Consider the following 107,500-nt stretch of genomic DNA (forward strand, 5'->3'; position numbering starts at 1 on the left):
GTGTGTGTGTGTGTGTGTGCGTGCGTGCGTGCGTGCACGTGTGCGTGCGTGCGTACGTGCGTGTGTCTATTCATACAAAGAGAGCGTTGACCCTCTCCTCCTCTGGCCACCACAGAGAGGCGCCCACGAGATCAGGGAGATACGACAGTTCCACTTCACGGGCTGGCCGGACCACGGCGTGCCCTACCACGCCACAGGGCTGCTGGGCTTCATCCGCAGGGTCAAGTCCAAGACCATGACCAACGCCGGGCCAATGGTGGTCCACTGCAGGTCTGTACTGGGAGCCCGGAGCCATTACCGCATGCCTACCCACACTCGACCTGTACACAGGGGGTCTGGAGGATTTTAATGAATGTACTAGGGTGGTTTCTGTGCCTTGCACTTCAGAGGAGGACATATGGTCTGGGGAGTTAAGCATATTGGGCCGCAAATAATTAGTGATCATTTGGAGAAAATCATTTATATTTACAGTACAGTTGGAAATTAGCCAAATAGGCTAAAGCTGCTCCTTTTACTTTGCAGTTAATTAAAGGGGACTCTCCACAAAACTATAAACAAATAAACTAAACTAAACGTGTAAGGTTGAAGGGTAACTAAACTTTTAAAAACAGGCGTAATTGTTTTGTGAGTGTTTTACTGTATTTAACTTTTTACTGTTTTTCTTTGAAAGAATGGCGAATTACTTGATTTGATGCTATAAAAACTAAATGCAGGATCCAAAACACAGTAAAATTAGTTTGTTGGCGCAACCACTTCGGGGCCAGTTTCAAAAAGTCGAAGATGGAATCCCAAAGCTAGGAGGCTGTACCCCCAAAATTCAGGTTACTAGGCAACAAGCAGAGGACACATGAACTTATGATATATAAGCTCATGGCACAGTGTGTGTATCGCAACCATTTTTTCAACATTGTGTGGTGAAACACTTGAATCACAGCTCATGTTGTCTCCTCGATTACGATTGGTCCCCTACAGTGCGGGGGCGGGCCGGACCGGCTGCTTCATAGTGATTGACATCATGCTGGACATGGCTGAGAGAGAGGGCGTGGTGGACATCTACAACTGTGTGAGGGAGCTACGCTCACGCAGAGTCAACATGGTCCAGACAGAGGTATTTAATATATATATATCAATATATATATAAAGGCTTGGAGGGAACTGATTCATGTAAGAATCGCATATTCTGAAACGATTCACAAGTTCTGAAAATTTTGGGGAGAGGTTTTTCCCTTTCGTCTTAGGTTCACCTTTGTGTATTGCTTTCACTTTTTCAAACATAGAAACGACATAATCGTATACACGCTTCACTCTGCTTTCACGCCATCATTTGCCACATCGCCTTTCTCAGCACCCAGTGGGCTGGAGTAGATCCTTAAATCAACCCCCTACGTACTGAAGAGAGAACCGATGTTGAATCAGGAACGGCTCTGAATCGAGAACCGAATTTGAAATCGAATCGCGAGATACCGAAAGATTCACACACCCCGGAGTAATTCTGCTCCCGGTAGTTCCTAGAGAAGGACTGATGGCCGTGTCGCGCTCTGGCCCCCGTTCAAACCACGCTGCTGCTAGTAATTGATTGGTTGCTGTGATTAAGGTCACTGGAGGGGACGTAATGCACTTAGCCCACAGCCCTACAAACGATCCATTCCTCTCCAAAAACACTCGGGTCATTATTTCATTTAGAGCCCCGGACCGGCGTGTCCGTACCTCGGCTTTTATCACGGCCCCCCCGGGGGCCCCCGCGCCATAATCACATTCTCATTGACCCTTTCACTCGCCAGCGTCGTTTATCGTCGAGAAATAAAAACATGAACGGCACGCAGGCTAGACGCGAATCCGAAACCCCCCTCCAACCCCCCCCCCCCCGCCTAAATACGAGGGGTAAAACCCAGTCCTGGAGGACTCGTGGGCGGGAGAGGGCCTCTCCCGGAGGCCTCCCTGGAAGGGCACGCCGCTTTTTCCTGAACGCCCGCCATCTGGAAGCGGCCGGTGCGGGCGCGGCCGCCACGGCGCTGGACGCATCATTTCACCGCGGCCCCGTTTAGATCACAGGCGTCGTTGGTCTTAATGGGCCGAATGCTTCATGGCTGACGTGTGGAGCGGGGCCGGCGCCGGGCGGGAACCCGAATGTCGCCGTGTTCCTCCTGACTCGCTCTGCGCTAAAGTCAAGTGACCTTCAGACTGTGTGTGTGTGTGTGTGGCTGTGGGTGCGTGTGTGTGTGTGTGTGTGTGTGTGTGTGTGTGTAGGTGTGTGTTATGTGGCCACGTGTGTGTGTGTGTGTGTGTGTGTGTATGTGGTTGTGTGTGTGTGTGTGTGTGTGTGTGTGTGTGTGTGTGTGTGTGTGTGTGTGTGTGTGTGTTTTCTCCTTGTGTGTGTGTGTTATGTTGCAGTGTGCGTGTGTGTGTGTTTTATGCGGCTGAGTGTGTGTGTGTTGTGTGGCTGTGTATGTGTGTGTGTTGTGTGGCTGCGTGTGTGTGTGTTATGCGGAAGCGTGCGCGTGTTTGTGTGTATATTATTTGTCTGCGTGTGCATGCGTGTGTTTCTGTTGTGTGTTTTGAGTGTGTGTGTGTGTCATTCCCCTCGCAGGTGTCCAGGCTGTTTGCTTGGCAGGGCTCCTCTGCCCTCCAGCTGCGATGCGTCTCTCCTTGCGTCCCCTCTGTCCTTTTATCGGTCGATGGCCGCCGGCCCAGTGCAGTGCATGGCTGTTTGTTGTTTGTTGTCGTCGTCGTTGTTTAAAGTGTGTGAGCCCCGATCTGCCGGGTCGATCGATCGGTGGAGCAGAGGCCTGGTCCGGTCGGGCCCGGTCACTCCCACGCCTTCGGGGCCAGTGGGTTCACGCCCTCCACGCTACATGTGTGGGGGTGCGGGGGAGGGGGGGGGGGCGGGGTCAACCTTATCGCACGTTGATTTTTCTGTTGGATGTGTAAATCGGTGACCCCTGCGCTCGTGGATTTGTTCTGAAGTGACAAGACAGAGTCAGCTGAAAATGTCACTTCACAATGGATTCACGTCAAGCCGTCAGCTGGAGCTGTCAGATTGCCACAGGGGGGGTGGGGGGAAAGAGAGGGAGGGGGGTAAGCGGTGGCATGGCTGCCACGGCAACAGACTCACTGCCCCCGTTTCATTGTCAGAAGGGCTCCTCAGCCATGTTAGGACATGGGCGACAGCGATGATAATGTGATAATGATGAGGGTTGATGATCAGAAACATATATGATGAGATGAGTCGGGACTCTGGCGTGGCCAGGCCATAGTACTGGCGGGGCCTAAAGCATTGTATAAAAAATGTTTGGGGGAATTCTCAAAATAAGGTTACCCAATGTAATGTGAAAAGTGAATTTGAGGACAGCCTACCAAGAGTTTGTTGATAATAGTGAAGAGAACACGATGACGGCCTCACCGATCATAGTGGTGAATGACAGAGGACAATGTAATGGAAATCAAATGTAAACAAAGAACTACTGAATGATTAATGTTAACATGAAAAAACGTTTCTAATGGAATCAGGTGTGTACACTCGTGCGACGGTCGTTGACGTGACGGTAAACAAACCACCGGTTAAGTCAAGTTTATCCCCTTCTCTCCTCAGGAGCAGTACGTCTTCATCCACGACGCCATCTTGGAGGCGTGTCTCTGCGGGGACACCACCATCCCGGCCAATCAGCTGCGCTCGGTCTACTACGACATGAACCGCCTGGACCCGCAGACCAACTCCAGCCCCATTAAAGAGGAGTTCAGGGTGAGGCGGCACGCTGTCCACACACAGCACTTTGAGGACCACCTCCAGTAATCTTCTTAATGTTTTTCAGCTGTTTAATTTCGCCCTAAGCCAAGCCTGGCGGCTTTAAATTGCTTCTGTAATTATTACAGCTGGAGGGAGCCCTTAAAGAAAATTGCCGGTATCAATCTAGCATAGGTACTCGGTGCATAATTAAGATAGAATGGGGGAAAATGGGATGAAAAAGAAAATGTACTCAAGATTTTAACATAAAAAATATATGTCACGGAATTTGGCGAAGACGTCGGTTACTAGACAGCAGGAATCTGTATCCACCGGATAAATTGCTTTGAAATCGCTGATATATGCTCTGTTCTACACGCATTAAGTCTGCCCTCCACATCTATGTATATTATTCACTTGATCGCTGTGTGAAACAGGCCTTCTCACAGCCAGGCCACAAGCACCAGGGCCCCGTTCCCACGCAGCACGAAGGCCTGTTGTATCGCGTCCCACCCACGGGACGCGACTGTGTTTTTCGTCGGCGGAATCCGCCTCAAGCACTAGGATTGGACAGTCAAACTCGCACGCTGACTCCTAACCGTAACCCTAAACCTAACCCTAACCCTAACCCTAAATAGAGTACTAAAGTGTGACGTCACGTTTCCATCTATTCTACACAAACCAAATGAGCGAAGGGGGAAATCCTATGACACACAAACGTTTTATAGAAAAGGAAAGATTTTTTTGAGAATTAATTTGCGAGTTCGCTTTACCAATGATGTAAGTAATATTGAGATTGGGCCAATTTACCGTTGCATTATAAACTTTATCTTTCATGCTTGCGCAAACTTTTCCTTTTAATACCCCAGGGGAATACATGCACGCCTCGACATGTTCAATTGGTAGTGATTTTCATCTCTTGAAATGATTTATTTTCATCTTGAAATAAACAACACATGGAAAAGCAATGGAAAACGCCATCTCTCGTCCAGTTGTTTAGAACTGAGAATCCGGTGTCCAGGACAACGTGACGTTTTCACTTTAATTCTCCATTTCCTTCCCTGCAGTCACGTGACAGATTTTAGCCTTTCTGGATTGGAACAGGGATTTAAACCAACGTGAATGGACAAGCTCCGGCTAACCCTAACCCTCACAAATATTCCTGATCTTCCCGGATTCCGCCTACAAAAAACACATTCGCCCACGGGACGCATTGACGACCGTTGTTGACGATCCGTGTTTGTACCGCTCATGCCCCCCCCCCCCCCCCCCCCCAGACCCTGAACATGGTGACCCCCACCCTGCGGGTGGAGGACTGCAGCATCGCCCTGCTGCCGCGGAACCACGAGAAGAACCGCTGCATGGACGTGCTGCCGCCGGACCGCTGCCTGCCCTTCCTCATCACCATCGACGGGGAGAGCTCCAACTACATCAACGCCGCCCTCATGGACGTAAGGGGACACGCACACACACACACACACACACACACACACACACACACACACACAAGACGAACAATACACACTAGAGAACACACATACAGAATACACATACGATACACAATGGACAGGGAGAGCTCCAACTACATCAACGCCGCCCTCATGGACGTAAGGGGACACGCACACACACACACACACACACACACACACACAAGACGAACAATACACACTAGAGAACACACATACAGAATACACATACGATGCACAATGGACAGGGAGAGCTCCAACTACCTCAACACTGCCCTCATGGACGTAAGGGGACACACACACACACACAAACACACACACACACACACAAGACGAACAATACACACTAGAGAACACACATACAGAATACACATACGATACACAATGGACAGGGAGAGCTCCAACTACCTCAACACCGCCCTCATGGACGTAAGGGGACACACACACACACAACGCACACAACATGTACAATACGCACTAGAGAACACACACACACCCAACACATACGATACAAGATGGTCAGGGAGAGCTTAAACCTCATCAATGCCGCGCTCATGGACGTAAGGGGACACACACACACACACACACGACGTGTACGATACACACTAGAGAACAAACACACAACAAATAACACATACGATACACAATGCAGAACACACACAGGCCACAAACACAATTTACAAACACAAACATGGACAAGCACACGCACACCATCCAGAACAAACACACACATGCAGAAACACACACGGCATGAAATACACACCAGAGAACACACACACACATACAATACAGAGCAAAAACTCACAGATACAATATAGAAAACACACACACACACACACACACAAACACATACAGACAGACACATAGACACGCACACCACATACAATACACAATGAAGAAAACACAGACACACACAGACACACCAAAACATGCAAAATTCAGATTACATTCACACACACACACACACACACACACACACACACACACACACACACACACACACACACACACACACACACACACACACAATGCAGAACACCCACACACATATCACATACAATCCAAAATGTAAAACAGATACTCACAAAGCACACACTACTGAGCACACACTATCAAACACACAACCGACACAACACAAGAATACTCTGTATCCTTGAACTTTACCGAGGACCTGAAATGTGCGCTGGTGCGCAGCCTCTTTGCTTTTTGCTGGTAAAGGTTAACATGGAGATGAGCTGCTGTGTTTATCAGTGTGTGTAAAAGACAGCGAGGAGGAGGTCACAGAGGTCAACCCTGTGCCCATTACTGCCTTCAACTGTTTTGTCTGTTTTTGCTTTTGAAAAAATTGTAATCGTCTCTCACACAGATACACACACATACACACATTCAGAGTCTCTAAACTCACTCATTCCACATCCCTCTTTCAATTTTGTTCAAGGGTGACTTTGATCATCGACACCGGCTGCACGTGTACGATATTCTTCAGTCTTGGTAGAAGAATACGTAAAAAAAAAAAAGGGGTCAAAGTTCATGTTCTCCATTGAAACCGCAGCCCCAACTCAGAGATCTTTGCCTCGGACTACAAGACCTACTCCCGCTCTTAATATACAAGCTCAGACACGGCATCTCCATTAGAATACAAGAGCCTTTAACAAAAGCCTGGTCATCGACTGAGGTCATTTCTTTAAATAAATGTAACTTTTTTCATCCCGGCTAACACGTAGAGCTTACCGGGTGTAAAATATACATGAGGTTCCTCCGCAAGGACACCTCCAGCGTTCCTTCGCTTTTTGTCTCCTTCCTTTCTTCTCACCTCCATCCCTCTTTTCTCCCCCTCTCATCTCTCACTCCGGATTCCCTTTCATCATCTCCCCGCTCTGCCTCCCCTCTTGACCCCCACTGCCACCCCCCCCGTCCTTCCCCCCCTCCAGAGCTATAAGCAGCCATCTGCGTTCATCGTGACCCAGCACCCCCTCCCCAACACGGTGAAGGACTTCTGGAGGCTGGTGCTCGACTACCACTGCACCTCCATCGTGATGCTCAACGACGTGGACCCCGCCCAGGTAAACCCGATCCGGTGCACACACACATGCACACGTACATGCACGCCCATGCGTGCACACACACAAACACACACACACATGCACCCACATACATTAAAGCACACACATGCAATCACATGTACATGCACACACACACACACTCATGCACACATATGCACGCACATGTACATGCACACATATGCACGCACATGTACATGCACACAAACTCACACACTAATACACACACATACACACGCAAATGCACACACGCACATGCACGCATATGAACATGAACACACACACAAACCCACATGCCCAAACATGCATGCACACACACGCACCCGCACACATTTGTACATGCACACACACACGCACACACACATGCACACACAGACAAGCACACCTGTACACCTGCACAAACAAACGCACCTGGTTACATCAACACACGCATCCCCCACACACGAATAGGCCATCCCCGCACAGAGAAACACTGAGAGGACGTACCCCAAACAGTACCCCAAAAGATGCATGCACAAACAAGCACAACTACAGACATAAAGACACGCATCCAAATACACACAGATGCAGAGGCACTGTTACGGCACCATCACAAGGTCGGAGATGGTTCCAAATAACATGTAGGCTGAAGACAAAGGGCTGCGTTCGAAACAATTTATTTATTTAAACATTGCTTTTGACAAATGGCGGAATGGCATTAAATCAACCAAAGGAAATAGAACAAAAAAGGAAGGAAACCTAACTAAACCTAACTCCGGGGGAACAACCACCAACGCATAAATGATAGTACGAGCAAGAATGTTCTCACATGGGAAATTGGTGCTTAACAGCAACTTGCAGTACGACAAACTCTACACAGACATACACAAACAGCAGGACATCCTAGGGGAGCGTGGCGAGGGCTTCATGTAGTAACAGCAGACAACAGAGGAAGTAGGGCGGTGGTGCTGCTGGGACCGAAAGCAAAAGTCAGAAAACAATCCCTTCATTTGATCCTGCATACTCCATCCCTCAACACATGCCCAGAGAGAGAGAGGGAGAGGGAGAGGGGGAAAGAAAGAGAGAGAGAGAGGGAAAGAAAGAGAGTGAGGGAACGAGAGATATAAGAGAGAGAGATAGAGGGAGAGGGAGAGACGGAGATACAGTGAGGGTGAGAGAGAGAGGGAGAGGGAGAAACAGTGAGGGAGAGAGGGAGGGAAAGAAAGAGAGAGAACGAAAGAAGGAGAGGGCAAGGGAAAGAAAGATAGAAAGAGAGAGGGGGAGAGAGAGCGTGCGTGCGAGAGAGAAAGCGTCTCGGGCTAAAAATCGACATCCACCTCGAAAGGATTCAAATAAATTAGAATGTACAGGGCGCTGTGTGTCCGATCGCGCACATGCGCGGTGGGGGGCCGTGCGCGCCCACTACCCGCCACGTAAGCCAATGAGAGCGGCCCGCTGGATGGATGAGCCGGGCCTGCGGAGGAGGCTCCACGGGGCTCCAGCCCGGGGCTCTGTCATAACACCTGCGGATCAAAGCCCCCTAGCTGGCCTGCCTACCCCCCCCCCCCCCCCCCACGGGTGTCAGGCTGCTCCGACTGGATGGACGGAGGGGGTGGATGGAGGGATGGACGGAGGGACGGAGCGTTTCATTGCATATTCTCACTGTAGCCGGGATAGGAAGGAAGGCAGGCAGGCCGGAGAGCCAGCAGATGGGGAGGAAGAGAGAGGGAGGGAGGGGGGGGCTGGTGGGGGGGAGACGGGGAGGGAGGGAGGGGGAGGGGGAGCGTGGAGGATCAGTGTCTCTCCATCAGACTCTTTGTTGTCTCGCGTCTGTTGAATTTGTCAAGTGTTGATGGACTCTCTGAGGAAGAGCAACCCGAATTCGAGGAGGAGGAGTGATTTCCTGGTGTGTGTGTGTGTGTGTGTGTGTATGTGTATGTGTGTGTGTGTGTGTGTGTGTGTGTGTGTCAACACGTACACACACACGTCCTCGCCCGTTACTACGAGCAGTATGCCGCGAGCGTTCATCTGTACCCTGGTGTCGCTACATTTGTTCTCGTATATCGGTTTTGTTTTTCGGGTTGTTCCTCCGGTGGAATCTTGTTAATGCCTCAATCACCCATTCTCCAGACGGTTCTTTAACGTACACCATATGCACAACATGCTTGTGAATATATAATGAACTGTAAAGCGATGGCTTAGGATTTATGAACGCAGATTTTGAGTGGTCGGAGGCAGCGCTGACACGTTGCATCAGAATCAGAATCACGATTTTGAAGTATCTTTGCACATTCAAGGACATGAGGCAACAAGATATAAGAAAAATATGAAAAATGCATATTGGAATTAAAAGACCAATTTAATAAGTATGAGTATTTACACCCTAAGTTATGGAGAACTAAATGATGTAGGCTGTGAAAGGATAACACCCACCCACGCTCACACACACTCGTTCGACCTCGACTTGGGGTGGTCTTGGACCCCCTCAGTATGAAGGCACAGTGATGCTCCTGGGTTCAGATGGATAATTATATAAACGGAGAAGAGAAAGACCCAAACTAACATAAACTAGCATAACTCAATGGCATCGGCACCTTAAAGAACCACACCGCTGTCATGTGGATTGACCTATATTACAGACAGTTTCTGATGCAGATGGAAACTCCTGATGTTTTTTAACATCAACTGAAATTGATGTGGGAAATGTGTGGGGAAAAAGCAGAAAATGAGTGGGAGACTCAAAAACACATATACTACGGAATAAGTCTTAGTATAACTCTTTCCAATAAGTACGTCAGATTCGCTAGCATTCAAAATAAAGGGAGACATTGTTGTTTGTTTTCTCTTTGAGGGGCTCGCAACCCAATTTCAACCAACGAGGAAAAAAAAAAAACCATCCAGATTGATTTTGAGTCTACGCTCGCATCACCGCTACAAAGCCGTCATCGCACGCACAACACACAATCTCCCCCTTTCTTCTGATTCTGTAGACAGCCATGAGGAGAGGCTCACATGGGGCTGGTCTGCAGGGCCGCAAGTGGTCTCTCTTTCTCTCTCTCTCACAGAGACAGAGAGAGAGAGATTGCACCTCTCTCTCTCCCTCCATGATCTTGACCATGATAAATAGATCTGCTGTGTTTCTCCGTGTGTTTGTTCATTGTCCTGGGGTTAATGGAAAGGACCACGTGTTTGGATATGCAGCTGCTGCGTGGAATACCTGACCAGTGTGAAACATGCAAGCCCTTGTTTTGATGGGACACGATCTTAACTCTCAACACACACAAGCTCACTCGTTCTATGTCTTCCTTGGGGTGGACTTTCGACTCTTGTGCATATGAAGCCACAGTGAACAGGAAGGGCACCAAACTAACTGCACATCCTTTCTTCTCTCTGTTCTCTCCTTCTGTTGATCCTCTCTGTTTGTCTCTCCATGTCCATCTATGTTTACCTTTGCATTGACCTGGGTCAATGATGGTTCGACTGTGTGTCTGTGTTTGTGTGCGTGCGTCTTTGTACGTGCATCTGTGTGTGCGTGTGTTTGTGTGCATGTGGGTTTGTGCATGTGTGCGTTTGTGTGTGTGCATGCCTGTACGTGCCTGCCTGTGTGTGTGTCGGTGTGCCTGAATGTGTGCATGAATGTGTGTGTGCATGCCTGTGTGTGTGTGTGTGTGTGGTGTGACTGTGTGTGTGCATGCCTGAATGTGTGTGTGCGTGTGACTGTGTGTGCGTGTGCCTGTGTGTGTGTATGTGCATGAACGTGTGTGTGTCTGTGCATGAACGTGCGTGCGTGTGTGTGTATGTGTGTGTGTGTGTGTGTGTGCGTGCGTGGCCATGTCCATGTCCATGTCCGTGTCTGTGTCTATTTTTTCTTAGTTGTGTCCACAGTACTGGCCAGAGAACGGCGTTCACCGCCACGGACACATCCAGGTGGAGTTCGTGTCCGCTGACCTCGAGGAGGACATCATCAGCAGAATATTCCGGATTTACAACGCTGCCCGGGTACGATTCCGCCATCAGCACACTCACACAACAGCCTGTTGCATTCTTAGGTTGGGGGTGGAATGTGTGTGTGTGTGTGTGTGTGTGTGTGTGTGTGTGTGTGTGTGTGTGTGTGTGTGTGTGTGTGTGTGTGTGTGTGTGTGTGTGTGTGTATCTGTGTGTGTGTTTGTGTGTGTCTTTGCGTGTGTGTTTGTGTGTGTCTTTGCGTGTGCCTGCGTGTGTGTGTGTACACTCATGCAACAGCCTGTTGCGTTCTTAGGTTAGGGGTGGACTCTGTGTGTGTGTGTGTGTGTGTGTGTGTGTGTGTGTGTGTGTGTGTGTGTGTGTGTGTGTGTGTGTGTGTGTGTGTGTGTGTGTGTGTGTGTGTGTGTGTGTGTGTGTGTGTGTGTGTGCAGTTTTTCAAGTCTGTGTTCCAGCGTTACTGGGTGAAAACTTTCCTTTTCTGTCTCTTTATCATTTTTCTTTGGGAGTATTCTGCTGATCAGTTTTTTGACAGTAACTGTGACTGCCGAGCTCACACCGCCCACACCTCCCACACCTCCCACTCACACATACTGGTGCGAGGAGCCGGCTCGGCCTCGCACCAGTGGGGAAAGATCCTTCTGTTCTTGAACTATGTGGCTCTCTCTCCCTCGTTCTATGTCTCTCTGTCTCTCTCTCTCTCTTTTTCTCACTCTGTCTCTGTCTCTGTTTCTGACTCTCTCCCCCTCTCTCTCTCTCTCTCTCTCTCTCTCTCTCTCTCTCTCTCTCTCTCTCTCTCTCTCTCTCTCTCTGTCTCTGTCTCTCTCTCTGTCTCTGTCTCTGTCTCTGTCTCTCTCTCTCTGTCTCTCTCTCTGTCTCTGTCTCTGTCTCTCTCTCTCTCTGTCTCTCTGTCTCTCAATCTCTCTCTCACTCTCTCTCTCTCTCTCTCAATCTATCTCTCTCTCATTATCAATATCTCTCTAACTCAATCTCTCTCTCTCTCAATCTCTCTCTTAATCTCAATCCCTCTGTCTCAATCTCTCTCGCACAAGTGGGGAAAGAGCCTTCTGTTCTTGAACTACGTGGATCTCTATCCCTCGATGTGTCTCTCTGTCAGTCTCTGTCTCTCTTTCTCTCTCACTCTCTCCCTCTTATTCTCATTCTCAATCTCTCTCTCTCTCTCTCTCTCTCTCTCTCTCTCTCTCTCTCTCTCTCTCTCTCTCCCCCCCCTTCTCTTTGGGTTGGAGGGGGGGGGCGGGACACTAAGACAGTCCACTCGAAGTCATGACTCTATCCTAACATTGATCGGTCTGATTGAACATCCGACTTACACTTTATTCCGGCCTCACCCCCTTTCACCCCAAACCCCGCCCCAGACATCCCCTTGGGGGGGGTCACCATTGAGGTTGTCTCTAATCACAAGTGTGTTGTTACACCCCCTGACCACTAGGGGGCCACAGGGATAAACGCTAAGAACCCCACCAGGGGAGGGGGGGGTACGATTATGATCAGGCAGGATTAATGACGAGTGTTACCCAAGCGGTAATTCTGTCCGCTGTGGAATAGGAGCATGCCTACCTTTCCTTTCCAGCGTTAACACCCTACAAATCCATCAAAGTCGCTTACCCCTCATCCAATCACCCCTCTAAGCTCCGCCTTCTTTAGCCTCACCTGGCTGTAACTATCGTTGCGCCTTGTTAGGGATTGGGTCGTGTGTGTGTGTGGTTGTGTGTGTGTGTGTGTGTGTGTGTGTGTGTGTGTGTGTGTGTGTGTGTGTGTGTGTGTGTGTGTGTGTGTGTGTGTATTTAAGTGTGTGTGTGTGTGTGTGTGTGTATTTAAATGTGAATGTGTGTGTGTGTGTGTGCGTGTTTCAGATTACCCTATTTGATTTGTGTCCGCACACACATTCGTCTTTAGGTGTGTGCGTGGGTATGTATGTGTGTGTGTGTGTGTGTGTTTGTAACCTGGATTTGCTCCCTCCCCCCGTTCCCCCCCCTCCCTGTGTCCACAGCCCCAGGATGGCTACCGCATGGTGCAGCAGTTCCAGTTCCTGGGCTGGCCCATGTACCGGGACACGCCCATGTCCAAACGCTCCTTCCTCAAGCTCATCCGACAGGTGGACAAGTGGCAGGAGGAGTACGACGGGGGAGAGGGACGCACCGTGGTGCACTGTCTGTAAGTGTCTCTCGCCCTCCCTCCCTCCCTTCCCCCCTCCAGACTCGTTTATTGTAAGAAGAGTCGCGTCACCTGCCTGTTATAAGGGGAAACATCCCCACCTAGTGGCGGAAGGGCGCTAGTGCAGCCCGAGTGTTATCGTCGGTTTTAACAGCCTGGCTCTCTGGCAGTCTAGAAACATTCGAAGAACTCACTTCTCTATTTTTTGTGTACAGTTTTTACTATAAAACGCTCAAATAGTAATTGATACTTTTGCACATTTAAAACGCACACAGCTGCTATGTTACAAAATGTTAACAAAAATAGGAAAATCTTCGAAAAATAAAACTCAACTTTTTCTGACAAAAGACACACCAGGGCCAGAGAGATACGATGATGAAATAACCAGAATAAAGTAGCAACCCACTGGAGACGAGGGGTCCCAACCACCGCCCCCACGGGACTCTGACTCTGACGCCTCCCTCCCTGCCCCCCCCCCCCCCATAGGAACGGCGGCGGGCGCAGCGGCACCTTCTGCGCCATCAGCATCGTGTGTGAGATGCTGCAGCACCAGCGCACCGTGGACGCCTTCCACGCCGTGAAGACCCTGCGCAACAACAAGCCCAACATGGTGGACCTCCTGGTGGGTCTCTCTCTCTCTATGGTCCCGAGGAGGGGGGGATGGGGGGGGGCTCTCTCTACGGTCCCGTGGGGGGGGGGGGCGGGGTTTCTGCTCTGTAATCCCCAGAGGGAACGTCCCTGAGCGACCATTGAAACCCTGTTTAGTCAGTGGAAGCATCCTAATGTACTCGGGAGAGTGCGTTTGAAGGCTGATCGGAGAAGACAGTGTTATCCATTATGAGCTCGATATCGACGGCAGGGGGGGGGGGGGGGGGGGGGCGTGGGGCTGGGGAGACAAAATGAATGGGTCTGGAGACCGGATCATTATCGCTGATGAATGATCAACTTTCCTCTCGTCTCTCTCTCTGCGTTCTCTCTCTCCTCAATCTAATTACCGGTGGCTTGTGCTCTTGTGTCTCCCCAGGAGCAGTACAAGTTCTGCTACGAAGTCGCCCTGGAGTACCTGAACTCTGCATGAGCCCTCGTCCCGGACACACAAAACGCACACGCACACACACACACACACACACATACACACACCCAAGCCCGATTGAAAAAAAAAGAATCCTAATAATGATAAGGTGGACGGGTTGTCACCTGTCACATGTGAAGGCCTCTGGAAGAGGGAGGTGTGTGTGTGTGTGTGGGCGCACACCAGAGCAGGTGCCAGACCTGGCCAGACTTTGGAGCAGCCCTTCTGTTTCGGTTTGTGTTCTTGTCCGGCTGCGGTCGGATTCGTGGGCTGGATGGTGACAGTGACGAGTTGTACATAATAAGTGACACAGCGCGTCCCCGGAGCTGCTGAAGGACCCTATGAAGCAAGAGCACAAAGATACGTTGCAGTGGCTCTCTCTCTCTCGCTCTCTCACTCTCTCTTGCTCTCTCTTTCTCTTTTGCTCTCTCTCTCTCTCTCGCTCTCTCACTCTCTTGCTCTCTCTCTTTCTCTTTTGCTCTCTCTCTCTCTCTCTCTCTCGCTCTCTTGCTCTCTCTCTCTCTCTCTCTCTCTCTCTCTCTCTCTCTCTCTCTCTCGCTCTCTTGCTCTCTCTCTCTCTCTCTCTCTCTCTCGCTCTCTCTCTCTCTCTCTCTCTCTCTCTCTCTCGCTCTTTCTAATGGCTCGGCCCCACCAAAACCATGCTCACCTTTTTGATGAGGCATGGCAACCGCCCACCCTCTCTCTATTGGCTTATGTGGGAGTCTACCACTTTGTCGATGGCTTAAAACCACAAGTCCATGTGTTCCTTCCAGTACCCACCGAATGTTGATTGTCCAATGGCGTGGCCATTGGTCTTTGCATAAAGTTAAATGAAGTTCAACTCTTGCCCCGCCCCTTCAACCACGCCGCGATCCCTCGCCCACACATGAGCCTACCCACAATCCCTTGCCCAAGGGGTCCAGCACGCCTTCAATACAAAGTGAATGGGAGCCACACTCAAGGCCACAAGATTTGTGGGCCGAGCCGTCTATTATCTCTCTCTCTCTCTCTCTCCCTCCCCCTCTCTCTCTCTCTCTCTCTCTCTCTCCCCCTCTCTCTCTCTCTCTCTCTCTCCCTCTCCGTCTAGTCTTTCTCTTGAGTCTCTCTCTCCCTCTGTCGTTAGTTGTGTTTTTTTCTACTCGCCTGTGGTTCCATGGTTGTTGCCTTGATCCTCATTGGATATCGCTAAGTATTACAAAACTCTCCCGTCTCCAGTGGAATGCCATGCACCGTACGTAACGTAAATGTGTTAATTTTACTCCCCTCTGCAAACAACGTTCCCGATCTTTCGTCTCTCTCGCTCTTTTTTTATTAGTTTTTACTCTCGTTTTTTTGCATTGAATAGCAAAACGACCATGAAGGAACTTGTACAAAAGACAAAATCGGGGACGACATCCACACCTGCTACCGTCCGTGTTGCTACGTGTCCTGTGAAACGATGACCTCATCGGTACCTATCACACACCCCAGCCAGTGAGGTCAGGGGGAGGAGCCTCACCCCAGAGTCCCCCATCCGCTTCTTACCTGATTTCCTGTACAGATCTCCCAAAGCTTTATTTGCACTCCCATTTTTGATTATTGTGCATATTGTACATAACTCTCTCGGTTATTTATTTGTGGTTCGTACGCTGTTGTGACTCGCAGTAAGTGACAATCATGTTTTAAATGAGTTTGTTGTTTTTAATGGATCGTGATCGTGTGCGCATTTCTGTTTATTGTTTGTTTTTTTCCAAGTCGTCCACGTGCGACGAAAAAATGGTTTCCATTGTAAAAAGATATATATATATAAATATATATAAATGCATATTGAGTTATTGCATGGTTGCCTTGTCTGCGCTGTGGTTGGAGAACGCCGACACAACGAGGACCTCTAGTGGCGGAGAGCGATGCGGCGTCGAAACACAGGTGAGCAGGGACAAGGTCGCAGGTCTGACAAAGGTAACAGAGGTCAACCGGACTTTCCTGTCGTCGCTCCGCTCGCTCACAAAGTGCATTTGGAACATGACTCCTTATGAAAAGGACATGTAGTGTGTGTGTGTGTGTGTGTGTGTGTGTGTGTGTGTGTGTGTGTGTGTTTGCAACGGCAGACGTGTATTGGCTTTGACGTCACACAACACAGGATATGGCAGCTAAAAGGGTTTGCAAAGGACAGAGCAAATAGCGTCAATGTACACAGAGGAAGCCGGCGGGATCGTTTGTGCTCACAAGGCGCCCCGCTTCCCTGCTTAAATCAAGCTCAATAAGTCAGGTTCAATAGACGCCGGTTTGGTTCACATGCATAATGTGTTATTCATACCGTTTAGACAAGTGGGTTTGGCCATTTCGATCCATTTGTTTTGTTGCCTCTTTTCCGTTTTAATCTCAAAGTTTTCCAGCCACCCCTCCTTCTTCACGTCAATATTTACCGAGGAGAATTCTGTCGATCACGGTGGCGGCGGTTTTCACAGCCAAACAAGCACATTTACATTTATTAATTGAACACCCGCGTTTGTCCAAGCCGTTACACTGAAAATAATCAAAGCATCCAACCAATGAAGGAGCAAATCTACTGCTGAAGAAGCGTAATAAAAAAGGAAGGGTTCTGTTGTAGCCTATTGTATTTTTATTAGCAATAAATATGTGCTTTGTTTGTCCGAATAAACACTAAGAAAGAGTTGTGTTTTTCCGCCCTGCATTGCTTGGGCCAACGACAGCTGTGGACTATGGAGGCTGCGAGTGGTCAAAGTGAGGATCCTCAGACTTGAGAAGGCAGGAGAGCAGGCCTGCGGATGGCCAGAGACACAGCCCCTCACAGCTGGACGCCGGACCAACTGTTGCAGATAAGAGCAGGCCAGTGTTAATAACGGGATCATTTAAGTGGGAGAGATAAAAGACGCTGAGTGGAATGTTCTCGTTCCTGCGGGATCTCTCGGCCCAGCCACCATCAAACAGGGTCCTCTTTGTTTGGCTTTGTAATTTATTCTCTTAACTTGCAGAGGCAGACCCAATCCCATTTATATAAAAAAAAAAAAAAAGAAGAACGGAATTAACCGTTAACATGAAAATAATATGAAACATAGGTCATAATAATGGATCGTGATACATTTTCATCGTTTCGATATCATTGCCCATTACTAATGAACGTTGAGTGTGTAGGAAAACATTCTACTTCTGGCTGTGGACGGCCCTACAGCTGAGTGCAGATGTATGCTGCTGCAAATCTAATTTGTACCCGTCCCATCGTATTCCTCATCATTCAAACTAAAGCCTTCCCGGTGTCATTGTTTCCTTGGCAGCGAACTGCACAGAGAGGAGGAGACCCTAATTGTATTATCCCAAAACAAATAGGAAAGTACTCAAGCTTTTCGTTGTGTTGGCTATAAATTCAACAAGACTGCCATCCCATTAGGGGACAAAACAAATGAAACCAAATCGTTATTTCCCAGCAGTGAGTCTGGTGCAGATTGATCGGCTGTTGAAAAATGTATTTTGTATCATGGACCCATTAGCCATCAACCGACACGGGCGTAGTGTCTGAAGTGAATTCAACTCGAGCATCGCTTCAGACGAGGCCACGGTTGGAGTGTTGGACGGCAACACTGCAGCAGTAGTGCAAGTAACTCCGTCGCTTGTTACAAAAGACGTGCAGTACATTCCCAAAAGAAGGAGCTTCGAATTACTATGCAAAGGGAATTTAATATGGAAGTCCCGGTTTCGTGATATTCAATTTGATATTGCAAGTTAGAATCGATCTGGCACACACTGTTCGATGATCAAACAGGCCCACAGGCAGCCTGTTCGGCAGTGTAGAGGAGAACTGTCTTGCACAAGGGAACATCGGCAACGGTTGGAGGCTGAGAGAGTTATTTCTACATTGGTCTTTTGGTTATCAAAATAGTTGCATTTCAATAGCAAGCCAGAAAAAGTTAGCGCTACTGATCAACAAACTCCCACCATTAATCTCAACTCAAGCTCTGATTTCTCATTTAAGGACTGTTATGACACCCTGTGAGTTAATGTTGGCTCATCTCTTCCAATTACGCTGCCTCGCATTGCCTAAGACAGGATAACACTGTTAGGGAAGATGTCAGTAGAGAAGGGCCTCTATAATTCAGTGTGTACTATGTATACAGTAGGCAGCTCTTGGTAGCTCTACTTGTGTCCTCCCCGTTGTAAATCCACAGTCTTAAATCTGTAATCTGGGTGTAATTGACACACATTCGTTGATTATATAGAAATTAAAAAGTGAAGAGGGTCCTCACAAAAAAATGTAAAAACACACTTCAGCGATTCCTCAGTTTTTCTGTATCACTGGCGGTTATAGTTTCACGACCTGCTGCCAGACAGACGTTGTCGATTTATTTTCATGCTGCCATCGTGCTGTGTTGTGAGAAGAGCGCGTGCCGTATACGGGCGGCAGGAAGTCTCTGGTGACGCGGCCCGTCATCATTAGAGGAGCTGCAGGTTGCCATCGCGCCTCCGTCTCTCGGCGTCTCCAGCTGGTCAGAGCCACGGGCTGCACAGAGACCGGAGGAGCGCTTCATATTTCATTACTGCTCTGGCACTGAGTAATACGTCCCCCACCCACACGCCGATGGAGAGGGGGTGGGGGTGTGTGTGTGTGTGTGTGTGTGTGTGTGTGTGTGTGTGTGTGTGTGTGTGTGTGTGTGTGTGTGTGTGTGTGTGTGTGTGTGTGTGTGTGTGTGTGTGTGTGTGTGTGTGTGTGTGTGAGAGCGTCGGGGGGGCCGCTGGGAAGGACCACACCAGAGCACCAGATGTTCATAAACACACACACACACACACACACACACACACACACACACACACATTCACACTTATTATATCGAATTTAGGAAGATAATCTACCAGCCATCGTAAAACTACTGGAGAGTCTGTTTCTGTGCGCCCCCTCTATCTGTGTGTGTGTGTGTGTGTGTGTGTGTGTGTGTGTTTATGTGTGTGTTCGTGTGTGTGTGTGTGTGCGTGTGTGGGTGTGTTTGTAGGCACACCATTAACTTTCTCCATTTCAATGTATTAAGGACCACAGCAGTCTGTGTCTGAGGCACCATATTAATGTCTCAAAGAGCAGCAGTCGAGATAAGACGCTATACAAACAAGGTTTTCAAATTTCATGCAATCCTTTAAAGGAATTAAATTTGTAATTATTTACAAATGTCATGGCTAAATAAATCTGAGATATTTTGAATATAATCTTTCCATTTCCAAATTGGATTATATCTTCAGAAACCATCTTATTTAAGAATATGTTTAAGACTTGGCATACATAACTGCCTGGGATGCTATTAGAAATAGCCGTCTAGTCCACAATATTTATTCAACACTGCTTAGGATATATTCTGTAGCACCCTGTCAAAGCCAAATAGCTGCATGCCATATATGGGCAGCTATGTCAGGGCACTGATAGTAACGCTTCAGTTAAATTAGAAGTGCAATACCGTCCACGGCCACTCGAGGGCACTGTTCACGCAGTTTTGGCCTTTATTGTTTCAAAGCGTAACACACGAGTAGACAGAACCTGAAAAATCGCTGTCGATACATAATGAACTGAGTGTTGATCGCCCACGAGGAACGGCGCCTCATTTCACCTTGATTTTATTACTCTGTAGATACGCACCCACCTGAAGCTGCAATTCCTGGTGTAATTAAACTCAAAAAACTGCTGGGTTAGAAAATAATTCAACTTTAACCCCACAGCCGGGTAACTATGGGACAGAACACGCCCTGGGTTCGTTTTGCCCCAAGTGCTGGGTTTTACGATTTAACTCAGAATAGTGGGTTGTTCATTTGACCCAACCTAGTGATTTAAATTAACTGTTTGAATATTCCTCATACACTGGGTTATTTATTGTCAAATTTCCTTGCTGATTTTATGTAGAATAATGATAACAATTAAATATAAGTAGGCTATACCATCTATAAATGATTTATATATAATTTATAATAGTTTCATACAAACACACACAAAAAGGCCCAATGTTACCGTGCAGTAAATTACATTTTTGACAACTACAGAACAGTGTTTTACAGCTCAAAAATAGACTTATGCATGTTTGTGAAATCATTACAAGCACAATACAAATGTACCACCCCATACGCCTGAGGAAATACATTTTCTAAGCTCCTTTTCATGAATACGTATAAACATCCTTGTTCTAATTAGTGGGGCGGTTGATAACAACCCCAGTTTATATAACTGCTTCTTAAGCCCCGAAATCCCAAATTATAGCACAACATCATTACACGAAAAAATAACAAGCAATCCTTCTACAAACAGAATGTTCCCCCTAAAAAAATACACGTGGCCCACAACGTGCCGGCCAAAACATCTGCTGTCCTCAAAGACTTCCCAGATGAGAACTCGTGTCCATTCCTATATGACTATCTCATGCTGGAGGAACTCCCAGGTGGGGGAGGCACTGTTTGGTGTAATGGATGTCAAACACAAAGAAAGCCTCGGAACAAACATCAGTGTAGATGTTTGTTCCAAGGCCATCGAAACCGACTGTGCTGGAGGCTGGAGATACTACAGTCTCCAGCAAAGAGTCTGTGTCGTGTCAAGAAACAATGGAGAAGAACATAAGAATTACTACCTATCCACCTATGTAAGGAGAACAGTTTATAGGAATGTAAAAACAAAAAAAAGGAATATGGTACATCAATTCACACAAACTCCCAACCCGTATAATTACATTCTCTAGCTCCCTATGACATTATTCTTTAAATAACTAGCCAATTAGAAATGTGGGGTCATATTTTAAGCTTTTGTAAGGGCTGTCACACGCTCTATGTTATAATTTAATGTTCTAGATAAATATATGATGTATTCAATGTAAAGCGCTGTAACTGTTTTGTTCCATACAGTATAGGAAAATCTGACAAAGATATGTTTCTAATCCAGAACTATGGTTCTCTCTCATGCAAGTCTGCCAGAGTTTATGGGGGGATTTTTATGGAAAATATAACACATTAAAATGTTGATTAGAAAGACATTAAAAGACCAGCTGCTGTGACGAAAGATACAATTCCCTCCTCAATCACATCCTTATTTCCAAAAAACCATTAATTTCGTTCATTTTGGCAACTCTACCCCATGCAACTTGATCGACTTGAAGAACGGAATGGTAGTGGGCCTACTGAAACACACTCTTTGTCGACTATGTGAAATCAGCGCCTATAAAAGAAGCTCCGTCACTCAGCTCATCCTGGGAGTGAGAGTTCGCAGCTCTGAACCTACCACCAAATCCTGCCCACCGTCTGATGTGGAAGGTGTGAAAAAGAATGCACAAGCAGCTGGTTCAAAGTTAGCTGTTCAGCTGCAAATAAACCCCAACCAACCCCTTTGACCCAATACAAGCACCCCAACAGTGTGTTTACAGTATACCCCAAACCACCCAGTTATTACCCAGCATTATCAACCCGAAAATGTGGTAACAGAAAAAAAAGATTTTGTGTGTAACCTCTTTCAAAGAGAGCCGTCATATTCATCAGGAAAGATTTCAGATCAATATCGTGTAAAAAACAATAGTCGTGTTAAGGAAACAAACAAAAAAAACATTTTCTTTCTCCTGCAAACGAGACCCTGGAGCTGGGGACTAGTTCTAGCCAGGCCCGGCTCTGGGCATAGGCAGTATAGGCGAATGCTACGGGCGCATCCATCCGCCGGGGGCGAATGGATGCAGTATGGATAGGATACAGTATGCAGTATGGATACAGGATACAGTATGGATACAGTATATATTTTTTTATATTGTATTCATCTAACTTTAAATTCAATGTTTATATTTCTTAATACCAGAAGTTATGTCGAAATAAATATTAGACAACATAACATAACATGCAAAATAAAAGAGCGCCCTAGTTTCCATTTTTCCATTTTCGGTTCTAGCCATCGATATCCCAACCCTTCAACAGAATACCACAAAGCTTTCCAAAGGTCTAAGGTTATACGTTAGAGCCAAACCTGCTGGAGCACAACCTTAATCGCCGTGAGGATCGTGAGATCAACTCATCGGCCATCGATACATCTCTCGACCCCCCCTCCCCCTCCCATAGACAGACGCGTTCACTGTGCGTTAACAAAGAGGAATGCAGAGGTGGGAAACCATTGGCACAATTCTACTTTAGGATTGATTATAGCGTTTTCCAATGAACGCTGACTGTTTATGGCTTCCCACTGCGCCAGTGGTTACCATCCACCCGGGGCCGCACCAGGTGACCCCTGCTGCGGCCCCGGGGTCGCAGGATAATGCTGACACAAGCTGTAAATATTTGATGATACATTTTAGCAAGCATTTTTTTAATAAGTCTCACGGACATCCTGTGTGTATACAAACTTTTCTCTCATAGCCACGCAGCTACAGACATTGATATGACCAGCAGATATTACCTGGAGACCTGACAGTGTGGTAAAGGTTGAGGTCATTTCCAGGGCTAGAAATTGATTCACGTTTTCACCAAAACAGGATGGAAATCCATGCGTTACGCCAATGGAACCGCACAATGGCCGTGTGTTGCCTTACGGCTGTGATCGATTCAACAGCTGCGAATTTGCGGTTGACACATGAAAAATGCTCTGAGGGAAGGAATAATGGCAGAAGCATTATGTTTGTTTGACACACGGTTTACCAACCTTGTAAATACTGTGAACGTCAGTGGAGCTTGGTAGCCCTGGGTAGCATACGGCTGTGTGTCAACGATTCGTTTCAGCCTGAATTTAATTCTGCTAATTTGCTGCTGGCCGCGGCTCTACAATCGAGCCGTTTGCACCGGGGGGAGCCAGAGATCAATGCACCGAGCCGCCCGACATACAGGCTCTCACGTTCAAGGCTGAAGCAGTATATTCCCCCGTCTGTGGACACGTGCACAACGGGCACGCAGGAAGTCATATCTTATTTAATATTCCCGCAGGAACAGTTTGATTGATGTCAACTAAAACTTTATGTCAGCTTTGTGTTTTGGTGGTGGATGTGCTACCTACTGGGTGGAAGTTAAGGGTGCAGAGACACATCCTGTTTGGATACAGAATTGTGTCATGCATATTTGATAAGATGCGAACTACATATTTAATTGTTGTAACACCAGGCCTCGCACACAAGCACTAGCCCTCACACAAATCTACTTCAGGATGCCGCTTTTTTTTTGTTCAGCCCTCTCTCTCAATTTCTATAGTGTATGAAAAGAAAAGGTAGGTTTTTTTCTAGTGGCTTCTTAAAAAATAACACACTCACTTGCACACACACACAAATACGTCATACATCCTCACACACACACACACACACACACACACACACACACACACACACACACACACACACACACACACACACACCATGGCGTGTTGAGCCTCACATCAGGATTTGTCCAAAATCACTCGAGGACTCGAGTGCTAGAGGTCAAGCACGCCCATCAAAGTCAATCTCTTCTTTTTTTTCCGCGAGCGGTATACGTACACAACGAACCGCGTGTGCTAGTCCAGGTTGCCGTGGCAGCCAACAGCCCCTCTCTCTGCATATGATCAGTCTGTTGCCATAGCAGCCCAGCGGAGCTTTCCTGCCAGTCTCCCTCGCCTCTCCCGGAGACGAGCGAAACCAGCGGTGCCCCCCACCCCCCCGCCCCCCGCCCAGAGGGGCAGGGTTGGGTGGTGGTGGGGGGGGGGGGGGGTGGGCTGCACGTCTTCATCTGTTGCCATGGCAGCGTAACAGCGTTGGGGATGGATTTTGGCTCGGCGGGGAGTCAGGTTCCTTTATCCTCTATCTCACCATCGCACTGTATTGAGCTCGTCGTCTCCCCCGACATGGTCAGCAGACAAAAGGGCCGACGAGAGGGCTGGGTGTGGGGCCATGTCGATACGTATCCTTGTCCAGATCGCACGGCAGACAGGGCGAGGGAACGCTGCTGCTGCTGCTGCTGCTGCTGCCGCCGCCGCTGCTGCTGGCATCCAGAGGGCGGACAGGATGTGGCGGACAGGTCCCAAGGTATAACCCGGCCGGATAGCCCCGGTGGTGGCTTGTAGCCGCTCAATCAGCATCAGGGGGGATGCGTTCATGCTACAATGTCCATTCTGAAGTGCTGCTCGTGCCCTATCCCTGGACCCTATCCCTGTGTCGTCCAGATGCTGGGATGGTTAATGAGGGCACATCTACACAGAACAAATAAAAGCCTCTTCTCTTATTAAGAGGAAACTGTATGGCGGGGCCCCAGGAGGCCAGGGAAACATCTTGGTGTATGTTAATGGAGTCTTGAGGGAGAGGCTTAATGAAAGAACCGTGGTATATGGCATTAGTCAGGAGCATGGAGTCAGCAGGGGCGTCTACCAGGCTACAGACTAGTTCTCTACTGCAGTGCACCTGGGATAAACTGCGCGACAAATACTGCAAACCGAAGGAACTATTTCTGGTTATGACACAAAAATGAACGGGATACATTTTTTTGTTTTTTGACAAAGTATCCTGTTTCAAACTCGCACTTTTTCAGAGAGATAGGGGTGTAGACATTGCAGTCACGACAAAATCGGATTAAAAACCAAGCCAGACTACTGCAGTATCTGCAATTTCCCCATGTAGAAAATGACTTGGTATTCTGTGTACGTCACCAATTAAGAGATTCAACTGTTTTTTACATGATTCTAATAATGCAGAGGTTAATATGTAAGCTTTGTATAATTTAATTGAAGATGATATACCAACAACATAATACTTATTTTTTATAGTCAAGAGAAAGAAAGTTAGAGAGAAAGATATAAAGTGGGGAAGTTAAAGGGGAACAGTGCCTGTTAGGGGACAATCCACATTACATACAAACAATATTTTACCTGTCTTCATTTTTTGATTTGTACAGTAACCATTTATCCCAGCCTTTAGATAATGAGTCTTCCTTAGTTTTTAATCTATATGTGAGTCTCTCCATGTTTGAATGTCACCGATAATGTTGAGGCATTGTCTGCAGTCAGGTGCAACCGACTGGAGCCAGTTCTTAGTGATGGCCTTTTTCGCTGTAGCAATCTTAATCAAATATTGGTCTCCTTTATGCCCAGTTCCTTCTAATTGTCCTAGGTATAGGACAAGACAAGTTCGAACCTCGCACAGCACGACATGGATATGTTCCCAGAAAGGTTGAATTTTACTTAAGCTCCAAAACACATGTATGACACGTGTATGGTTAGGATCCATATAGTTGCACAGTCTCCAGCAGGGTTGTTGAGAATTCAATTGTTTGCTAGTATCTTGGGCGTAATAAAGAAACAAATTTGGTTGTTCCAAGTGAATTCTCTCCATCCATGTGACTGTGTAGTTGTCTTGTGTATTTTCCACATATCATACCACATGGTGTCCGGGATCTCTTCACTCAGTTCTTTTTCCCATTTAGCTTTGACATATAATGTTGAATCTTTCTTGGCTTTCATCAAACCAGAATACAGAGTTGACACAGCTCTGGGAGTGACACCATTGTAACATTGAACAACCACTTTTACCATAGGATGTATCTCATCAGCGTGTTTTTTAATTATTTTAATATAGTAATCCCTCTATATTAAAAAGAACCTGAATAAATCCAGATTTTTTTAGGCCATAAGTATTTTTTAAATCTTGAAAGTTTCTCATTTCACCCTTTTGGATAACCTTGCACATCGCGGTTACACCCATCTCACTGTTTGAATCTGCTATCAGAAGTTCCCGGTGTGAATTCTTTATCAAAAGCTAACCATTTTAATAGACCAAGTTCCCTTCCCACTTTAAGTTGTTTGATAACGGAATACCATGTATTTAAGGTCAAAGTTGTTATTTGGTCATTGATATCTATTCCTCGTATTACATCCTCTTGTCTAATCATTTGCGCTTAAGGTTCTACATGAGTAAATCTGTCCCATAGTGAGCCGTTTACTTTAATTCTAGCTGTCGGTTTGCTCTAGAGTGATTTGTTGTTGTTTTCTCATTAAATCCAAATCTTTCTAAGGTTAAATATAGAAAATCCCAGTTGACCCTATCGAATGCCTTTTCGGCATCTAGGCTGATCAATGCTGCTGGTATTTTATTATTTTGTATTTTATGTATAACGTGAAGTATTCTCCTGATATTTTCCTGAGTGTGGCGACCTAAAACAAAGCCAGTCTGGTCCTCATCTATCAAATCTGATACTATTGTTTGGAGCCTGTTTGAGATTATAGTGGTATAAAGTTTGTAATCTATATTATGAATTGATATTGGTCTATAATTTTGGAAGTATTCTTTATCCTTTAGAGGTTTGGGAATGACTGTCGTTATTGCTTCCTTCCATTAGGGAGGAGTGTTATCTTTGGTAATGGTCCAATTAAAGGCTCTAAGTAATACTGGCGACTTTTTTTTCAAGTTTTTTGTACCACTCAGATGGAAATCCGTCACTACCTTGTCTGATTTCAATTTTATTATTGCCTTTTGGATTTCATCTGTAGATATCTTTGCTGTTATGCGTTCATTTTGCACTTTACCTATAGAGGGCAGATCCAGGGAGTCTAGACATTTTTTTGTATACTTATGATTTGTTGTGTTTGGGTGTAAAGATCTTTGTAATAATCCCTGAACATATTTTCAATTTATTTTGGTTCATATTTAATTTGGTTGATATTAGGATCACATAGTTTATTGACTGTAATCCCTGCCTGCTGCTTACGTAATCTTCTCACCAATAGTTTGGCAGCTTTAGGTCCTTATTCATAGTAATTTTGTTTTAAATACATAGCCTTTATCTCTATTTCCTGTTGTCGTATTCTATTAATTTGGTTTCTCACCTCTTTCATTTGTTGCTCTATTTTTTTGTCTGTTTTCTCTTTATGCTTATGTTCCAATTGTTTCTGGTCAGCTAAAAAAGATTTAAAAAAAAAGATTAAAAGAATGTTTATTTTTCTTTTTTAAGTTTACTTGTAATTGCAATTCATTTTCCTAGTATGACAGCTTTTAGAGCATCCTATAGTATTACTGGGTCTGTCTTGTCATTATCATTCTCCTCTAAATACTTCTGTATTCCAGCTTTGATTTGGTCGACCACCTGTTTGTTGTTTAATACTCCCATGTTTAATCTCCATATTGTGTCTTTTTGTCTGGACTTCAAATATATTTTTAAATAGATTTGACATTGCTGTATTCTATCCCTGTCTTCCTTCTGCATAAAAAAAGAGTCAATTCTTGAGTATACGGAGCGTGCTGCTGAATAATGACTGAAGTCTCACTGTAGTGGATGTAGTTCCCTCCATACTTCAAAAAAGCCCATTTCTTCCCATGTATTTTTCACTACCTTTGTGTTAGGTTTCCTATTTCTCTTGCGACTAGTTGTGTCTAGGTCATAGTTCATTATCACATTGAGATCTCCTCCACATATACATAGACCTTCCATATCCACACTAATCAGATCAAATAGGGATTTAAAGAAGTGTTTATCACATTCAGGTGGGGCATATATGTTCACCAATGTTACCATAGCTTGGTCAATTGTTCATAATACAATAAACGTCCCTCTTCATCTTTTATTTCTTTTTGATATTCAAATTTGGTGGCATTAGGAATTAGTATTGCAACACCTCTTTTGCGGGTGTTAGAATGGGAGCTATGGAAAGTGTTTTTAAATCACAATCTTTTCAACTTTTCATGTTCTGTTTGGGAAAGGTGGGTTTATTGCAGAAAGTGAATCTGAGCCAACAAGTCTGATATCAAAATCCCTTTAGGTCACATCGAATTAAACACTAACCCTTTTCTTTTTTTGACCCGTATTTAACTTTAAGAATATGTTATTCACATCTAGACTTAGGGTCAGGTATTCATCTCGCGTTGTTGTCCTCGCGTTGGAATTCTTGCAGCCGTCCTTTCGCTCGTGTGCCTGCCTGCGAGGTACGGTCTCGTTCTCTCCCGACGCGTGTCCAAGGCACCAGCCCCCTCGACTGGAGCCTGTCACGGGCTGTAGCGCCTCTGGTATGGGTGACGTCATCCACTTCAAATCCTTTTCTCCTCATGTCACCAACTGCTTCCTCCGCGCTGCTGTACGTCATCATTCCACTAGCCCAGTGGATACGCATCTTGTTGAGGGGTGTCTGAAAGCGGATGCCTTCCCCCTTTTGAATTTTCTTCACGTTCGCGTACGCTTTGCGTTGTTGCAACATCCTCACAGAGTAGTCATGATCAAAATAAATCCTACTTTCTCCGAGCTTTGCCGTTTTCTTTCCCCACGCCTCTTTCAAAACCATCTCCTTCACATTAAACTGCTGAAAGTTGAAGACAATCGACCTTGGTGGTTGACCTGTCTTCGGCTTCGGCGCCAGGGCTCGGTGGGCTCGTTGAATCTGGAGGTCTGTTTCAATTGAAAGCTCGTCTTTTAACCATTTGTCAATAAACGCCACGACCGATTCGCTTTTCAGCTCCGCATCTTCTGGAATGCCGTATATTCGCAGGTTGTTCCGCCTGGATCTCGATTCTAAGTCATCTAGCTTATCCATCATTATTTTCTGTTCCTTTAGTATGTCCTTCAATGCACGTTTTGCATCAGTACTCCACTGCTCGACTTCTTCAGTGCCGTCATTAAATGATAAGCCGCAATAAGCCAAAATAAACGCAGACGCAGAAGAGCAAATCTTTTGCTCTTCTACGTCTGCGTGTATTTTGACAAGTTTCTGGTTAATGTCCTCCTTAAACTGAGTGGTGATGTCGTCTTTGACAGTTTTCAGGTCAAATTATAGCTCTTTTTGCATGGCTTAGATTTGCTTGCTAATGCTATCTAAGCTAGCTTGCGCTGTGGCCATAGCTGTAGGTTCAGTTAGCTCGTCTAATTCCTTGTCAGAACGATTTATTTATTTCCCTTGACCTTTCTGGATTTTTTTTCTTCTTTCCTTGCTTTGATCCTCCGCTCATTATCGACGACTATGCATCTTCCTTTGTTATATTTTCGAGTTCTTATGGAGTTTATTGTGTTGGCGTTAGGGAGCACACAATTCAAGCGTCCATGCTGCTCGACCTAACCTAATAGTTCTGATGTGTTTTCTGTTTTCTTATTAAATCTTGTAACCTTAACATTTTAAACTTAAAGACAGCAAAATAAAATCAATAGAACAAATAGAAGGTAGTAAGATATCTGTATTTGAATAATAGTTACTTCACTTTGCTGTTGTACTGCTTTGTATTGCTCACAGCTATAAATAGCAATACAAAGGCAGAGTGCAGTATCTGCCTTTTTGGATTCGTGGGTTAGAAAATATTGGGTGTGATTTTTTTTAAGGATCAAATTCCTCATTGAATCTATGTTTATTAAAGCTAGGGCATGCAGTTTCCAAAAACCAGCCAGAGTAAGCTCGATTTTGAATAAGTATCAGAACGAAAAAGTTTCACCCTCCATTCCGAACATCCCTCCAAAGCCACTCCCACAAAACACATGACTAGCGCGCTAGCTTTAGCAATAGATCTGCCTAGCCTTGTGATGGTAGCCATGTAGGTAGGTAGACAGACATGTTTGCTGTCATTACAATATTACAATTTCATTCAGGACAAATTTAAAGATTGGACGGTATTTATTAAAGGCCTGCGACAACCACAGATACCGGATTTGTACTCAAGATTCACTGTAGCCTCTGTAGGGCAAAACACTGAGAGCCATAGTCAACATGAGCCTGATAGGCTAGTGGGGGGGGGTTTCGTTGTAAGCCTAAACCATAATAGTAGACCCCGCACCAGACCTCCCCCTCCACGGCACAGTGTCCATAATCCAGTTTAAACACCGGAGTAGATCTGTCATCGTCTTGATGAGCTCCAGTGCTCTCCAGAGTGCTTCAGAGAGGCGGCAAGACAGCTGCAAGAGCCCCCCCTCCTCAAGCAAAGGGTGGACCTCAACACGTGCATATTACTATACATTACCTTTTCATTAGTGTACATATCTATAAGCCTTATCTATCGCAATCCGTGTGTATAATTCATCCAGCCAGCATCCACCTCGACCGTCTAAAATGGCTTTCTCTTGCTCCCTCCCTTAACACTGCCTCACACACGTTCTCTCCCATTCCGCTCCACTAGTCCTCTCTGTTCCTGTCACTCTTCATCTCCATCTCTCGCCAGCTTTCTGCCCTCCCCTTGCCTCCCTCGCCCTCCCCTCACCTCTCCTCCTTCCTGCTTTTGCTGACTCCTCTTCTCTTCCCCCACCCCCCCCCCCCTCCCCCCACCTCCCTTCCTCTCGTCACCCCCCCCCCGTCTCCCTTGTCTCCTTGCCCTGCTTGCTCCTGCCATAACAGCAGAAAGCGGATGATGGCGCACCGCAGTAGCGTGTCATGCGGGGGTTTTATGCAACACATAATAACCTTAAGAAGCCTCATTTTATGTTGTTTGCCGAAACAGAGATATTGCGTTGCGACGGCGGGGGTGAGCCGCCTGTTGTCTCTGCCAGGCTCCCCGTAAACATGCTGACGATACGCTTCTTGCAAACAATGTGCCCTTTCAACATTTAGCTGGGGAAAAACTTTGGGGCTTAAGATGGTTTAAGATGGATGGTTTTAGTCTCTGTTTTCTCCCCCCCCCCCACCACTAGACATCACAGGTATGGGGAAGCACATAATCAATAGTATGTAAAACAAAATAGAGCACGATACGTTTCAATAAAATACGCCTAAGTCATCCTTTTTTGGTGCGCTGTTGAATTATTCAAGACTCGTATAGAGGCGGTACGGCTAATGTGTTTGTCTGGGAACATAAAGGCCACCGCGCCGCTGTCATTTACGGCTGTGTCTTCTTTACGACATGCATTCTCATCCAATGAAGCTGCTGGCTTGCATTGTTTCATCACCTCAACACAGAAACTTGGCTGCACTTAGAAACTAATTGTAGTCAAGCGGTTGGATTTTCCGGGCTTTGTCGTTTTCTTTTTTATCTTTGCAGTAAAGGTTAATTTACGCGAGGACACAAATGAGATGGAGCCGGGAAGAGGCTTGGCTCATTGTAAAAAATGTTGATTAATACATTAGCATATGAAAGGAGGAATGACCTCAAAGATGTTCCCGATCAAACACAGTCAAAAGTGGAGGTTGTGTGAGGTCCATCACCCACATCAAACCCCCCTGCTACACGCATGACATAGTTCTCTCTAATGTAGGGATGGAAACGTTGGCCTTAATTATGGGAACTGCTGGCGTGCTTTTTAATCTAAGGGAAACACGCCAGTGTTTTTCAAACGCTCGGATAACAATTCCATACCGTTGTGGTCTTTTTTCAGAAAAATATATAAAATCCACCCCAAAATATATGAAATCCTTCCCCTTTTATAATGTCAAACCTAATTCTTCCCTCACACTGCAAATAACCATTTCTCCCCCCGTTAAACACTAGAACTCGATAACACCTATGAGCCTGATACGACTGAAAATAGAGTTGGGATGGGAACTGTGAAGAGTCTATTGATATTAGCCTAGCAGCCGCAGATAGCAGGGTGTTGAAATAGAGCCGGTGAGATAAGCACCGTATGGGATCGTACCCCGCGCCTGCTCTCATGTTTCCTCGCCCTTTACTTCACACCACCTTTGGTGAACGTGTGTTTTGTGCTTTGTGCTGTGCAAGCCAACATGTGTTTCAATGCTGTTTCTCACACTGAGCTACAAACCACAAAACTCCTATTTTTGGGAAAACGTCATTGTAAGACCTAATCTATCCCCCCCCCCCCTCACTAGCTGAAGTTCACAGTATCTTAGCCCCCCCTTAGCATCGGGTCAACCGCTCAGGTATGATGCCTTGTGACTGCTGCTGCTGTATCCATGGCGATGAACCCCCTCCTCCCCCCACCCCATAGGTGTCCTTGACCCCCAGTGCTCCTGATTGGCTGATAGCTTGGAGAGCGTGCGCGGAGGCTCCTCCTCTCTGATGGGTCCTCCTGTCTGACAGCGGTGTGGGGGCTGGGCTTGGCCCCCCACCGCTGGGCTGCACCCAGCTGGCTGCAGGCCGGCCTGAATGGGGAACGTCCACTGGTACATACTCACACACACACACACACTCATACACGCACGCACGCACGCACGCACGGCTACACACACATTCAAAATGGACACGCACACACATATATACACACACGAAAGAACGCTCGCACATACACACAGGGAGAAACACACAGGGGAATGCACGCTCACGTGTACACACGCACATATATATACACGCACTTAAGAACGTGCGCACATACACACACAGAGCAGCACACATGTGAATGCACGCTCACGTGTACACACGTACACATATACACGCATGCTCACACTCACACACACACACACACACACACACACACACACACACACATAAGGCAGACAATAGGAGCCTCTATAGGAGATGTAAGCACAGCACTGGGTATATTATCGTAAGTGCTATGACAATAGAATCATTCTTCTTTATTGCTTTGTGTCTCTTCATGGTGAAAGCAGCAATTCGCCAACATGGAATCTTAAAAATCCTGATTGAACAGTATCGCAGTTTACTGCCAGCGTTGCGGTCGTGTGCTGTGTCTCAGGCCCTGGTAGACTAGCATCCATGTCCCGTGAATGACTTGACATTCAGATGACATTCAGGTAACTCTCCCCGCTGAGGCTGGGAGATCCGTCCGCAGGGGCCGTCGATTAAAGGCTCCTATACGGATCCATACGGTTTACATAAGTCGACGCACATCGCCCTCGTATGCTCCGCCTCTGTCCCGACCCCGCGGCCCGGATACAAAGGAAGCCTCTTCCAAGGTGTTTTCGCCTAACCATTATGAATCAGTTGCCATGGATACCCAGTAAGAATGCAGCCAGCTCCACAGAGAGGCTGCAGAATAGGGAAGGACAGGTTCAATATTGCGCAATTCAGAAAATAAAACTGAAAGAAAAAATAGGAACCTAAACATTAAAACCATCCCCGCTTTCCCCCTCTGCTAAACAACACCGGGGGGAGGCCCCACGCCCAGAGATCAGCAGCCAGCGCGGGGGGGTCTGAGAGGGACTGTTTGCTCCTGGTGTGCCCTCCTCAGGGGTGGGTTGAACGGTGTTTTCTGCCTCATTGGCTCTTTGTTCTATTCTCCCTGAAGTGATGACCTATATTATCTTGGATGGGAGATCAAAGCTGGCCTCCTCACTCCGATCCCAGGGTTCTGCGGTGCGGGCGTCTGCAAAACCTACAAGAAGAAGCAAACCCATGGCCTTCACTGCTTAGTCAGAAAAAGAATCGTAAGGATATCAAAAAGGGTTTCATCCCCTTTGGACGTCACGCCCTACTAATTATACATGAGGAGATTTTGATGGGGAGAAGAGGAAGGCGGCCTCTCTCTCTCTACTGTACACTACGCTGAGTTCACTGCAGTCATCGTTTCATGGCTTAGCCGAGCTCCAGCGCTGCCTGATGTTAAACGATGGGGATGTCAATGCCCCAAATGCATTGGAAGTGGGTCTCAGATGAGATGGGAGGAAGGAGGCTACAAATGCTATCTACGTAAATCACATGTGTTTACACCAGTCTACTTGGTTGGCTCCTGCAGCATCAGTGATGCTGGCGTCCGTCAGAGCTTTGGCTTTCATCTGCTCGAGCCTCCGGAGCTACGTCTGTCATTAGTCATCGAGTCACAACCTAAAAATAATCCCTACATGTATTTACCAATATTGCAGTAGTGAGTTCGCTACTGCCAACATTGTCTTCATGTGCTGTTAAACATGTAGAACGAACAGAAAGCGGCAACATTTGGGACTGAGCTCAATTTAACAGTATCCCATTGAAACATGAATTAACATTAAATTAGGTAATTCATGGGCTTCTTGAGGTTTGGCATTTGCTCTGTGACCAACTATAAAAAATATCCTTGTGGACCCTCTTGTGGGTCACGACCTGCCGGTTGAGAACCATTGCATCAGAGTGTAGCCTACTTATTTCACCCCCCTGTGATTTCCCATTAGCGCCTAAACCACCAGCAGATGAAAAGTGAGCCTCTATTTATGTCTGGAACGCCGTGTCGCCTTCCGATCCATCAGGCCGCGTGGATCCCAGAAAAGAAAACAAGGAGAAATAAACAAGGTCACCTGTGGGAACATACTTCCTGCTGTGAACAAGTGTTCACCTGCTGCTCTTCAGCCCCCCCCCCCCCCCCCGCTATCGTTATGGCAACCCGGCTCCATAGTTCCGAGACCATATCTGTGGAGCTTCGTTCTGTTTCCCGGTGGAAAGCGGTGTCAGAGACACAGTGGGTCTTTCCGTACCTGGAGGTCACACACGGGCTCCAGGAATACGTCAGCCGTAGTACGTCTCCCCGACCTTCATGTGTTCGCCGGACAGCTGCGGATCCTCGACTCATTAGCCGCAGGAACCAGGAGCAGCGATCGGAGCGGGCCGGAGACCATTCATCAGCTGTAAGATGGTGTCTGCTATAGCTAACTGTCTATGCCCAGCCGGGCCGGGCAGCAGTCAGCCTGTCAAACCATAGAGGACTTTGTGATAAATGAGAGGGCTTCTTTTTTCTTCTTCTTTTGCTTTTTTTTGATAGCCATTGTTTTAAGATGAGAATATCCTGAAGACTTCCGATTCCATGTAGGAAAGGTCAAGCTTTACCTTATAATAACACATTATAATCTTTTACTGAAAATCAATGATTGAAATTCCATGGCTATAACCCTGACATCATTTCCAGGAAGTGATGCACATGCAGTACCTTTGGTAGATCCATACGTTCCTGGAGTGCCTGCAAGACATCAATACTCCTGGGGCTTTGGTCTGTGCACTGAAGAAACCTCAATTTATCGGGCATCCGAGGCGTGATAGCAACGAATCTGAGTTATAAAAAAGAAACATAGCAGGTGGAATAGACAGAGCAGGTGGAATAGACAGATGTCTATACCTCGTGCCTCTCAGTGTTGTAGTTAGGCAGAAGGCAGAAGAAATGTACAACTTCAATAATGGAGACGTTAGCGTCTGTTTCTAAATGTTTCATTGAGACATCATTCCCTTCTTAGACCTTAAATGCCCTCAGCTGTTCTGCATTTGATATTAATGTCGCATCAAAGTCAATGTTCTTAGTTTATTTTTATTTTTTCTATCTTCACTAAAAAAGATAGAAAGTAACTTCGACTCAGTTAACATGCCATTTGTTACAAACCATGATGAGCAACGTCATTTAAAAGCTTTCTTTAACCCGGACAGTCTACTCAAATCAATTTCCTCTCCACCCCTAACGAAAACATACTCTGTTACAAGACTCGCAAATTCCCCATTTTTATCACCACCAAACGTTCTCCAACAACCCAAAACTGAACCGGACCGAGAAAAATCTCCATATCGATTGACCCTTGGGTGGATGCGTCCTAAACTCTTGAGACACTCACCGCACTTCAAATCACTTTGAGACAAATGTATTGGCTCCGGTGGCGTGAACGTTTCACCGTGCAGCTTTAATCTCCACTACACATGCGGAGCCTCAAGGGGCATCCACAGCAATTACCGCAGCAACACAGAGTTCGGCTCTCCGGGTCAGCTGAAGGAGAAGAGGGATCAGGTTGATCCTTAAACCCAATGTGCCGAACCGAGGGAAATCCCACATCTCCGGTTAAGCCCGCTGCAGCCTTACAGCCGCATGCAGGAGGAGGGGAGAGAAAAAAGGACCTTGAGGCATTGGAAGGCAGGCTGGCTCTGTCGCTCGGCGGCGTTTAAACCAGCGTTACTGAACGTCTGACAAGCGGCGAGGGGCTTGGAGAGCATGCTGCAATGACACGGACATGCACTGCTGTACCGCCACTGGCTGCTCTGAGGATTCGGCCAGTAACCCCTTGGCCCTGCAGTCGTCCGTCCGTACGTACGTCCATCCATCCATCCAGCCATCCATGCTGATGGATAGTTTGGGTGTGAGTCACCACCACTGAACTCTCTAGAGCAGAGCTGCAATGCAACCCAATGCAATACAACATCCACATCAAAGTCAAATCAAATGCAATTATAACCAATTTCAGCAGACACACAACATGGTTCTGTCTCCCGGAACAGCTCCTGGCAGGGTTAACGTTTGGAAGGAGAACAGCAGTTAATTCCTCGTTAATAAGCTGTTAACAACAAGGTCTCTGTATTATCCAACCCAGACAAAAAGATGTGGGAGACATCGGTGTGGATTCCTGTGTGAGCGGGTGAGACATTGCTGTTGCCGACTACACCAAAGGCATTTTAAATTTGTTTGCGGCCCAATTTATCAGGGTTACGGTGCGGAAGGCAGCTGTGGGCTTCTTACATCAACTAGAAAAATATGTTTGTTTTGGGTTTGTTTTCGTGTACTTTTGAAGATAGAGTATTCTTGGCCGGCCTTAACGGGCGCCTTATATATATATATATATATATATATATATATATATATATATATATATATATATATGTGTGTGTGTGCATGTAACAGATGAGCAAAGCTTCAGCGGAGCTTCAAATTGTGTGTTGATAACCGGGCCAGAAGAAATATCTGTTCTAGCTCCAAAATAACTGCAGAGCAGAATCTCCATCAGTCATGTGTGCAGGTCAGGTGGTTCGCGATAGAGAGCGAATGAAAGATTGGCATTGTGAAAAGAAAATTAAATGAATTGAATTGAATGGAATTGAATTGATGCTGCTGCTGTCGTTTCATTCCACACAAGATGAAAGCCAGAGGATTATGGGGGGCTACGGGGCTAAGAGTGAAGCCTTCCCCTCGTGTTCTATCCTTGGCTCTCTCGCTCATGCGCTCTCTCCTCTCGCTCCTCTCTCTCCTCTCCCTGCGTTCCCCCATTCTCACTACGTTTCCTCCTCCTACACTCTCTCGTATTCTCTCTCGCATTTCTCTCCATGGTTTAATATCTCCATCAATCCTCTGTTGTCCTTCCTTACCCCTTTTCTCCTCTCTCTCTCTCTCTCTCTCTCTCTCTCTCTCTCTCTCTCTCTCTCTTTCCCCTTTGGTCTCCTCTCTCCTATTTTCTCCATGTGTATAAATGTGCACGTGGTTATGTGTGTGGTTCCTTTGGTGTGTGAATGTGTCTGCTTTTGCGTGTCTGTCTGTCTGTCTGTGTGTGCTTTTACATATGTGTGTGTGTATATGTGTGTTTATGTGTGTGTGTGTGTGTGTGTGTTTTCATGTGTGCCTTTGTACGTGTGTGTGTGTCTGTCTGTGTGTGATTTTGCGCATTTGAGTGTGTGTCTGTGTGTGTGTGTGCTTTTGCACCTGTGTGTGTGTGTGTGTGTGTGTGTGTGTGTGTGTGTGTGTGTGTGTGTGTGTGTGTGTGTGTGTGTGTGTGTGTGTAAACCTGTGTTTCCTTTAAGAGTGTAACATTACAGTCTGAACGGTGGGCCGATGGCTAATTCATCACTATGAGCCCTATGCTGAGCGTAATTACCTGCGTACGTCTTGATAATGAATGATTAACTATGTAGAAGGGTTAAGGGGGGCATTTCTGAGGAGAAAGGAGGACGCGGCGGTGGGGGAAGAGGGGTATGTGGTGGGGGGAATGCGGGGGGGGGGGGGGGGGGGGAGTCTGCTTTTTGTAACACTTTTGCAGCCCTCGTGCCTTGAGCTCTTGTGAATGTGGGTTACTCAGATTCACACCTATACACACACACACAAAACGCACACAACCACACACATTCACACGCAGACACACACACACACAAGCAAGCACACACATGCACACACACATAAAAATATACACGCAAACAACAGTCGCGGACACATTAGCACATGCACACTTAATGTTCTTATATGTAAGTCATTCCCAGCACTCACTTTACAACCTTTTTCTCCCCTAGCACTTCACACACACACACACGCACGCACGCACACGCACACACACCGACACAAATACACACACACTCCACGATCCCTCCGTCACACATCAGTGCAGCGTCCCCCCAGACACCAACAGCCTCTGCACATGTGGACCCTGTAGAATCTCTCATTTGGAATCACAGATTCATTTCACACTTTCCGTCCTGGTCAATACATTGACTTCATTAAGGCGGGAAGCGGGTGCTGGCAAGCCTTTGCTGCAGAAACACGTTTGCCAATTTCCCTGAAAAGACGACGTGCGGGCGTGCGGGGGGGGTCCCGGGCCTCATTTCGAAGGCAGCAGAGGGGCTGGAGCTGGGTGTGAATTACAGAGCGGAGCGATGCAGGAGCTAATCGCTAAGAGAGCGCATGCGCTTAGATAGACGGAGGGTTTCATCATTCAAGTCAATGGAGGAGTGGACCCCGTTGTGGTGGTTGATGTTGTGGTCGTGGTTGTTGATGCTGAATACATCAGAAACCACTGGATTCTTGGATAGAATGCATGACAAAGTGCATGATGATGCTGATGATGATGATGATGCTCATGATAATGAGGATGACGATGATGATGCTGATAATGATAACGATGATGATGAGGATGATGAGGATGAGGATTTCGAAAAACTGCGCGACTTCCTTGTCAAGGGGAGGGGCTGATGTCAGCCTCTCCATTACTCATCTTCATCAGAAGGGCTGTGTCTGAGTCTCCCAGTAAGATGGAATGTCAGGAACCGCTCGGTTAAACAGTGCATCCCATGGCACAGTATGCTCTGCGTTACTGCCCGGGATATGTACGAATGCAGAGCCTAGCTAGCATAAAGTAATCGTATAAAACCTGAGGATGCTAAGTCAACAGAACCCTGGACCCAAAGACACAATACACACACAAACACACCATGCAACACGCCAAGTGCATTGTGTGCACACTCACGCCAACCTAACATCTATTTACATTCATAGGACCAGACACAAACACACACAAACACACTCAAACACACTCAAACACGCACATACGCACACACACACACACACACACACACACACACACACACACACACACACACACACACACACACACACACACACACACACACACACACACAAACACACTCAAACACAAGCATAGGCACACATACGCACACAAACACAGAGACACAAACACACAATCACACTCAAACTCACACACTCAAACACATTTAAACACACACACACACACACACTTACACACACGTACACACCATGTATTGCTGGTAGCATAACAGAGATTGAGAACACTCAACATATGTGTTGAGATTAGGTCTGTGTTGTGGTGGTATCGACTTTCTCAGAGGATCTAGGATGTGGTCGAAATGCTCTCTTTTTCCCCTTCCTCAAATGGTGTTTGCATCCGAAGATACACACCCAATGTAAAGTGCTGGCTAACCACTGCGCCAAGAGGCATGTACAGCCTGCAGTAAGGCTGCTTCACAGTGCACTCTGCTGTGGCCTCACCCAGCATCTGATATAGTCGTTGCTCTATAGGCAAACGACCCTGGAGTGGTCGCTCTGCGCTAACACCACCACAGATTAAAGACAGCCCAGCTAAGCATCAGCTAAGTGTGTGTGTGTGTGTGTGTGTGTGTGTGTGTGTGTGTGTGTGTGTGTGTGTGTGTGTGTGTGTGTGTGTGTGTGTGTGTGTGTGTGTGTGTGTGTGTGTGTGTGTGTGTGTGTGTGTGTGTGTGTGTAGCTGTGTGTGTAGCTGTGTGTGTGTGTGTAGCTGTGTGTGTGTATGTGTGTGTCTGCATGTGTGCGTGTGCGTGTGTGTGTCTGTGTCTGTGTCTGTGTGTGTGTGTGTGTGTGCGTGTGTCTGTCTGGTCCATCCGCCTAAAACATGCACACACACACACACGCACACGCACACACACTCTCACACTTGCTGGAGTCTTCCTTGTTCCAGCCAAGTAATTTATGCCATAAACAAACCACCATTTCTGGGTCATCAATTCACAGTTAACTCTCTGGAGCCTGCAGAGCCTGAGACTTTGTATTTCTCCCCCGATTTCCTTTATCCTTGCTTCAGAAGCTTGTGTCAATGGTGTCTCTACTAGTATCTACTTGTATGTCTGCTGGGTCCTCTACTGGTGTCTCAACTGGTGTTGCGACTGGTATCTCTACTGGTGTGTCTACTAGTGTCTCGACTGGTGTCTCTATCGTGTCGACTGGAATCAGTGACTTTACTGGTATATGTATTGGTGTCTCTAATTGTAAAGAGACACGCTAGGGAACTGGTATCCCTAGGGGTGTTTCATCTGGTGTCTCTACTGGTGTCTCTATTGGTGTCTCTACTGGTATATGTATTGGTGCCTCTACTACTATATGTAGTGGTGTCTCTTCTGGTCTGTGTGTGTGTGTGTGTGTGTGTGTGTGTGTGTGTGTGTGTGTGTGTGTGTGTGTGTGTGTGTGTGTGTGTGTGTGTGTGTGTGTGTGTGTGTGTGTGTGTGTATAGATATGGAATATACAAACAATCAATATTTATAAAAATATATACTTTAAAGTAATTAGTAAAAGGCCAGTTTTCTCTGTTGCAGATGCTCTGTTGGTTGATTCCCTGATACAATCCCTATGTTTTTTTCTTTATCTCACATATTTTTAATTAAATAGTTCCCTACAGGCTACACACCGATTTAAGATAGTCACTTTTATACTATAAGCCTGTTTGGTCCCTTAGCGCTAGTCAGCAGTGAAAACAGAAATCTCCATTTTAGCCATACCTTTCCCCCCTAAAACGTCTCATACAGCACTGCCTTTAAGACGACACAAAATTAAAGCATCACATCTAATCTCTAAATAAATTACGCAGCATATCACTTAAACTAGATTACAGATTACATTTGCACGGTGTCCGACGATTATCCTCCTCACACCCGATGCCACCTCCTCCCCCTCCACGACCCCGCCCCCCGGCTCCACAGCCAGCACACGGTTCACTGCAAGCCGCACTCTTCCAGTTCAGTTTGGGCACCAAAGTGGCGCACCGCGCGGTGCACAGCCGAACCAGTTGCAGCACAACAGCCAGCGTGCGCGTTTTCAAGATGCGGAATAATCACGGAACCCTTTCTGGTGAGAACGCTTATGTTTATCTGTCCTTTTTATCACATCACGAACACATCCGTTACGACCGCAGTCGCCGCCAAGAGTTGCAATGTACAATTCCGTGATGCCGATCAAACGGGTATCTTTTGTTGAATAGATTATTAGCCCGTGTATCTCGTATGAGGCTATACGATCTTCCATAGACAGGCATAGATATTGTGAATGTCGGTGTTGCTTTTTTTGCAGCTTTAGGATAACATAGCATAACAACATAACACATCCGGCGTGGGAAGATGTTTATTGTTTTATAAAATACAAATTGATGGGGATAGGGCGTTGGATAGGGGTTATAACACTGCACGACGTCTGCTGTGCGAATTCGTTTCTGGATTTCTGGATAACATTTTTTTTGATTTAAAATGGATTTATGAGAATTGTTTAAATAGTCTTCAGGCTTTGGACTGGCATCCACTCCATGCCAAACGCAAGGAGTTGTCGTTACAGGTTTTATGGCTTCCACACCAAACCAACCGTTCGTTTTAAAGACTAACGTTAGTAAAACTTTTTTTTTAATGGTTCGGTCGCTGCCACGAAATTCATTCAGTCGGTTATGGCGGTAAATATCAAATAAATGATGCTGACTGTCTCAATGTAGTCACAAGAGACGAGCGCTGAGGTAATTGATGAAGGCCTATCAGCCATGGAAGCATGGGCTTCGTCAGGCCAAGTAAGCCGTCTGGGTGTTTGTCATGTGCCTCTACCAAGTAAGAGCAAATACACAGTGTTTTGGTTTGTACTGGAGACACATGTCTTGCAGTGGGTCTGGACATCTTCAGGGAACCTTTCCTCTTCAACAACATATGTTTGCGCATGTGTGTGTGTGTGTGTGTGTGTGTGTGTGTGTGTGTGTGTGTGTGTGTGTGTGTGTGTGTGTGTGTGTGTGTGTGTGTGTGTGTGTGTGTGTGTGTGTGTGTGTGTGTGTGTGTGTGTGTGTTTCCCCTCTCCCACACAACACATCTCCAACAGGCGAGGAAGCAGATGCGTGGCAATATCAACAAGCCATTACTCACGCAACATTGACCGGTATTATGTCCTACCGTGTAAAGCAAGAGGCCTCTTTATTTCCCTCTTTGCTGACATAGGGCCTTTATCAGCAAACACCAAACCCAGGTATTGGCACCCTGCGTTCAGCACCACGGAGAGGGGCCAAGCCGTGGTTGCCCACACCTACCTTTCAGGTCTCCAGCTCTTCAGCCTCTTTTCCTAAACATAGTTGGGCTTCCCACGCATTATCACTTTTAGTGCAGGTTGCCCACGAAGCCCCACTGAAGTAGCATCGGTGGGGATACGCAGAGCTACGCGGTCTATTGTAGAGCCAGGACCTGATGTAAGTAGACCTGATATAGGCCTGCCTGGTACCTTCTGAAAGGTCATGTGATCATGCCACCGTGCTTGAGATGTGTCGTGGGAACCTGAATCGATATCAAGAATCCATATATCGAAAGGTACACGAGCAGTGGAGCACCTTGGTGGTTTCTCGGGACTGCCAGCCTTGTGGACCCAGGTGTGCAAAACATTTCCTTGAGAAATGTCCTCACCTAATCGCTGCCTGGGAAATATATCTGTGGAATAAGTTATTCATGAATCCAAGCCCTAAGTCATACATAATTAGGCGTGATTACTCAAATTAAATACCTTCCTAACAGCTGATTCAATGTAGGAGGAGTGCGTGTGTTTATGTGTGTGTGTGTGTGTGTGTGTGTGTGTGTGTGTGTGTGTGTGTGTGTGTGTGTGTGTGTGTGTGTGTGTGTGTGTGTGTGTGTGTGTGTGTGTGTGTGTGTGTGTGTGTATGCGCGTGTGTGCATGACTGCGTGCGTCTGCATGTGTGTTAGATGGGGGGGGGGGAAAGCCTAATTAAGCAGATTTATTCGCAAATTAATATTCACCCCATGTGGATAAAACTCATCAGCTGGACGCGTGTAATCACCGCTGGGTGTAAGCCGTTCAAGATCATCGTAATCAGCGTTATGGCGGCATCGGTCACAAAGACCCCACACCCCCCGCCCCCCCCCAACCCCACAACCCCCATCTAGCAGGAGGTTGCAGAGAGAGATGGAGTGAGTACGTCTGTGTGTAAACAATCTAACTCCCAGGGCTGCTGTTTGCTCCAGATCACGTTCCCCGCGTCGCCCGCCCGAGCCCTGAGACGCTGTGGCCAAAGGTTAGCCAGGGTTTGTTCAGAGGGCGGCGAAGATGGAGTCAGGGCAAGAGACGGAAGCTGGAAGTTGTGTAGAATAAGAGAGATAAAGGTAGAAAGAGAGGAAGGAGGAGTAGAGAGAGAGAGAGAGAGAGAGAGAGAGAGAGAGAGAGAGAGAGAGAGAGGTAGAGAGAGAGAGGTAGAGAGGGATATAGTGAATATAGAGAGAGAAAGAGAGGGAAAGAGAGGAGGAATAGCAGAAGGAAATATGTGTGAGAGAGTGAGTAAGTGAGTGAGAGAGAGGCGGAGAGAGAGGAAGAACAGCAGAAGAAAAGATGTGTTAGAGAGAGAGTGAGAGTGATAGAAAGAGAGAAAGAGAGAGAGAGGGAGAGCGAGTGAGAGTGATGGAGAGAGAATGAGAGAGAGCGAGAGGGAGAGAGAGAGAGGTGAAAGGGAACATGCCTGCTGGCCAGCTGTCTGGACACATTATATTTTCATGGGCAGATATCGCGCTGGCACAGGCTGGATATATAAACAGCACTCCTTGTTCCTGACTGTCAACTATCGTCTATTTATTTAAAGGCAGTAGTTTTCCTACTACTACACAGAAGAGCGGTAAGGATGTTAACTGTTGATTCATAACTGGTGCTTCCCTGATTGCCTGAAAAGCTTATTTTATCATCAGATACAATCAATTATTATCAATAAATAAAAATTATTGTTGATTTTTCCAAGTGCAGAGATTCCACCCTATTTCCCGGCCGGGTTTACCCTATCTTCATGTCCTTGATAGATTTCATGTTTGTCTTCTCGCCTGAACTCGAGGTTTCGCACACACAGAACTCACCCTGAACGTGTGTTGTGTTGTCGCCCCGTTTGCCCTTCCAGGTTGAGTGACGCGCCCGCTGTCCAATCGGAACCATGATAGCCACCGGCGGCCTGCTGCGCATGAACCGGCGCCAGGACTCCCTGCGCTCCAAGAACCGCGCGGAGAACAAGCGCAAGCAGAAAGCCAAGAAGAGGAAGAAGAAGAACGACGTGGTGGTGGTGAAGGGGAAGCTCAACCTGTGCTCCCCGGCGGGGCTTGTGGCGGCGGTGGGCGTGATGGTGCTCGTGGTGGGCATCTCCATGGCCATCCTGGGCTACTGGCCCAGCCCCAACCACCAGGAGTACCAGGAGCGCCGGAGAACCGGCATGCACCGCGGCCACCGCATGGGCTACTCCAAGACGCTGCCCACGTCCTCCGAGGTGGCGACCACCACCACCACCTCGACCCCCAACGCCGCCGCCGCCGCTGCCGCCACCGCCACCAGTCCGCCGCAGCTCTACGGCCAGGCGGTGTCGCTCAACCAGAGCCAGGGAAACGTCAGCGCCCCGGAGCCGTCGCACTCCTGCGGCTTCCTGTGCGACTTCCTGGACCGCTACCTGTACTCGGACAACCTGAAGGTGTTCGGCCCTCTGGTGATGGGCATCGGCATCTTCCTGTTCATCTGCGCCAACGCAGTGCTCCACGAGAACCGCGACAAGAAGACCAAGATCATCAACCTGCGGGACATCTACTCCACGGTCATCGACCTGCACAGCGTGCGCTCCAAGGAGTACTCGCCGCTCAACGGCCTGGTCAACTACACGCAGTCCCGCAGCGCCGACCCCGGGACGGCCGCGGGCCCGTCGGGGCTCTACAGCGCCAGCCCCGGCAGTGGGGGAGGAGGTGGGGGGGGTAGAGGAGGAGGAGGGGCTGGAGGAGGAGGAGGGGGAGGAGCAGGGGGCCACTCCCGCGGCTCCTGGCCATCCGAAGGGCCGGGTGTCCCGTCGGAGCTGGGCAGCGACGAGACGCTCCGACGGCCCTCGCTGGCGGGCCGGACGCGCAGCTGGTCCCGGGACGTGCAGACCTTCACGGAGACGGTGTACAGCATCTACCGGGACCACAGCGGCGGCAGCGGCGAGCAGACGGCGCCGGCGCCGCCTCAGTGGGAGACCGCCTCCATCGGGGCCGCCTCGATCACCGCCCACACGCTGCCCGTCATCAAGCTCAACAACCGCGAGGTGGAGGGGGCGGCGAGCGAGGCGGCGGCGGCGGGGGGGGAACGGCGTTCGGAGGACGCGGGTGCGGGCGGGGGAGGCGGAGCCGGGGGCGGGGCAGACACCAAAGAAAAGGATCCGACGGGCACCGACTCGCCGGCGCTCCCAGAGCACGGAGGACGCTCGCCCGCCGGGAACGCCGATCCGCAGGGAACGCCGAAAGCGGCCGCCGCCGCCGAGCAGCCGTGGACTCAGACGCAGCTGTCCCCTCCGTCGCCGGTTGCCAGGGCGACGGGGTCGCGACTGTCACTCAACTCGCTGCCCGATCAGCCACGGCCGGTGCGGCGCTGCAGCTTCTCTGCCTCGGCCTGTCGTCAAGGCGACCGGGGAGGCAGGCGCTTCAGCTGCCCCCGGCTGGAGAGCTCCAACAGCAAGGGCTACATCAAGCTGAGCGACCTGGGGGGGGAGTCCTTCGAGGCCTCCGACACCGACACCTCCTTGTCGACCTTTGACCGGGAGGGGGCGGCGGCAGCAGGGACAACCGCGGAGGACGTGGGCGGCACTCAGGTAGAGGAGGAGCCGGCCGAGGCCGGTTGCTCCGTGGAGTCCTAGAGGGATGGAGAAGGGGCTGTCAGGCCACTGGAACGGCCGCTGACGTCTTGTCTTGACTCTTCTGGATACTGGATGCTGATCGCTCCGGCTCGTATCCGCTGCTATTGAGAGAACGGCCAGGAGGGAGTACAATGGGGCAAAAGGACTATTGACACATAGCCATGGACACTCTTGAGCAAGGCTCTTTATAAATACCACACTGCAAGCTCAAATATCAAGACTTTTTTATATTTTTTCAATGTAGCAAGAGCAATACTGAGAAAAATTATGATATATTAGGTTTATGATGAGTAAATACTCATTTGTAAAACAAAAGTCTTTAGAGTAGAGCTACTTTCATTCCTACATTTATTTTATAAAAATAATTATGGTAGTTCAACAAAATAAACTGTAGCTGTAGAATTGCTTTAGGCAGTCTCTGAGAATGTGCTACTTCAAAAAAGAAAAAAGAAAGGTGTACTGTAGCATAGAATTTATGCCCTGGGTATGAAGATACTAGCGTAGGTTTGTTTCTATACACTGTAATGTGAATTACCTTGTGCATAGGTTTAATGAAATGAATCTCAGGTAGACAAAAGGCTTAGGTTTGGGACCTAGGGGTAAAAAAAGGTCTTGCCAATGTGCACATGGGTTAGCATTTGTCTGTATCACCTCTGTCAATCCTAAGTGTCATTGTGGGATATTTTAGTAGCACAGTGTAAAATGACTTGCTTCATCCAAGCAATTTTACTTGCATTATGAAATATTAAAAAGAAACAAGTTTATTGAAATAACTTTGTGTTTGATTGATTCAGGAGTGTGACGGAACACTTTGGGGAAAATAGTTTCCCTTTCACTTGAATGCAACAGGTGCCGCTTTTCACCAGGGTCTGAAGATATTATGGTCTCCATCTATTACATAATAAAGGGACATTAATGTGTCACCCCATTAAATGTGAAAAGTATCTGACATGCATTTGTGTTTCCTTGCAGCGGTATCAAAATATGATAATTGCCATAACTGTTTCTCTTTTTAATGATCAAAAATGTTGATCATTAAAAAGTTTAAATGTTTTGTTAAATAAGTATTTGATTATTGGAAGGTTTATAATACATAAACGTTATAGTGACATTATAACATAATGCATTAAATTATGAATGCATTGCTATGAAGATATAAATGGCTAGCATTTAAAACGTACTAAATGACAGACCTGCCTAATAAAATACATGTGCATGCTAGTTTTATAGTCCCTGTGTTAGATAATTCTGTATACATTGTATGGTTTGAGTTTTACGTACACCGTTTTTTTTGATAGGCACACTTCGTGTAGCATCATTTATGCAGCATCAATATGCAATACTCCTAACCCTAGGCTCATAAGGCCCTCTGGTGGTTAGGCCACATAGTCAATGTCCCGTAGACGGCCACAAGGTGGCAGTGTGATTATTCCGAGCGTGACCTATTTGTGGGCGTGTTATTGCGTTCGCATGGGGGCAGTTTAAACCCAATTGGGGCGGGGTGAATGTGCTCCTTCTCTGAAGTGTATGCCCTCTCCGGTCTGCCAAAGTGGACGCTCACAGGTGTTAAGTCCTTTCTAATCGGGCAACCCCTACGTCGGGATTCCGTCCGTCACAGCGACTTGTAGCGTTGTGTTGCTTGGATCTGTCTTGAGGCTTAAGTCCGCCAGAAGGAAGCTAGGTAAAGTATACCGTTTGGTGAAATGCCTCGTTTGTTTAACACAGCGTTCTTGCGGCTCCTTCACATCGTACAGTAAATGCGGGGAATAAGCAGCCTCAATGAATTCACATTGTATTTAACCTAACCTTAGATGTTGAAGGAAGCCTAACGATGTGTTTTTGTACTCGAGTAAAGTTATGACCAAACGGCTTCGAGGTTGATTCATCGTATCGTTCGTTTAATTCCGTGTGATTATTTTCTGTTTTGGTTCCACCGGGGGCTCGAACCACCAACTCCACGATGATCTCATGCTGACATGTCGGACATCAACTGAGTGAGTACGCCCCCGTTTGTTCCTCAACCACTCTCCCAAATCCCTTTAGAAACGTTATCGTAAATATTACCATATAAACGACCCGTTGAATGCAGTCACGTTAAATCAATTTAAATTCGCAGCGCTGACGGTGCTTATATGTCTTGTGTGTTGACACTTTCTGAAGAAACTCCCCCCACATATTGATGATTTCTGTAGCATACACACACACAAACACACGCACACACCCTCGCTCGTGGTCTGACTGCCTTGCCTCGAGACGGACGGCTGGATTGGGAAGGGGAAGTTCTCTCGCAGGAGCACGTGCTTCCTCTCCTCGATTATTTTTTTGTATAGGACAACACGTCAAGGCCAAGGGATCAATGAACTGAGGACTCTTTGTACCGTTGCATGCATACGGAAAAGAAAATAAGACAATCTTTGACATTTTCAAATGTGCTGCGTCTGTGTTTGTGTTACACCTGAAGACCTCATTTAGTTTTTTTTCTTTAGGCCTAATACAGTGGACATGCGAGAAGCACGATAAGGATGGCCAAAGTACAGATGCAGATTGCCAAATCGTTCGTCAGCAAATCTCAATCTAAAGTTTATTTAAACGAAAAATGACGTAATGATTAACATCACTGTATTGTTCCTTGGCACCATATTTTTACGATTTATTATTTTTAAATAATACGAGATCTCTGGCCCGCTATAGGCTATAAATGGTAGAGGCTGCAGTGAGGGTGAATTACAGCCAGGAAATATATTACCCATTGTAAGGACTGGGTGTTAAAAAATATTGATCCTGCGAGTGGGGGCTAGACTTCATGTAACAGGGCCACGGGACCAGATGTAGCCCCAAGTAACATCAGGTGGCTGCAAAGCATACATGTGTTTCATACCGCCCGTTGTATGTAGCCTTGAGGTTGTAAACAGTGTTCCCTAATCAGAAGGTTTAAGGTTCCTGTCCAGAATTCCTTCCTAAATTTTCACTTTATCTCTAAAACAATCATTAACACTAAGACGGTCTAGTAAAGATTATTGTTTAGGGTTCTTTAACTAGAGAGACATGGGTGCCTGCCTGCTTCGAATCCTTGCAGAAGCACCCATAAGAAATTGAAGGAATCCCTCCATCATGTTTATGCTGATATCATCCTTTGATCGTACCATAGGAAACAATGAGTGGAGGTCCTCAAATGTCCAAATGCCCCACACAAAAACACATGGGGCAGATATATCGTGATATGATCAGCAGCAGAGCAGAGGGACCGGTCTGAGACGAGACGACCCATCTAATGTTCCTGGATCAATACCAAAGACTAATCCTTAGCCTTCAATGGCAATCCATGAGGATGGCCTGATACGGCACGGTGTTGCGTGGGCTGTGTCCCAGAAGCTGACATGTGGTGGTCATAAGGATCAAAGGTACACCTGGATGATCAGGAAATCTGCTGGCCGTTATCTCTACTGAGCGATAAGAGACCTGCAAAGGTCGTGCCAAGAACAGTCGGTGACATGATCTTGGTAATAGTCTGAAACGTGACTGCAGTAGTGAGGTAATTCAGCACCTGATGTGTGTTAAAATGGTCTCGCTTGGTGTAATTACCCTGCTCTTTAAATTTGGATACAAAATATCCATGTCCTACGCACTTGTCATAACATGTCTGGTATCAGTGAAGGGACACTTTTTAAATTTGTTTCCTTCTTGATGCGTTGAGGCATGCTAGGTGACTCGTGGGAATCCCACTGACTCGATGATGCGTCATTAACGGCAGTGTTTTGTAACCACTGGCCTCAAAAACAAACTGAAATGAAACATGACAATTATGTTGAAGTGTGTACCTGCCACTATGTGTTAGCCGTCTGGATCGATGTCTGCATGGCAAGCAGTCGTCTCGAGCATTACTCCCTACATTTAGCAGTAAGTTATATTAGACGACTAAAATAAAGGATCCTGTAGGAGCCAGGAATGATTTAATTGTAATATTATAAGGTACGTCATGGTTTGTATTTGTGATGTCATTAGTCGTTAGGATTTGTAATGTTATTTCTGTTCGATTTTCGGGGGGATTGAGAGCTGGGTCACATGGATATGGGCGGTGACACTCAATAACTATTAAGCACCTGTTTCACGTGTTCACCTGTATGGAGGCAGAGTGGGTGAATTTGATCACTGTAATTACTTTGAGTATACTTGGTGCATATTCTAAGAAGTCGACAAGGAAGCAAGCCAAACCTCAACCACTCTGCGACTTTAAGTTTGTTTCACATAATCACCACAGATCCTTTCGGCTATATATGTAATTCCTGTTGCCTCTTCCTTTTGGAAGAGGCGCACGTCTTTTGTCAGAGTACCACAGCACCCTTCTCCCCCCCCCCCCCCCCCCCCCCCCCCCTACCCACATTCCCGAGGTTCAGAGTAGAGAACTCCTACTTGAGCCTTGTCAGACAGACTGATGGCCCTGTTTGGAGCCCCGCTATCTGCCACTGGCGCCCAGTCACTTGAGAGCCTTACAAGGCTTAAGCTACCATCACTGTTGGCATTTAAAGCGACAGTATACTGGCAAGGGAACAGGGGAAGAGACTGTCGCGGGGTATTTATGGTGAATAGAAGAAGTCTGTCTCTGGCGTCTTCTGTGTTTGGTTTGAAGCCCTGCGTCACGTCAGGTCCCTGTATGGGGCAGAGCAGATGTTCTTTTGAGGTTTGGGTAAATCCTGTTTGAGCAATACCTTTTTAATACTTGGTTACTTTCCAAATGTCTTTCTTCGTATCTGTTGATCATACCGGATATTTATTATATGTTTGGCTATTGGTAGTACTTGTGAAATATGCTTTATTTTCTAAAACAAAATGATCGGAACTATGAATAGCATTTCTTCTCAACCCAAAATTACCGTGGGAAGGCATTGATACATGCACGCCTATGCTGTCTCATCCAAACCAGTCGATAGGAAGTGACATCCCCAGCACCATTACAGTTTCTGTTCCGCAAGTCAAAGGGCTGCATGTCGAAATAGAGGCGCCCTTTTTCCCTCTGCTCATCTCAACAGAATCGTCTCCTCAGCATTCACTCAGAGGGTCCAATCTCTAGTCCGCCACTTTCCAAAGGTTGAACACCATCCGGCTTTTACGATGCCTCGCGATAAGATACGCATCCCGAACGCCGAGCAGAAGCTATAGAGTTCACGGCAACTCCCTCGCTTGTGTCTCCGATTAATCTCTTTTAATGAGAGCTGATAGGGAACCCACGCTTCAAGAGAATAATGTGGCACTTTAACTTAAGACAAAGCCCGGGGAGACTTTGCCCTGGACTCCAGTCTGACGGGGCCCTGGGTTGAGTTGTGCTGTGTAGGTATGGGGTTGATGACCCCGATTGGTCCATTGGTTCGGGCCTCTGAACAAATCGGCACATTTGCTCACTGAGCTGTGGCAGCGCAGGGGAGTGACATCTCCACCGCCCAATCAGCCAGCAGGCTGCCACGGTCTCTACATGGACCATGTTTCCTTTGAAAGTAGTCTACATTAGATCAAATCAACTTACATTTACATCACAAAAGGGCCTTGATTTCAAACCGCTTTTATAGGCGTTTCTAAAAAAAAAACTGCCTTTCTCTAACAATTTCTATGATTTTCTTACTTTTCTTTCACAATTTGACTTGGTTTGAGATGGCAGACGTCCTGGAATGTCATTTTTGGTCATGCTGGTGTCCCCTGGTCCAGTGGTTGACCAGTGGTTGGCCCCGAGGAATGCCGCGCAAGACAAGTTACTTATTTTTAATTAATTCTTTAATTGGATCACATGCATGGTTTGCCCGGTTTCGTAAAGGACATGCCTCCGTGTGAAGCCTTGATTATACATTAAGTGTGGGATTTTCTCGGCTCTTAACTGAAACCGGGAGCTGAGTGGCTGTAATGAGGTTATTGATTACCAGAGGCTTTTTTCTTCTCACCTTTTGATTTCTAAGGCTCCATTGTACCTAAAACAATTAACGTTTTCACGTTCTGTGCGTCAGGTCAACTTTTCTTCAGTTGACCCTTTTAGCAGGGGGGGTTTAACATTGAACACATGTTAGAGGAGCGCTATTCCAAGAGGTTTTCCGTGTTAATGTTGCTGAGGTAGGAATGATCGTTTTCAGAGTGGTGTGGGGGTGAAGTTCTCTGCTGAGTCCTGCACTGAGCTTGGCCTGACCCCTGATCCGGAACAGAGCAGTGAGCGCAGCAGAAGGGGACAAAGTGACGAGCCAAGCAGTCTACAGTAGATCACATGTTGTCTGTCTGGTTGGTGGTTAGTCATAGTGCTGACCAAAAGAGTTGCTGTGAAGAGTCAGGACATTCCCTGTGGCTTCATGCTATATGCTCAAACTGTCCCAAAACGTTGGTGCTAGAGTTGCAGAGCTTCTGTGTTAACTGTTCAAAACAGGACCTGTTGGCACTCTTTGGCTGTTTCTTTCATTGCGCCATTACTCATAGTCATTAATGGCTTTAGGACTTAAAGAAGTTATTCCTTTAACTGCTTTTGATGTTAATAGAGGGGTTTCAGTAGACACCTATTGCTTCCTGCAGTTTGGTTGCACGGAAGATAAACATCCTGGTTACATTTCCTTTGTGTATCCTGGTGAGCTGTGCAGTCTCCATTAACAATGCTGATTTAGTGAATTACAGTCGAGCAGTCTGCCTCTAATTTACATTCATCCTCTGCATATTCATGGTGTAAAAATGGGCATAAGGTGGAAAAGGTCAAACCTAAAGTGTAGTTCGAGAAAGTGACCCCTTTTTGAAGTGTCTCCCGAAACACATGAATCTTAATTGGAATTCTAAATCATGTGAATCATTGGTTGGAATAATAATTGAGATTGAATAAATAAAAAATTCGATTTAATATAAAGTGGTTGATCAATTCAGGTGATGGAAATGACCGTCCTAGGGTATTAATTGTATTGAAATTGGATGGAAAAAAAGTGATGCGACTTTAGCTGCGAGATGATCACGGTCTTCCCAAATCGGGAGACCATCGAGTTTGTATTCATGTGTCTTCTATGTTTTTGCATGGAAGCAATTATATAGCAAATACAAGATGGGATAAAAGTAAAAATGGGTGACAGAGCTGTGCCGAGAACTGTAGGGTCAAATTCCCCTCGGGAGACTGCAGAAAAAACACAAATCCCTGGAGTGAAATGCCCAGACACTAATTTAAAACGTGCACTGGTTGGTGCCTGTGGATGTGGGGGAGAAATGGTGGTTTGCCTACCGTTGCAGGGAAATCAAGCTACTACTACTACTACTACTACTACTACTATAGAAGTATATGCAGTCAGAAGTCCCTGCCCCGACTGCTAGACCACAGAGGAAACGGGTAAATAGTCAATGAAAAGAGCCCTGTTTATCTTTCATTAATAATAGAGGTAGTGTTGTCAATAGCAGTGTGGTTCAACAATGTTTTGGAGACCACTTTCCTTTTTGAATGGAGGCGTTTTGTGCTCCACAATGGCCGTGTCGAGCAAAATAAACATGCTTTCAAGTGCGCTGGTGGACGACTGCTGAAATAATGCCGTGGCTGTCCCACACGATCCCACAATCCTGCTCTCCCGTGTGTCGTGGAGTTTGATAGGCTGGCTGTGGAGAGAGAGAGAGAGAGAGAGAGGGAGAGGGGCTGCAGCCCAGTCCAGTAGCACGGTCGTCAGGAAGAGGAGCTCGCCTCAATTTGCAACTCTTCGTTTTGATCTAAAGGAACGAGGTCAATAGAACTGGTAATAAAACCGCTCTTTCATCAGCCTTTACACAGTATTGTAGTTATTTAACGGGAAAAAAAAACTGCTGGGTGGTTGCCCGGTGAGAAAAAACCGAAAGGTGTATTTATTGCATGTCATCGTTGGCTCGCCTGACATCCAACGACGGATACTTGGGCATTAAAAGCCATGTGTGATTTATTCAATCATGGACGTGATTCAAATGTACTGACATATTGGTCACCTTCGCTGCTGCAAGTCTGCAATGTAACCTCTGCAGCGGAACGTAACGATGTTTTTCTGCTGAATATGCAGCCTGCATTCCAGATTTTACCAGTCAAACTTGGTTAATGAATCGGGCAAGCAAAACAGACTTCTATCAGGATGTTTACTATACATTTTTTCTAAAAGAAGGATCGAAATGGTGTCCCATGTAATTCGTACCGGGTCATATCGATGAATAACATGGAGCGTCATATCGCGCCCACACGCAACATCTGTCTCCTCATTAACGAGCTTTCGTAATTCTTGCCATATGATTTTCATACGACGTATTCCGGTGTTTTTGAACTGCAGTGCGGTGGGCGTGGCTAGGGAACAGCGATACTGTGTATTTTCTCGCTGCCGTGATCTGTATCCTCCTTTAGCATCCTCACGTCCTTAGCTACGGAATGCTATGTGTCGGACCATTTAGTTGGGATGCGTTGCCAGCAGCGCTTTTCACCAGTATTGAAATGCATGCACACGTCTACAAGATATATTGTTCAACTCATCTTTAAATTTTCTTTCCTCCTAAGCAGTGTATTTGGTTCACAGTTTGAGTTTGAAACTGAGTTTGCGTTTCAATAACCTTCTGTAAGTGGAACTGTATCTCAACCTAAGATTAGTCTTGCGATGTAGTGATTTGCAATTATCCCTGTAGGCCCATAAATGGCTAATTCAATCCGTAGCTTCTTAATGTGTAGGCGTCTGCCTCTGCACAGTCTGGCACCATCAGCCTCTTGGCCACCATGATGTGTCTCCCAGCTTGATTAACGGTGAGGTTTTTCTCATGGCTGCCTGAGCAGGGAGGAAAGCTATTTGATCATCTCTTAAGTGACCAGGCAGTTTTTGTTGTGTTTGTTTAGGCTGATGCTAGCTCAAACCTCCTGAAGCTACTGTGTTTTGAAAGCCACAGTTTTCTTCTGAAATGTGCACCATCATAATAGTTCAATTGAAAAACGACAATCTTAAGCGTGCACACAGGCCGTGAATAGCAGGGCTGTATTTTCTTTGCTCCCTTTGTATAGTATTTGCTTCCCAAAGTGGATTTGGGAACTGAAAATTGCTCTGCCCGCAAGGGCCATGTGCTTTAAGCTTTAGATGGCTGGCCTTTTAAGTTACCATGACCACGATGTTTGCTCAGGAGAATCTCACCAGGAGTCTTCTTCCCTCTTATGAAGTCCAAACTTTCTGAACTGTGGGTTTTGTTTTGCTCCAACAGTTGGACCATCATAATCCGATCATGTAGTTAAGTGCTATTCTTTGACTTGAGTATTCTATCTCTCGCTCCTACTGTCTCTTTGTCCCTCAACAGATGTCTCTGAGTGGCCAACGGTATCTCATTACGGTTGTGTGTGTGTGTGTGTGTGTGTGTGTGTGTGTGTGTGTGTGTGTGTGTGTGTGTGTGTGTGTGTGTGTGTGTGTGTGTGTGTGTGTGTGTGTGTGTGTGTGTGTGTGTGTGTGTGTGTGTGTGTGTGTGTGTGTGTGTGTGTCCTACTCAGTAGTCTTGCTCAGTACAACCTTGGAATAGGCTGCACCAGCTATGCGTTGGTTCGTTACTTAGTCTGTGCATTAAGTCCTTACTAAGCCCATAGATATTACTAGTTGGTTACTATAGTTAGTATTTTGATAATGCTCAAGTTGAACTTAAGCAGGTCGTTGTCCTTTCAACGTGAAGACAACCAAGTTGTAACTAATCAACAACAAGCTACGCTTTAAACAAGGAAGTGCTTGAGAGGACCAGAGCGGACTTCAACCACATGAAACGGTCTGAATTGACTGTATGTTTGGTTGTGCTCATGTCTGGAGTATTCAGGCTGTCGCTGCTGGGCTCTACACAGTGCACGCTGATCGCAGCAGTCCTACCCACCCTCCCCGTAATTATATCTATTTTTTATTTCGCTGATTACTTCTTGTCACTTTCTGCCACCAATTACTCCTTCTAGGGGGCAGGTGTAAATATGTAGTTACTACTAAGCGCTCCGTAGGAACTAGATTATATGGTGCAACCCTTTCTGATTAACGTATAAACACCATCTAGGTCCGAGCGAACGCAACGCTGGTGCGACCGGCTCCTAGGCTTGTCTAGAATCATCCGGCAGTACCCTTCATGTAACCTCTGGGAGCCCTCAGGGGTCAACGCAGTTGGGGGTGGATGGGGTGGATGGGGTCGGGGTTCGGGGTAGGTTGGGGGCACATAGGACCAGGCCAGCTGTGGTTCATTCAAGCTAATGGCGCTGGGCACAGATGGCGGCCTGGTCATCAGTGGGGCGGTAGTGTGTGTGTGTGTGTGTGTCTGTTCCAGCAGCCATTTGCACAACGCCCAGCCCCAACGGTGTGCATTACAATCACAAATGGCCCCTCCGAATGAACATGGCGGAGGACACTGCCAAAGTCGTGTACGTTTTATTTCTTGCATTAAACCTTAATTATGCTTTATTGCTACCTTCAGGTGCGCCACTCTAGGTGGGATCAGCGCCACAGCGTTGGTCATTTTGTCGTCTTTGAATTGGCCATGTTCGTCCATCTTTGATTTATTTTCAGTTTAGGCCGGGCTTCGGGGGCGGCCGGGGGTGTAGTGGTCATCTACTGGAGGAATAAACGGGGTGCAGATAGCTTGACTCCTCCCCAAGTCAAAGGGGGGAGCACTCTCGTTATTAGGCTTACCTCAGAGCGCGTCTGTGGGGAGCTTGGGCACATTTAATTTGTCCCGAGTCCCTTTTCTGAGACGGAAAAACAAGCGGCTAAAAATGGGATGGGGGAAGGTGGGGATGGGGGTGGTGGCTGCACCCTTGAAATAATTGAATGATCACGTTAGAGCAAAGTGCTCCTAGGGAAGGCAAATTGAATTAAAATGCAAAAATGTCATGTACCTCATGTACAGACTGGGCTGGTTGGCCCAGAACCGGTTGAATCCGGATCCACAATTGGATTTTATTTATTTTCTTCCCTTTGGCCTTTCTGAATTTTCTGTGTACAGAATTCTGAATGCATAATGTATGTGTCAGGCTCATGCATAGTACTGCAGCCCCCTCACCCGCCCCCCCCAGCACCCTAAATACAAGGCGGCTGTGTGGTCCGTTGTGTTGGCCCTGTGAGAAGAGCCTGTCACCACTGACTGAGCGCATTCTTTCCTTCATTTCTATGGTGCTAAGATGTTCCTGCCGTCCATCCACTGGCCTTGCTCCACCACAGCTTCCCCCCCCCCCCCCCCCATAGAAGGTGAAGGATAACGGGGCCAGGCTATCGTTCTGCTGCCCTCCTGTGTCCTGTCCACCCCGTAAGACAAAGGGCGGAGTGCGAAGGGATGACGGTGCAGATTTATGCAGGGATGCTGAGGGGCCATATACCCGTAATCTCGTTGGAAAATCTCTCCCGCTGAAAGAGCAGCTGTGAGCGCACCGCGAGTCCAAAAGCCCAACTCTCTGGTTGGCTTGGCAAGGCTCTGGGTAATCTCTTGTCCAGAAGAAGTCATGCTAAACCTGTTTAACTGGCCCCGGGCATATCGAGGCTATTCAGTTTTGAGTCGATTTCACCCGGACCGCTCGCAAAATTGCTTCGGTTATGTCTGCTGGGGAAAAATGGGTTTCGTTAACGGTGGGGGCCGGGGTCAGATTGTGACTTCACAGCCTTGTCCGTTTAGTGCTGGCGGAGCACTCGCCCTATAATATAAGTGTTTGTAATCTATACAGCCCTTTTTATAGTGGCTGACGACGCAGTACAGCTCCAACATCAGAGGCGAGTTTGATCGGCATGCGCCCACTCAGTGGCCAGCCGAGTTTCCTTTTGCCATGTGGCACCACAAGCCCAGGGTCACTTTGGCCGCCATGTTGGATGTAACAAAATCCAGTTATTTTCCAGCTCCTCAGTATCATTTCTTGAAACGTGCAAGGAAACTAGAGTTTCCAGTTCTACTTGACAAAGATACAGTTGGTTATTCTGCCGTGATCCTTTTTCCAATAAGTTGTATACAAAGCATCACACATCCTCGCTAGCAGAGAGGGTCTATTTATATGTAACCATTATACAAATAATCACGTTTTCCCCGGCGTGTAGAGATTCATCACTTTAATGAGGTCTTCAGATATCATCATAAGCCTATGTAATTGTCTTGGCGTGAGACCGCCGCAAACAAACGCGCCGACACTCAGGCGAGTGATGTGCGGGCTAATTAACGCACCACCTGCGTGGTAGTAACGAGCACGCTGTGGAAGAGACGCGCAGAGCGCTGCTGGTTGGAGAGAGAGTCCCAGTATGTCTGCCAGTCCTTCCTATAACGCAGTCCTTCCGGCTAATGCCCAGGGACTCAGTCTAGTACTCTACCAGCCTGGGTGAATGTAATGGGCTATGGGCCTTTCTTCTGATCTGTTTAATCATGCTTGAGGAGTTGTAATGAGATTGTATCCTCTTCAGCAGGCTAAGGCCAGGCATATGTTTGTGTTTAAGACGCACATGGGCCCTCTTTCATGTTATGTTATGTTATGTTATGTTATGTTATGTTATGTTATGTTATGTGTGAGGGCAAGGGGAGGGGTAGGCTGTTGTATTCATATAAGACTGCTAAGATATGCAGTAATAGTGAAATAACGTTAACGATGGAGCTCTCGGAGTTGCACCCTCCAACTTATTTTGAATGTTTCATAAACAAGATATATCGTATCTATTGAGTTGATGGATGACCGTGGTAAGGATGGATAGCTAAGGGGGAATATGTTACGTGTGTGTGCTTACAGGGGAAGTATATTTTGTGCAGCGTGAGTATACACTAGTGACTCTTGCCTAGTCGGTGCTTAAAAAAAAGATTGCAGCAAAAACATCAACGCGATGAGCCCCACCTGTATTTACCCTGCAATGACATCGATTGTTGCCCGTGACAAAACGAGTCCCGTCACCCCCCCCCCCCCCCCCCCTGTGGTGGACACCAGAGCAGCAGCCCCGGGGGGGACAGATCCTCTCTAAACAGTTTTCCCTGGCCATGGTCGGGCCAGTCTGCACTAGATCCTTTACACCGTCCCTGAGCTCAGAGTAAACACTCACCTATAAATAGAGCTCCAGCAGTAGGGGGAGGAGCCCGGAGCAGAATGCCAGGCATCCATACTACAAACCCCAGTCTACCAGCTGCTGAGGCCCAGTGGACCGCAGTGGCACGCCCTTAGCAAAGAGGCTCTGCGTGGCCCGCCTTGTTGTCGGAACAACAAGGCGGGCCACCTCCCCCACCGATGCCAACCTGTCCTCACTTCCATTCCGTTAAGGGGGTGCAAAATTGGCTATTAGACATTTCGTCGGCCCAGTCTCGTCTCAGTCCCATTTGGTGGGGGGGGGGGTACGTGTTGCTATGTGCTCCCGGAGAAGGATGTGTTTCCGAAGAAGGGCAGCGGCATGACTCGGATGTCTGGGATCACAGCGACGCATACTTGGAATGGAGCGTGTCACATGGTCGACGAATATTGTTTTCAAGCACGCATGCAATCGGATCGCGTGCGTTGCCTTCTTCCCCCGCTGGTTAATCAAGCACATTGCAACACATTGCACTGCTCCTCAGCTCGGATTACGGCCAAACTAGGACACGGCCACGACTACTATTGCTGATGTTGTTGTTGCGTGTGTTTTGCGATGAGGAAAAGATCAGTGACGTGGATGTTTTTCTTGTTCTTGAGAGGGTGAGCTGTGAAACCGGGCGTTATTTGTGACCCAAGTGTCGGCCTCGATCGTCTTCTTTCATTTCTGCTTCCTTATCTCGACGGTCGAACAGAAATATGACCCCGCGTCGCCACATCACTGTTGTTTGGCAGCACACCGGAAAGGCTTGAATGCAGGGGCATTAAAAAAAAGAGAAAGAAATAATAAAAAAGCTTTTGAGAAACCAGACCGCTGACTCATCTAACGCCATGCCTCTTGTCCTGCTCCCTCCTCCTCTCTCTCTCCCCCCCCCCCCCCCCCTCAGTGTGATTGGCCATGACGACCGAATCAGGCGCCGACTCGGAGCCCAAGACGCAGCAGGAGAAGAGCAAGGAGGCGGACAAGGACAAGGAGAAGGAGAAGACGGCTAAGGCCACGCCACAGCGCTCAGCAGCAGCAGCAGCCAGTGCAGAGGAACCAGGCTCCCCCAGGGTCCAGCTCCCCGTGGCCGCAGGACACAGCACCCCCGCCAGGAAGGAACAGGTCAGCCAGTCACCAAACGACCAAACTACAGCCCAAGCCCTTCGCTCCAAGACGGGGGGGGGTGGCAACAGGTTAAAGGCCAAGGCGTCCTCCCATCCCAGTCTAATCATTGGTTCAATTCCGTATCATTTGTTCGATTGTGATCCTCTCCACGCAGGAATGGTTAGTCAATGTCTGCAGCCGGGTGCTTGATCTGGGGTATCTGCTTGTGCCTTGGTCGCCCCCAATCTGATTTAAAGCGCCGGGCGGCTTTTCTAACACCAACAACAGGGGTACGGCTACGCAACAGGCGGATGCATTCAATGTTGGAGGATGTGGAGGCGGGTGGGCCTTTCTATAGCCAACTGCTCACGTTGGGTCCCTTTTGTGGGTCGGACACAAGTCCACAGACAAGTGGCCTCTTCTATCACGTGGCTGCCGTAGTGAAACAGAGCAGTGCCTGCCAGGCCTTGTGCTGCCATTGTTGTTGCCTGTTGATGTGGAGGAGAAACGTGTGTGTGTGTGTGTGTGTGTGTGTGTGTGTGTGTGTGTGTGTGTGTGTGTGTGTGTGTGTGTGTGTGTGTGTGTGTGTGTGTGTGTGTGTGTGTGTGTGTGTGTGTGTGTGTGTGTGTGTGTGTGTGTGTGTGTTCTCTCTCTTTTAAAGAGAAGGTAATTTTTTAAAGGAATTCCCTCCAGTCTGTTGGTGTAACAAGTGGAAAAATTAGACGTATCTAGGTCTCTAATTTTAGGCATTGCCAATCTCTCTATAATTTGTGGTTTGATAATGAGAGCTGATCTTGGCGGAAGAATAATGGAGTGCAAGCAGACTGGAGAGTCTGAGCGAGAATGATTTGTAAACGAGGGGAACGGGAATCTCGAATGGCAAATGGACCATAAGAAGAGGATGAGTCAGAATGGAAAGTAGAATTGAGGACCGACATTTAAGGGAGATTCGTGCTGTGCCGGATGATTACAGATATAGGTTACGTTTTTTGTTGGTTGGCCAATGTTTTGTTGTTTGGTATTTTAGAAGGCCGACCGACTGGGATACCAGCTGAATGTCTAATATGTTTTTTAGTGCCACATTACATCTCCAGCCCTCTGTCTACCTTTTATTGCCCTCGCTCCCCTGTTCCCTCTAGATAAAGTGATGTGCAGACCTATAAATGTGTTTTTTCCAGGGGTGGGTGGAAATGAGGTCCAAGATTCTGGGAAAGCCTTTATCGGTGGCTCCCCTGGGAGATGTTGACCTTTTAACCAATGTGGCAGTAAGAAAGGCCTTTTTCAGCTTGGTGGACAATTAAATGTTCTCCCTGAAGACAAAGTGGTGGCACCAGCTAGCTCTTTATAGCAGCTGGTTGTGGGACTCTGGCTTTGGTTTCTGACGGGCTTCTTACCGAAGACGACTGTTGAGTTGGGACTATTTTTGGGCCGTGTGAGGACGTTGGAGGGCCTGTTTTGGTGGAGGGTTTTCGGTGACCTGGTCATTGACCTGGGGCGGAGCAGAGTAAATGCTTGGAATATTACAGTTAATGGTTTCACTTCTCACAGTTAACATCTCAAATGCGGGGTGCAGACACACTGACAGTAGTTGAGGGCTGGTAGTTAAGCCGGTAGTTAGGCCGGTAGTTAGGCCGCGGGCAACAGACCGAACTGCTACTTGACAGAGGTCTGTGTGATCAAAGTTGAACCCGAATGTTCTGCTCCCGGCCTCCTCTCTCAGGATTCACACGAAGAGGACCAGGCGTCCAGCAGGTCTTCCACCAGCCACCTGTCCAGGTCTCCTCTCCGGGGGGCCAAGAAGCTGAAGAACATGCAGTGCAAGGTCACCCTGTTGGATGGCTCCGACTACAACATCACTGTGGAGGTGAGCGCTCACTCACTCTATCACAACCTCACTCACTCGATCAGTCACTAACTCAGTCGATCACTCGATCACTCTGTCGATCACGCGATCACTCAGTCACTCTACCAATGCCATAACTAAAGTGTGACGTTATGTTGATTATGTAGTTTCCTTTTTTGGGGGTGGTATTCGACTTCAACCTGCCACTGTGCTCCTCATCGCGTCTCCTTGAACGAGGCACTGCCATTCTGAATGACATTGATTAGTGAGTAACATTTGAGAAGCCCATCAGCCTGAGGCTGTGGGTTAGGGGATTCGAAGTGGGAGTCGATCCTCGATGCGCCAACAATGTCGGCAGTAGAAGAATGTGAAAACGGTGCTTTGATGGCGTGTGTGTGTGTGTGTGTGTGTGTGTGTGTGTGTGTGTGTGTGTGTGTGTGTGTGTGTGTGTGTGTGTGTGTGTGTGTGTGTGTGTGTGTGTGTGTGTGTGTGTGTGTGTGTGTGTGTGTGTCATAATATTTACCTGCTTGGCGAGTGTAGAAAGTCCATCTGGGAGATCGCTCCGGGATGTGGGATTATGGGATGTTGAAAAGATAGAGGTGGGAAAATGCGTGTTTTGCTTGTTGAAACAGATTGCCGGTACACAGTACCGTTTCTTGCCAGTTTATTCTCCCACTGTGTGTTCCCCAAGTCCCTAAGTAGCCTTGAAAATGAGTGCTGTCGTTTGTACTGCTGTACTGTACTGGCTGGCCTTGATGTAGTGCGTTTCAACACGCTCAGCAGCAGAACCAAACTGCAGTGGGATCTGCCTCCCGTCCGGCTCACCACTTTAGATAAGAAAAGTAGTTCCTCAGCCGGCGTTCCTTGGTTGTAATGCAATCATGAGCAGGCTTTGCTCCCGGTTAAGGACAGCCTTTCCCATCAGTGCTTCTGTGAGTATTTATAATTTGTCCCGGCGTGGTGCTAGTGCATCAAACGACAGTGGCGGGTCTCCACAGAGACTCCACAGTCAGCTGCTTTAATGAAAAGCAGATGCTATCACGTCCCTGTCGGTATTAGCAACGCCAGGCGGTAATGGCGGACGTCATGGCTGAGCAAAGTATTCCGTTTACAGTTAATGAGCAGGCGGAAAGATAACCTTAGCTTCAAGATGGCCTCGTTTTCTGAACCGCATCATTCCTATGCTGTGTCATTTACCAACATTAGGCTGTTCAGTGCAAAGACGGTCTTTGATTTATCGACGCTTTCGATGTGTCTGAAGCTGAGTGACCCATTTCAGTACTATTTTAGTACTACTATATATATGTCATTCATAAATAATTTGGCTAATATATTTTCGTTGTAAAAAGTTTCAATATGTGACAACAAACAACAAAAGGACACGATTGATTACGATATCTTGAACAATCTTGTATTTTTAGCTTGAAGACAACTGCCAAATAATACAAAGAAGGTCTCTACTCTAATGCTACCTTTAATAACTCCAATGGGTGATCACGGAAGGGGTGTGCAAGACAACATCCTATCGATGGTATTGAACGTGTCCACGAAACATCCCCTCGCGTTATCATGTATCTTTTCGATATGGTTCTAAAACACAGGGAAGAAAGGTCCTTTTACAGTGAATGTGAATGTCAAATCAATATAATTAAATCATAGAGCTAATTGGGACTGTAGACGTACAACGTGATTCACAATGTTTTTGCCAAAACAGAACAGAACAGACTTTTTTTTTTTGCCAAAACAGACTTTTAAGTGTTATTGCACCAAGGTTGATTTTTCTTTTTGGCAGCTCTACGCCTAAGAATAAATCTGCTTAACCAATCACAATCAGGTATCTTTGTCATAGTCACCATGGTTACTGTATATGTTGAAGGACATGACAGAGTTTACCACCTATTTATGTATCTCCACACACAGTTGACCCACATACAGTAGCGTGCATGAAGTAGGCTAGGATGGTCGTCATTGTCCCCGAGGGTGTGATAGAATGATGTTAAAGGAAATTGACCCCACACAATTGTCAGTATTTGTTTTCCACAAACGTCTTTCTTTATGACCTCCAACATCTGTGACGGGATTCAGCAATATTATATATTCCTTCCTATACCTATATTTGTTCAAATTATACATTTTGTTCACGTTTGTGGGCATAAGATGTCTGTTTATTTACAAAAGAATAAAAAGACTAGTATATTTTCTTTAAGTTTGCTGATCCACGTGACATTGCATGTCGAAAGATTGATGATTATTATTTATTTTTTCTTTTCACAATTTAGAACATATCACACACGTACTCCTAAACACAGCCACATAACATCACACAAAACAGCAAGGACAATAAAACTAAACCTGTTCACAGGACGGAAAAGAAAAGAGGAGAAAGACGAAATCAAATATTTATGCCCATAATGCCCACCCCTGCACCACAGTGATGTTATTATATACACGGCCACGTTTGTACGTGTGAATGGTGTACACACTCACGCTCACGCTCTCATTAGTGCGGGTGTTAGCCATCTGTGTGAGAGTGTACGATGTTTAACAGGAATAGCCGTGACCCACTTCTTTACTGACCTCCAATTCCTCTATGCGTGTCACTCGGCAACAGATATCCCAACAGGGATATTCAGGAGGGATCCCTAGCAGGAGTCTCCGCCCCTTTACCCCCCAAAAATGCCCCATGAAACATGAGTTCCCCCACTATCCTCACACATTTCCACCCCTCTTTGTCAAAGTTGGTTTTATATGGCTAAACCAAGGGGGTTCAACCAGGGTTTGATACTTCATCATTGTGCAGGTCAAAGGTCACCGTACCAGATGACTTTCAAATCTGGGTCCTGTTGGTCACAGTGTGTGTGTGGGTGGAAGTGGTACTCCCAGCACTAGTCATTTTAGATCAGAGGGCTTTAACTAAAGGGATGATGGAACTTTCTGTGGCGGTGGGGGGGGGGGTGGGCGGGGGGACTATGACCAAACGATTTACCATAAGATCCAGAACCGTAGAGAAATGTTCAACCAGATGCAAAACCAACAAGTGAGCAGAGACTAGGTTAGCATAGCAACCACCGGGGCCCCACTGCTGTCTGGAAATTTGACTCTTGGTCGCTACAGAATGTTTGAATGCCTGTAAGCAGTCAAGGTAAAAGTTTTAACATTCCTCCAACGGAGAATATGGGATGTCTCCAGCTCGGTGCCAAATTACCCCATCCTCCACGAGCCGTTTCAAAACTAGCCTGTGAAGCCCAGCCTTCACGCTCACATCCCTCGACTGCACGTTTGTCTAAACCCCGGGAGTTGGTTTTCTGTTTTTTGATGACGGAGCAGTATTTCTCGGAAGGGGCCTGGCTTTCATCCGCTGCACTTGTCCTCCAATCGCCCGCCTCCTGTGTTTAGCGTTAGCCCGGGTGCTAAACCCGGCCTGCAGCTCAAGAGCGTCGCAGATGGTTGGCATGCCTCTCTGGAAGGCACCTTGGGGGTCGAGCGTCAAAGGGAAGCCCCGTCAAGGCGAGGCGGCGGCGTCCTTTGAAAGTGTTCTGTCAAGATCGTCTATCTGCATGTGCCAGCTTCTACTGGTCTGCTCAGGTCACACACAGGAATGCAAGCTCTTAAAGGCCCTTTAAGCCATGTCTGTGTTTTGGCAAACTTCCTGTCCGGGTTTTGCAGTCAGCAGTGCCCTTCCTCCCTCCCCCCCCCCCCCCCCCCGCTACCCATGTAGCGAAGGCCACCTATCGAAGGTCACGTTGATAAAATGTTGGTGAATGTTGGTCTTGCATGTCCCCATGATGCTCTCTTTTTTTCCTGGCAGCTTTCTTTTCTTTCTTCCCGTCTGCTGATTATTCTTATTTTCCTTGGCTTGTTGTTCTGAGGCATTCCTGGGAGTATCGGAATCGGTCGGGTTGGCTCTTCCGCCGTTGTCAGTCAACACTGAAATTGGAAGTTTCTCTCATGATTGGATAAAACGGGAACAGTAAACGGGGAACATTTCTGTTTACTGCAGAGCGGAGGAACTGAGAGACCAAGTCGGAACCGCCCTGGCATATGTGTCTGATCCGCCTCCTCGTAAAGACAGATTTCCAGCAGACCCACCCCAAATTAGACCCGCCCCAAATTAGATGAATGATGTGATTGGCCCGACCAATCACAATCATTTATCTAATCTACTATGGCATTTTCAAAACGAACAAGGGGGCGGCTGCTGTTCAGACACATGTTTCGTTGCACTGAAATAGTGTTTACAGCCCCTGTTTAATACGTGTTGTCTGCTTGTCATGTCATGTGTTTATTTCTCGTTTTTATGATGCAACTTTGGCCTCATGGCTGTCGGGGTTAGTGTTCAGCCACGGAGTGGTAACACCGCCCTAAAAATAACCCCAGCAAACCAGGGAAACAAACTGTTGAACCCTCAGCACACCCTGCTCCTAAATCTTCATACAGCCATCGCTGAGCACCAACCAATGAAATGACAGCGTAACTATGACCCCTTAAGACATCTTGGTGCTTATTTGTCCCTGGTTGATTGATCGGTTTTTTGTGCTTGTCAATGACAAACTGCTCTTCCGGTAGTTAAAAGGTATTTATGGTGGTAGAGGAATGGGTATGTAAAAGTCAATGGAGGAGGCCGGCAGAAATAGTGCTTAAGTCAAAGGGTAATATGCCCATGAGACATCATGGGCAAATGCTTCGCATTTATGTTTTCACATGCATTGGTGCTTGGATCGATAAGGCTGCAGCCTCCTGCCAAGGGCACGAGCTCAACAAGGGTCACTGCTGAAATGAGCAGTAGCCACCCTATGAAGAGTGTCATCTTTTTAAAGCTAGGGCATGCAATTATTTTTTAGAAGCTTTTTTTGCTTCCTTATTGATTGAACGACAATCAATTAAGCTAACGCTGACAAAAAAGGACAAATACGGTATCTTTGGCTGTCACGGGCCTGTAATAAGCCTGACGAATCATTTCATTCAACCCGAATGAAATGATTTGCTGGTCTGTCTGTCTACCCTACCTACTCGGCTATCTGTGTGTCATCGCCTGTGCACTCATTGCGCATGACCGGAGTCTTCCACAAGGCTAGCAGACTTGTTGCTAAAGCTAGCGAGCTAATCACGAGTTTCAAGGGATTTGCTTTGGAGGGAGGCCTGAATGGAGGAGTGGGATTTTATTTTGGTTTGATACTACAAAATCAAGCTTACTCTGGCTGGTTTCTCCAGTTTGCCGACCCTAGCTTTAATGCTTGCAGTGTCATCACGTCAATTGAGTAAGGTTGTTGACCTCAATTAAACTTGCCTTTTGCCGTTTCCCTGTTTCACCTTTGCTCATTAGCATTTTTACAAACCTAATTCAAACATTGTCAAAAAAGCAAATCTGTGTTTCAAATGGTGGAACCCTACGGACTCCACATCAATCTTGCCCTTTTTTTATTTCCTTTCCTCATGTTAGAAACGAGCCAAGGGACACATCCTGTTAGATAAAATATGCGACCACCTCAACCTACTGGAGAAGGACTACTTCGGCATCACGTACAGAGATGTCGAGAACCAGACGGTAAAGATCATTTATACCCAATGTAATTTAATTTAATTAAAATCTTTAACCCTCTGAATGTGTATTGTGTATAGATCTGGACCGTGTCGTAGAGGGGCCCAATAAAAGTACTAGCCCAGGATGATGAATTAATTTGGGAATGAAATCAAAAATGCAGTCTGTCTTCTGTAAGCAGGCAATTATCTGGAAGCTTCTCAATGTGTACGCGTCCTGAGCCAGAGCATGATTAATGTTTGGTTATTGCTTAAGATGACATCACTGGTCCTCTTTGCTGTTTATGGCGCCCTAGTAAATCCGTGGCCCCTCATTGGTTGTCGTTCGCTGTGTTTCTGTTCCAGAACTGGATAGACCCCACCAAGGAGATGAAGAAACAGATCAGAAGTAAGTCATTCATGACACCAAAAAAAAAACATTAATCTTGTAAATGTAAGGTCTTCATTATGTTATTTTTTGTTTTCCCAGCTGGACCCTGGAACTTTGCTTTTAACGTGAAGTTCTATCCCCCCGACCCCGCCCTACTGTCTGAGGACATCACACGGTGAGCCCCTTGGTTTGATGTGGTTTTTGTTGTTGTTCACCTTCAACATTGCTTAACTAATTACCAACGACACCGCTATGAGAGATGCAGTTTGGCAGCTCCATCCCATTGTGCTTGTTGCCCTTTATAACGATGAATACAAGGGCAGATGGTTATTGTATTGACTGAGTCACTGATTTAATAAGAATAGTAGGCCGATGGATAGAAAATGATTCTATTGACATTTCAGGAATCCCAAAAGCACCTAAACTCAATGATACGTCATCGTTTAGTCTGGTCTGCCCTCTAAGCGCCGTGTCTCTCTCTCCGTCTGTCTCTCCGTCTCTCTCTCTCACACTTTATCTCTGTCTGTCTGTCTGTGTCTCTCTCTGTCTGTCTGTGTCTCTCTCCATCTCTCTCTGTCTGTCTGTCTGTCTGTCTGTCTGTCTGTCTGTCTGTCTGTCTGTCTGTCTGTCTGTCTGTCTCTCTCTCTCTCTCTCTCTGTCTCTGTCTCTGTCTCTGTCTCTGTCTCTGTCTCTGTCTCTGTCTCTGTCTCTCTCTCTCCCTCTCTCTCTGTCTGTATGTCTCTCTCTCTCTGTCTCTGTCTCTCTCTCCCTCGCTCTCCCCATCTCCAGCTACTTCCTGTGTCTGCAGCTGAGGGACGACGTGGTGTCCGGCCGGCTGCCATGCTCCTTCGCCACCCACACCATGCTGGGCTCCTTCACGGTGCAGTCGGAGCTTGGCGACTACGACCCCGAGGAGCAGGGCAGCGACTACATCAGCGAGCTGCGCTTCGCCCCCAACCAGACCAAGGAGCTGGAGGAGAAGGTCATGGAGATGCACAAGAGCTACAAGTTAGTGTTGGCCAGAGGGATCCTCCCCCGGGGCTGGGTCGTGTGTTTAGTGACCTTTGTCGTTGTTGCCGCCGTTTTTCATTTTCTTCACATTATTTAACTTTTACACAAATCGGTCGCCCTCTCTTCCTGGCTTTGTGTCCGTGGCACTGATAATTAGGGATAGAGTTTTCTTTTTAATGTTGAATGCTAGAAGTTCAGCCTACTACCTCTGAGAAGCCTCTGGCATGTTGAACATGTAGTTGAGATGGGCTGCAGCCACTGTGTGCCGTCTTGCCAGAGTGACACTCTCGTGTGTGAGGTCACTTTGGTCTCCTTACAACATCAATGTGAGCCGCCAGAAGACAAAATATGTTTGATATTTCATCATACGTGATGCAATATCAATTTACGGGAAAGGGTTACTATGAAATTCGACGTAGCTGATCTTCTGTTCCACATGCGGTAGAATCCAATCAATGCCTGCAATATAACAAGCTCCTTGTTGATCTGTGTCAGCAAACGTAATCTAGGCCACTTTTTACACCAGTGTAAAAATGTGACCTTAATTCCTAACGCTTCCCTATCCAGTCCTGCAGCACTCCACTTTCCCAGAGTCTCTTATTAGGTTGACTGAAGCTGGGTCAGGTTAATTCAGCTGCCAAAAAAAAAAACGTCTTCAAGATGAACACACACGCAAACACACACACAGACACAGACACAGACACACACACAGGGGAATAACACTGGAGTCCTCTCGGTAAACATGATATGCTCTGTCCTGCTTCCACCCCACAGAGGTATGACACCTGCAGAGGCTGAAATCCGCTTCCTGGAAAACGCCAAGAAGCTGTCGATGTATGGCGTGGACCTCCACCATGCCAAGGTAAAGTAACATCAGACCCGTCGTGCATTGGGTTATATGCTATATAACAGGTTCCGGACACACAGCCCTGTATGGGCTGTGTAGAGTCAGGCTATCATACTGTGATACAGCAGCATAGCACACAGCCTTCAGCAGTCTGTAAATTAGTTGCCGATTGGGCAAGATTAATTGTTAGGCGCAAAATATTTTATTATTACTGAGTTATTTTCCCCTGAGAATCTGACAATGGCGGGATATTTGCCACTTCTGTCTTTTAGCTGCATTCTGGGAATTGTTTCGGGTATATTTGGCCTTTTTCTTTTTGAGGCCGCTTGCTTGCACTATTGGCTCTAGCTAGCTAGCTAGCTGGATATGAATACCTGGTTCTATCTATGACCTTTACAGAAGTTCAATCCTACGATAGCTGAATGTAATAACGGAAATCGCTGACGGCTAACAATAGCGGCTGGCTATTTCTGTTTTTCGGTGCTTGATTTGCTCTTGTGCTTTTAACGGCCTGTTAACACCGAGGGCCTGATGACGTAAGCCATGTAGTGACTAAGGGCTCTCTTGGGGTCTGGGTGGGGGGGGGGGGGGGAAGGTTGGTCTACATCCACGCATGTGAAGCATCACATCTGCTGCTCATTCGCACTTTGCACACAGGAGAGCATCTTAACTCCTGCCACCCATGCTAAAAATAATATCCACATGCTTACATAATGTCCACGGCTTCACCGCCCCTCTCACACCCCCCCCCCCCCCCCCCCCCCCCCCCAGCGACCCAACATCTCTATCATCACTGGCGCTCTGTCTGCCAGAGAAGGTAGGCTCGCTCAACTTCAATAATTGTCCTGTTGGTTCCCATCTGCCTGCCTGGGGAGATCAGAGGCCTCATTAGGGAATGCTGGGGAGGGAGAGAGAGGGGAGGGGGAGGAAGGGGCAGGAGGGGACAAGAGGAATCTCCAGTTGATTGGCCGACTCTTGTCAGCTCATTACGGTCGTGTCTCGGGAGACAAAGCTGCTATGATGGGTATCTCGAGATGGCATATCAGTTTGGATTATGTCTTTTTAGACGAGTATCTGTTTGGATCTGTAGCTGAAAGCGGTTACCCGAAGCGCCTTGGAAGCGGGAGCGGGGAGGGAGTGCATTGTCTTGGTGTTGTAAGGAGAATCCTGCCTGCTGGAACGGAGACCGGGATGAAAGGAATGTTTTGTTGTTGTTGACGGTGGATCTCAGCAGGAGATCAGTCGCTGATCCGGGCCCGTCTTTTTGTAGATGGCTGTCGACGCTGTCTGATGCTAGTATGTGGACCCACCAGCCCAGGGGGAAACTGATTGGACCCGGCATGCTCTTCTTGTCTTTTCTCTCTCTTGTTAAACGCCCTAGTTGGTAGGGAGTCTCTCTGAGTGCTTGGCTGAAGCCAAGGCAGAGGTAAGAGGCTGCTTTACATGCGCTTTCTCAATGTGTATGCGTGTGCGTGCGTCTTCCATCTACCACGTGCATGGTCTAGCAGGACGGTTCAGTGCTGCGGTTCGAATCCCCCCCCCCCCCCACACACCCCCGACGTGCCCTGAAGCATGACACGCCACTCTCCCTCCAAACCCACCCACCCACCCACCGTGCAACCAAATGATCAAGAGGCCTGTGATCTCTGCAGTCTCATCATGTTGCTCACCCCGTACACCTCCCCACTCGCATTGCTGCAGTCGCCACGCAATGCCTTCACCAACCTCTCTCTCTCTCTCTCGCTCTCTCGCTCTCTCGCTCTCTCTCCGCACCAAGTCATTCCTCATGGCCATCTCTCTACCAGCCTGTGCTGGGTAGATAAGGGTATACCGAATGCCTGGCTCCACTCCCTCATCCCGCCTGGTCGCTCTCTCCCTTGGTACTGCCGTCCTCCTGGCTCTCCTCCTCTTGTGTGTCCCCATAGGTGCACCCCTTCTACGGGCCGTACGATCTGCGTGGTTAAACCTACACTGTGTAACTTTTTGGGGAGTGAGTGGGGGGGGACATGTGGCTGTCCCCGGAAAACAACCATGTCTGAGGTTCCACTGCTTTGGGATGCAGTGACATGTGGCGGTGGAACAGGAGTATATCAGGAAGCGAGCTCTGCAGAACACAGTGGAAGAAAAACACGGCACCATTCTTGGATTCGAATAGGTTTCTGCCGTTGGATTATCCCACTATTTCGATCCAATCCAAAAATGGCAATGTGTAGTACCACTTGTGGCCATAGGTTGTGCTCTTTTTTTTGTGAAGTTACATTGTGCAGGTTTAATGAATAAGAGCGTTTTCGCTCTTAAAAAGACAGATGATCCTGTGTGTGTGTGTGTCTGTGTCTGTCTGTGTCTGTGTGTGTGTTCGTTCTTCATTGGTTTCTTTGCTCCCCTGCCAGGACTCGGAGGGTGTGGAGATCATGCTGGGTGTGTGCGCCAGCGGCCTTCTCATCTACCGCGACCGCCTCCGGATCAACCGCTTTGCCTGGCCCAAGGTCCTCAAGATCTCCTACAAGAGGAACAACTTCTACATCAAAATACGCCCGGGAGAGGTAAAAACCAGCTCGCCGCGGGGATAACTCAAATCACACGAAATGGAATCACTCAGTTATTTTTGCACTCATTCAAACTAATTGGATAGGAAAATTCTATAACCCTGTGGTTTTTCCGACGCTCCTCATTGTTTAGAATTTGACTTCTCGTTAAGATTCGACACGCTAACGGTTGGGTTCATGGGTTCCACGAGGTGGAACCCATGAACACGCGTCCCTCGTGTAGACAAGAGACCTTAAATCCTGCATCACTTGAGTCACACCGACTGTGTTGGCGTGGTTTCACGATCCTAGCTCCCTTGAGCTAAAAACACCCCTAACCTCCCACCACTGGCCATGGGTTTTGTTCTGCAGTTCGAGCAGTTTGAGAGCACAATCGGCTTCAAGCTGCCCAACCACCGCGCAGCCAAGAGGCTGTGGAAGGTGTGCGTGGAGCATCACACGTTCTTCAGGTGGGTCGCTGCTGCTCTCTCCTCAGACACCCAGACGCTCGGGAAGAAACACACGCTTGTCTTGTTGCACGCCATCGTTTGAACAATGTGTATATACTTTGACAAAGTATCCGACAAGAGCAAAGTGTGGAACTCACAAGGATGAGTTCAAGGAGTTCATTCTTCCCTTAAAGAATTAATTCTCACTAGGTCACTTTTGGGAGTTTGCTGCCATCTAAAGGTTGAAAACGGATGATATGTTTTTGTTTTACACATTGTAGTCGCCCCATCACAGGGATTAAAACCAACCATTATAATTAGTCAGACACTTGGCCGGGACATGATGGTCTTACTTCGACCGCAGCCCATTGTGAAAAGTGCACAGTGTGTATCTGCCCTTCGACCGCCCAATCGGCTAATGACCGTCTGTCTTTAACAACCGCCGTCGGTTAATGACTATTTGATTTTTAACGGAGCCCACTTGTCTCCCTCCCCCCCCCTGCTGGCAGGCTGGTGTCCCCCGAAGCCCCCCCCAAGAAGTTCCTGGGCCTGGGCTCCAAGTTCCGGTACAGCGGGCGCACCCAGGCCCAAACCAGACGGGCCAGCTCCCAGATCATCCGGCCCGCGCCCTTGTTTGAGCGCTCGGCCAGCAAGCGCTACAACATGTCCCGCAGCCTGGATGGAGGTGAGAGCCTCAGTCCTCAGCCCCCCCCCCCCCCCCCTCCCTGGAAGGGGACACTTTTGAAGATATATATTTTTTTTTTACATGGAGAATGAATGCCTGAATGTGATTTGGATGACATTCATTCATTCATTGTACCTCCAAAAAAACACATATATTTATGACATTGCATATCGGGTAGTTGAATTTTAGGAATTCAAGTCCTAAGTGTTGCATACATTGCAATGCATACCTTGCATACATAAGGTACAACATTAACATTTTCTACCTTATATTTTTTACGATATGCCTTGCTCAATTGTTTCCTATTATTAAGTGAGTAAGTCTTCAAGTCTGCATTATAGTAATCTAAGGAAAAGTAAGCAGGCCATCAGACTGCCACAGACGCAGCTATGGAAAGTACTCATTGTACTAATTCATTTCTCCTTCTTAAGGAAAACGAATTAGAATTAATGGCGGTGGCATTGAGAGAACTGATAAATGAACCGACAATGCTGTCGGAATTCAAAAGGCTATCGATCCTCTGATTATATCCTCTCAACCAAAGCCAACGGTCCATCTAGCTGTGGCACAGAGGGCAGCCGTTTGTCAGCAGCGCTCCGGGTGGCTCCACCCCTTAGTGCGCCGAACATGAGTTCAGCACGCCCTGTAGCGTCCCCTGTTCGATTCCCACCTGTGGTCCTATGCTATGTCATTCCCTTTCTTCCCCGACCCACTTCCCCTGGCTCTCTCTTCCCTGTCCTTTGCTATAAGGGCACCACAATATTGCTGCTAGAAAAAGAAAATGGAGCTCGTTGTTCGGGTCAATAAAACATGTTGACATTATTATTGATCGGGCATTGGAAACCATGACGCCATGATGTCCTACTGTGAGGGGCCCGCGTTTGACATCCCCCCCGCCCCCCCCCGCTCAGCTCCCATCATGGAGAACCACGAGACCCTGATGAAGGACCACACCGCCGACCGCGTGGCCAAGGCAGACATCATCACCACGGTAACGCCGGAGAAGAAGGCAGAGGAGGAGCGGGAAGAGCGAGAGGACGGCCAGGCCGACGCCACGGCGACGGCGGAGGCCACGCCCACCACTCCGCTGAGACACGACACAAAGGTAAACCGATGCGCTGCTCCACGCCCCGGAACGCCGTAACCCTCCTGTACAAACAACGCCTTTTATAGTGACGGACAAGGCCCCTTGTTGTCTGCGGACACAGGGGACACTGCAGGGGACAAGGCGCTCTCCTTCCAAGTATCGGTCGTGTGATTTTGTCTTTGCAAGCTTTTTACGATTATTTTCTTTATTCCTTTTTTTTTTTCTCCTTTTCCCTTTCCTTTGTGTCTTTTGGCTGTGAAGAGTCGGAGCCCAGGTGCTCTGAGCTCGCCCCCTAGTGTGTAGACCTCAGGGCTTTTTGTCTTTTCCCTCTCTGTACGCTTTACTAATTAGCTTCTTCTTCTTCTTCTTGTCCTTTCTCTGACCCCACTCTATACTCGTGTGTGCGTGTTTGTGTGTGTGTGTGTGTGTGTGCGCGTGTGCTCATGCGTATTCACCCCCATCGGCTCCACCCACCCCCCCCCACCCCTACTGCGCGCCTCTCCATTTTTAACCTTACACCCCAATCATCACGCCCTCCCCTCCCCCCATCGCCCGCCCCCACCCCCCAGCGCTGTGCGTACTCCTCCGACCCCCTACGCTCTGAGCTCTCGCTGCCCTCCTCGCCCGTGTCCTCCGCCAAAGTGCGGTGGCGGCGGCGGCGGGAGACGCTGACCCGGCAGCGCGCCTCGTCCGTCAGCCCGGCGGGCGGCGCCGGGCGGCGGCGGCGGCAGGCCCGCGCCGACCGGGCGGCGGCCCTGCTGGAGGAGCAGGTGCTGCTGCTGTCGGCCCGCAAGCAGCGCCTGGGCGAGCTGGGCAAGGGGGCGGGGCGGCGCGGCGGCGGCGGCACGCTCTTCTCCTTCTCGCTGCACCTGCCCGACGTCATGTCCTTCCTGGACGAGGACGGCTACATCAGCTTCCCCGACCTGGCGGAGCTGCGCTTCCTGCCCGAGTGCGCGCACCACTTCCTGCCCATCAAATCGCCCTCGCTCATCCCCTGCTTCCTCTTCATCTTCTTCTTCCTGCTGTCCACGTCCTTCTCGGTGCCGTACGCCCTCACGCTCTCCTTCCCGCTGGCCCTGTGCCTCTGCTACCTGGAGCCCAAGGCGGCCTCGTTGACGGCCTCCATAGCGCAGGGATTCAATGACAGCTCAGAGGAAGAGGAGGAGGATGAGGTGTGTGCACGTACGCCCCGTGTGTGTGTGTGTGGGTGTGTGCGTCTGTGTGTCAGTGTGCGGTTCGGTATCGGAGCCCTTCCTTTTCTTTATTGCGGGGGCAACATCCACCATGTCCCCCCCCCCCCCCCCCCCCCCCGGGTTCTGGTTCCTTGAGGTCGGGAAGGGGGGGGCTTTTTTTAAGTGCCCCCCACCACCACCCCCTCGGTGGGAAGTTGCCCGTACTTTCAGAACCCGATCTCCCGCCTCGCTCATCGTCGCGTCCCGCCACCCCCCCCCCCCCCCAACGCCCCCGCCCATACATGACCTCATCCCTCCTCCATCTTCGTTGTCGTGGTAACCCTGCACGTCGGGCCGTCTCATCGCTGGATGGCTCTCTGCCCGCTCCCTTTCCGTCTCCAGCAGAGGGTTAGACAGGAGACAGCGGTGGGAGGCTAGGGGTGTTTTTAGCTCAAGGAAGCTAGGATCTTGAAACCACGCCAACACAGTCGGTGTGACTCATTGATGCAGGGCTTGAGGTCTCTTGTCTACACAAGGGACGTGTGATAATCAATTTATCACCACACTTTTCAACATAAAAAGCATGCCATGACTGTCATAGTCACAATAATGTAACTAACATCACTCACATTGTAGTGTAAGGCATTGAGGGGCTAGTGGTTCATGCGTCCACATTTTTGGGCAGTGCAATAAAGACATCTTCTCCATACCTCCTCTGCATGCGAGCCCCGTCACTATCGCTACCGACAAAAATAGCATGTGATGCACACGCCCATACTCGCCAACCTCACACCAAACCCAACTCATCCGGATCCTTCCCAGAGAACGCTCCTGCACGCCTCTGTGGCTAACCCATCTCAAGTCTTTCCCCTCCACCCTCTCTGCATACTTTCCTAGTCTAGATCTTTCTAGTCACCACCCTGACATGCCGCTCGATCACCGCGCTGCATGGAAACACTTGTCCACCACTAGCTCAAGTGTGATGCGGGTCAGTGGGTTCTCCTGCATTCAGAATGGGCCTGCAGCAACGGGCCAAGTAATGCATTAAGCACACTGCTCTGTGGGAGCTGCCGACTCTGGGCAACGAGGGCAAGACCCATTAGTCATGCTCTCCTCAGACCCACTGACTCATCGTTCCTCACGGCCGGCAGCAGCGCCTGTGCGCCCATCCCATTCCATCGCAACCCACCCCACCGTCACCCTACACGTCTGTAGAGGAGGGGACCTGAAAGTCAGATTACTGGTTCGGCTCAATCGTTTTTTATGGGTTGTTTTTTGACATAAGGAGAGCGCTTAATTAACTCATCCCGTCGGTTTCGGAAATCCCGTCGATTTTTCTTACAACCGGAACCTTTTCTTCGGCAAATTCCACCTGTGCACCAGGGTTAAGATGATACATTAGGTGTCAAAGTGACTGACATAAGGTTTCTACTTCCTCTGAGTCTGTCTGTGCCCTGTGTTGCTTGCTCATTTTTACTTTGCTTTTTATTTTGACAAAACCCTTTTTTTTTTTTTTTGTAGTGTTGTTGTTTTTTTTATTTTGCAATGTGGCATTTACAACAATGGGACAAAAAGTGAGACACCTCTCATTGTTTTCATTTGTGCCTTTCATTGACAATGTCTAAAATGTATTCAAACAACTCAAAAGTTGGGTTCTCTCGTTTTTGTTTTCCTGCTCTCGATGGGAATTGGTTCGGTTTGTTTGACACAAAACAGACCGACAGCGAGCAAACCGACTTTGCGTTTGACGGGGAGACGACTGCCACGGAGGTTTGTACACAAACGAACAAATGGTTATGCATAGAGTAATCAAACAGTATGGTCAAAGCCATGACAACACCATGATCCCCTGGCGAGGTCTGTCACAATATCTTTTAAAACAAGAGACCTGACCACGACACATCCTAGCCAATCCACACAGTAAATGTTTGAGGAGAGATGGTGCCGTTGTCAAGGGGGGGGGGGGGGTTCTTTGTTTGTAGTCTTTAATGCATGAGAGAACTGTTCTCGGAAAACCGGACAAGGGGGTTACAGAAGGAGTGGCGCCCTCTCAGTAACGCATGTGTACCAGTGCATGACGTTTAGGGTACTCCTGTACAAAGGAATTCAGAGGCCACGTTAATCCCTTGATTGACTTTCCTTTCCTTTATTTCACTGCTCTAACTGCTCTCTCCCTCTTGTGTGGGTGTATTCTCTCTCCTCGTCATGTGACTCTTACAATGCCTGCCTCACCTCTTTTCGCCTGTCTCACTCTTTCTCTTGCTGTCTTCCACTGTCTCTCCCTCTCCCTGTCTCTGTCTCTGTCTCTGTCTCTCTCTCTCTGTCTCTGTCTCTCGCTCTCTCTCTCTCTGCCTGTCTCTCTGTCTCTCTGTCTCTCTGTCTCTCTACCGGCTGCCAGTCGGAGGCAGAGGATGACTATGAGATGCGGACCCAGGTACGCTGCTGAGTTGGCCTCGTGGCCCAGCTCTCTGCATCGCTCAGCCAATCGGATGCACTGAGCTTCTCCGCTCAACCGTCCATCACCACCATCGAAACCACCACCACTACCGAAACATAAAGCATCCCTTTTCTTTGTGACATGTTGCCGCCTACAGCCACCATCAACGCTATGAAGACACAATAACCATACAGATTATCCCCATAATTAAATACGACCGTACTTTTGCCCAGGATTTTTCTTGGCAAAATGGATAAATTTTTCCATCTAATTTCTTTTGTGCTTTTGTTTGTACATCTTGGAGAAATTCATCTTCTTTTTTGGATCACTGCAGCACATTTTGGTTTGACCTCTTTTTAGTTTTTTTGTTATTTTCGGGCATGGCCCGGAAGGTATCATTTCAAGTTTTCCCTTGAGTTCCCTGTACGGAACAGTAACCGGTGTGGATACTGTATGTAACGGGCGTATCGATTTGAAGTCAAAACTCCCCATCTCTCTCTCTCTCTCTGTGAAGGAAGCAGTGTATTTAAAGCCCCACCCCTCACCTGACGTTGCTTCCTCCCTCCTTGTGTCTTCACAGTATAGCTTCATAAGGCGCGTGAAGGGGGAAAACGTTTTTATCAAGCACAGTAATCTGATGCTAGAGGTGGGTAAGGCAGCGGCGCATGACGACCGCACGCAACGTTTGAAGAACCCTAACCCCTCCATTGTAAAAACGTAAAGACTCTAGCCGTGTAACTGACCAGCACGTCAGACGTTTTGGGCTGCAGAACGTTACGATATCCCTAACAGTGACATCCTTGCGGATGCACACATTTGACTGAGTGAATGTAAACGGAATCGACTAACGCAGGGTTTGCAGAGTGGTGAAACTAACGAGGATTGGGAGTGTTGCACTTGACCCGGACTCATAACGCCATGCATGAAGCCTTCCCATTTACGTTGGTTTTTCATTGGACCAAGCGAGTCTCCGGACGCTTCCGCAGCGTCGTTGGCACGCATCATGCATTGCATTTGCCTCTCATGTTGCCCCAAACGGCGAGCGATTGGCGCAGACGGCCTCTCTTCCAGAGTGTGACGGGGAGGTGACGGGTCATAGGAGCAGTTGACCCGGTAGCAGTTCCTCAACAAATACCGGCGTCAACTGCCTCCCACGACCCCCCCCCCCCCCCCCACGTACCCCGGACTGGATGCATGGCCTGTCCTTGTGATTCTCACCGCCGTTGCCCCCCCCCCCCCCCCCCCCCCCCCCCCCCGTGTGGTGATTCGGCGGTCCAGGACACAGACGCGTCGGCCGACCTCGGCAAGCATCAGACCAACATCAGCGAGCTGAAGCGCTCCTTCCTGGAGACGGGCGACGCCGGTATGGCGGGCGCCGGAGCCACCGAGTGGGAGAAGCGTCTCTCCTCGTCCCCCGCCCGCTCGCTCCGGGCGGACGAGCCTCCCATGATCGAGCCCCTCCTCCTCCCCCAGGACGTAAGCCGACCCCCCCCCCCCCCCCCCCACCACCACCACCACACGTCGAGGCTCGTGTGTGATTGGCTAACGAAGGGTTGCAAGCAGTCATGGGGGTTTCAAGTCTAGTCAAGTTTACTTATAATACAACAGTTGACCAAAGTGCTGTACAAATCCACTATCTAGTTATAAACACACAAATAACAAAACTATTTAAAGCACGAATAAGGACACAGTCAATAATACAACTTATATGGAGTTAAATGCATGAGAAGAGTTTTTAGGAGGGATTTGAAACTGGGCACCGAAGGGGCTAGCCTAACATGAAGATGGAGTTCGTTACACAGTCTGGGGCCAACGACTGAAGAAGCCAGATCTGCCCTGCTCTTAAGTCTTGACGGGGGGATGGAGTGGTAATTGGTCATTGGACCTCAGGGAGGGTGGGTTAGAGTTGAACCCCTGTGCCCCCATGTCTCATCACCGTGGGGGTGTGCACCTGTAACACAAGGTGACGCGGGCGCTGCCCTGTCTGATTAGTGGAGATGGTGCCCCGATGTCAATCGTCAAGGCATGACATCATTATCGTGTCCTCTGGCTGCGGTCACCGGGACGGAGCAATAGTACAAATCTAACTTTAAGAAGTAGCTGTGGGCTGTATGTTTTAGTCTCATCGTGTGATGAGTAGTGCTCTGAATATTGCATGAGGGTATAGGTAAATTAGGTACCCTGCAGTGAAAGGTTAACCAACGCAAATGTATTCAACCGAAGGATGAATAATATTGGGTTTTTCTTATTTCACAGGGCTATTTGTGGGTCTATGATGTGAAAGCGCTTTAAGCATTTTTAGTAAATCCAATTACTGGATGGTGCACGCATTTAGTCAATATCCCAGATCAGCCGCCGTATGATTCGTTGCCTTTGTATTATTTTCCTATTTATTTTTTCTGAAGGTGCAGATGAGTCGTGTCTGCTTTGTTGTGCAACCGGGTGTGCCTTGATTGAGTCCTACTTATGGAAAACCTTTGAAGAGGCGGCAATTTGCCTCTTCACAGACTTATTTCAACTGTGGTAGAAGCCCTTCTCTGGGCATCCTTGCTGTCCAGACCTACGCTGAACACCTCTGCGTCAAGGTCCTGCCGTCGTGACACCCTTTCTCCTCTCCCCCCCAGACCAATGGAGAGGAGCCGGCCGCAGACCAGACCAAGATGGAGCCAGAGGCCAAAGATGAGGTAAATCGCAAACTTTAGTAATGTTGTTTTCATGCCAGTACGCCTTTGAAAATCATCGATGCAGGGATCTCTGTCGACTAGATGTGTGTGCGTGTGTGCGTGTGCGTGGTAAAGATATTTCTTATTCTTGCACCGTGTCTGTGGCAGCATTAGCACGAGGCTATCTATCCAGGTGCAGGCAGAGAACGTGTCCCGATACTAAATCCCCTCTGCGCCCCCTCTTGGGTGTGTCTTGAACGTATGGAGTGTCTTTGAGTCATATTTAATGTATGGAGTGTCTTTGAGTCCTGTTTAACGTATGGAGTGTCTTAATGTATGGAGTGTCTTTGAGTCCTCTTTAACGTATGGAGTGTGCTTAACGTATGGAGTGTCTTAATGTATGGAGTGTCTTTGAGTCCTGAAGGTTGCCGCGCTTCAGCCGCGCGTTTGGACGGCCGCGCGCGCTCCTCTCTAGCCACTAACATGGCGCGGCGTCCCATAAGCCCCCCGTGTCTCCATAGGCGGTGCGCTACTTGGTCAAACTGGTGGCGGACGGCTACGGCACGGACGGGGCCACGTCCTCGGGGCCCCACGGCATGAGCCTGTCCACCACCATGGACGACGACGTGTTCACCGACGCCACCACCCTGCGGGAGGAGGAGGAGGAGGAGGGCGCACACAAGACCACGCCCGACTCCCAGGGCGAGGCGTCGGAGCGGTCGGTGGTGAAGGTCAGCCCCGGCACCGTGCGGCAGGAGGTGTCCCAGGCCATCATCGACAAGAAGGGCACCCTCATCATCCTCAGGGAGGCCGAGGACGACAAGATGGCCGCCGGCGACAAGATGGCCGCCGGTGAGAAGATGGCCGCCGGCGGCATCACCAAGGCGGCCGGGGAAACGGAAGACGTCGCCGAAAACGAGGTCCCCTCGGCCTCCGACGAGGAAGACGGCGGCGTTCCCGCCACGGAGAAGGAGGAGGCGTACGCCGGCCGGGGCGTGATCCTGGGCCCGGGCGACGCCCCCACCCTGAAGATTGAGAGCCGGCGCATCGAGGTGACGCAGCTCAAGGGGGTGTCCTCGCCCACCCGGGCCAAGGCCTCCTGGGTGTCCGAGGTGGTGAAGACGGTGGAGAGGTCAGAGTTCACCAGCATGTCGGCGAAGGAAGGTGAGCAGTGGGCGGAGTTCAAGGCTGGCGCACCAAAGGACGTCTTCCTGTTCCAGAGCGCCCAGGAGGTCCAGCCCGGAGGCGGCTTCGCCACCGCACTGTCCGCAGTCAACGAGCTGTCCGCTGTCACCGCCGCTCTCTCCACCGTCACAGAGCCGTCAAAGGCCCCCGAGCTGTCAAAGGTCACCGAGATGACCCCAGTCACCGAGCTGTCAAAGGTCACCAAGATGACCGCAGTCACCGAGCTGTCAAAGGTCACCGAGATGACCGAGGTCACCGAGCTGTCAAAGGTGATGGAGCTGTCAAAGGTCACCGAGATCGCCGAGGTCACCAAGCGATCCGAAGCCACCGAGCTGACCACGGTCACCACCGAGCTGTCGGCCACCGGCCTAGACGTGGTACCGTATGCTTTCCCAGAGAGAACCAGAAAATGACTTAAATGGTCATTTTCCAGCGCATCCCCCCCCCCCCCACCCTACAAGCCGACTGGTTCTAACAACGGAAAAAACAACAAACCAGGACGACGAGAACCTTAACCCGACCGCTCTGCATGGCTAACAATCCCCTAATCCAAGCGCCATTCGCTCATCCTCCCAAAGCAGAAACCAACATCTTTCAGTTGCTCCTCCAAGCCCTCTGCCTTGTTACGCTTTTATTCATAATTTTTTTCAGAGCGGTTGGTGTTGTTGAATTCTATAACTGCTTACTTTACATGAACGGCTGCGTTGAGCGGGTCGATTATGTGGGGAGAACAGAGAATGTGGCACTGGTTTCTTTTTGTTTTGAAGGCTGTGGATTATTCATAAACATCGCCGCACTTGATGAACCCAGGAGAGAGCAGTCTCGGAGAGTTTCCACGGCGATGTAGAACTTTACTCGGTTCAGAGTCGGGTCGTTACAGACGCTCGTATTGCAATCAATTTGGCCGTATGTTCTCGATTGAAACTCGACTCACCGTCTTGACTTGTTTACGAATCTGGTCAACGGGCGGTTCGTGTGCGGTCTGCCCAACAGCCGACGGCTGAGTTATGGCCCAGCTCCTAGCTGTGTGTTTGTGGCCGAGGGTTAGCAGACGCATTCTTCCTCTCAGCTCTAGTCCTTTATGAAGCGGTGACTTCATAGCTCTGGCCCAACGCCAACGCTGCCGCTATCTCCCTCCTCACCCGACCTCCCCCTCACTCCCCCCCCCCCCCCCCCCCCCCCCAGCACGACGGCTAACCAGAAATATTGTATGGGTTGTGTTGTAAGCTGATTTAGTTCCACAAAGATCAGCTTCTTTTTTTTTCAAAGCGAGGGATTTCTGAATGCAGATGACTAGAAACGCCCGTAGCTGTGACGGAGAAACGAATTTAGATCTTTATATTTACAATAATTTTTTTACCCGGTATAAAGGTATGAACCTTGCTAGGGTGCTGCACGCAATCCACAACCCATACAAACGCATTTCTGCTCTTTGGATTCCAGCGTTCCCCGTTCACCATTCCCCTGTCATCCTTCCTCTTTCCTTCTGTGTTGTAGCTGTCGATGTGTTGACTGTGTTTGTGTATTTGACTGTCCTCTTTCTTCCTTCCCGTCTTTCGACCTATCCCTCCTTTCCTTCCAGTCCACCCTGGGATGGACTTCCTCCTCCCCGAGCCCCGTCCTCCTCAAGGTGACCTCCTATTTTCCTTACTCAGGCCCTCCCAACCGTACAGGGGGTCTGAACCCAGTCAGGGTTCCTCCTCTGAGCTGCCATGCCAGCTGGACGCGGGGAGGGGGGGGGGGGGTGTTATGTTGTATAACAGGTGTACCGGGCAGTACCTCTCGCCGCGTTCATGCTGATCACACCGTTTCCGTGGTAACGGCGTCTCTTACCATAGGGGGCCTTGCTTTTTGTCGCACCCAGGTGTCCGAAGAGCCCAAGCCGGCGGAGAACGGTGACGCCGCCGCGGCGACGGACGCCACGCCGGCTGATTCGACGGTAAATATCTCGGCGGTCTCAGACGGAGCGAGAGCGGGGATGACGTCGGGCTCCGCCGAGCCGGGGCCGGGCGTATCCCAAGTGTCCCCGGCGGCTCAAAGAGACGCTTGTTTTCGGTTGGCAGAGCAGCTGACTCCGGCGTTGTTCGACCGAACAATGGGCGGTCCACATGCCAGGCCGCCGTAGAAAGAAGGCCCATGCGTCTGTCTGTCCGCGCACTAGGGGGCGGTAGAGTGTGGCAGGGAAAACCAGCACACCCACAGCCTCAATCCGTCCTTCGGAAACGTGTAAACCCCGCCCCTCTGTGATCCCTTCCCCCCCAGGCCACATGAGTAGGCGTATCGGGGCCGCCCTGACGTAATGTGGGGCAAGCCACTCAGACCGCTGCTATTCATCATTTCTCGCCGGCAGTCAGGACTCGGGGGCACGGGGACAGCGGCGAACAAATTTCGTTTTTTTTCTCTCCCGGTTGTTTTTGCCAACACCGGTCCCCACCACCGTGGAGAGCAGGATGAGGATAGCTGGGTCGACGCCCGCGACCGTAAGCCTGGTCTTGGTCTCTCCAGATGTGGTTGGCTAGGGCAGCACGTCGGCTTTATTAGATCGATGGAGTGAATGTTGTTTTTTTTGTAATAGGGGAGAAGCGGAGCGATGTATGACTAAAGTTGGGTGCCAGGTGGCAGTGCGGTGTGGCAGTCTAGTCAGTGGTTCTTCGTTGGGGTTTTTGAAAATATATACCAAGTGCAAGGAGTTGCACTGTGCAAACATGTTTCAAAAGCCTGTTTAACTCGCCTGGTTTGTGTCTGACCTCGTTCTGTGGTTCTCCCTCTCTGCGGCCGTTGCCTCAGCAGAGTTCGGAGTCGGCCACGCTACAGGAGGAGCCGGCCCCCAAGGACTCCCCGGTGGTCCACACGGAAACCAAGACCACCACCTACGAGTCCGCCGAGGTACTTGTCACCTACATGGCTGTACATCACTTTACTCAAAGGTGACGTATTATACCACCAGGTGTGAGTGTGATTAGCCGTCACAAGCCGTGTTGATAATCTGCCTCTTCTGACATCACAAGTGGGTGTGTCTACCTAGATGTGTGACGGAATTTGCAACGTTTGCAACAGTCCACTGGGTAGACTGGTAGACTGATCTAGCCAGCACACATCTAGGGGGACACGCCCCCTTGTGATGTCAGAAGAGGCAGATTTTCAAAACGGCTCGTAACGGCCAATCACACTCACACCTGGTGGTATAGTATGTCACACTGAACCAACACTGATAACCGATCGGTATTGAAACCCAGCCTGTTAAACACTTCTAACCATCACGGGAACGAGGGAGTGTCTTCTTGCACTAAGGTCAGGGTCGGTCATAAATATATGGGCTGCAAAGCCCTTGGAGACTGTAACTGCGGTTCAGGGCTATGCAAATACAATTAGCTTGACTCCACCTGACCACCTGTGTGTTGAGCAGCGAGTATTGATCGTGTTTTTCCCATTAGGAAATCTGTTGGTAAGTGTTTGATGTCATAAGTGTTGCCAGTAATTTCAGTGTGTGTGTGTGTGTGTCCGTCCCCCCGTCCCCCCCCGCCTCTCTCCTACTGTGTGTTAATTAATAGGGAGACACCAACGGTGACGTGGACCCTGGAGTGTTGCTGAGCGCCCAGACCATCACCTCAGAGACCAGCAGCACCACGACAACCACACACATCACTAAGGTTGTCGGGGGAGACACTGTGGGGGGGGGGGGGGATGTGTTTCCTTTCCATGTGTCCTATAAAAAGCACAGCTGTGTGTGAGCATTAATCATCAGAACCCCAGGGGGTCCGAGTCACTATGTGTGGGGCTAAAAATACCGACCTGAGTTGTTAACGATAATTTTATCATGGTCAAATATAATGGCAAATTGAATGAATTGAACCGCCATACTGCATTGAATTTACTATCAATGCTCATATTTTCCCATATGAATGTATTTTCACGCTTTGAATGGTGAAGACTTTATACCTTTTCAACCGTCGTTTATTTCAGTCAATCCACTGTAGGTTTAAAGGTTGTTCCAGCGTTTCTAGGCCGACACATCTGATCTTTCAGCTGGCCGCCCCATAAGCAGGCCGTCAAAAAAACGCGTCTCTGTAGGCAGCCTATGTGCCGAGATCGCACACAAAAACAAATCAACCAATCAAAACCAAAATAAATAGTATTCCAACCAATCAACGACAAGGGGGTGGGTGTTGTGGGCTTTTGCGCTGCGTTCGTGATCTTTTTAACTGAATGCACGAAACACGGAAGGGAGGGGCGAGCTGGCTCCGTTTGTCTGGGATCACGCTTTAACTACCAACAGAAGTGACGTCACCCAACTTCGCTGATACAACCTTTAAGTCACGGGGCCCTGGGTAGCATTGAGTGGTATGCTAAGGTTTCCCGGGGGTCTTTCCCTGTCGCCCTCCCCCCACGCTCCCCAGATGGTGAAGGGCGGCATCTCGGAGACGAGGATCGAGAAGCGGATCGTCATCACGGGGGACACGGACATCGACCACGACGAGGTCTCCTCTTAGCCTTTACTCATTCGCCCGGTCGTGTCTCTCTCTCACACTCGCTTGCTTTTTTTTATCGATTGATTTATATTTTTCCCTCCTTGATTTGTCATCGCTCTGTACTGTCATTGATTGGATTTGTACAGTTGACCGTGAAGAAAAAATCTAACTCCCTAGAGACCTTGTCCCCCCCAGACCTTAACTGTTCTCTGTTGACCCGTGGTGAGCTCCGCTACGCGGCCTGTCTCCCCGTTTCACACATTGACTTAATAACATTAACATCTCCTTAATTTCGGGTGGCAGATAACGACGTATTGCAGCCGTCGCTGGTGTCATTTTTCTCCTACATGTGTGTGACCTAACATTGGCAACCATGATTGACCTAAAAATACCAACACCTCCCCCTCCCCCGCCCTGTTCCTGTTCTCTGTCTCCCCCCGGTGGCCATCTACTCGCCCTGCACTTCCCCGCTCCGCGTCGTGCGTAGGCTCTGGCTCAGGCCATTAAGGAGGCTAAAGAGCAGCACCCCGACATGTCAGTGACCAAAGTAGTGGTCCATAAAGAGACCGAGATCACCCCAGACGAGGGCGAGGACTGACCCAGGTAAGAGGACGAGGTCCCGGTCTCATCTGGTTCTGGTTCTGCTTGCACTGAGCTTGCAAAGTGTGGCCTCCATTCTCAGCATGCCGCTTCCCCCCCCCCCCCACCGACACCGTCTTCCAATAATTCCTATTTTTCCTCCTTTACCGGAACGATTAAAGGCATGACTCTTTACTGGTACGGTTAAAGAAATGACTCTTTACTGGTACATTTAAAGACATGACTCTTTACTGGTACAGTCAAAGACGTGACTCTTTACTGGTACGGTTAAAGACATGGGTCTTTACTTCTAAAGTTAAAGAACAAGATCTTTAATGGTACATTGAAAGAACCGGCTCTTTCCTGATACAGCTTATAGCGTAATTCTTTACCGGTACAGTTAAAGGTATAGATCTTCAAAGGTACGGTTAAAGGTCTGGCACTTTACTGGTACGGTTAAAGGCCCGTCACTTTACTCGTACGTTTAAAGGCACGGCACTTTTCTGGTACAGTGAAAGAACCGGTGCTTTACTGGTACAGTTAAAGGTTTGGCACTTTACTGGTACGGTTAAAGACCTAGCACTTTACTGGAACGGTTAAAGACCTAGCACTTTACTGGTACGGTTAAAGTCCTAGCACTTTACTGGTACGGTTAAGAGCAATGTGCAGGTTGACATTAGCATTTGCACTCTAGCATTTCTCTTACCTTTGGTTGCATCATGTTCGAGTTCTGTGGTCTGTGCGTGCACATTGCATTACAAAAATGATTCCAGTCGTAATGCAATTAAATATGACTTAACCTTTTTTAACCGATTTGCAATCGACCCAGGAATGCCAACCTGCACGTTGCTCTGAAAGACCTAGCTCCTAACCAGTACAGACACCAATGTTTCTTGTGCAGCACTAACACCCGATGCCTCACTCCTCTTTCCGAGCTCCCCTGGCGCAGTACAGTGCCGGGCCATAGGCCAACGTTCCTAACGCACTGTCAATTACAGGCTGCCCCCCCCCAGGACCAAGCGTTAAACTGGGCTATTCTGGTCGTGCTAATGCTGCTACTGCTGCTGCTGGCACTCTCATGCAATCCCCAGTAACCAGGGGGCAACACCCCCCTCTGCTGGGAACCCGGCACAGTGTGCTTCGTCTCTGAGAGTGACGACCCTGACCCGGAGAGCCAGACCTGCCCTGCTGACGCTCCTGCGTGACCAGAACCCAAACTGTCTAAATGACGTTATTGAGGAGAGTCAAACTAGGCCGAAGCCAAGTGACGGAGGTCTCTTGACTTAATTCCAATGGGAATGCAATGCCGCCTCGTTTGATGTTTTTGATGGCAGAATGCAGGGTATATAGATTACATTGTAGATTGGAGGTCCTTGTGTTCAGTGTAGTTTGACTCAAACGCTGCTTTAGTGTCTGGAGGGGATTCACTCACCTCCCATGTTTCAATAACCCAAAGATCAAGTTAACACCAACCCGTTTAGCTGCAGCTCCCATTTCATTGGTGGTGTTTAGCAAACAAATGACAATGCGAGCTTCTGTCAACACTGCCGAGCCTAACCCCTTTAAACACGTCGCCAGCCATCCATGATGGGAGGGGGGAGAGGGAAAGAAAGGGAGGGAGGGAGGCAGAGAGAGAGAGAGAGAGAGAGACCCAACCTGCTCTGCTCCTTAATGCACCTCCAGGCTGACGATCTGCACTGTCATCTGTATCTAGTGTAATCTGATCCGATAATTGCGCTGACGAGACCGAAATATGCCTCAGACTGTGTTAAAGTGTGTTTTCAACTCCAGACTTTACCATAAAGGCATTAATCATTGGAGGCATATGGTGGAGGGGTTTGCCGTCAGTCAAGGCTCTGCCCTGAGTGCAAACACGTGTCTTTAGAGAAGCTATCGGCAAGGTGATTCAACATATAACCAGTGTTCCTCCTCCATGCATCCAGCAGTGGTGCAGCGCCACCACTGGAAGACCAGCGCCACTGCAGTCATTTATTAGACCATTTATTATTTATTCAGAATTATGTTTGGCGCCCTAAATGCATTATTTTTTTATTACATATAATTCTGCATTCCCCTCAAGGGTTAAATTGTCATTATTTTCATTGTAGAAATATTGTGGAAAATACCCTGAGTGAACTACCCTGAGTGTTCTGCTATTGAAGATTAAAAGCCCATAATTATACTGTAGACGGCATTAGCCCATAAAATGTTAGACTAAAGGTAGGAAGCATAAAGAGAAAAAAAAAGAGACTTAATCAGAGATGGTAGCCTGCATATTTGATGCGGTGGAACAGAAGCAACAGTATTATTTAACCTAGACCAGAGGTCTTGAACAGGGAGTTCGATACCCCTAGGGGGTCCGCGGAGGTACTGCAGGGGGGGGGGGTCGCAAAAGTTTTGGTTGATTAGACATTTTTTTATATTCCCCCAGCAATTTTTTCCACAAATTGAAATGTCATTTATCGGGAAAATAAGCGATCAGCAGAAATAGTCCGCCAAAGACGTTGACCTCGCTTAGCAACCGGACACGCTGGGGATGATAAGTTACCGGACTACTCTCGGAGTGGTAAGAAAGAAACTAAAAATGTCCATTTGAATTGCTTTTATGCATGATTACATGCAATTGACAGACATTGTTGATCTTGGAAGGTATCAGTTTGTTATGTTATGTTTATGAATGGCAGTGGCATGGCCACCCTACTCACTGTACCTTGCACATGTTTAAAATGAAAACATGAATATATGAACCTGTGAATTATTTGAATATCTTAGTATTGAATGCAAAATAACAAGGTACTAAGATACATGGCACTATAGGCCCAGTTTAATCTAAAACACAATTTGGTACAATATATAAGTAGGGGGTCCCCGCTCCATCTCTCCATCAGTTTGGGGGTCCTTGGCCTGGAAAACGTTGAATACCTCTGACCTAGACGATGGAAAGGCTAGAAATTGCAGACTGTTTGCGCCAATATTAATGGCATTATAATAAGGCTTGAGGCTATAGTGTGCTCACATGACATTTCTTGTTATATCATATCAAAATACCATTGGCTCAGACCATTTCCAGTGGAATGCACCTCGTACAGTTCTCGTGGTCCCACTAAAACCTCCTCGCCCCCTCATGCATCAGCACCGTGCACGCTCGCATCTGCGTCGTGCACACGCACCTCAGCGCCGTGCACACACCTCTGCACCGCTGCTGGAAAACATCCTAGGGAACACTGTTTATTCGCTTTAACTAAAAGCTTGGCAGGGAACAATGCTACAAAAAGATGTGTATATCGAACTATTTTTTAAAGGCTGTTATGTGCCGATACATTTCAACCCTCCGTTTGGTGAACAAACCACCTTAGGTCCGTAAAACAGGTCGGATTGTTGTTTTCTTCCAGCATTTGCGGCAGCTTTGTGCACGTCGGGGCTTGTGTTTCAACTTGCCTGTTTGTCTGTGTTGTCAGATTCAGTTCTGGCACAGAGCCGCGCAATGCAATCTCCCGCTCCCTCCTTTTGTTTACATTCTAACCTTCTAATCCTTCTTTTTTCCTTCTCATTTTCAACCTTCTTCTCTGCGGAATTCCGACGCGGGGCGCTTGCGTGCGTTTGTGTCTCCCCTCGATCGCAATCTGCGTTAACTCGTACCCCTGTGACTCCTGTGATTTCACGTCTGATGGGAAGTAGGCCCATGGTTCAGGGTTGTAGTGAAGGAACAGGTGGCGGTGTGAGCGTGTGTGCATAATGCGTGTGCATGCGTGTACGTGCCTGCATGTGTGTTTACGTGCCTGTGCGCACTCGCGTGACTCACCAGATGGGAATGGTCGGCTTTGTTTCCACGGACTAACACACGCACACACACCCGGCCCGCCCCTCCCACCTCTCCTGCTCCCTCTGACGTGCGTGCCATCTAATATATGCACCTTACTCGCACTCCTCTGTGTGTGTGTGTGTGTGTGTGTGTGTGTGTGTGTGTGTGTGTGTGTGTGTGTGTGTGTGTGTGTGTGTGTGTGTGTGTGTGTGTGTGTGTGTGTGTGTGTGTGTGTGTGTGTGTGTGTGTGTGTGTGTCTTCTTTCCCTTCAGGAGGGGTTAGAGGGGCCGCAGCATCCTGTCTGAACTTAAATATAAAATAAAGAGCTAAATAAATAAATCGGTAATAAAAACAGTCGGTACATTTAAAAAAAATTACAACGACGAAGGCACGAATGAATTAACTGAAAAAAATGCCATTGCCATATTCCTGCCAATTGCAAATGTAGAGCACTCATTAACGACTATTTTAAACATGCCTCGTCGTGATGCTGGCTAGGCGGCCAATTAAATATTTGGTTGTCACAGCTGTCAGCGGAGGAGAAAGGCTTTGAATGAGCAGGAATGCAGGCTGAGATCAGGAACAAAGATGCTACCAGATGCTGCCAGCTCGTCTGTCAAACTGCCCTTGTGTAGCTTCCCTTCTCTTTTCGTTATCTCCTTGCCTCCTAGCCCTATGATGTCTCCATGGGAGGGAAACTCGCTCCCCTTAGTGTCCGTCTTGTCGCTTGCTGTCGTGTTTTCAAGACACTCTAGAAATTACAGTCGCAAGTATGGCGGTTGTACACTTCTTCTATTGAGCTAAAAGAATTTCAGTGTAACACCGCTCATGCTTAAAAAATAAAATAAGAATAATCTACAGTGGTGGATTATTCTTGGTCCAAACCATTGCTATGAAATCACATTGGCAGAGCATAAGTGCAGCATTCTTCTCACTCATTCATGATCGCCCTCGGACACAGGAATTACTTTTTGCTCAATGACGCAAAGTGTGACCATGATAACGGCAACTCTTGCAACATAGCGCCTAATATCGTGTGTGTGTGTGTGTGTGTGTGTGTGTGTGTGTGTGTGTGTGTGTGTGTGTGTGTGTGTGTGTGTGTGTGTGTGTGTGTGTGTGTGTGTGTGTGTGTGTGTGTGTGTGTGTGTGTGTGTGTGTGTGTGTGTGTGTGCTCCCTCTCGTAGGAATAAGGATGTTTTCCCACGAGGACTCCATCCCCCATCAGCCACCATGGGTTCCGTATATGTAAGGAGGGAACACTAAAGGAACTGATGGCTCCTGCTCTCCAGCGACTGCGGCTTGCCTCCATTTCTGTCCATCTCAAAATGGTGCATTTGTGCATGAGAAGGGTGCAACGTTGCAGTATCAAAAATAAACAGCAAGACGATACAACGACACTATATAACAAATCTCTTGTTGACTCGCAGAATACTTATTCTTGTGCAGGGAAGCCAAAAGGTGACCCCTCCCCCCCCCCCTCTCTCTTTACTGCCTTTATGAAATTGATGCATTTTTTATGATTAAGATGAAGAATAATAATTGCAGCAGTTTTATTTATGAAATGAAGCCAAAATCCACTCCGGAAAGCTTCCCAGTGCTTTGTATGGGCTGTGTATGTAGAGGACACCCCTATGTAGCCTAGCGGTAGGTAGACGTGCCAACCTCATCTTCAGCGAGCATCTCACCACTCAACTCCACACCAAGGTATACCACTGCAGTCCTGTATGACCACCCTGTACTTATACTGTACATAGGCCTCAATAAGCTTTCTTATTAAAAAAACACACACCAAACAACAAAGCATATATCTTCCGCCAATGATGTTTGTCATGTGCACTTGAATTCTGTTTTTATTGTTGATCATCTCAGTATTTTTGATTTATTTCACACAAACATCTCTCATGGAGCTTAAGCAGAGGCTAATTTCTTCGTCAAACTCCAAAGAAATCCCCTGTCTGCGCTGGATTGTTTTTGATTTTTGTGCCAGTACAAGCCTTGAATGTTTTTTAGGATTTGATTTTTCTTCTTTATTTTTTATATGGCTGAACATGTTCACGTCTTTGATCGCCGCCGACATTTGATGCTGAAGCAAGCGTATTCTGTCTACCCCCCCCTGAATGTGTAAGCTATATGCCTCTCAACTATTCCATCTATTTAAAATAACACGTGTCGTTCATGTACAGCCATGCCTTCTCAATGGTGAAATAAAGGTGTGTTCATTATAATTTGTCATTTTCTTTTGAAATAAAATATTTACTACATCATTGAATTTTGTGGTCGGTGGAGCTTTGTTTAAAATGTCATGAACATTTTGAAATTCTGAACTATATTTCAATCAATGTCTGCTATGCAAGTCGATTTTGGTATCTATGATGGAAAAAATATATTATACTATTTTCATTTGTTTCTCTGGTAGCATACTTGACGTATTTCAACGTTCCTTCTCTTAATAAAATGCGAAAAGTTATTTAAACCTAGTTTATTTTATTAGTTTTTAAACGCTTTTGCATTTGGTGGAAATATTACCATAAACTACCGCTGGCTCCTCATTGGCATAAGTCTACATTTAAAGTACACATCCTATTGCGAGCCATTTCACTACGAGGGAGGCGATTAAAAGCGCCTTGTGCCAAAAGTCAATCACCACCTAGAATAACATCATTTATTTCATAATAAGCGCACCCTTGAGCTATGCAAAGTGCACATTTATGGGTGCGGTAATAATTACGGTTCGAGGTTTTTCCCCAAGGTTTAGGAGTCATCCTCCTCCGACGCCCCACCCATGGAGCCGTGCGTGCTCCGGGGCTGTAGGTGGCAGCAATAAAATGCAGCATTTCCTCCGGAGCCTGATAGTCACAACAAGAGGAGGAAGAGGAAAAACGACAGCTTTGGATCGTCGTCGACTGCCTTGCGTGACAACATAAGGATCGCGTTCAGGCTTCGGGTATTACATTTTAATTCACCGTTAATTGTGCCGAATGGGTTCCGGGAAGCGAGATTGTTTGGTGCGCGTTTGTGATCGCCGGTGTAACGTTGTTCCGGGGTATTTGTAAAGTGTTAGAAGACACCGATACATGCCAATGGAGGCTTGCTGACCAAAATGGCTGGGCGCAGTGAAATGTGAAATATTCTTGCTAAGGTTATCCTATTCGCACGCAACAACGCCGGCGTGAAAATAGTGCGATAAAGTTATTCGCTTGCATTTCGGCTGTTTCAATAATTTCTCAATATTGCTGTTTTTTTTTATTGCCGGAAAAACAGTCGCGCTTTTTTAACGCTGTCGGGCCTTTTAGCCGAAGGATTTCTGCATGATTGACTTGCCTACCTTTGTTTACTTTATCTGTTCTCCGCGCTTAGTTGTGCGGACCGTCTTAAACATGACGTTATTAATATTTGTTTGCATGTTTTGCTGAAACTAAATGACAGTTGCGTACTTCGGCTGTATAAATTATCATAATTGGCATGCAAATTTTGCTAATGCTCCACCCCGTACTTTTGCAGGATTCATATCTGTGCTCTATGTCCTCTCATTAATCTCAAATGATAGCACACGTTGTTTATATGTTGCATTTTTTTATACATATTTTACAGGTTCGCCCTATTACAGCTGCAACATGTCTGACTTATTAAGATATATCGACTATGACCATAAAGCCACCTTCTTGAAGATGCTCAACCAACAGAGGATGGAAGGTGAGCATTGTGACGTAGTGGTGGTGGTGGAGAACATTGAGTTCAGGGCCCACCGCTGCGTTCTGGCGGCCTGCAGCAATTATTTCAAGAAACTCTTCAAGAAGCAGAGCGACGAGGATAACTCCATCGTGGAGCTGGACTTCATCCGCTCGGACATCTTCGAGGAGGTGCTCAACTACATGTACACGGCGCGGTTGGCCGTGCGCAAGAAGGACATCAACATGATGATGTCGTCCGGGCAGATCCTGGGCATCAACTTCCTGGACAACCTGTGCACCCAGAAGCGCGAGCTGACCAACATGAAGACACGGGAGAACCAGGCGCCGGGCGACCACGGCATGCGCGCCCAGGACGCCATCCTGAAGGAGCTAGCCATGGAGGAAGTGCGCAAGAACAGCTTCTACGACCAGGGAATGGACGGCATGGGTGCCGGGGGCTCCCACGTCTCCCAGCCCCACAACTACAGCACCAGCATGGGCAAGGACCAGCACGGCCACGGCTGGGGCTCGTCCTCCTCCAGCGACATGAAGCTGGAGTACCTCCTGTACGGCCACCGCGACCACGGCTCCTGCCAGGCGACGGGGGCCAAGCCGCTGGACCACAACGCCAAGAAGGAGCGCCTGCTCACCGCCAACCGGCCGTACGGCTGCGAGCACTGCCCCAAGGCCTTCACCACGGCGGCGCACCTCAAGGAGCACCTGAAGATCCACTCGGGCTTCAAGCCGCACCGCTGCGTGGTGTGCGGCAAGGCCTTCATCCGGGGGCCCGACCTGAAGCGGCACGAGCGCGTCCACAGCAACGAGAGGCCCTTCGGCTGCCAGATCTGCGAGAAGGCCTTCAAGCACAAGTCGCACCTGAAGGACCACGAGCGGCAGCATCGCGGCGAGCGGCCCTTCAACTGCGGCTCGTGCGACAAGGCCTTCATCAAGGCGTCGGATCTGAAGCGCCACTGGAACACCATGCACAGCGGGAACCCCCGCCGGCAGATGTCCCTGTCCCCCGCCACCTCCCAGCAGGCGGGCCAGCCCGACGCCACCGGCGACCAGAGAGACTGGAAAATGGAGACGGGGCCCCACTCGCATAACTCGGGGGACTGTTGAGAGCGAGCGAGCGAGAGAGAGAGAGAGAAAATTTAAAGCCCCAGCCACGGCCAGGGACATGAGCGATTTTTCCTTTTTCGGGGGCCCCCAATCGGGAAACACAAACACACACAAAATTTAGACACTGATGTACACCCACACATACACACACACACACACACACAAACGCGCGCACACACACATGTAGAGACAGACGTAGACACGTACGCCATATACGCCAGGTGCTCAAATGTAAACTTGAGTATTTGTATACATGTGTACACAATGCAAATACACACGCAGCCCTGTGATTGGCCGAGGAGCCACGTGTACCACGGACTACGATGGGAGGAACGGCGCTAAGGCCGGTCCACGAGACTGTGGGGGCTGTATTATCCTAAAGAAATATGTCAACGACAAAAAAAAAAAAGATGTTCTTTTCCGCCTGTAAAATCATGTAAATGTTTAGTTCACTCTACTTATACGTATATTTTTCACAAAGCATTGTTGCTATTCTAGAGACTGGGGAGTTCTCATAACATTATTCTTTTTATTTTTTGTTTATTTTTTTTTTTTTGCTTTTTATGGGATATGTATAACATTTTTAAGTGTTTCGTTTAACCTTTTACTGGATTATCGACAAAGGCTATAGAGGCAGTCAGATGAGATGGGCGACAAAAAAATAAAAGAGGATTTTCTTTCTGCATAACATTTGTTGCGTTGCGTATATTCCCGTGGATGTTTTAATGGATGTGTTTAGTTGTGTTGGTTGATTGATATTGACACTGTAAGAGTAAAGCGTTGACTTTTTTTGCATTTTTCGGAAAGAAAAAAAGAAACAAACAAACAGACGATACCAAAGTCTTGGGCCCCCCCCTATCCCCCCTATCCCCCCCTCCTTGCAGAGGAGGACCTCACAAGGCTGTCCAGTCCCAAGCATCGCCCGGCCCACTAGATTTACTGTTATACAGTACAACCACTGTCATCCTGCGATCAACCGTCTAATGATAGGTGTCTGTATATACTGTAGCTTAGTTTGTTGCACAACTATAAGAGTACACCGTAATGGAATATGCACATATTAACATTGTTCTACCCGCCCCCCCCCCCCCCCTCCTATCTACACTTTGACAATAAACACCATTTGCTGCGTTGTATTGTTTGGTTTTGTTTAGTTTTTTTCCGACCCGATACTTTTTTTTGTTGTTTAAGAGCTAGCTTATGCTGATTAGTTTTGGGTCACGTTTATGTGTTGTTTGATGGATTTAACTGGTTCTACATTTGGTGTTTGAGGGGGGGTTTCGGATAGCGATCCAATTCCTGGCCTCTTGACTTGCACTGAGAATGTGGTTTGGAAGCCTCGTTGATTGTCCTGGAGTTAATATAATTGAACCATTTGAGATGGCAAGCTAGTGGAGTAATGTACATTTGCAAATTATCCCATTGTGAATATGTGTACAGGCTGTCATCTGCTAGATGTTTTACCCATGAGCGACTAGGGGTGGGGGTGGTGGTGGGGGGGGGGGGGGATTTTCTCAACTGGGTGAGGCGTAATAAACCATACAGTTGACGTCATGTGCGCAAAACAATTTCTTATGTCCAAGATGCATTGTTTTCGAGTTTGAAAAAAACACTGGGCTTTATCTTTTACTTGGAGTTAAAACTGGATTTTCTTTGCCTCCCAGAGATGTAGGATGACGTGTTCATATTTTTGTTAACTTAAAAATCCAAAATCAGGTCAAGTGATGCTCACGTCACGAGGCAGGCAGCTCGATGAGAGATCTCTGAGAACGCGGTGGTGAATCTGTTTAAACCTGTTGCTCACGTGACATGATAAAACACATCCGACAGCATCACAACCGCGTGGCAAGTCAAGGACACGTACAACTTATAAATATTTGATGCACTGCGTGTATAGCGGCTCAGACTGTTCCCTTTTACAGTGAGGGGTTAAGAGTTGCATGGGGGTTTGTTCATCACATCGCGCTTATGCAAACAAACACATCTGGCAACCCATACCCACCCAGCCCCCCCTCCTCCTTCCTTCTCTCCACGTCCAAACTCCTTCTGCAGGTTTGCCCCATAGTATTCGCTCCGTTCCGATTTCTGTTCGTTAGCTGTGGTTTAAATGTTCATCCTAAATGAACAAAGTTGTTTTTACCAGAGCTGTTTAATAGAAAGTAGGTCGCCTCGTTTTTGAGTGTTGGGAGTGGGGGAGAAAGGAATCTTCTTGATTCTCAACACTAGATGGTGCCCTGTTCAAAGTTTCTGACCTGTTGCTGGTCAACGTGAACCCGGGCTGGGCATCTCGGATGCTCACACAACCCCCCAAAAAAAAACTTTTAACAATGATCGTGCGAATGCATTATAGATACCACAAGATTACATTGAATAGTAGCTTACTTCAAGCTTGGACCACATTCTGCCTGTGCAGTGCTGAGTGTATGCGCCATCACACCTCGCTGGTTTACATATATTTACATACATCTGACACCGCTAGCCCACTGCCGACGTCAACCCCGCCTCCCCCTCCACATACAAACTGTTTATTTCGCTGACGCCGGCTGGGTATTTCTTCGCGTATGTATTTGTTTTTGACAGTTTCGTCCTCACAATGGCTCATTCTGTGGCCGGTGCGCTGTGTGCGACAGTAAGGACTGATCTGTTCATAAATGGTAACCGAGGAAGGGTTTGATTGCCTGTAATTTTCAGGGGGAAAAATTGCTGTAAGGAAAATTACGTCGACGTCTATTGGAAAGCGAGACGGCCCCTGGCCCTCGCTGGTGTCAGTGTCTGCTTTCTGCATTTCCTGGGTGTGTGCGTGTCTGTGTGTGTGTGTGTGTGTGTGTGTGTGTGTGTGTGTGTGTGTGTGTGTGTGTGTGTGTGTGTGTGTGTGTGTGTGTGTGTGTGTGTGTGTACATGCATTGACTCCAGTAAAGTGTGCAGGCTTGTGCTGGGTTTGTATGAAACTGTATGGCCCATTTCCCTGTCTGCACTGGGTTGATTCTATTGTGTGCCTGCATGCATGTCGTGACTGGCTGTGTGCGTGTTGTTTGCAGCGGAGGGGTGTGGGGCTAAGAGTGCTTGCATGAATTATATTTGTGTGTGTGTGTGTGTGTGTGTGTGTGTGTGTGTGTGTGTGTGTGTGTGTGTGTGTGTGTGTGTGTGTGTGTGTGTGTGTGTGTGTGTGTGTGTGTGTGCAAAATAAGGGATTTGTGAAATGTATGGAGGGCTTAGTGCATGTCTGTGTGTGTGTGTGTGTGTGTGTGTGTGTGTGTGTGTGTGTGTGTGTGTGTGTGTGTGTGTGTGTGTGTGTGTGTGTGTGTGTGTGTGTGTGCGTGCTCAACTGAGTCCCTAAGCACTTTTATGTTATGTGTGTGCACGCATGTGTGCATGTGCATGCATGTGTAATGAATTCAGGGGAGGAGAGAGTGTGGTGGTGCATTCATGTGTGTGCATGAGTGCGTGTGCATTTATGTGTGTGTGTGTGTATGTGCATTCATGTGTCTGTGTGTGTTTGTGTGTGTGTGTGTGCATTCATGTGTCAGTGTGTGTAATTGTGTGCGTGTGTGTGTGTGTGTGTGTGTGTGTGTGTGTGTGTGTGTGTGTGTGTGTGTGTGCATTCATGTGTCAGTGTGTGAGTGTTTGTGTGTGTGCATTCATGAGTGCGTGTGTGTGTGTGCGTGAGTGCTTATATGTTTGTGCTATATGCATCCATAATGAGGTCTGAGTCTGTGTGTGTGGGCGAGGGAGCTTGTGCATTCAGGCATCCATCTATATGCGTGTACTCATCCGTGCCTGTGCGTGTGGACTGTGCATCAGTGATGGGGGGGGGCTGTGCGCGATTGTGCAAGTGATCTCCAGCCTGCCTTCATTTGCATCAGTGCTTATTTGTGTATATGTATGCATGAGCTTGCATGCATGTGCATGCAAGCAAATGTGCACATCATCACTATTTAAGAGAATTTATGTGCAAGTGGGACAGATAATTCTCTATACCGCAGGTAGCAACAGAGTGTTCTTTTCTTTTTACCATAAATGGTTTGGAGCCTATATATACTGTAGGGGGTGTCTGTTTTTATACTGCATGGCTCTATATTTGTATCTTACCTTTTCAGAATTTTGTGTGTTTGTGTGTGTGAGAGAGAGTTTCCTATATTTGTGTCTGTCAGTGTGCCTGTTCAGTTTGTTTCACTGGCCCAACTCTCCATTGAATGTATGTTTGATGTTATCAACTTCACAAATAAGTGTGTGTTTGTGACCCTCAAGCAGATGGATCGTAGCACCTGAACTGTGGGTTTCGTGCTTTGTTTGTTTTAGAAAAGCCCTAGCAAGTCCTGGCCTTTATTTGTAGTATTGTACCTTTTCAAACTGCAAAGAGGTTCCTTCAAAAGGTAATTTGTCATGAACACATTATTATTTTGTTGTGTTTCTGATACAACAAATTAATTTATGATCTCCATTCATTCGAACACATTTTTCCAAAATGTTAAAAATGTATCTACCTGTATGCGGATACATTCGATATGTTTTAAACTTTTAGAGATCTTCCCTTATAGTGAGCACACATCCTTTTGTGTGTGAATGAATGACAATATTGGTGGGAATCGGCAAACCCTAAAACAAATAGCACCAAATGGCATATCTCAAAGCTGCATACAATTAATTCTGCTACAATATGCAAAAGATCTAAAGAAAATCAACTAAGTATGGTACAAAATGTAATCTAAGCCTGTGTGTGTGTGTGTGTGTGTGTGTGTGTGTGTGTGTGTGTGTGTGTGTGTGTGTGTGTGTGTGTGTGTGTGTGTGTGTGTGTGTGTGTGTGTGTGTGTGTGTGTGTGTGTGTGCGTGCGTGCGTGCATTTGCACACAATTGCACACATGCATTTGCATGTGTATACAAACACATTGGTGTGCCCGTTGCATGTGTGTCTGTGCATGAATATAGATCCAGTGCTCTGGGTCCTTTTGTGTCAGCAGTCTGTATGCGTCTATAGCCAGTGTGATTTTGAAGACAGTGTGTGTGTGTGTGTGTGTTTGTCCGTGCTTGTGCATGCCTGCTTGTGAGTCCTTCGTCTCTAGCATATGTCTGTGTGAGTGTGTATGCGTTTGTGTGTATTGATGTGTTTCTGAAAAGTATCGTATTTGTGTGTGTGTGTATGCGTGCACGCATACATGCACGCGTGTGTGTGCGTGCGTACGTGTGATTGCGCCATGTGTGTCTGCATTCGTGCGCCCATGCGTGTGTGCGCTAAACAGCCGGTTTCCATTACTCTGGTGGTCGGTTGTTCCCCCGTTGAGACCACAGTTCTCCTGTCTCCCTCTGGCTCCACCCAGCGTTGCCACAGGCTTCCCAGAAAAGCGCAGCATCTAATTAAAACACTTTAATTACATTCATCTCCTCTCGGCTCACACACACACACACACACACACACACACACACACACACACACACACACACACACACACACACACACACACACACACACACACACACACGTAAACTGGCACACATGCACAAACACACACGCGCATGAACAAGCACACTCGCACGCACGCGCACAAACAAACAAAATCGCACCAACACATGTGTACATGCGCATGCATACACATGCATGTCGTTTTATGTGTACATAAGCATGCAAAATCCCCCTACGTGCACACACATTGAGAATCACGCACACATACACACACACACAGACTGGTAGAACAAAACGTCTGTATACAAGCGATTCCGTGTCCTACACAAGCCTGGGAGGAGATTTGGGAGGTTCTTCGAGGTTCTCCTCACTGCCTTTTAATCAGCGTTGCTGAAATTCATAAGCTGCTTTAGGGTCCGGTACGAGCCCCATCTGGAATAGTACACTTCAGCCCTATAAGCACTTCTGGCTGACAGTCGCCTGCTATTCCCCGCCCTCCTTTACGCTCAACATTTTATGCTGCTGATTCTCTCTCTCTCCCCCTCTCTCTCTCTCTCTCTCTCTCTCTCTCTCTCTCTCTCTGGCTCTCTCTGTCTCTCTCTCTGGCTCTCTCTGTCTCTCTCCATCTCTCTCTCTCTCCTCTCTCTCTCTCTGTCTCTCTCTCTCTCTCTCTCTCTCTCTCTCTCTCTCTCTCTCTCTCTCTCTCTCTCTCTCTCTGTCATCTCTCACTCTCTCTCTCGCTCTGTGATAAATACAATCCATCACAGCTGTCTGTCTCCAGGTAATGTTTAAACGGCTCGCCCCGGAGCTGGGAGTCGATTAGATTCTTTGAGGTCGGAGGGCATGGGCCTCAAAGCAGGGAGTATGTGTGTGTGTGTGTGTGTGTGTGTGTGGGGGGGGGGGGGGCTATGTGGTCATGTTAACCAAAGCGGTTCGTTAACAGTTCATCTGCATTTCATGGGGTTCATGTGAACCATGTTCCAAGTTGAGGGTGAGCCCTGGTATTTCTGTCTGGGGTTGGGTAATGGAGGTGGTGGGGGGGGGGGGTCTAGTCAGGGGTCAATCATCACCTCTGACAGAGGGACTGCTGTGTGTACACCCCCACCCCCACCCCCCCCCCTCCCTGTTTCACATCGAACCTCCTACGGGGGGCCGCGTTTATTAACGTTGACCCTGCGCGTCCGCGCCGCCCTGACAAAGGCAGGCCTTGTTGTTGCCGCGGGCGGCCTCACCTTGACGGGGCCGCCTCGGGTTAAAAGACTTCCCTGCTGCCTCGGCCGGCCCGGAGGTTATCAGGGCCCCCCATCAGCGCCGCACGGAGCCCAGCCTCGGCGACCAATCAGGGCAAGGCAGCCCCTCCGCCGTGTCTGTGTCTGTTAGAGTTCATTGTTCACCACCTGGCCAGATGTGGCAGCCCCAGAGATCCACATCGTGCCAGGGCTCCTCTTCTTACCTCCACTCTGAGACCTGGAGTCTTGCCCGTCGCTCCATTCCTTTCTGGGTTATTACGAGTATGACATGATGTGCACCTTCACCACAGCTGCGGAAAGTCACCACGGGGCCACAAGCAGGGAACCACGTGCACTGGGAATGTGGATGAGGGTGGGTGGACAGTCAGATAAGATCCACGTTGTCGTGTGTGGTCGGCTCGCATGACGACCTCTCTGTGGGATGCTGGAGAGGTCAAAGGGGAACCTTCAGGCTCTGCTATATGTCTTCTTTTTTTTTTACGATTTATTTTTGCATTTTTATGTTTTATTATAGAATGAGACAGAGAGGAAAGTTATGGGAGACAGAGGGGAGGACATGCAGCAAAGGACCACGGACAGGATTCAAACCCAGGTCGCTGTGTTCAGGATTTGGTGCGCGTTCTACCCGGGGAGCAACCTGGGCATCCCTCTGCGGTTTTTCTGATATAAGAGTTGGCTTCTTACTTACAAGCGTGGTCCCACAAACTCGCTTAATGGCCATTTGCAGCTCATCTTGTGCTCATCTCCTGGGGTTAAATGGAGGCAGGTTGGTTCCAGCGGTGGTAAGGTGCCATGGATGGAATGGGGATGTTTCCCCCGCAGTGGAGGCCAAGGTGCAGGCTGGGTCAACCCCATCGGTGGGCTTGCATATGAACAGAAGCATTCAGATGAAATCTCTCAGGATGCAGCTGGCAGATAGTGGCGAAAATGATTAAAAGACAAGGGAACAGTGTGTTTGTGTGTCGTGGTCATAGAAACCGACTGGTCCGTGTCAAGCAGGTGGGTTTGCAGTGATTGGGTCATCCTGGGACTTTGGTTTGATTACTTGTAATAGATATAGACCGAACTCCAGATTTGTGCGATGTAGACAGCCTATAATGATTATGTGTATCTGATTCATGAGTTTTTAAATCCACAAACGGTGCTTTATGTTCTGGTTTTCCCAGAGCACCCTCATGTATTGATTTAGCCAAATGTATGAAATAAGTCAAATTCATATATCTTTTTTATGCTAATTATTCATTTAAATGTCGCTGGCAATCACACCTCATTCCAGGAGGTTTTATATTTATTTATACGCACCCACCTGCGACTCTAGGCATGTTAGATATTTTAAAGCAGAAGGGAGAGGGTTAATCGCAATGGACCTTGCGATTAGAAAACCAGCGACATGTTTCGACGGTGTGCAGAGTAAATATGAGTAGGTTCAGAACTCTCCCCTCATCTTATCCTCCCGTCGCCTCTCATCTCCCACCAGCCAGAGATAACCAGTGTGTGTGTGTGCGCGTGTGTGTGTGTGTGTGTGTCTGCATGTGCATGTGTGTGTGTGTGTCTCTTTGTGTGTGTGAGTGTGTGTGTGTGTGTGTGTGTGTGTGTGTGTGTGTGTGTGTGTGTGTGTGTGTGTGTGTGTGTGTGTGTGTGTGTGTGTGTGTGTGTGTGTATGGGGGGGTTGGGGTGTGTGTGTGTGTGTGTGTGTGTGTGTGTGTGTGTGTGTATTGGGGGGGGTTGGGGTATGTGGGTGTGGGTGTGTGTCCTTTAACAAACAAAGCACAGACTGTGATCCTGCTCCCCTTCCTAGCTTCCCCCCCCCCCACCACCACCACCACCACCACCACCACCACCCCATCCTCTCTCTCACTCTCTACCTCTCTCTACCACTATCTCCTCTACCTATCCTTTGCTCTGCTTTGTGTTGCTGCTATCAAAAAACGGCTGTCCCAACCTCAACTGTACTGGGTCGAATGCTATAAATGTACATTGAATTATGTTCTCATCCTTATCACCTCATATACATACGCAAGCCCATTTTCGCCAGTAAAAATAAAAAGAAGATGAAAACGTAGTCTTGATAATAAAAATATCCAGAATTATGAGACTGAGATAAAACGATAAGACTTCAGAAGTCCGTTCATCACCTCGCTGGCTGGCCTAAAGATGCAACCGATATGCAATCTTGAATAAGGTAACGATCACAGGTGACCTTTGAAGATGTTAGATATAATTGTAAGGTATTTGAATCAGTCCGCTAAACAAGTTACAACATTGTTCAATGAGCCATAGCTTGACTGTGGTGGTCGCGCCACTAGAGGGTGAATGAAGACAGTGTCAGGGGGCCACTGCCTCGGTGATTTACTTTATGTTACTCAAAGGCAGCGACAAGATCGACGCTATGATGTGGAGTTATCCTTTGTCACTTTCCTGTTAAGCTAGCTATTCTGGGGAACATGCCAATGCAATACCGATGATTCCCAGTAGGCCCGCAACAAGCCCCTACGAATAGTTATTCTTTCAAGGCATTTGCCATGAATCGAACAGGAGGGGGTAGTTAATATAGGAAATGCTCAAGTTTGACCAATCACACATAAACATTAAAAAACACAAACGTTTGGAAGTGCTTTGTCAGTAATATCTGGCGCGGTATATGCAGCAGGTATAATGCACTTGACCCGACAAAAAATCTATTTCTTAATTTTAGATTGATTCCAGTGTCATACACCACGTGACAGAAGAGCAGCTGAGAGGGTCTGCCATTGTGTGGGGATCGACTGGCTGTTTTTAGAAACTGCAGACAGAAAGAAAAACAACCCAGCCATCGGAAGGGTCTCCAGAAGTAAGGGTGATCATGTGTCTGAGAAAGAGTCATCAACCCCCTCCATAGAATGCTCAGAAGAATAAGAGAAGACTCAAGATGGGATATAGATGCATTCTAGTCACTGATTTTTGACCTTGTTTCAACTAACTTTCAGCTGCATTCAGTAGGATAGCATACGTCGGGGAGCTGTATGCAAGAAAAGGTTTCTATTTACAACCCAGCAGTGAGACATTGCCAATGACATAAATCCGGAGAATAGTGATGCAACTGCACAAGAAGGTGGAAATACACATGACAGACCAGATCTTCTTCCAGATGGAAAGCTTGAAAAAGTTGTGGATGATGAAGGTGTTTTGAGGGAAGTATTGTCAGAATTTTGGAAGGACTTGAGCGGTGCCCTATGGGAAATGGCTCAAAGTGCCATCATGACTTTGGCAAAAAAGAATGGGAAAGTGTAGGCAGAATAATAACGTTTGGCTGGCGGAAAAGAGAAGTACCTTCCTGTAAAACTTGCACCTGTACTTCTGGAGCAGGCTGCTTTGGGCTATATGGAGAGTGAGCTTGTGGACAGCTTTTTCAAGTACATGTTTCAGAGTCTGAGCAAGTGATCTTTGAATCTTATCGTTAGGTTTTGAAGGTGTTGATCAAGAAGAATTTTTGGAACACGCTTTCACCAGTATGGGTCAAAGCTGGAAGAGATTTCAGCACTGTATGACGAGATAACCAAGAAACCAATGTCTAGAAAGTGCATGAGATTAATTCCTTCCCCAGTACTCAGAATGCCCAGGAGAAACAAATGGTCAGGTATGTAAGTGTATATCTTAGAGGGCCAGACACAAAGCGTCTCTCCCGCCAATCAGATCCCTTGAACTTATTTTTAAAAGTGAGCCAATCATATCCCTTGAAAACCGCAGCCATCAGATCCCTCGGAAAAAAAAGCCAATCAGATCAATCCAAAAAAATGAATCAAATAGCCATTCAGATCGCTCGATAACCACAGCCAATCAAAAAAAAATCGAAAAAAAAATTCCCCAGATCCCAGAACAATAAGAATATGAAATTAAGTAAATCCGATCACTCAAATATATACAACAAAAATGGAGCCAATCAGATTGCTCAAAGAAATATTTTTCACCTCCTTAAATCCATTTGGAAATTGTAATTGTAATTGAACATGCTTAAATTATTATCAAGGCAGAGGGTTTAGAAAGTTAAGATGTGTGGATCCTCTTTGAAACTCCCCAATATGATAGTAATGGCTCGTCTGTTTCAAATGCTACTCTACCCAGGGAAACACTACTGTCATGACCTATAATAGGATTCCATCACCCCCTGGTCACCCCATGCTGTGAGGAGTATTGTGAAGGTTTGTCCTTTTGTCAAGACAATCATGATTTACTAGCATGACACACAAAGTGAATCCAATTGCATTTGGCTTGGCGGCTTCCAGGAACTGTCAGAGGCATTTCTCCTTCTCCTTTCAAAATCATCTCAGTAATCATTTCCATACGAATCCCTGGGTTACATGCACACACACACACACACATACACACATGCCGCACACACGTACTGATGCATGCACACAAGCACGCACATCCACACACTCGCACACACCCACTCAGACACACAAACACACACACACACACACACACTCACACACACACACACACACACACACACACACACACACACACACACACACACACACACACACACACACACACACACACACACACACACATCAAATCATGCCCTCTCTCCTTCCATCAATCCTGACGCAGAGATTAGAAGTGCAGCTTCATGTCTGAGCTCTCTCCCTGCTGCAGGCAGTTATAAGCCACTTTAATATTATGATCATTATTAATGTTATGAGCTCAAAGGGGGCCTCCCTATGTGGAAACCCCTTCCCCTCGGGTTGGGATTGAAATGTAGGGGGCTCCCAGGGGCCCATCAAGCCCTATCACCCAGACAACCTCATCTTATCGCGGAGAGGTATGTGTGGAGAGTGGGCGGCGGTGAACCAGCCCTCTAAACGTAATGACGGGTGGCGTGGGGGATAGGAACGGGGTTCTAAATGATTCAATTCATCCTCCACGGTTGTGGATCCGGCGGCTGACATGGAGCTGTGCGTACCGGTACGGGCCTAAGGGGTTGAGCTGCCGACTGTAAATTGGGAAAACCGTTTTGGCTTGGGAGCTGAGCACAGAGTCGTCCTATTTTTGTCTCTCTCTCAGCAGGTGTTCACATCACCATGAATGTTGTGGTTTCCTGGTCGGGTCCCCCTCTGGCAGCTTTCCATGTGTCTTCTTCGTCTTCTTGTGTTTCTCGTCCTCGGTCTTCTCGTTGTTTTCCTTCTTCTTTTCGTGCAATTCGATCAG

The 107,500-nt window shown here is 47.9% G+C and overlaps 4 protein-coding genes across 12 annotated transcripts in view; all 4 read left to right on the plus strand.

Annotated features, from left to right (window-relative positions):
- The window catches only part of LOC130387241 (receptor-type tyrosine-protein phosphatase mu-like), a 126,554-nt gene extending 111,919 nt beyond the window's left edge, over positions 1-14,635 (plus strand). The window contains exons 24-32 of the mRNA XM_056596255.1: positions 116-270; positions 973-1,108; positions 3,590-3,739; positions 4,999-5,172; positions 7,119-7,250; positions 11,100-11,225; positions 13,198-13,361; positions 13,848-13,983; positions 14,386-14,635. Of these exons, the coding sequence (XP_056452230.1) occupies positions 116-270; positions 973-1,108; positions 3,590-3,739; positions 4,999-5,172; positions 7,119-7,250; positions 11,100-11,225; positions 13,198-13,361; positions 13,848-13,983; positions 14,386-14,439 (1,227 nt within the window). The 3' untranslated portion in view covers positions 14,440-14,635. The remainder of the gene's footprint in view (positions 1-115; positions 271-972; positions 1,109-3,589; positions 3,740-4,998; positions 5,173-7,118; positions 7,251-11,099; positions 11,226-13,197; positions 13,362-13,847; positions 13,984-14,385) is intronic.
- Positions 14,636-41,225: 26,590 nt separating this feature from the next.
- Positions 41,226-46,957, plus strand: LOC130388201 (transmembrane protein 200C-like). Its single transcript, XM_056597575.1, has 4 exons — positions 41,226-41,295; positions 44,354-44,746; positions 44,825-45,155; positions 45,228-46,957. Exons 2-4 carry the CDS (start codon positions 44,387-44,389, stop codon positions 46,097-46,099), a joined length of 1,563 nt encoding a protein of 520 aa, XP_056453550.1. The 5' UTR covers positions 41,226-41,295; positions 44,354-44,386; the 3' UTR covers positions 46,100-46,957.
- Positions 46,958-47,686: 729 nt separating this feature from the next.
- LOC130386962 (protein 4.1-like) lies at positions 47,687-93,155 on the plus strand. Of its 9 annotated transcripts, none has more exons than XM_056595868.1 (23): positions 47,687-47,780; positions 60,035-60,225; positions 61,928-62,071; positions 67,491-67,595; positions 67,934-67,976; positions 68,058-68,133; positions 68,748-68,966; positions 69,744-69,831; positions 72,207-72,359; positions 72,714-72,811; positions 73,300-73,475; positions 74,387-74,580; positions 78,752-78,817; positions 79,450-79,647; positions 80,796-80,855; positions 81,356-82,396; positions 83,602-83,649; positions 83,884-83,958; positions 84,807-84,905; positions 85,571-85,669; positions 86,417-86,497; positions 86,976-87,091; positions 92,054-93,155. In XM_056595868.1, exons 3-22 carry the CDS (start codon positions 62,018-62,020, stop codon positions 87,084-87,086), a joined length of 3,084 nt encoding a protein of 1,027 aa, XP_056451843.1. In that variant the 5' UTR covers positions 47,687-47,780; positions 60,035-60,225; positions 61,928-62,017; the 3' UTR covers positions 87,087-87,091; positions 92,054-93,155. The 9 variants fall into 9 exon arrangements, with proteins under 9 accessions (XP_056451843.1, XP_056451836.1, XP_056451835.1 ...); XM_056595861.1 differs by lacking the exon at positions 47,687-47,780 and adding an exon at positions 47,787-48,093 and having other exon boundaries at positions 60,008-60,225; XM_056595860.1 differs by lacking the exon at positions 47,687-47,780 and adding an exon at positions 50,455-53,823 and having other exon boundaries at positions 60,008-60,225.
- A 563-nt stretch (positions 93,156-93,718) lies between these two features.
- On the plus strand, positions 93,719-97,137 carry LOC130387348 (zinc finger and BTB domain-containing protein 14-like). The gene is made up of 2 exons (XM_056596379.1): positions 93,719-93,813; positions 94,461-97,137. The coding sequence occupies exon 2, from the start codon at positions 94,484-94,486 to the stop codon at positions 95,660-95,662; it is 1,179 nt and encodes a 392-aa protein (XP_056452354.1). The 5' UTR covers positions 93,719-93,813; positions 94,461-94,483; the 3' UTR covers positions 95,663-97,137.
- The last annotated feature ends 10,363 nt before the right edge of the window (positions 97,138-107,500 follow it).

This window comes from Gadus chalcogrammus, chromosome 8 (genome assembly GCF_026213295.1).
Source record: "Gadus chalcogrammus isolate NIFS_2021 chromosome 8, NIFS_Gcha_1.0, whole genome shotgun sequence".
Taxonomy (NCBI): Eukaryota; Metazoa; Chordata; class Actinopteri; order Gadiformes; family Gadidae; genus Gadus; species Gadus chalcogrammus.

Coding starts and splice junctions, on each gene's coding strand:
- LOC130387348 (XM_056596379.1), top strand. CDS start 94,484: ATGTCTGACTTATTAAGATATATCGACTATGACCATAAAGCCACCTTC.
- LOC130388201 (XM_056597575.1), top strand. CDS start 44,387: ATGATAGCCACCGGCGGCCTGCTGCGCATGAACCGGCGCCAGGACTCC. Junction 44,747..44,824: donor CCACCACCTCGACCCCCAAC/GCCGCCGCCGCC, acceptor AACCAGAGCCAG/GGAAACGTCAGCGCCCCGGA. Junction 45,156..45,227: donor GTCGGGGCTCTACAGCGCCA/GCCCCGGCAGTG, acceptor GAGGGGGAGGAG/CAGGGGGCCACTCCCGCGGC.
- LOC130386962 (XM_056595861.1), top strand. CDS start 60,019: ATGACGACCGAATCAGGCGCCGACTCGGAGCCCAAGACGCAGCAGGAG. Junction 67,977..68,057: donor GATGAAGAAACAGATCAGAA/GTAAGTCATTCA, acceptor TTGTTTTCCCAG/CTGGACCCTGGAACTTTGCT. Junction 86,498..86,975: donor CGGACATCGACCACGACGAG/GTCTCCTCTTAG, acceptor CGTCGTGCGTAG/GCTCTGGCTCAGGCCATTAA.